Source organism: Schistocerca americana, chromosome 1, assembly GCF_021461395.2.
Source record: "Schistocerca americana isolate TAMUIC-IGC-003095 chromosome 1, iqSchAmer2.1, whole genome shotgun sequence".
Taxonomy (NCBI): Eukaryota; Metazoa; Arthropoda; class Insecta; order Orthoptera; family Acrididae; genus Schistocerca; species Schistocerca americana.
In genome coordinates, this window is record NC_060119.1 from 310216057 (window position 1) to 310360235 (window position 144179).

Genomic DNA, 144179 nt, shown 5'->3' on the forward strand with positions numbered 1-144179 from the left:
ACATTACCATTTCGCGATGTGACTGATTGTTGATCTCGCGATATGATACACGAACAAAATTTAGAGGTCAGGATGCAACCCATATGGCGACGGTTGAATTAGGCTGCTGGAAAAACAGGATGGAGTGTCGTTCCCCATCCTAGATACGGCTGCAGTGGAAGTCGTGACGGGAGTTGAATGGCAGATGGTCAGTAAACCATGTCTGATAAAGACAGTCCTTATGCAGAGATGGGATCATAGCTGGAGAGGAGGATGGTGGCCTCTCTGATGTCCATTGTCCCTGAAATGTTTCGACGTCAGCGGTTGTCCGCCAGGAAGAAATGTGTGTAGGAGTCAGCGCAGCCATGAACTGATTCAAGACGGTGCATTTTCGTTGGTGGATGACAGAGGCAGGCCTGGCTGTTTGTCCATTACTGTAGCAGCAGCATGTTCTTGTTGTGGTCTTGAGTCCAGAGACTGGTTTGATGCAGCTCTCTATGCTACTCTATCCTGTGCAAGCTTCTTCATCTCTGCACAACTACCGCAACCTACATCCTTCTGAATCTGTTTAGTGTATTCATGTCTTGGTCTCCCTCTACGACTTTTACCCTCCACGCTGCCCTCCAATACAAAATTGGTGATCCCTTGATGCCTGAGAATACGCCCTACCAACCGATCCCTTCTTCTACTCAAGTTGTGCCACAAGTTTCTCTTCTCTCCAATTCTATTCAATACCTCCTCATTAGTTTTGTGATTTACCCATCTAATCTTTAGCACTCTTCTGTATCACCACATTTCGAAAGCTTCTTCTCCAAACTATTTATCGTCCACGTTTCACTTCGATACATGGCTACACTCCATACAAATACTTTCAGAAACGACTTCATGACACTTAAATCTATACTCGATGTTAACAAATTCTTCTTCAGAAACGCTTTCATTGCCATTGCCAGTCTACATTTTATATCCTCTCTTTCGACCATCATCAGTTATTTTATTCCCCAAATAGCAAAATTCCTTTACTACTTTAAGTGTCTCATTTCCTAATCTAATTCTCTCAGCATCACTCGACTTAATTCGACGACATTCCATTATCCTCGTTTTGCTTTTGTTGATGTTCATCTTATATCCCCCTTTCAAGACACTGTCCACTCCGTTCAGCTGCTCTTCCAGGTACTTTGCTGTCTCTGACAGAATTACAATGTCATTGGCGGACATCAAAGTTTTTATTTCTTATCCATGGATTTTAATTCCTACTCCGAATTTTTCTTTTGTTTCCTTTACGGCTTGCTCAATATACAGATTGAATAACATCGGGGGTAGGTTACAGCCCTGTCTCACTCCCTTCCCAGCCACTGCTTCCCTTTCATGGCCCTCGACTCTTATAACTGCCATATGGTTTCTGTACAAATTGTAAATGGCCTTTCGCTGCCTGTGTTTTACCCCTGCTATTTTCAGAATTTGAAAGAGAGTATTCCAGTCAACATTGTCAAATGTTTTCTCTAAGTCTACAAATGCTAGAAACGTAGGTTTGCCTTTCCTTAATCTATTTTTTAAGATGAGTCGTAGGGTCAGTATTGCCTCACGTGTTCCAACATTTCTACGGAGTCCAAACTAATCTTCCCCAAGGTCGGCTTCTACCAGTTTTTCCATTCGTCTGTAAAGAATTCGTGTTAGTATTTTGCATTCGTGGCTTATTAAACTGATAGTTTGGTAATTTTCACATCTGTCAACAGCTGCTTTCTCCTTGAAGTCTGAGGGTATTTCGCCTTTCTCATACATCTTGGTCACTAGATGGTAGAGTTTTGTTAGGGCTGGCTCTCCCAAGGCTGTCAGTAGTTCTAATGGAAGCAGCAGCATACTACACACTATAGCAGGCACCATTAAATGTCTCGTCCCAAAGTGACTGGAGATAATGTCATGACCTCATCTGGGCGTTGGAGAGCAAAAATGTTAGCCTATAGAGGCTGGTGGGTAACGACCGTGTATCTGAGCGATTTGCTGGCCCACGCTCAAGCCGGTGGCTCACCAGGGAGGGAGCTTTCAGCAGGTGGTAATCACCCAGCGGGTGGCTCATAGTTGCGAAGTTGCTGAGCTAATTGCACACAGACTTTAACTCAGACAATGGCAATCAGCTTATGGCAGTAAAACCTGTGGATCTCAGCTGGCTGCTTCATCTTGAAGTGCAAGCGCTCTTCTTCTCATAGTTATTAGTTGGCATTAACTGCAGTGCTCAACGTAATGTACACATCTGGATACTACTGAGCGCAGTGAACATACTGAGAGGGCGGGTCTGATTTTGTTGGTACATATTTGAGCCGGGCTGGCTAGTGTTTCTCCAATTTTAGCACTTCAGCCCAGAAATCATAACAATCTAGGGCATCTGGTTGTAGCTGTCAGTCAATAATGAGTTCATTTGACCTTTTTTTCCAGTCTGATCAGCTCTTTCAGACGACCTACTGGAGCTTTAAGGTGTCACAACTTCAGGGATGCAGATTGGTTTATTCCGCATCGCCAGCCTACTGAATGAGTGTTCTTCCGTCTTGTATGTACTCTCTTGCGTATATCCATCTGACTGATGGGCACTTCTTCCCCTGTGACGTCATTTTGCTTAATCGACGATAGGCGGTTCATTACACCAGACTATGCTGTGATGCAAAAAAAATGTGTGCCCATTCATGAATTTAACTACAAAATGATTATAGATCGATTTCAGTTAGAATATCACTGAATTATGATCAAGTCCACATCTGTTAATTGCGTAACAATAACTGCATAGCTGGTTGTTATCTCGGTGGCACGGCACATGAATGTGGATATTGCACTTTATACAGGGTGGTCGGAAATTCCCGTTACAAACTTCTAGGACATGTAGAGGGAGGAATGATATTTCCGCCATTTGACTGGGCAAAATTATGTATTTTAGAATACTATCGTGATTTCGAACTTATGCCATAATCAAGTTCAAAACTGAAAAAAATGTGCAAATGCAGAAAAACTGAGAAGGACCAAAATTTAACATAAGTATGCCATTCCAACGTCAGATTAAAAATTATTGAAATAATACTATTTTACATATTTGCATGTTGGGCATGATTAGATTTTGTTCAGTGAAGTTGTTGTTAGGTTTTTTTGAAGTGGATGTCCGAGTGGGTAGTACAAAAGTACAAAAGCACAGAAATGTATGACAGACAGGTAGCGAACACGTTTTCCATCCATGAAACAAATGAGTCACAAAACGAACATCAATACAGTAGTTACATGTATGGTGAACATAGTCTGAAAATATACTATGCAAATTACAGTTCTAAGTTGTAGGGGACTGATGACCTCAGAAGTTAAGTCCCATAGTGCTCAGAGCCATTTTGTCATGTATAAACATGGTACAGAAAACTGAGGAAGTTTGCCTTTAAAATATTATGTATTGTTCAAATGGTTCAAATGGCTCTGAGCACTATGGGACTCAACTGCTGTGGTCATAAGTCCCCTAGAACTTAGAACTACTTAAACCTAACTAACCTAAGGACAGCACACAACACCCAGCCATCACGAGGCAGAGAAAATCCCTGACCCCGCCGGGAATCGAACCCGGGAACCCGGGCGTGGGAAGCGAGAACGCTACCGCACGACCACGAGATGCGGGCTTATGTATTGTAACCAATACGTTGTAGAGGAGATATACTGCTTAAAGTATATAGTATTAAATGTATAATTCATATAATGAATGGGATGTTGATAAATCTGGAGTGAAGGTTGATGTGTGTACCGGGCTTAGGATGGGGGACAGGGGGGAGTAGCGGATTCGGGAGTAAAGCGTGTGGGGCTAGTGCTAGGGAACCGGTGGAAAAGCTGTCAGTCGGATCAAGTACACGTTTTAGAAGTGGGGGAGTGGGAAGTGGGGGACTCTGTTATCTACTTTGTCCTACATAAATTTGAATTCCTTCCACAGTTCATCTACATCCTTCGATGACATGGAATCAGGGATGAAATGGGTGAGGGAGGTACCAAGTAAGTAGTGGGAAAAGATATCAGTGAAATGGAACCTTATATTTGGGGCAGGGGAGGGATCGGAAAGGACGATGAAGGGGGAGGGGGGAACGCCAATGACCGGATTATTAAAGGGAATTAGTAATTAAAAGAGGTGGAACTATTGGATAAGCAAAATACTCTATTCAGGATGTAAAATTAACATTGGGCTATGGAGGTGTTGGGTAACGGCCTTGGCGCGGTGGGTACACTGGTTCCCGTGAGATCACCAAAGTTTAGCACTGTCGGGTGTGGCTGGCACTTGGATGGGTGATCATCCAGGCCGCCATGCTCTGTTGCCATTTTTCGGGGTGCACTCGGCATCGTGATGCCAATTGAGGAGCTACTCGACCGAATAGTAGCGGCTCCGGTCAAAGAAAACCATCGTAACGACCGGGAGAGCGGTGTGATGACCACACGCCCCTCCTATCTGCGTCCTCAACTGAGGATGACACGGCGGTCGGATGGTCCCGATGGGCCACTTGTTGCCTGAAGACGAAGTGCTATGTAGGTGTTGGGGTGGGGAGTGGGTGAATGGAGGAGGGAGGGGGGGGGGTCAGAAAGGTAAAGGAGGTGACATAAGGCTATATTAGGTGTGCTTGTGCATAAAGAAATATATACCAAATGCCATGTGACAGAGGCACAGTGCACACACCGATGTCTCTGGTGATATGTCACAACTGCTCCAAGCATAAAGTAAGCAAAGAATTTAACTTACTTTAGTTGAACTACTTACACAAGTTATATAGTTGATGAAGAGATATAGATCCGTACAAATATTGAAAGCGATTTCTTTTTCACAACAAGGATTTCTTATCGGCTTCCTTCAGTTCAAGTGCCAGCGCCTAAGGTGCGTTAGCAACCTCGGTTATGGACGTCGGTGGAACAGATGATACTCAAGTGAAATAAGAAAGCGAACCAAAAATGGGCGTAATTGGGAATCTTGTGTCTGTTCTTTGAGTTGTCATTTTTCTAATGAGGAAAATTCTCTTGCAGTGAAATTTCAAAACACTCTGACGTTTCAAAATCCCTAACAGCTAGCTGTAGGCAGTGGTGTTATGTTTGAGTTCCTGGAGTGAGACAAGGAAAGCGAACAGTGCTGTTCGGCGAATCGGTGGAGTAGCTACCGCAATGACCTGGCAGCTTGCCAGCGCGCCTAACGCCTTGCGAACCGGTTACTGGCGGACACCGACCCACAGACGGCCCGGGTAACCACGGCGGCTCACGGTCGTAGCTCGTGGCGCAGCGGGCACACTCCACACAGTGCTGTTGGTGAGGGGTCGGCAAATGAAATGAGACGCGTGTACGGCAAATTTGAAGGGGAGTTCTCTCCTTGGGGGAGCTCGGCCGCCTCCCCCCCCCCCCCCCCCCCCCCCCCCCCCCAACCGTCCGGGAATCGAACGGTGTGCGGACATTTGCCACGCCGGACATTTGCCACGATTTTACCTGCTCCGAAGGGTTGGGTCCCTTGTCTCCCCCTCCTCCTCCTCGCCATCGCTTACTGAGCCTTTCCGCTGGTTTACTTAACATGGAACCAGAATCTCTTTGGATTTTCCGCCACAGGTCTAGAGAGAGTTTCGTTGTGGAAACTATTAAATGCATCCCGCATTGAAATCCGCACCAAATTTCGAGCCTCAATAAAACTTCGCCAATCTTGGAGATTTTGCGTTCGTCTAAATTATACTTGCAGTAGCTTTCTGTCGTGTTTTGTGTACCATGGGGGATCAGTGCCGTCTCTTATTAATTTATTTGTTATGATTCTCTCGAGTGGTGTTGATACTATTTCTTTGAACTTAAGCCACATGTGGTCTTCACTTACATAGTCTGGAAGGATTGGAGACTGTCTCTTAGAAAGACGTCAACCGAATTTTTAGTTACTTCTGTAAATAGATATATTTCGCGTTTAGTTTTGGTGAATTTCTTCGTTACGGAAATGAGCCTCTATCCGACTGCATGTTCACTAATCCCTGTGTCCGTCGTGATGCTCAGTATTATTTGTGGCTAAGAGGTCAAGTGTGTTTTCGTAACCATTTACAATTTGAATGACCTCGTCAACTAATTGTTAAAAATAATTTTAAAAAAGCATTTAGAACAATTACGGAAGTTGTTTTCTATTCACAATAGAATACGAAAATGTATTTTTGTCAACATGCGGAAGGTAGATTGAAGTCACTGCCAACTATAATTGTATGAGTAGGGTATACCTATTTGTGATGAGACTCGTTTTCTTTGAACTGTTCACCAACTGTTTCATCTGAGACCGTGGGTCGGTAAGAGGAGAAAGTTATTAATTTATTCCGGCTCTCGAATATAGCCTCTCCCCTTACTAAGACACAGGAACTATCTGCTTCAAAGTCGCTTGTGAGCTGGAACACACATTACATTATTTTTCCTCACGTTATGCTTCTTGTTTCTGTTGTAGTGCAGATCATTACAATTACGGCTTTTCTCTGTGACCCTGTAAATACTATAGCTAAACAATGTAGAACAACAACGTACGTTACAAGTGTAGAATTCTGTGTTACTTCATTTCTTGTTTCTAACATATTAAAATTGTACGTCGACTTTAGATAACATGTTCTTATCTCTATTTAGTGAACGTATTTTCAGTCATGTTTTGAACATTGTCCCGTTACACTTTATTAACTAATGTTTCGCTACAAGGGATATCGCATTTTAGAGAGGTGGTCATCAGTCCCCTAGAACTTAGAACTACTTAAACCTAACTAACCTAAGGACATCACACACATCCATGCCCTTGGCAGGATTCGAACCTGCGACCGTAGCAGTCGCGCGGTTCCGGACTGAGCGCCTAGAACCGCTAGACCACCGCGGCCGGCGCATTTTAGAGAGCAAATTAATGTGGAATATGTCGTTCTTCTTTTCAAACATTCACATACCCATCTCTTCTTCCCTTGTAGCCTTTTGGGCATGCAGTTCAAAAATGATTCAAATGGCTCTGAGCACTATGGGACTTAACATCTTAGGTCATCAGTCCCCTAGAACTTAGAACTAATTAAACCTAACTAACCTAAGGACATCACACACATCCATGCCCGAGGCAGGATTCGAACCTGCGACCGTAGCAGTCCCGCGGTTCCGGACTGCAGCGCCTAGAACCGCACGGCCACCACGGCCGGCTGGCATGCAGTTGTAGTAATTAAAGTAGGCACAAATGCAGTGATCAAAAAGAAATGATTAGCGTACATTCGCATTCTGTTTACATCGTTCCTTTTTTGTTGCTCCCATGGCCATGGACTGTTTCTATCGCAATCAGTAAGCGTGAAAGAAAGCTACCGTGCAGACAGAGGAATCTATATTTATACTTGGCAGAACTAATTACATACTGACATAATCGTCGGTATTGCTTTCGTTTTCCAAAAGTTATAAATATTTCGATTTCAGAAAAGAAGCTCTGTATTTGGCCAAGATGTCGAAGAAGAAAGTCCGTTACGTACTGGTTGTATCGAGTAAGATGTGGAGACGGCGGTTTGAAAGCGGACAGAAGCAGTGCGAGGAAGGGCGTCCCTTGCCTGAGCGAAGGGGCAAGTGTGGCAAATGTCCGGCGTGGCAAATGTCCGGCATTCAATCGGACACGCGGAGTGAGCAACGCTAACCACAAGAGCGCGAGCTGCTGACAGGGGATATGGGCAGAACGGACAATATGGGCAAAGCAGAAAATTATCTGAGGCACGAAAACGGCTACTTTTCGCCAAAGCAAGGGCCACAAACCGTTATTCTTCTCATTTCGTTGTTGATTTACAGTTGCCAGTAACCGTCAGACATATACAACAAGTTCTGTCACATGAAGCGCATCTAGTATTCAAGAAACGACTGCAAAAACGTCCTCTAACACTAGAACATAATCAGACTAGACTGGAGTTTACCATATAACAAGTCTCAAGGACTCCAGAATGGGATAAGGCGCTCTTCAGTGACGAGAAGAAGTTTAATTTAGATGGACTGGGAGGATTTTGGTATTATTGGCATGATCTGAGAACAGAGCAGCAGGTAAGAACGAGCAAACATCGTGGTGATGGGAGAGTTATGACTATGGCAAGCTCCTGCGCTTAAGGCAAATCACGCATTATAGAACTCTAGAACGAACTCATACATGTACACTCAGACGCTAGCGACAGAACTAATTAGAATGTATGAGGACATAGGGGGCGAAGCCCTAATGTTTCAGCAAGATAATGCATCTCTGCATGGTTCTGCTACAACCAACAAGCGATTTGAAGATAAAGATATCGAAGTCTTGCCCTGTCCTGCACGTAGCCCGGATCTGAACTCTGCGGAAAACTTTTGGGGAATACTTCCAAGGCGTGTTTATTAAAGTGGAAGACAATTTGAGGACGTTTGTGAATTGAAAAGAGTCATATGAGAGGAGAGAGCTATAATTTAAGTGCAAGACTTACAAATCCTAACAAAGTCAATACTGAAAAGAATTTTTAGGTAATTAAGAAGAACGGAGGTTGGAAAAAGTACTAATGATGCGACAACTCAAAAGGACATTGAGTGCCTTTATTCTAATTTTCATACAGGAAATGCGAACACCTTATTTTGTTACTGATGTTATGAAAGAAACTACGTAATTCCGTCACGACTGTTAATATCTTATATGTATCTACTGCTTTCATGATAAATTCGATACATCATGCCTCCGACGTTGTAAATTGCTTTCGTAGGAATTCTACCTTTATACTGAATTCCACTACTGTGTGAAGGAGTGCATTTGAGTGTTCAGCAACTGTGGGCGGTTGTTGCTCAGAAAGTTTCTTAAGAAATTACAAGTATGAGTTCCGCATTATGGCCCTAGACGAGCCAATTGGGAACGACTGACCGCCGTGTCATCCTCCTCCAGTGACGTCATCGCATGCAGTAGGGCGGAGCATGTGGTCAGCACACCGCTCTCCCGATCGTTGTCGGGTGTCTTGACCTGGAAACGTTACTAATCGGTAGAGTACTTCACCAATTGGCCACACGAGGCTGAGTGCTTCCCATGAAGGAAAAATCCCTGGCTCTATCGATTTCCCGAATGGCAGCCAGCCGCGATGCCCACTCATCTACGGAGTCGGGCAACGAAGTGTCAAGCAACGCCGACAATATTTCCTCTCTTCCGCACCATTAGTTATCGTATTCCTCACTTCTTGATCCCTCTGCCTATGTCCCGCTAATATTTCCTTTCGTCTGGTTTAACTACTTCACAACAGTCGGTTTTGTATAAGAACACGCCATTGTGTACTATATGCGCAAACAAAGTTGACATTCGGCGCGGTGGCTTATGGAAGAGACCGTAAACTCATTTCCCACTTACAGTCGCTCTCATCGGCCACCGCGCCGAGTGTCAGCTTTGCTTGCGCGAATATATTACATATAAATTACCATACCTTACGTAGCACTACATTTTAAACACTTTCAGTCTATTCTTTCCTGGTTATCTCAGTATTCCCTTTCGTACATGGTAATGTTCCAATACTGCAATTTTAGAATAGAGCTGCGCTGATACCTCTGTCAATATTTTCGTTTGGTAGTAAGCACTTCCTGATATCTCTTATGGTGTCACATTTTCATAGTCTCTCCGATATATATATAGTGGTTGCATGCCAGATATTTTGATATTTTTTCCTAGAGTGCAATCCTGTATGGAAGTGAAATGTTGACGATAAGCAATTCAGACAAGAAGAGAACAGAACCTTTGGAAATGTGGTACTACAGAAGAATGTTGAAGATTAGATGGGCTAATAGCGCAACTAATTAAGAGGTACTGAACAGAACTGAGGAGAAAATAAATTTGTGGCACAACTTGACTAAAATACGTTTTCGGTTTGTAGGGAAAAAGTGTAAAGAATGGGGGGGTTTGAGATGAATACAGTAAGCAAGTTTAAATGGATGTAGGTTGCAGTAATTATTCGGACACGAAGAGGCTTGCACGTGGTAAATTAGCATAGAGAGCTGCATCAAACGAGTTTTCGGACTGAAGACCACAACAACAATATACACTACTGGCCATTAAAATTGCTACACCAAGAAGAAATTCAGATGATAAACGGGTATTCATTGGAAAAATATATTATACTAGAACTGACATGTGGTTACGTTTTCACGCAATTTGGGTGCATAGGTTCTGAGAAATCAGTACCCAGAACAACGAGCTCTGGCCGTAATAACGGCCTTGTTACGCCTGGGCATTGATTCAAACAGAGCTTGGATGGCGTGTACAGGTACAGCTGCCTATTCAGCTTCAACACGATACCATAGTTCATCAAGAGTAGTGACTGGCGTATTGTGACGAGCCAGTTGCTCGGCCACCATTGACCAGACGTTTTCAATTGGTGAGAGATCTGGAGATGTGCTGGCCAGGGCAGCAGACCAACATTTTCTGTATCCAGAAAGGCCCGTACAGGACTTGCAACATGCGGTCGTGCACTATGCTGCTGAAATTTAGGGTTTCGCAGGGATCGAGTGAAGGGTAGAGCCACGGGTCGTAACACATCTGAAATGTAACGTCCACTGTTCAAAGTGCCGTCAATGCGAACAAGAGGTGACCGAGACGTGTAACCAATGGCACCCCATACCATCACGCCGGGTGATACGCCAGTATGGCGATGCCGAATACACGCTTCCAACGTGCGTTCACCGCGATGTCGCCAAACACGGATGCGACCATTGTGATGCTGTAAACAGAACCTGGATTCATCCGAAAAAGTGACGTTTTGCCATTCGTGCACCCAAGTTCGTCGTTGAGCACACCATCACAGGCGCTCCTGTCTGTGATGCAGCGTCGAGTGTAACCGCAGCCATGGTCTCCGAGCTGACGATAGTTCACGCTGCTGCAAACGTCATCGAACTGTTCGTGCAGATGGTTGTTGTCTTGCAAACGTCCCCATGTGTTGACGCAGGGATCGAGACATGGCTGCACGATCCATTTCAGCCATGCGGATAAGATGCGTGTCATCTCGACTGCTAGTGATACGAGGCCGTTGGGATCCAGCAAGGTGTTCCGTATTACCCTCCTGAACCCACCGATTCCATACTCTGCTAACAGTCATTGGATCTCGAACAACGCGAGCAACAATGTCGCGATACGATAAACCGCAATCGCGATAGGCTACAATCCGACCTTTATCAAAGTCGGAAACGTGATGGTACGCATTTCTCCTCCTTACACGAGGCATCACAACAACGTTTCACCAGGCAACGCCGGTCAACTGCTGTTTGTGTATGAGAAATCGGTAGGAAACTTTCCTCATGTCAGCACGTTGTAGCTGTCGCCACCGGCGCCAAACTTGTGTGAATGCTTTGAAACGCTAATCATTTGCATATCACAGCATCTTCTTCCTGTCGGTTAAATTTCGCGTCTGTAGCACGTCATCTTCGTGGTGTAGCAATTATAATGGCCAGTAGTGTATATATTGACATTCGGCGCTGTGGCTGATGGGAGTGACCGTAAACGCATTTCTCATTTACAGTCGATCTCATCGGCCACCGCGCAGAGCGTCAGCTTTGTTTGTGCTGATATATTACTTTATGTGAACATGTAAATTTCCATACCCTATACAGCAGTACATTTTAAACGCGTTCAGTCTATTCCTTCCTGGTTATCTCTGTACTCCCTTTCATACATAGTAATATTCCAATACTGCAATTTTCGGATCGAGCTGTGCTGATTCCTTTGTCAATATTTTCGTTTGGCAGTAAGCACTTCCTGATATCTCTTATGATGTCACGTTTTCAGAGTCTCTCCGATATATCTATAGTGGCTGCATGCCAGATATTGTGATATTTTTTCCTAGAGTGCGATCTTGTATGGAAGTGAAATGTTGACGATAAGCAATTCAGACAAGAAGAGAATAGAACCTTTGGAAATGTGGTACTACAGAAGAATTTTGAAGATTAGATGGGCTAATAGCGCAACTAATGAAGAGGTACTGAACAGAATTTTTCGGTTTGGAGGTAGAAAGTGTAAAAAAATGGGGGTTGAGATGAATACAGTAAGCAAGTTTAAATAGATGTAGGTTGCAGTAGTTATTCGGACATGAAGATGCTTGCACGAGGTAAATTAGCATGGCGAGCTGCATCAAACGAGTTTTCGGTCTGAAGACCACAAGAACAATATACGTCGTTTCACTAGCTGCGACATCGTCGCGAAAAAACACAGTGACCCGTATATGTAATAAGTTTCTTTTAATTTACGTCTATGGTCACAATCTTTTTGTTTAACAGATTACCGGTTCCGGTCTTTAATGACCATCATCAGATCTGCAGCAAAAATGGGAAAAATATAAATACACTCGCAAACTGTATACAACTTAAGAACAATACATAGACCATAATGAACTTACAACGCAAACATCTTGTGGCTACTGTACGGCAGCTTGTTTTAAACAGTAGTACTACTGACAACATGACTCGTGCATGTGATGTGATTTATATGTATTTTACGATGCTGGTGCTGATTCCGCATTTAACCTTTGACGATGCCACTATGGCTGCAGTACATTAGGACTTTGTTTTTATGAAACAGGTATGCCTCTTCACATTTAAAGCGCACAAATGTAAATTTTGTCAGTGCTACTTTTCATTATGGTCTATGTATTGTTCTTAAGCTGTATACAGTTTGCGAGTGTATTTATTTTTTTCCTATTTTTGCTGCAGATCTGATGATGGTCATTAAAGACCGAAACCGGTAATCTGTTAAACAAAAAGATTGTGACCATAGACGTAAATTAAAGGAAACTTATATAATATACGTTGTCACATTATTACTTGCGGCGTACGTTTCCACGCGAATTTCACGAGTAGCTACTTTTATACTGTTTGCCGCAGCTTGTCATAAAAATCTGCCATACCTACAATTTCTGTGGCTGTTAGCACGGGTAAGGCACGGTTTTAATGATTTTATTAATCGCTGGACGCGAATGAAAAGACGATTTCCATGCAGCGGATGCTACTGGAATGAAGGGTCTGATTATTCGACCGTTTTGCGTTCCGACCACCGCCTTGTTCCAAAAGTGACGGTAAATCGAGGTTTTACTGTAGGAAATATGAAAATGAAAACTGAGATAAAACGGGGAAAGACATAAGGAGTGTAGCATGTACGCTCGGAGCTTGTGGCGGCAGTCCTCGGTCAGACGGTCACCTTGCGGGCGGCGCCACCTGCTGCTACTGACAAAAGGAGCGCGTGCCGGTACCCGCCGGCGGACGCAGTCTGCATCGGCCGAGCAGCCGCGAGGCCGCGGGGCGTCCCCGGGACGTGCTCCTCTAGGCGGCGGCTTTCCTGCAGCCTCGCTGCGCGGTACTTCCCCGCTACTGTGCTCTATCTGCGCTGCGCACGGGGCCCTGTTTGTCAGTCGGAACGAGGTCGCGGCTGCTACTGCTGCTGCTGTTGACATAACAGCCCAGTCACAGTAGTTCACCGGAGGGTCAGGGGCCAGGGGCGTGTAGGAACATGCCGCACCAGCTCCCCAGCGATCGCGTCCTCCGCATTATCTGTCGTCTTCTGGAGCCCTCGCGTAATCGTTATCTCAGTTCGACGCTATTTCCTTGTCACTGATTGCTTCTTACTGGTGAACGCTGATGACGGACCTGAGCGTTATCTTTCTTTAAATTCCCCGCGCCGTTTGCGTAACACACTTTTTGCATATCACTAAGACGTGACGTCCTCGGCGGAAAAAGAGCATTTTCCATGAAAACATAATACTGACCTGCCGTACAAAACTTTTATGAATTAGACCCATTACTGTAAAAATGGTAGATCAGAAGATCGATACTAAGACAAACCGAAAACAATAATCACAAAAAGTAGAAAATAAAACATGTATTGTATTGTATGTTAACCGCGGACCTAGAAACGACGGAGAGGCCCCGTCCCCGCCGCAGCCGCAGTGGTCCACAGCCCCACGACGAGTACCGCAGTCCACTTCACCCCTCCGCCGCCCCACACCGAACCAAGGGTTATAGTGCTGTTCGGCCCCCGGTGGACCCCCAAGGAAACGTCTCACACCAGAAGAGTGTAACCTCTATGTTTGCGTGGTAGAGTAATGGTGGTGTACGCGTACGTGGAGAACTTGTTTGCGCAGCAATCGCCGACATAGTGTAACTGACGTGGAATAACGGAACCAGCCCGCATTTGCCGAGGCAGATGGAAAACCGCCTAAAAACCATCCACAGACTGGCCGGTTCACCGGACCTCGACCCAAGTCCGCCGGGCGGATTCGCGCCGGAGACCAGGCGCTCCCTCCCGCCCGGAAAGCCGTGCGTTAGATCGCACGGCCAACCAAAGAAAACATGGACTCGAGATCCTGACGAGCAATAACTGTTGACAAAAGAAGTGATCAGTATGTTCCTCTTCCGTACTACATAATATTACTCCAAAAATATTTTTATAATATTGATCTCGGACCAAGAACATCATGCGTTAAATATTAAACTAACAAATCATTTTTAAACAAAGTTTTTGTACACTGTGAAGAGTTATAACAACAGCCTAAAAAGTTTGGTACGATATATCTCTGGACTAATTTCTCATCTGTCTTTCGCTATTGAATGATTTGTCGAACAAGTCGGTGCAATGGGTACAACATTGATCTCTCATTCTGGATAAGTTGGGTTCACATACCCGTCGCGCTATCCAGATTTCAACTTTTGATTCCAATTTCCCCTAATGTCTTCAAGCGAATGACGGAATGATTCCATCAAGAAGATCGCGCACAATTTTCCCTACCTTTCTTGTCCAAACAAAGATTGTCCGTTTCTGGGAAACTTGACGTTAAGAGATCGCGAAACTTTAACATTCTTTCTGTTTCAAGATGGCTTAGAGCGCTACCTGCAAGTTCTGTAACAATTTTAAAATTAGCAAAAAAAGGTTATCATTTTATCGCCTCCTTCTCCTCCTTCATCCGTTATCTTATCCTTCTCCTGTTCCCATAATCGGCAGGTTTTCGTTGTAAATATCTGTTAGCATTCGCATTTCGAGAAGCATTTTTATAAAATCGTATCTCACTTTCGTCTTACCACCAATAACATGAAGGGAGCATCCAGCGTCCGGCCACCGCTTCCTGTTGGTGTTCCTTCATACTAAATTACGAGAAATAAGTCAGGTTTAACACTTTATGGGACAGATGGATCGATAAATTTAGTTACTACACATACGGAAAAAAATCTACCGAGTTGCAGGTGCCGATTTACGATCTGGCGTCTTCATTTTGCAATCTGCGACTGAAACTATTCGACGTCAAACAGCTCATAGAATTTGGTGTGATATCCAAAATAAATTCCATTGTAGAGTGCGACTGCTTCATTTGCTTTAACCTTAGATTGAAAACGCAATGGAACTTGATGCTCAAATACTTTATACGGAAACTTGAACAGTTTCTGTAATACCGCAAATAGCAGCTCAGAAGTCGGAAAGTCTGGCCTTATCATCGCAAACACTTGTTTTCTGTACTGCAACTACGTTTATTATAAACACATAACTGATAGATTGGGGCAAGTGGCAACAAAACGACTATTCACGTTGGTGTGTAGAATATATGAGTCTGGCGACATACAATCTGACTTTCGGAAAAGCATCATCCACACAGTTCCGAAGACGGCAAGAGCTGACAAGTGCGAGAATTATCGCACAATCAGCTTAACAGCTCATGCATCGAAGCTGCTTACAGGAATAATATACAGAAGAATGGAAAAGAAAATTGAGAATGCGCTAGGTGACGATCAGTTTGGCTTTAAGAAAAGTAAAGGGACGAGAGAGGCAATTCTGACGTTACGGCTAATAATGGAAGCAAGGCTAAAGAAAAATCAAGACACTTTCATAGGATTTGTCGACCTGGAAAAAGCGTTCGACAATATAAAATGGTGCAAGCTGTTCGAGATTCTGAAAAAAGTAGGGGTAAGCTATAGGGAGAGACGGGCCATATACAATATGTACAACAACCAAGAGGGAATAATAAGAGTGGACGATCAAGAACGAAGTGCTCGTATTAAAAAGGGTGTAAGACAAGGCTGTAGCCTTTCGCCCCTACTCTTCAATCTGTACAACGAGGAAGCAATGATGGAAATAAAAGAAAGGTTCAGGAGTGGAATTAAAATACAAGGTGAAAGGATATCAATGATACGATTCGCTGATGACATTGATATTCTGAGTGAAAGTGAAGAAGAACTAAATGATCTGCTGAACGGAATGAACAGTCTAATGAGTACACAGTATGGTTTGAGAGTAAGTCGGAGAAAGACGAAGGTAATGAGAAGTAGTAGAAATGAGAACAGCGAGAAACTTAACATCAGGATTGATGGTCACGAAATCAGTGAAGTTAAGGAATTCTGCTACCTAGGCAGTAAAATAACCAATGACGGACGGAGCAAGGAGGACATCAAAAGCAGACTCGCTATGCCAAAAAAGGCATTTCTGGCCAAGAGAAGCCTACTAATATCAAATACTGGCCTTAATTTGAGGAAGAAATTTCTGAGGATGTACGTCTGGAGTACAGCATTGTATGGTAGTGAAACATGGACTGTGGGAAGACCGGAACAGAAGAGAATCGAAGCATTTGAGATGTGGTGCTATAGACGAATGTTGAAAATTAGGTGGACTGATAAGGTAAGGAATGAGGAGGTTCTACGCAGAATCGGAGAGGAAAGGAATATGTGGAAAACACTGATAAGGAGAAGGGACAGGATGAAAGGACATCTGCTAAGATGAGGGAATGACTTCCATGGTACTAGAGGGAGCTATAGAGGGCAAAAACTGTAGAGGAAGACAGAGATTGGAATACGTCAAGCAAATAATTGAGGACGTAGGTTGCAAGTGTTACTCTGAGATGAAGAGGTTAGCACAGGAAAGGAATTCGTGGCGGGCCGCATCAAACCAGTCAGTAGACAGATGACCAAAAAAAAAAGAAAAACTGATAGAATTTCGATGAAAACGTACTTACATTTAAACTGTCTGTTTTTCACGAATAACGTCATTTTAACCGGGAAAGAAACGACTAGAACCAAAGATTTTCAGCTGAAAATGACTGCTCCTGCACTATGTTAGTAGTTGCCTCCTGCGCTGACTCTGACCTCAAGGATCCATCTACAAACATTAGGTTATATCACTGTCGTTTATGAGGGCTACCGGTACACAACGTGGGCAGTATATGTCTGAACATAAAGCTCGATTACCTGTTTGACGAGGAAATGCGAATTTAACTCTGAATTTAACAACGACAAGTGAACGATGACTGTACCTCTATGCTGTGTACTATACATAAATATAGTCTGCACCCTACAGACCAGTAAGCAATTTAAGTACAGTATCAGATAAGACTTGTAGTCTCCAGTTCAATTTTTTCTTCTTCGAGTAATTACGCCCTTAGTGCTCACCGCCTAGACACGCCGATAACTGGTCATATTGGAGAGCTATACTAGGTTTCATCAATGAGTTGGTTGAAAAAAAAAAAAAGCTCTGCTGTTCATGTGGGATTTCTCTGTTTTACCCGCACAGAAGACGAATCGTGTCTTATTATTGGAAGCGTATCGCTCGTAGCCAGTGGTTGGGTAGCTGTAATACAAACTAATTTTTCCTGTAACTGTAGCACAAATACATACTTTGCACAACAGGCCAAATCAAGTCCAGGGTAGTGAATGAAAGTGGAGCCGAGTCCAGCCGCAGAGGTAACGCAGAATGGAAAGAAAGATATGAAAAAACAAAACGCAATGCTTAATTCTTTCGAAATATGCAAGCGATACTGCACAGAGTTCCTTTTACTGAAACCGTTTACTCACTGCGTTAATTTCACTTCGGTCAAGCGAAAGCGGTACTGAGCTGTAAAGATTCAGGTGATCAGAAATAAAGACTGAAAATCGGAAATGGGAAATTTGCGGAGGGAGCTACTTCTTGTCCACTTTTTTCCTTTCTTGAATCTTAGTTAATGTTCTACTCTGATACTTCACGACAGCTTTTTCATCATATTTGATACTACACATTTTATAATAAAGTACGAATTAAACATCTTCATAATCAAAGTTTTTAATGTCCACTACAAACTCCATGTTTTTTTTTACTTCATAACAGTGTGGACAAGTCGAAGATTTATATAGACATTGCGGCTAAATTCTTTCTACCGAGCGCGCTGACAATAACTCTCGGTCAGTAACGTTCACTTTTTTTGCCGATACACATTGCGTAGCAGTCAGACAGGGAGAGGTTCCAAGCGCTCACCGATACTTTGGGCACAGTACTAGCCTGTCTTCCTTAGTACATAGCAAACATTTCTGCTTCTTTAGACACGAATATGTCAATTATAACACACAGAACAGACAGACTCCCTTCCTAGTATGCGGTATCAGTGGTTTAACAATTTCTTAACTCACAAAAGGAAACGTAAGCGATCTGGTACCGCAATATAAGAAAAACAATCAATACAGATAGCAAATGGTTTCAGTCGTACGCCGCGCGGGATTAGCCGAGCGGTCTCGGCGCTGCGGTCATGGACTGTGCGGCTGGTCCCGGCGGAGGTTCGAGTCCTCCCTCGGGCATGGGTATGTGTGTTTGTCCTTAGGATAATTTAGGTTAAGTAGTGTGTAAGCTTAGGTACTGATGACCTTAGCAGTTAAGTTGCATAAGATTTCTCACACATTTGAACTTTTTTTTCCATTCGTACCTAGACCATCGTCACCCTGATGATGCGCGGAGACGATGCGCTGAGACTTTGTAAGTGCAAGGAGCACCTGTCGTCAACTTGAAGAATGCTGGGTGTATCACTGTGACCCCAAGATAAAGGAGCAAATCCAACAATCGAATCATGTAGTTTCACCACCAATGACAGGTTGGTGTCCCAACCATCACAGGGCAATGTGATGTTGAATGTTGCTGGGGACTGCTATGGCGAGCTGATCACAGGTTATGCTCGTAATGGTGAAACCGCCACAGGCGCGTACTACCAAAATCCCCTGACGAGGCTATGGGGGCCGTCAAGAGGAAGCGTCTCAGACAACTGTACAAGAGTGTGTTTCTGCTCCCCAGCAACGTCCTAGCACAGTCTGCACAGGACAGAGTCGCACATGCTTCTTCTTTGAGCTGTCAGATTTTACCTCAGTCTTCGTATGCCCCTGACGCAGCACCCAGCGAATTATTTGTCGTTCCTCGGATGAAAGAATCGTTTCATGGCTGGCATTTATAGAATGATGCGAAGTGATTTTCGAGGTGTAGCGTTTCCCCATCAACCAAAATTGTGGACGTCTGCAACCAAGGTCTCCACCAAGTCTTCGTCGTTCGTAAAGATGTGTCAAATTGAAGGGTGGAAATGTAGAAGAGGAGTAACACCACCACCAAGTTTCATGGCCGCGGTCAGATTTTTTCGAGTAAAAAAATAGAACTTTACGACCACTCGTCGTTATTACATAGTTTTTGACGCACTGAAGTTCATACATCTCACTAAAATACGACACATAGCACTTCTCTTTTCTTTCAATATGACGTAAAGTAACTTACAAGGGGACCGTCACACCACGGGCTTTCATGAGTCAATAATTCTTCGTAGTGCCGCGCTGCCCACGGCATCGGAGAGGTCACGCATTCATTTCGCTGAAGAGATTACACTTGAGCGCATTAACGCAATGAAGAGCCCCCTCTCTTAAACTCATCCACTCGTAAGGGAAACGCTGTAGATACCGATCCTGAGCAGGAAACAACCAATTAAGCAGATCATCTTATCCCACTCACAAAATTCAACGCTAATAGAAACTCTCTCAGACCTTTCGGCTATACAATGTAAGTACGGTCATAGACTTTCTCAGGTTCGAAGCAACTGTTATTATTTTGCTTCTTGAACTCCGTAAATATCTTATGCTGTAAGTACCCCGAATAAACTTCACAGACTTGATAAATCTGCATCATCGCTATCCATTAAATTTCACATTAACTTCTTACTCGTTTTAGATTTAAATAATTGAAAATTTTTGAAAATGCACAATATTTTTCGTTGTGTCATCACAGAAAGCAACAGTGATTGACGTGGAATGCATTACAGATGTACTAGACCACTCATATGTCAGGGTGTGCAGGAGAATAAATTCGGCAACGAGGAAACTTTAAAAAATCCATGTACAAGAAATTTAAAGAAGTTTAGAATTTGAATCAAGTAGTAGCTGACGCCACGTCAAAAGTGTCTTTCGTAATTCTCAGATAGGTTACGTTAAAAATTCATGGGAAAGTACCACATTTTGTTACCTTGTGTGATTTTTTTAAATACCGTTTTGAATCAAGCATCAAAAGCCATTGCGTGCGTGAAACAAAGCGGAACTGGAACTGTGAGCCTCGTGTCTAGGCAAGTACTGCACGGCAGGTTACCAGGTAAGACCGAAAAAAGAGCTACAGATCCGTAAGAAGGGAGCATGGTCGATGAAACTCTTCTAGGAAAATAAAAAAAAAATCAGCCACAACTACAAGAAAAAAGAAATGTAAATACTAGTGTCCTACGAATGTGTTAAGCTGGAATATTAATAAATAAATTCGTCGGATCATAGAAGAACCGTACTTGAAATTACAGTGTCAGAAAAAATGCAACGCCCCCATGACTGTTCAGTTGTACTTCGGTGTACTATATGCATACTGAGGGATTAAGATACGTGTACTGGCAAGACTGCCAGAGACACAGTTACACTGTCAAGCGTGACAACTCTGGTATCATGAAGGAGGCGACTCGAGGACGGAATGGCGGTCTGTTGTTGTTAGTTATCAGAGTGGGTTCTGTCTTTATGAGATGGACGTAGACCTGGTGGGCTGCCTGTTTTGTAGTGCATTCGCCCGGAACACACAAATCCTATCCCAGACGTGATGGTGTGGAAGGCCGGTAGTTACAACTCGTGCTCGCATGTGGTGTTTCTGCAGAGTAAAATAACCAACGCCAGCTACACTGCACAGGCTGCTAACCACGTACTATAGCCATTTCTTCGTAGGAAAGCGATGTGCTTTTTCAGCAGGCCAGTGCACGTCCATGTGCGGCTGCTGCGAAGCATGTTTTCCTCGTTGTGTTAAACCACTGTCTTGCTCAGAAAGATCACCAAGATCATTCACCAGCTGCATACGCATGGGACATGATGAAGTGGGAACTTACTCGTTCCTCATAGCTTGCCAGAACCATTGCAACAAGAGGCGAAAGATGCTTCAGACAACCTATCGCAGGATGCCATTCGGCAGCTTTATGATCATTTACATGCGAGAATACACGCCCGTGTTGCTGCCAGAGGGGGTACACTGTGCATCGATGCGACCGTTTGGATAGCCATTTGGTCTGAATTTGTTATCATGCACTCCTACAATAGTGAACTACCTGCCACATCACTTTTCAACTTAATCGCCAGTGCGAGTGCTACATCTTTTTCTGACAGTGTGTGAATATTGAACACACGAGCTAATTCTGAACACATACTAAGAAAAGAGATAATGGTTGAAAGTCACAAGCAGACAAAGCCCAGGCAAATCTATGTGAAGGAAAATTTGTTTTTGCAAACGTTCACGTAATTTGAAATGTTGTTGTTGTTGTGGTCTTCAGTCCTGAGACTGGTCTGATGCAGCTCTCCATGCTACTCTATGCTGTGCAAGCTTCTTCATCTCCCAGTACCTACTGCAGCTTACACCCTTCTGAATCTGCTTAGTGTATTCATCTCTTGGTCTCCCTCTACAATTTTTACCCTCCACGCTGCCCTCCAGTACTAAATTGGTGATCCCTTGATGCCTCAGAACATGTCCTACCAACCGATCCCTTCTTCTACTCAAGTTGTGCCGCAAACTCCTCCCCAATTCTATTCAATACCCCCTCATTAGTTATGTGATCTACCCATCTAATCTTCATCATTCTTCTGTAGCACCACATTTCGAAAGCTTCTATTCTCTTCTTGTCTAAACTACTTATCGTCCATGTTTCACTTCCATACATGACTACACTCCATACAAATACTTTCAGAAACGACTTCCTGACACTTAAATCAATACTCGACGTTAACAAATTTCTCTTCTTCAGAAACGCTTTCCTTGCCATTGCCAGTCTACATTTTATATCCTCTCTACTTCGAGCATCATCAGTTATTTTGCTCCCCAAATAGCAAAACTCCTTTATTACTTTAAGTGTCTCATTTCCTAATCTAATTCCCTCAGCATCACCTGACTTAATTCGACTACATTCCATTATCCTCGTTTTGCTTTCGTTGATGTTCATCTTATACCTGCCTTTCAAGACACTGTCCATTCCGTTCAACTGCTCTTCCTAGTCCTTTGCTGTCTCTGACAGAATTACAATGTCATCGGCGAACCTCAAAGTTTTTATTTCTTCTCCATGGATTTTAAGACCTACTCCGAACTTGTCTTTTGTTTCTTTTCCTGCTTGCTCAATATACAGATTGAATAGCATCGGGGAGAGGCTGCAACCCTGTCTCAACCCTTTCACGCCCCTCGACTCTTATAACTGCCATCTGGTTTCTGTACAAATTGTAAATAGCCTTTCGCTCCCTGTATTTTACCAATGCCACCTTCAGAATTTGAAAGAGAGTATTCCAGTCAACATTGTCAAAAGCTTTCTCTAAGTCTACAAATGCTAGAAACGTAGCTTTGCCTATCCTTAATCTTTCTTCTAAGATAAGTCGTAGGGTTAGTATTGCCTCACGTGTTCCAACATTTCTACGGAATCCAATCTGATCTTCCCCGAGGTCGGCTTCTACCAGTATTTCCATTCGTCTGTAAAGAATTCGCGTTAGTATTTTGCAGCTGTGACAATTTGAAATACACAAAATAAAAAAAAGGAAGATTGAGGGTATTATGAGATAGAAGTCGAGCTCTAAAAGAGAAATTCTGAAACGTTGTTTAAGAGGAGCTCGTTACAGAACTAAATTCCAGAACATTGTTAAGAGGACATCATTTTAAATGTCTTGAGTATTAATTTGTTTTAAAGAAAAGTTTTTCACTATATGCGTTTTGCTTTAATGGTAAAGCAATACGTTTATGTGCCTTTCACATGTTGCTATGCAACTGTCAGCAGTGGCTGGAGTAGAAAATTTGATAGCAGAAATGAGTCACTAACGTGTGCGATTATCGTAAGCCTTGGGGGTTTTTGCGTCTTCCCCGGAAACTGTTATTCAATATCGTCTTGATTGCGAACGTAGAAAACGTATCAGACATTCTCGCGAAGTAAAATGTTCATAGCAATAGGCAATATTTGTGTTTATGCGTGGATGAGAAGTAGATTTTGGTAGGAAGCAAGTCGATTCCTGAAGAATCATTAATATTTTCCCGACAGTCAAAGTCTGAGACAAAATCTTTGTCAATGCTTTACGTAAATTCTTAGAGTGGTTGTCATTGTGTAACAGACTAAAAGTGGTTTTCATCTTGTTGTTCGTGCCGTGGATGCGCAACCTTTATAAAAACTGAGCAGAGGCATGATTGACTTTCTAGACAGGAATGTCTTCAGCTCTTACAATCCGTTCTTGCTGAGCGGAACATTGGCAGCCAGCCTGAAACGACCTCTTATGAAGCACCATGTCAGAGGGAAATAACGCAACGATTAACGATGTTTCCACGGACCGAAGTTAACAACAACTGCAAGAATTAGGAATTCTATAAGAAGTACATTTCCTGACATGAAGAATTTAGGCGAATACTACTAATAAAGAATCTGAATGCCAGGTACGGGAATATCAAAGATGCTTTTGTTTTGCTGGAGAGGGCATAAGAGTTAAAATATTTCGCATGACAGGCACTGCATACAGGTGGGCTGGTAGTAGGGGCGGCGGAGGGGGGAGGAGGGGGGGAAAGGAGAAGAGTGAAGAGTGTAGTGAGTAACGACGTGCTAGCGAAAGATACCGAGAGCGTGTGCTATAAAGACAAAAGTTAATTAATTTAAGTGTCTCAGAACAATCGGTCGTATCCTCTGATATCACTTCAATGTGGATCACACCATTACGCTCAATTCAAAGCATCATTCAAGCTTCAAGACGAAATGGTAGTCCATTGGTCTCCAGTCTGAACTTCCTTGGAATTTTAATATGTACAAAGACGAATGTGAATATGTACTATCATGGCTTCGTGAATGTGCAAAACGTGTGGGGCGATCCCTACTGCAACTCAGGTTTCTTGGCATCTCCTCGGATAGAACCATACGGCATTGGGAAAGGCATTGGTAAAGCAGTTCAACTAGGTAGAGAATATACGACACAAACTTTACAGATAACAATGAGATAAACTGTTAAATGCCGGAAACGTTATGTAACATCTCTTATTACAGAAGAAATAGAAGAATGACGTCTGTTGTAATACTGGACAACGCTTACTGACAGAATATCCATCAGAAATGTGAAATAAGTTATTACCAACTGTAGGTACTGTATTTTAAGAGTGTTAATCTGTCTGCTGTTTTACTAAATTCAAGTGGTTCTGAGCACTATGAGACTTAACATCTGAGGTCATCAGTCCCCTAGAACTTAGAACTACTTAAACCTAACTAACCTAAGGACATCACACACATCCATACCTCAGACCGGATTCGAACCTGCGACCGTAGTGGTTGCGCGATTCCAGACTGAAGCGCCTAGAACCGCTGGGCCACAGAGGCCGGCATTGTTTTACTAACAAAGATTAATAGATTCCACGATAAATTTACATTTTTCCTGAGTGTAGCAGGGTCCTTGTATAACGCACACATCGGCACACAATATACTCCAATGGGAAATGAAACGCGAACTGCGATTCTCCTCAGCTTTACTGTGTAAGTGGCACTGTGGAATATGTCTGAACAAAGGTCACTATATACTAGGAATTACCAAACACAAAGACAAACTACTCCTACTTTTGAAACAGAGAAATCAGTCCCTTCCTTGGAGCACTGGACACTTTCCGTGCAAATGGTTAATACTTTTGCGCGCTGTCTACAAATGTGAACACACACGCCGCAGTCACATTAATTTGACCACCGCCTATGTTCAACGTCAACGTGCAATAACCACTCACGGATGGCAGGTGGCAGCACTAGTAGCGGTCTCGGGGGACACGGAAAACAGTGTAGTCGTTGAAACTTCCTGGCAGATTAAAACTGTGTGCCGGACCGAGACTCGAGCTCGGGACCTTTGCCTTTCGCGGGCAAGTGCTCTACCAACTGAGCTACCCAAGCACGACTCACGTGCCGTCCTCACAGCTTCACTTCTGCCAGTACCTCGTCTCCTACCTTCCAAACTTTACAGACGCTCTCCTGCGAACTTAGAGCAGTGAAGCTGTGAGGACGGGGCGTGAGTCGTGCTTGGGTAGCTCAGTTGGTAGAGCACTTGCCCGCGAAAGGCAAAGGTCCCGAGTTCGAGTCTCGGTCCGGCACACAGTTTTAATCTGCCAGGAAGTTTCATATAAGCGCACACTCCGCTGCAGAGTGAAAATTTCATACCAGTGTAGTCGTTGTCGTAAAGTGGTTACGGAGCGATTTATCTGATGTCCAAAAGGATGTGATCATTGGCTTTCGGGTCAACGTGGAAGCATTTCCGAAATGGCTAAGTTCATAAACTGTCGGAGATGTGCCGGTGAACAGAGGTGCTACCAAAAATGGTTCAAATGGCTCTGAGCACTATGGGACTTAACAGCTGTGATCATCAGTCCCCTAGAACTTAGAACTACTTAAACCTAACTAACCTAAGGACATCACACACATCCATGCCCGAGGCGGGATTCGAACCTGCGACCGTAGCAGTCGTGCGGTTCCGGACTGCGCGCCTAGAACCGCGAGACCACCGCGGCCGGCTCAGAGGTGCTACCGTTGAGCAACTAACCGCTCAGATGAACCAAAGGGCTACCAACAGTGTGCCCTCAATGACGGTTCAGCGAACGTTGCTGCGTATGTGCACCTGCAGCAGGCACCTGGTTCATGGAAACTTACTGACTGCTGTTCACCTGCGACGAAAGCAGAAATCCGCACAGCAGTACCACAATTGAACGTCCACTGAGTAACGACATTTGACCTTTTCAGATGAATCATGTTTTATGTTCCATCGGACAGACGGCCATGATGGTGATGATGATGATGTTTGGTTTGTGGGGAGCTGAGCTGCACGGTTATCAGCGCCGTACAAAGTCCCAATATTGACACAATCCAATCTCTCCACGTTCACTAATGATGATGAAATGATGAGGACAACACGAACAGCCAGTCCTCAGGCAGAGAAAATTCCCAACCCGGCCAGGAATGGAACCCGGGACCCCGTGATCCAGAGGTAGGAATTGGCATGTACGGTGCGAAACACATAAAAGCAAACGCCCTGCATTAAAGAGGGATCGTTATGATCTGGGGAATGTTTTCGTGGCATTCCATAGGTGATCTCGTCCTTCTCGGAGGCACAATGGATCAACACAAGTATCTATCAATCCTTGGGGACCATGTACAGCCCTGCATGCACTTTGCTTTTCCTTGGCACATTGACATCCATCTTCACAACAATGCAACGTGTCACACGGCTCACAGTGTACGTGCGTGGTTTCAAGAGCACCAGGATAAGTTTACCGTACTACCTTGTCCACCAAACTCCCTGGACAGAAACCCAGTCGAGAATCTGTGGGACCACCTCTATCGGGCTGTTCGCACCATGGGTCCTGAACCGAGAAATCTAGAGGAGATGCCATGGCGCTGGTGTCGGTATGGCGCCCCGTCCCTGTGGGCACCTTCCAAAACCTTATTGACTCTCTTCCTGCATGTCTTACGTCACAAAAGGTGGTTATTCAGGCTTTTCACAAGTCGTCACATTAATGTGACTGGAAAGAGTATCAATGATCTCGCCACAGCTCGCAAAGACTGCCCAGATGTATTACGCTGTAATGGCAGAAACTAATACCTTTCGCAAGTACATACGGTCTACAGGTAATTTTTAGGGCGCGTGAGGTCCGTTATTCGTCAGTTACTGTGGCCATATTGGCCAACATGTGACGTGATGATTCACTTTGTCAAAATAAATATTTGTCGTATCCATGGCTCTAAACGTTCGTGGTTTCTAAAGTAGGCAATTTATCAGACACCTGCAAGTCCAAAGGGGTTTAGAGCTTCTGGATTCCAATGGCTGTTCAAGGCGTAGAGTTCACTGCTAATGTTCTGGGTAAAGTCTCCTAAAATTCACTGCTTTGTCAGATAATGTTGGGCGAAATCCAGTTTAAGGTCGGTGATTTGAGAACAGTTTTCCGAAAATCAGCGCATAGGTGTATCTGTCTATCAATGAGCAAGCGACTCAGTTCGAATAAAGTCTCTAAAGGGACTATAGCCATATCAGTCTCAGCCGACAGGTATCAGTCTTCTTATTCTTCGCCGATTGTTCCTTGTCATGCCAGTATATACAGCCAGTTGCCACTTAAGGGTTGGCATTTATGCTATTGAAATTCTGTGGCCCTGTGTTCTTCCCGCGCTCACACGACAGTTATCCGGATGGAGGGACGTCGGGTGAGCCGTATGTCTGGGAATCGTGTATATTCAGTGATTTTAACAGTGTCTATACTGTCTTTGGCGATGCACTTACAGGGAACAAGAGTGCGATTTGCTAAACTGCTTAAAAGCAACTGGGCAAGGTAGCAGATTTGAGACAACATGTACATCCCCTCTCAAGCTAGCTCTCTGTGCGTATAGTTATACAGTTAGCCAATAAAAATTGAAATGAGAAATGGTTACCTCGTCACACTCCGTTTACGTCCGATATTTCTAATATAAATTGCATTATCAGTACTAATGGGACCACAGCGTAATGCTGTGATTGACCTCCACCTGAAGTATGAGGTCCTTTTAGACACAGTGATAACAGGAGTTCTTGTGAGCGTCTGCACCGATCCTTCAAGCCAACATCCTAAGATGGGAGTCCAATTGTTTATTAGTCTGAAGCAATTTACGTCTCTGATATTATAACATTTATGACACACGATAAACACATACAAGCAAGAAAGGCAATTCTACGCCAAACATCAGTTTCTTGCTTTGAATAATTGGTTAGCCATATCACTTCTCAGCCTGAAGTGAAAGATAATTTTGTGTTCATCACATTAATCTTTAATGTGTTCCCCATTTACATCACGTACTTCCTGGAATGTTTTACCACAGAGCAGGTACAATACTTGAAGCACGGTTTTGTAAGACTTCTAAAATTTCTTTAAATGTGAAAATAAATTCAAGATATGATGTGCCAAATCTGGCGACCAGGACGGATGTTTTTGTTTCTCAAGTCCCTCTAGTTTCATCGTTTCCAAAGCTCCTTTGTGGACAGGTGATTTGTCCAGACGAAACCTAATTTGTTGAAGTTGTTGCAGTTCCAAGTTTCGTCCAGTCTGTACTGGAGGACTATGTCACGTGCTTGCATTATTGTTTTAGTCAATTCAAAGTAATCAGAAAGAGAAGTCCTGTATGCATCACAGGTAGTTCTGGTCATAGCGTATCTAGCAGATGAAAACCGATTTCGCCTTCTTTTCAAGGAAGTTTCTCCTTTTCTCACCTACAGATTTGATCGCTGTTTCCTTTCTGTCGCGGGGAGGTTGACGCGTATCTGATACAGAGTAACATATCAGTATTCGAAATCAGTTGGATATATTATAAGGTTGTCCAACCGTTGCTAATAATGTTGTTTCGCATTTGTTTTTGGTGAGTAGTCAATAAACATGTACCTATCATGCACAATGCTTCCTCATAATTAATTCCATATGTAAAACATTTAATATTGATGTCAGACATCCTGTTCATAGCTGTTGAAAGTGAAGGGGCAGGTTTCTTATAAGTTTTCAGCAACTACGGATGAAATTTTATGACGATATGATGTTCTAGTTTATCCATTTGACCGAAACATGTACTACAATAATCAAAACACCACTTTCTTCATGTGAACACGTTTGTGCCAGACCAAGACGCTGTACCTTGCCATAAAACGACGAAAAACCTTTTTTAGGAAGCAAATGTAGTTGTTCCAAACCCAAACTTGCATGATGATCTTCATAAAAAGTTGTGCTGTCATCTATGTGGAATTGGTAGTTAAATCGAGGATGCGGGTCTGCGATGTTGTCCATATGTCTGGGTGCTTATATTAATTGTAGTCCAATGGAGAAATAGCACAAAGAAAGAATTTGAAAGGCAGTGGTTCAGGGCAAAGTTAATAAAGGAAAGAAAACATTTGCAACAGCCTGCACGCATGTTTCAGCTGTTGATGGATGAAGCTTGCCAGTAGCAACAATAGCAACAATTCACCCACAAAATGTAAGCCGACGTCAATTACTGTCGTTACCAACAGCAGCAGTCTCGTGTCTGTAACATGCGGAATCGTTAGAGACATCAGTTTGATTATAGAATCGGTTCTTCGGTGGATCCATTTAGAGTGCTCTGTATAATGAAGAGATGGTCGGTTCACAATGTGATTAATGGTTACACGGTGAGAGATAGTGGAACTGCATCACAGAACGTGTAGGGTGATGGCTGTCGGACAAAGAAGAAAAAGTCTGCAGCAGCCATCATCCGTTGATCGCCCGGCGTGCCCTCTGCGAGTGACGTCAGCGCTCTCGGCGCGACTATATAAGCGCTGCTCGCGGAGTCGCTGGCACACTACTCGGTGGTCCACCATGAAGACTGCTGCGTCGCTACCGCTGCTTCTCCTGGGACTGCTGCTGCCCGCTGCACTCCACGCGGCGCCCACGGTCTCAACGCGCAAATGTAAGTCGCTGCTATACACACGGCTCTGACACTATCCAAACAAATTGCTCCTTTCCTGTGTTCAAGAATAAAAGTTTACGCTGTTCTCTATACCGTTTGTCGCTGGACTTTTGTGCCGTCAACAAAACTACAGTGGACTGTGTGAAATATCGACAAAAGTATTTATTTAAGTATTTTATAAAGAAGACGGGTTTAGAGCCTTCGGAAGTTCTCCTAGATCGAACGAGGCATCCTTGTAGAAATGTGTTTATGCGCTGGGCATGGGGAATGGCTCAAATGGTTCAAATGGCTCTGAGCACTATGGCACTCATCTGCTGTGGTCATAAGTCTCCTAGAACTTAGAACTACTTAAACCTAACTAACCTAAGGACATCACACACATCCATGCCCGAGGCAGGATTCGAACCTGCGACCATAGCGGTCGTGCGGTTCCAGAATGTAGCGCCTTTAACCGCTCGGCCACTCCAGCCGGTGGCATGGGGAATACTGTCTTTGAACTATTTGAGATAAAATACATATTTAGTTTCGCATAATGTAAAATTTCTGTCAGTTGCAAGGAATACTATTCTACCAGAATAGCATGGAAGCGACGTGGGAAAGAGAAGAGATGAGATAGAAGAAAAAAAGAGGAACAGATAGGGGTGATGAATGCTGAGAAAGGTGTTGAGTGTGGAACAGAGGTGCTGGTTTGTTGCTGGACTGGAAGAAGAAGTTTCAATTACGTTGGGATAGGCGAGGATATTCTAAGGGTTTCTAACCGTGTCTTTGGCTACGATGTAGGGTACTGGGTACTTTATTACCGGTGCCACAGATGTGTGGATGAAATGGTGAAGGAGATGGAGGAATATTTTATGAACAAGTACAGACTACCCGCTGAGTGAATGAGATCTTGTATTAGAGTTGTCGAATGAATATAGCTAAGTGGTAGGTGAGAAATGTTCGTGTTTGCTTCAGTGATTGACAAGATAATGAAGAAGGCACAGTGTGTGCAGCGTGCTCACGTGGCCACATAGAACCTAAATGATCGTAAGAGGAACAACATAATCAATTACCTAAACGTTACATGCATATAGTCCGGAAACATTCTTAAGTATTTAGAGTCGCCTACATCGCGGTGGTAGGTGTACGGCAAGACTAGAGACTGGATTAGTTTTTATTTCGCAAAGACAGACAACATATTATTATAGAGAGAACAAGAAGTAGTTTCCTCCTCTGAGGGACCATTCTCATTTCTATATATAAAAAAAAAAAAATGGAGGGCGTCGAGCTAGCCTACTGTTTTATTAGATATATACTACTGCTCGGGTCCTGTCATCTGTAGAAAAATTATCTTAAAAGTATAATTCAAATGCAGATTGCAAATGAAAACTATAACAGTAATTATTTCAGAGAGCCAGGAAGTCTGTTTGCCAAATTAACTTTTATTCATGTCGAAGTGTTCAATACAACAAATCAGACCCAGTTGTTTCTTTGACATACACTTTTTGTGCGTTTAAAATGGGTGCTAACTGCAGTACCATCCTCCATTGAAAATACTTTTCCAGCGTTTACAGGAAATGTGTTCAACTGCTGCAGTAAATTCTAAGATTTTGTATGTTGCTTATTTTCGTTTAGTAAGAGTAAGATTGGCATTACCAGTCCTCTGCTGCCCGTTAGAGCTTACCTGGACAAAATTACTGCGAAATTAGAAGCGCATTTCAATTCTGCGAGAAAAGCATTAGGCCGCTTAAGCAGGAGAACGTGCACGACAGCTAAGAGATCTTACATAACTGTAGGTTGGACGAACGAAATAGGTGCGGAGAAATAAGCTACTAGTCAGCTCAACTGAAATTGGAGCGGTGCTATAAAGTACCGGAAATTACCGCGGTTTTCTGGAGAGAACGTTGCTTTCCCTTCCACAGGCAACGAAATTACTCTGGTGGCCTACTTCCACTGTAAAAGATCACATATTAAAGCTAGATTTTCGGCGTGGTTATTGGAAAGGTGGATAGAGTGGGGGTCTACTCGCTTCGTTTACACTGTTGTTTACATATGGAAATGAGGCAACTGCCAAAAGTGCTTCAGTATGATTGTCAAGTACACTGCTCAGAGTATAGTCACGTACTCTTAATAAAGATGCATTATAGACACAGCATTGCCGACACCGGTTTACATGACGACCGGTGCAGCCAAGCTGCAGTAAAGTGCGCTGGGAATCCCGGCTGGAACCTCAGCGCTCAGCGTTGACAGTAAGGTGGGGCGGCCCTGCTATGATGCAGCAAGCGCAGGCAGTCCTTGGCGGACGGCTTGCTTTCTCTACTATATTAGCAGCGCGTCGCGTCGCACCTGTTCCTCAATGCCACGGCGCGGTCGCGCAGCGGAAGGCCTTTCGAGCCAGAAGCTTCCCCATGGAAGTGTTGATTTGGCGCATCAAGATGCTTCTGCTACACTCAAGGGTATTCGTCCTCTACATGAGCGTTGGGGAGAGTGGGCAGGTCCTAAACAATATTTTCGAATCACTGCCTGTTTCCTATCAAAACTTAAACTACCAAGTGTGGGTAAAAAGTTCTCGATTTACTAGCCGCGTAAAGCGGTTGAAACTCCAAAAGCTTTTGACCAATCACACCTTAGCCATTTTCAAGCGGTGTTACAATTGTACGAGGGTTGTTTCTTAAGTAAGGGCCGATTTTATTTTTTTAAAAAGATACAAATACTTTTGTAAAAAAAAAAAAAACTTTTATTTTCTGATTCTACACACTTTTACCTATTTTTCTACATAGTTGCCTTGTTTATTTAAGCACTTGTCATACCGTACAACTAAGTTTTTAATTCCCTCTTCAAAGAATTCGGCCGCCTGCTCCGACAGCCAAGAGTTCACGGCCGCTTTCACTTCATCGTCGTCATTGAAGCGCTGCCCGCCAAGATGGTGTTTCAGGTACCGGAAAAGGTGGAAATCGCTAGGAGCAAGGTCGGGGCTGTATGGTGCATGGTCCAAAACTTCCTAGCCAAAAGAATCAATCAAATCCCGAGTCTTTTGAGAGGTGTGAGTCCTAGCGTTATCGTGCAGGAGCAAAACTCCTTTTGTCAGCATGCCGCGCCTTTTGTATTGAATTGCTCTGCGGAGCTTCTTTAGAGTTGCACAGTAGGCATCTGAGTTGATTGTCGTTCCTCGTGGCATAAAGTCCACTAGCAAAACACCGCGCCGGTCCCAGAACACAGTTGCTATAATCTTGCACTTTGACAGCGTCTGTTTGGCTTTGACCTTGACGGGTGAGGTTGTGTGTCGCCATTCCATCGATTGTCGCTTGCTTTCGGGAGTGATATGGGATACCAATGTTTCATCTCCAGTGACAATTTGACTCAACATGTCATCCCCTTCTTCCTCGTAACGAATCAAAAAGTCCAATGAAGTGGCAAATTTCTTCCCTTTGTGGTCCTCTGTGAGGAGTCTGGGTATCCACCGAGAACACAGTTTCTTAAAGTTTAGGTTTTCAGACACAATTTTGTACAAAACCGATCTTGAAACTTGTAGAAATTCCAAAGAAAGAGTGGAAATTGTGAATCTTCTGTCCTCACGAATCTTTGTTTCCACTGCAGCCACCAAATCATCAGTGATCACGGAGGGTCGGCCTGAGCGTTCTTCGTCATGGACGTTTTGACGGCCATTTTTAAACTCTCTAACCCATTGACGCACTTTACCTTCACTCATTGCATTCAAGCCATAAACTTCTGTTAACTGACGATGAATTTCTGCAGCTGATAGGCTTCTCGCGGTCAAAAAACGTATTACTGACCATATCTCATACGCGGCAGGCGATTCAATAATCGTAAACATTATAAAGTAGCACAGCGATGCGTACACGTCAGCTATAGAGCTGCAACTTGCATCAGTGTGAACGGGAAGGATGCCGGCAAGTGGCGCGGTGGCTTGTTGCGGCGTCCGCGCGAACTACGAGACTATACGCGCGAACGGCCCTTGCTTAAAAAACAACCCTCGTACCACTTGACAGCGGGCGAGGAGTGCTTTTGGGGTTTTAACTATTTGACACGGCTAGAAACCGGAAACTTTTTATGCAATGTTACCGCGTTACCGCCGTGAGACTCTGCGTTCTTACATGCTGCACTGTAGAAGTTTTTCTCACCTCGTGGAAGTTGCTGACTTTCAGAAACATGTACCTGTGTTTTAATAGCTTTTTAAATAAAAAAATGCAACCTAGAAGGGCAATCATTGCAGCTTTCCCTATCTGGTCATGATATTCTTCCACTAAATTATCTCTAACCTCATCTTACAGTAGTTCTAGCGGAAAAATATACGAACAATAACGAAAGAATGAAATAAGTGCAGAAGCAGAAATTCAAATAAATGTAACAGGGAAATGGCCAGAGATGTAGGAACTTTGATATATTTATACCATTACATCTTTTATTGGTTTCAGCGTGGAAGGCCTATAAGTAAACCTTCATGTTCAGAGTGGTGTAAGGCAGCGCTACAGTTATTGCTACTTTACATTAAAGTGTTCATCAAAGAAGAGACGTATGAAGTGAAAGAAGAACTAAATGACCCTTCAAAGGCCTGTTGATTGAAAGGGAAATGAACAATGTATAGAATACTAATTAAGTGTAAATGGTAAATATTGAATCGCTCAACATAAAAGTTGGAGAAGAAGCTGTATTGCAAGTGGAGGAAAAAAGCTCCTATCTTGTAATTAATATAATACAGGTTTGTGGTCGACGCGCAGGGGTATCAGAAATAGGCACGCAAAGTAGAATCCAACTGGAATCAAGCACTGACCTTAAACTGAGATAAAAATTGCTGAAAGTGGTCGTCTGAACTGTTTCATATTGGAATGAAGAGGCAATATTGGTTACAAATGGCAGCGACTTCACATCTTCCTCGCGTCTTTTGCTAGTCCATGTAACCTTGGCGGGAACGCCTTGAAATTTCAGATTTCTAATAAGCTCTTAATCCTTTGACTATCAACGGGAAGACATGTTATAAGAGAACCAACTGAATTTGTTACTTGCTATTGCTATGTATCAGTGTCTCACTGGTAAAGGGAAACCTACTAATGTTTAGCAGAATTCATACACTGAAGAGACAAAGAAACTGGTACACCATCCTAATATCGTGTAGGGCCCCCCGCACGCAGAAGTGCCGAACACGGCGTGGCTTGGACTCGACTAATGTCTAAAGTAGTGCTGGAGAGAATTAACACCATGGATGCTGCAGGGCTGCCCACAAATCTGTAAGAGAACGAGGGGGTGGGGAGTCTGAACAGCAACTTACAAGCATCCCAGATATGCTCAATAATGTTCATGTTGGGGAGTTCGGTGTATGCGGGAGTGTTTAATCTCAGAAGAGTGTTCCTGTAGCCACTCCGTAGCAATTCTTGGCGTGTGGGGCGTCGTATTGTCATGCTGAAATTGCACAAGTCCGTCGAAATGAACAAGGGACATGAATGGAGGCAGGCGACCTACAGGAAGGTTATGTACGTACCACCTGTCAGAGTCGTATCTAGACGTATCAAGGCCCCATATCACACTGACTGCACACACGCCACATCATTACAGAGTCTCAGCCAACTTGAACAGTCCCCTGCTGACATGCAGGGTTCATGGATTCATGAGCTTGTCTCCATACCCGTACTCAGCCATCCGCTAGATATAATTTGAAACGACACTCGTCCGACCAGGCAACATGTTTCCAGTCATAAACAGCACATTTTCGGTGTTGACGGGCCCAGGCGAGGCGTAAAGCTTTGTGTCTTCCAGTCATCAAGGATATACGAGTAGGCCTTCTGCTCCGAAAGCCCATCTGATGTTTTGTTGAATGGTTCGCACGCTGACGCTTGTTGATGGCCCAGCACTGAAATCGGCAGCAATTTGAGGAAGGGCTGCACTTCTGTTACGTTGAACGATTCTCTTCAAAAATGGTTCAAATGGCTCTGAGCACTATGCGACTTAACTTCTGAGGTCATCAGTCGCCTAGAACTTAGAACTAATTAAACCTAACTAACATAAGGACATCAGACACGTTCATGCCCGAGGCAGGATTCGAACCTGCGACCGTAGCGGTCGCTCGGCTCCAGACTGCAGCGCCTATAACCGCACGGCGATTCTCTTCAGTCGTCGATGGTCCTGTTCTTGGAGGATCTTTTTCTGCGGCAGCGGTTTGGGAACTTTGATGATTTACCGGATTCCTGATATTAACGGTACACTCGTGAAATGGTCGTACGTCAAAGCACCCGCTTAGTCGCTACCTCGGAGATACTGCAGCCCATCGTTCATGCGCCGACTACAACACCACGCTCAAACCCACTTAAATGTTGATAACCTGCCTTTGTAACAGCAGTAACTGATCTAACAACTGCATCAAATACTTCTTGTCTTATATAAGCGTTACCGACTGCAGCATGAGCAGGTTGTGCTGTCTACATGTTTCATTGTTAAACCTCGTCTCCGCATTGTCAGATCGAAGTAGTTCTCACCTGCAGAAAGGCAAAACAGGTGCCTTCTCTCCTTCCAGGACACATCGCGTCGATTACTTGCATCAACAAACTAATGCTTGCCATGTCACGAAGAAAGACCGTATTGAGCATCTGTAATGTGAGTTACAAACATGGGGAGATGCCATGTCGACGGATGTGTGTCTGTTTTCAGAATGTCTTATGGGTTTTGCGCAGTCGGCTTCTGAAACCCTGGTGGTACTTATGCATATCCTGTATGCCCCTGGGAGTACAACAATGTTAACAGTCTCATCAACTGCGGACGTCTCCGTCCAGAAGACTGCTTCGGAAAATTCACACCAAAACTGGACCAATGAAGTTGAGAGTATGTAGTATGTTTGTTGACATGAACAGATTCTCGCAACACAGATGGAAATGAAAGACGATTTAATACCCCTCTGAAGAATGTTGACGTAAAGAAATAGCAACATAAATGTGGAATTAGAATTTTCATGACACATAGTGCGTGAGTGTGGTGAGCGGAAATTAGGACATCAGGAAGAAAATTAGGGAGTAGTGCGAAAGATGAACCCTGAAGTGGTTTCTGGCGCCATACACACACACACACACACACACACACACACACACACACACACACACACACACCTGTAGAAACAAAATGAGAGTTCTTCGATGTCTGAGGGCGTGTCCTTTCAACCGGTCCCTTCTTTTAGTCAAGCTGTCCCGTTAATTTCTTTTTTCCTCAATTTGATTCTCTTCCTGTGCATTTCTGTAGCATTCTTCTATAGCACCACGTTTCGAAATCTTTCACTCTCTTCTTTTCTGAACTTCAATATATACATTAAAGGAAATACCCTCAGAAAAGACTTCTTAACACTTAAATTGAAATTATATGTTATAAAATACCTCTTTTTTCAGATACGCTTTTCTTACTTAAGCTCGTCAGCACTTTGTATCCTCTATTTCGGTCATGTAGCCCAAACAATAAAATTCATCTATTTCTTTTAGTGCCTCATTCCGCATTCTAATTATCCCAACATCGCCTGACTTAATTAAAGTATATTCCATTAGCCTTATTTCACTTTGTTGATGTTGATCTTATGACCTCCTTGAAAGGTATGCTACTGTTTAAAATTATTATTTCTCTAAACGAATGTAAAGTGTCAGTATGAAAATGACGTACACTTTCCTAAAGTATCACTGAGGCTGTGAATGACTATGAGTAACAGATCAGAACACGTTATTCTTACGGTCTTTTTAGATAATATCTGTACCTACTTTTTACATCAAATTTTAATTTTTAATGCACATTTTGGCTAAATTGCCGTTGCAGGACATTATACCTTTAGATGGAATAAACAAATACGGTTAAGGAAGTTATGGCGCTCCTTCATTGCCAGAACCGCTGGACATAGACTTGCGAGTTTAGAGAATAATATCGTGCTTTGGAATGAAGTGAATTGATCGTGTGGGATTGATGGCCGGGAGGCCCCATCCGGATTGCAAATCTTATTTCAGCTGACGCCAAACTGGGCGAATTGTGTGTCTGTGATGATGAAATGATGATGACAACACAACAGCCAGTCCACGAGCGGAGAAAATATCCAAGCCGGCCGGAAATCAAACCCGGGCCCGCTGCATGGAAGACAAACACATTACCACTCAACTCTGCAGATGTAGCTCTGATATGAGGTAACGCACTCTGAGGGAGTGCGCTGTTCAAATCCCCATCCAAGCCACCCAGATTTGTGTTTTCCGAGGTTTTGTTCAAATGTTCAAATGTGTGTGAAATCTTATGGGACTTAACTGCTAAGGTCATCAGTCCCTAAGCTTACATACTACTTAACCTAAATTATCCTAAGGACACACACACACACACACACACCCATGCCCGAGGAAGGATTCGAATCTCCGCCGGGACCTGCCGCACAGTCCATGACTGCAGCGCCCTTAGACCCTTGGCTAATCCCGCGCGGCTCCGAGGTTTTCCTAGACCGTTTAAGACGAATGCGGGCATAGTTGTTTTGAAAGGGGCACGCCAAATTTCTTTCCTCGTTCTTCCTATATCTGAGCTTGTGCTCTGTGTCTGATGACTTCGTTGTCAACAAGACGTTAAACTTTAATCTTCCATCCGCCCTTCCCTTCCGTTTTGGACGTCAGAGACGAATTCACAGAGCTCCTCCGCTCGCGAATGCACACAGAATTGGATTGCATCCACATGTGGAATGTTATGTGATTTTATAACACTGCTAACGTATCTCCCTTATTTTGTAAGAACCTTCACCTACGAAGTTTCATATAAATACAAAATTATTTAGCTCTGTCGCAGGATTTTGTTTTGTGAGACGAGTCTGTAGCGGTTTTGTGTAGACCTGTGCTGACCCCTCTTGCATATCGCATCTCGGTTGTTGCCACGGTACAATGATATAACGCCTTCCTGACCCTCACCGTGACCGTGGAAGATAAGGGGCTGCCCCTTGGCCTGTGTACAACAGACCTCGCCCAGCCGCATGCTTTGCTGTGTCTGGCCGTCTTTTCAGTGATGAACAAGGACAGCCATATTATCACCGCGCCTACGCTACCTAGACGGCGGGACATGTGGACGGCGCTATTGCGAGGAGACGAGCAGTTGCGAGAGAATTACCTGAGAGGAACTTCGTAAAGTCTTGAATCGCTATTTCTGATCGCATATGTCACTCTTTGGCACTAGAGGGAACAGTAGAGAGTTAAAACTATAGCGGAAAATAGAGATCGGAATATATCTGGCAAATCAGTGAGAACGTAGTGTTACGTGCTTCTCTGAGACAAAGCGAGTGGGACAAGAGAGGAATTCGTGGCGGATCGTATCAAACCAGCCAGAAGACGGCTGAAGAAAAAGCCACAAAGGAAAAGTAGAAGATGGAACATCTGACTGGTATGGATCGTCTTCTGGGGGTGTTGAAACTGGTTCCAAAAGTCATCGATGTGTTATAGATGATACAGGATCCAACAGAAGACAGCAGCCAAGTCTGGAGATGCTACGCAGCAGCGAAGTAAGACTACTAAGGGTTACCTGTGAGACAACCAGTTATTGTCACTGTTCTTTTGGAACTGCGCGACCGCTACGGTCGCAGGTCTGAATCCTGCCTCGGGCATGGATGTGTGTGATGTCCTTAGGTTAGTTAGGTTTAAGTAGTTCTAAGTTCTAGGGGACTGATGACCTCAGATGTTAAGTCCCACAGTGCTCAGAGCCATTTGAACCATTTGAACCACTGTTCTTTGCGACAGTAACTAACAATAAAATGTTGCAAAATTTAATAGCTTTCTGTAATGTAAAGAAAGGAAAATGTAAATACAAAAATAAATTTCATAATCAAATCGGAAAAACACCCAAACCGAATTTGAACAAGTACAATTATTCAGGACTCAGCTAATAGGAAATAAACGAAATTTATTATAAGAAGTCTTCTAAGTGTCTGTCTCTATCATTATGGTTCACATGTTGCGCTCCGGCGATGTTACCTTACACTCTGCAAAATCCATCACACAGCTCATACTGACTAAGCCGTAGACTTACTCACATGGTGTACGTATATTGCCATTCGAAATGACCATGTGATTCACAGTACGCGTTGGCCTCCGCATTTTTTAAGCCCTGTAAAGTAGAGTTGTCCTCAACCCTAAGATTGGTTTGAATACCCCAGTGCTTGTGGCCTTACCTGGCTAGTTTAGGGGGACATACAGTTTAGCAAGGACTCAGAACCATGATTTTAATATCACTGAATGTGGTCTTTGTATTTCACTTCCCATCCAGGATTTATTCCTCCTTGCATCTTCTACTACATCGAAATTTTGCAGTATTGTTTTGCAACATCATAAACAGGGTGATCAAAAAGTCAGTACAAATTTGAAAACTGAATAAATCACGGAATAATGTTGATAGAGAGGTATACATTGACACACATGCTTGGAATGACATGGGGTTTTATTAGAACCAAAAAAATACAAAAGTTCAAAAATTGTCCGACAGATGCCGCTTCATCTGATCAGAATAGCAAAAATTTGCATAACAAAGTAAGACAAGATGATGTTCTTTACAGGAAATGCTCAATATGTCCACCATCATTCCTCAGCAATAGCTGTAGTCGAGGAATAATGTTGTGAACAGCACTGTAAAGCATGTCCGGAGTTATGGTGAGGCACTGGCGTCGGATGTTGTCTTTCAGCATCCCTAGAGATGTCGGTCAATCACGATACACTTGCGACTTCAGGTAACCCCAAAGCCAATAATCGCACGGACTGAGGTCTGGGGACCTGGGAGGCCAAGCATGACGAAAGTGGCGGCTGAGCACACGATCATCACCAAAGACGCGTGTAAGAGATATTTCACGCGTCTAGCAGTATGGGGTGGTTCTAATAAAACCCCATGTCATTCCAAGCATGTGTGTCAATTTTTACCTCTCTATCTACATTATTCCGTGGTTGATTAAGATTTCAAATTTATACTGACTTTTTGATCACCCGGTATAATTCGAACTGTGATGGGAATGGTTATGAATCGCATGTCAGTTTAGTACCTAATTCCTCTATCTTCAACGTCTGAATCTGTCTGAAGAAGAAATGAGGTAATGGAATTTTAACATCAACGCTTCGCTGATGTTGAGATCTTTCGGGAAGAAAATTAGTTTAGTCAGGGCTTGAAAGCAATTGACCGTTAAACTGACTTTATTCAGAGAACATACGAGAAAACTGTACCATGATGGTTGGACAGATATTTAAAATCCTCATCGCTCGAGGACGAATCACGTTTTCTTACACTGCCCCAGCTAGTCCGTTTGAAAAGAAACGAGCGTCTTAAGCAAGTTGACTTTCTTTTATGTGTTGTATTACGAAGATTCATTCGTTTAGTTTAAAGCTATCTTAAGTGTCACTTTTATCAGGAAAACCTCGTATGTTGAACATATTTAAATATGTCACATTTATCTCTGTCTGCAGTCATTTAATTCCGCTTGGAAATTAATGCTTGATGTTAAGAGTGACGTTTTTCCTTGCCGTCATTAGCATGAGCTATATTGATTTCCTGCCAGCGAAGCAGAAAATTTGTTGACGCGAACGTATCAGATGCTGCTGTGCCCATTTGCGGATTGACAGGCTAATTAATTTACGCTAGATATGGACTTTACGTGGCCGGCCATGAACTTCGAGGTCGCGGGGCAGACGGCACATGAAACCGTCTGGACTGATGTCGGATCACACTTTGCAGCATCTCGCTTTCCACACACTCTGGACTAGCTCGGTCGTTTGGGTGCCTTTTTTTTGCCCTTTAGGTACGGTACGCTGGTATTCGCGATGCATTTTTTTTATTTGTATTCAGTCTCATTCACCTTTTGTAACCATATTAATAAATATGTATTGCCCCAATACATCAATTTATTTTCTACGTCATCACATATATATATTCGGTTCCAAATGCGTAGAACACATGCACAGTAGTGATATATCTAAAGCTGGCCGGAGTTTCCGAGCGGTTCTAGGCGCTACAGTCTGGAACCGCGCGACCGCTACGGTCGCAGGTTCGAATCCTGCCTCGGGCATGGATGTGTGTGATGTCCTTAGGTTAGTTAGGTTTAAGTAGTTCTAAGTTCTAGGGGACTGATGACCACAGTAGTTAAGTCCCATAGTGCTCAGAGCCGTTTGAACCATTGAAACATCTAAAATTCACGCTCCTATTCGTAAAAAATTCTGCGGCTGTTTCGCTCGAATTCTGTTTGTTGACAGAAGTTTGTAACAGTTATGTAAAGGATATTGTTAATAAGTTTAGGCTGAAAGCCTAGAATCATTTTTTCAGATGAATTGTGAAATCCCCCGATTTCATGTTAAAGAATACCGAGTAGTGCAGACACGAAGCAACGGCTGACTATGGTGTGTAGAAACAACAGTGTTGCTGCTATTATAAACTGATAAACTGATGCTGGCTTAGTCACTCTCATTTATTGCTGTGGCTTCATGGAACGTAGTCTAAGACTGCACTTCAAGCCTCAGTGTTACTTAACAATCTGTGACAGGCATAATTATTGCAGACATACAACTTTTACGTGATCCAAACGTTTAAGGGCACTGATTATTCTAGAGAAAGTCTTGATCGTTTCCATCACAAATTATAATATTTTACTTTTTGTTGTTGAGTTGTGTTAGGATACAGTGTTGCTAAAAACGTAGTGGCATTAGCATCACGTCTCAATAGCGGGTTGTCTGTCTCTACAAAGAATGGGAAAGGCATGTTTGAGTAAAGACAATACCTTCACAGAATTCCGTGCAAAAACATACCATATAATAAAATACAGTTTTATCCTAGTGTGATCATAGGGTACGACACGAGGGCTTTGAGTAGTGTAGATGGAGACCTTTCGTTGGGTTTACGTCAAGCAATTTCATCACATTAATCCCGTGAGTAACTAACTTTGTCCAACAACGTCACCATCTCTACGAGAAGTTTTGAACATCTCTAGACAGCAGTTTCTTCGTATTTCTCGACAGTGCAGACCGTTATTGTGATTTAATTTCTGCAGATCTTTCGATATAATTTTATAATAAGGAAGAATTTGTTGTTAGATTGAATTATATTTTCAGTTTAGTGACTTCATGTCTTTCGCTAGCTGTCAACCTTCTATGGAGTCTACCTTAAAAGTGTTCCAACGTTAATTAGCCATGACGACAAAAAAACTGATTATTGTTAAATATGCACTACTAAGAGAAAAGTAACTTATGTCCCACGTAACAAACAAGTGAAGTAACTACCAGTAAATGGGTTACCTAAGAATGGTATTTTACGAGATGCTTTGCTTAGTTCACTTCACTTGCCGTGGAAACACAGTGCGTCAACAAATACCGTTTCTAAAATATATTTTCTTTTACCTATAGATTTTGTGTGTTCGATAAATCAACTAATTCGGTGAGACATGTCTACGTGCAGTGTATTCCAGTCAGAAAGCAGCAGTGATTTGTGACAGATTGTGTTCCAGATATTTAAGTATGTGGCAAAAAGTTTTATATCTGCTCAAAATGTAATTTAACAAATAATTATTTCTGAAAGGTACTGTTACGCACCTGACTAACCGACATGATTGAGTTCTATTTCCATCGCAGTATTTTACTATGATTGCAGAATAGTAAATAAGAACTAGGAGGAAGCGCCCTTCTCGTAAGACTTTGGTTTTGTATGATTCTCTGATAGTTTGAGTTCAGTTGCGCCATTCTCAGTTCGTTGTTTTTATTGCTGTGTTACCATGTGTATCTTAAAAAACAATTGTGTACATGGTTTTCCCTGGAAAAGAAATACTGTAATTTTCACGAAAAACTAAAGCCATAAAATTAGTAGAAGGTATACAGTTAGAAGTTTTTCTAGTTTTTCACATGTTCCTTAAAAGTTTGAACAATAAATATTTTTTAGATAAAATTAGAGTTTCATCTCACACCTTATGTCGTTCTCCGCATCCTGTGCTTGCATTGAACCAAAAGGTACATTAAAGTAAAGTTTCCATGAGTAAAGCTAATAATTTCATTTATCAGAGTAAAATAATCTATATGTCATTGCACAGTTGGCAAATTATTCAGATCAGGACAGAATTTTTATTAAGTAACAAACAGGGCCAAAATGAGTAAAGCTATCTAGAATGACAATTTTATGCCATTGCACTGCGGCGGAGTTGAAGATATGTTTTATTATCGGCTAAACGGGAAGGAGTGCACGAGCTAAGTCCACAGACGCAGTCAGATGCAGATTGGTGACTTTCATTTATTTTTACCACTAAACTTTCATGCAGTCAGATGTGTATTTTGAGTATTAATTTTCCAACAATATTTTCATGCAGTCAGATAAAGTTCAGTTCAGTTAAATACGCAGTCAGATGCAAGCTTTATTAAAGACTAAAGCAGTCACATGCAGTTCAGTCTAGTTTAAATAGAGAATTTTTATTAACAACACTTTCACAGTGTAATGAATAAAAATTAAAAAAAAAAAAAAGAAACAAATTTGCTGTCTGTTCTTCCTACAGATTTCTGCAGTGCATAAATTTGTGATTAAGACGCTTCATTGTTGGAAATGGCATATTCTCTTTGTGTAACATCCTCACAACTACGACCACCACATTCTCTCTCTCTTTTTCTTTCTTTCACTTATTCACTTTATCACTCTGTCTATCTCGCAGTGTGTCCAGCGACCAGATGAAAATATTGCAAGTAACACGATTACTAATGGATCTGGGCTGTTGGTGAAAATATGTACCACCTAACTGAAAATGTTTTTTTTTCTAAATACTAATTCGGGATGTGTTTCTTATTCTTACAGACAAAATATGCGTTCCGGAGATCGTGCTGAACGAATGTAACAACCTTGCGAAGCAGGATGGCATTCATCTGACTTGTGTACCCGCAAGGGACAGGTACGTACCCATGCGAGCTGTTTATGTGGAAAATGCTATGTTTTTGACGTCTTACCCATGTTTATCTGGTGCGTCTGCTTTCCACACGAGCCCAACTGCATTACATCGTAAAATAAACTTTTCTCCCTTATTTTAAGAGCTGCCTAGTCAAAATTCACTAAGAAAACCAAGGCAGAAAAACTGAAGGTTAATTATAGCAGAAATTTTTCATGTAAATTTTCAGCAAAGAGAACTAATTGCTTCATTTGAAGACCTTCAACCAATTAATAACTAAACTGTGAAAAAAAGTAAATCTGATAACAGTAGTTTGTGAATGTTGTTATTTCTCCATTCTATGTAAATTCACAATAGACGGAAAAATATTTTATACGATCTGATCCTGTAGCAACACTAGGTGGCGGGATCTAGAATTTTTTTTCCCTCAACTTTTATTGTCTCGATAACGATATGAAGACAGGATGGTCACACCATAAACTGGAGGCAGCACCAGAAAGACATTTCTAGGAATCCCTCACCTAAACTGGCAACCACGAGCTAGACCATCTTGAATTTAAATTATAAGTTCATTGTCGTTCCGCAAATTTTTGGCTCCTCTGGAATGATGTCTAACTGGACGGCTCGTGCTGCAGGCTGGAGTGCCTGGACAAGGTCCACACCCACAAGGCAGACTTCGTGCCCGTCGACCCTGAGGACATGTACATCGCCGCCAACAATGGTGACAACCACTTCGCTGTCTTCAAGGAAATTCGTACCAAGGAAGAACCTAACGGTAAGCAACCTTACTGACCTGCGACCTTTCTAAAGCTACTCCGCCATGTAGCTTTGATTCTCAGGTCACACCGAGCTTCGCGTGTATGAATAAATGAATAAATGAATAATATATGAATAAAAACCAATAGGTGCGAGATACCAGGCTAAAGTAATGGATAAAAACCTAAGTGCTAGCTATTTCTGATTCATAATCTTAAATCTAAAGTTTTAAGATAGACCTGTTGTTCCGAAAAGTCTCAACGTAAAAAAGAACTGATGTACAGTGTTCAATTACTTACTTCGTAGTCTAAATAGCATAATTCATTTTTGGAAGTAAGCGCAATATTACATTAAATTTTTCTCTCCTGTTTTGTGTCTGAATTCTCCGATGATTCATCTGTAAGTGAGTTTTCTCTGGTATTTTATATGTGACATTTTCCACCGAAAAATAGCAACCCAGTAAGCGTTGAGTTAAATGAAGAATGATTTCAGTTTTTATTCAGTTTTACGCGCTAACGGGAGTGTGCATTGTAAATTATTAGGACTTAAATTGAATTATTAGCTCGATTCATAATAAATATTCCTCTATGTCAGTAAGCCACCAACTTTTTTCGATAAAGAGTTTATCTGGTTTCATAACAGTTTTTCGTGCGCGCAGTGTACGTCGCAACGGACTGAAGTTACTGATGGAGTTAATTCGTCAATAGCGAGCATCATAGAAGTAGAAATATCGTAACATGTGTTTGAATACTGTCATTTAGACAAAGTACATGAGGTTCCGGTGAGATTTACAATTATATTTGTTGGTGCATCCCGGTAATGGTAAAAAGAAAAAAAAATATCCGCAGAAAGATGGATATGTTAACAAGGAATATAAGATAAAATGTTAGGAAATCTTGTGAAACAATTCGATAGGGAAACATGGACGATAAATTTTTCAAGACAGGAAGAGAAGCATTTGGAATGCGATGTTCCAGAAAATGTTGAAGATTAAATGGGTAAATCTGGTAGCCGTGAAGAAGTACCGCATCGGGTAGGAGAGAGAAGACCTTTATGGCACGACTTCTCTAAAATAATGAATAGGTCGATTGGAAACATCCTGAGGTATCGAGGAATAGATAGGTTGATGTGAGAGGAAATGTAAATGATAACAATTGTAGATGGTGACCAAAACTCGATTACAGGAAACATTTGAAAAGAATGACTGTTCTGGTAGCAATGCGTAGATGCGATTGCGAAGAATAAATAACTGTGGAGAATACATCAACTCAGTGTTTTTAGTGCCAGATTTTCCTTATCTCGTTAAATAATGTTAGTGGACCGAACAGTCTATTATCTTCTGTACTAGTTATTTCAACGTTTGTTCCAGTTTTTCCCTTGGACAAACGAAGTCTCCTGTTCGTTGCCACAGGTATTGGTTGCACAAAATATACCACTTTAATCTGAAGAAAATTTCGTGGATTATTGCTCAACGTATTTTGCGTATTCACTGTAGAAAATTATTTCACAATTCTGTGTAGTCAAATAATAATGCAGACTCTCTGGCGTCTTGAAGGGAGTTAATTCTTGTATGTGGTATCGTTGCATGTGCTCTTCAGCTTATATCTCCCAGAGTGTCAATAACGAGCCACTGAAGGTGCACTCGCTTGCTGGACCTCTGGGGAACCCACTTGAGAACATTAGTTGGCGACATGTCCTCATTGCCGTCGGTTTGTTGCAGAGGAGTTCCGATACGAGGCCGTGGCCGTAATCCACAAGAACCAGCCGCTGAGGAGCGTGCAGGACCTGCGAGGACTCAAGTCCTGCCACACAGGGGTTGGCCGCAACGTCGGCTACAAGATTCCGCTCACCAAGGTACGGTAGCTGCTGCTGCTGCAGCTAGCTGTAGCGAGCGCTCCTCCGTTGACAAGGAGATAACTGTTTATGTTACCGTTTTAATGAGGCACTGCCTAGCAAAGTTTTTAAGTCGTCGCACACACGCATACATACAAATACTCACACGTTAAAAGCATTTTTGACTGGTGGTGTTTTACTGTCAATTTACAATTACAGAACAAGAAGGTTTACTTTGAACTTCAGTTATCTTACAAAACCTTTAAAGTATCATTAGTAAAATATTATTGACTTTAGCTATGTGTAAGCAATAAGTTGTTTTTATCATGGTACCTAATTTAATACGCGTGAATGTTACGATATGTGCCTTAATTTATACAACAAAAACTTTATTTCTTGATTTACTTTTCCTGTCCTCTAAGTAAACCACATGAGAATGAAAATGAGGGCTGATGTTAGCGCAATAGTTCAATGGGCGCAACATTATGGAAGCTAGTATGCTCCTACCGTCCTCCGAACTACCTCATTCTTGGAGTAGGAAAGGAAACCAAGGTTAAGTAGGGATTCCCATACCTCAGAAACTCGGTGTTTGTCGTAGATATAGAAACCGTTGTGACAGAAGTTCATTTCGACCATTGAAGTTTTAAAAAAAAATAAAGAGGTGATGCAGTTCCAGTTCCCCATGTGCAAACCTAGGAACTTCGAGATTGGTAGTATGAAAGCCAATCAGCCACCAAGCGAACTGTAATTGCAAATAGTGATTTACGGATGCAAAATTTTAGTAATGGATTTTGTTTCACACGCTCTACAATATTTTATTTTGCTTCGTTTCCAAGTACCAGAAATTTATTACCAGGTAATGATTATTCGAAATTCTGTTACAATGAAAAGAACTTGAGTTATTTATTTAATAATACACTTAGTTTAGCGAGTCGAACACGACCTTCAGGTTGTATCCTACATCTAACCAGGCATTCATAAAGATTCTGTTAACAGTTAACATTTACGTGTGTATAGTACATGAATAACGCATATTAATAATAATAATAATAATGAACGTTGACATTCCTGTAATGTCATATCTATTACCACTGAATTAAGTTAATTTCTTGTCTAATGCAAATAACGGTATATTAACCAAAAGAGTGGTAGCAGTAAGGAAAGCAATGAAATGTGGAGAAGAAATTACCTTGTCCGGGAAGAAGTGAGACGTAACCAAGTTAGCGGATGAGGTGGAATAAAAAGGAATCGAAAGCGAAATGGAAAGGAACGAGGAAAGCTTGGAGAGAGATGGCAATGTGTAAGGTATGGGATAGCTGTTAGCCAGAAGGATTATGATAACAGGAAAACCTTTGACCTTATCTTGAGAGGAGTGTGGTTTGGATGAGACGCAGACTACCGTCTGGTAAAGCTGAAATGGAGGTGGAGATGGAAAATGATTGAAACCTACACAAAACTACACACAACATGCTGAAAGTATACAATCTTGTATTTCAATCGTGAAATGATGACAAGTACCCTATAATGTTAAGCTCCTTTGTACACATGCCTTGTCCTAACAGGTAGCTAATATAAGGTCACTTTTTACAATCAGTCGATATGCGAGCCTGTTTCTCTGCTATTGTCAAGTGAGATATGGGACTGCCGTAGGAATTAGTTGGTTGAGTAGCCGTACCATCCTTATTTCCCATAATAACGTTGTACTATATTTTGATTACACGACGTACTGACCGCGACACCTGTTGTTGCAGCTGAGCAACTTGCACGTGATCGGCGCCATGAACGACAAGTCGCTGACGGCGCGCGAGAACGAACTGCGGGAACTGTCCAACCTGTTCAGCAAGGCGTGCCTCGTGGGCAAGTGGTCTGCCGATCCGGAACTCAACAAACGTCTCAGTGAGTGTTCAAGGCTGCTGCCTCTACCAGCCGCACACAGCGAACATTCACTGCTTGCGTTTTGTTTCCCACCTCGTACTCCTATCTAATTCCTATTCTTCTTGTTCGAAAGTTACTCACTTTTACCTTTAGCCATTTCACTTCCTTTTGCTATTCTATTCTTTTTATTTTTGCTGTACATTTGACAACATTTATTCGTGAACATTCCCTATCATCTTCTTTCGTCACCTCCTCTTTTCTTCCAAACGCCTTTCTTGCAAAGTTCTTGTAACTTCATACACTCTTAAAAACTCTGAAGTTTTACTTTTGTGATCCAGATAATCATATTATGTTGTTCATTCGTTTCTTAAAAACTCCACCCACGAATCCGTTCAGTTGTTTTTGAATGAAAACATTTTATCACCTGCTCACTGAAGGAACTGATTCTTTTCATCCCATTTCTGGCAACCATTGTTGCTAAAAACCTATTTTATATCAGTTTTTCTTGTCTTCCATGCTTCCCGTGAAGCCCTTCCGATTATTAACATACTGTTTCCTTAAATACAGATGCTATAAATTTTTAATCGTAAAATGTATATTACTTCTGTGGGTGTTTACCCTCATAGAATTAGTATGAACAATAGTATTATCACAGTATTTTTGTGCCCTTAGAGTGTGAAATAGCTCGAAAATCAGATCTCATTTAACCTGACCGCTGACGGTTTCGATTTGGAGAACGTCACAGACTTTTTAAACGTCGACTCAAATCTGTTACGCACCGACCATCTACTATTATTATCGTTGCTTCCTGTTTTTGTAAGCCGCGTATGATAAATCCGAAAGTCACTTTCAGCATTAGAAAAGATTCTGGAGTTAATCCAAGATTGAACACTAATCCCTTATTCCAGAGACTGCCACTATCCACTAAGTAAGTAAATCAATGTGCGTGATTTTGCCCGATTCCATGCAGCCCACGCAACGTAACTGTCACTCATTTCCTTCTTCGTGACAATTCTCGGCAGCACACTGCAGTGGCATTCAGGACGCTCCTGCACCGGTTTCGATGGAAAGTGATCGATCACTCTCCGTACATCCTGGACGTGGCTCCGCGTGATTTTCCTCTCTGCTCACATGAACCGCTGGCTGTGAAGATAACATTTTTGCACAGACACCAAGCTGCAGATCAGCGTAGAGAATTGGTAGGAAGCACAGGCGGCTGCCATCTACGGCGAGGTTAGTGGAAAGTTGGTACAAGGCTACCACAAATGTCTCAGTCGTAGAGGCGATTATGTAGATAAGTAGCTGGAAATTGTAGCTAACTGTTAGAAGTAAGACATTTTTGATTTTACAGTGATGTCTATTTCGCGACAGATCTGACCTTACTTTCCGAATAGCCCTCTAGATCGTGCAGTGAGAGCACTTTCAGTGTAGTTCATACTTTGTCTTGTGTTTGTGACAACTGCTTCATTAAGTGATGTTGCTGGTCAGATAATTTTCCTACATATTTATGCAAGTGTGACGTCGTAATATTTTCAATAAAACACCCATCTTAAGTTGACTGTTGCCATGATGAGTCTTAAAGTGAAACCTAATTTCAGAATCTCCAATTGACGAATTCCCTGTTTACTTTCGTCTATTAATCTTCGCCCGAAGTTTGTTTCGTGATTTTTCTGACGTTTCGCCAACACGAACAGGGTCAGTTGCAAATAAATGGTGAATCTTTAGCAGTAGCAGTGATTAATGATGGTGAAGCATCACAAAAAAATGTTGGCTGTAGATCCCGATACGAGAACCAATCAGTGTAACAAACCGCCTCAAAAGCCTCAATAGTTTTGTAATCGTCGTATACTCCTGTACTGTCTGGTGGAAACTATGACCTGGAGTTCAGACCGCACATTCTACTCTTATACGCTGCAGGTTGCCTATACAGGAGAAAGTAGGCGCTCCGACAATGGCAAAGTCCGATCTCGCAATTTCAGTGTTCTCTCTTACATATGAAGAAGACAGGTCTCACATGCAAATACGTCTGCGCAAAACACATGGTCAAGAACGCTCATAAAGCGACTATCTCAAATTTACCTGGAATGGATTTATAATATTTAAGCGCCCATCGTGGGAATATGCTTATTTCGATATGTTGTTGTTGTTGTTGTGGTCTTCAGTCCTGAGACTGGTTTGATGCAGCTCTCCATGCTACTCTATCCTGTGCAAGCTTCTTCATCTCCCAGTACCTACTGCAACCTACATCCTTCTGGATCTGCTTGGTGTATTCATCTCTTGGACTCCCTCTACGATTCTTACCCTCCACGCTGCCCTCCAATACTAAATTGGTGATCCCTTGATGCCTCAGAACATGTCCTACCAACCGATCCCTTCTTCTAGTCAAGTTGTGCCACAAGCTTCTCTTCTCCCCAATTCTATTCAACACCTCCTCATTAGTTATGTGATCTACTCATCTAATCTTCAGCATTCTTCTGTAGCACCACATATTTCGATATGTGTCCTACACGAAAGATATCCGTAACACAGGAATTGAAGAAACGCTCTTATTATGTCAATCAGTTGCCTACCAAACATTTCTTTGTTTAATTTTGTAAGTTGCTCGCTTAAGTAGTCTAATGGTAAACTAAACTGTTTAAAAGCTAACGATTTAATTTTTTCATTGTGGTTCAATGGAGCGTTATTGCCTTGCAGAGAAGCAGTACTCCAATCTGTGCGCCCTGTGCGAGCATCCGGACATCTGCAACTATCCGGACTACTACTCCGGTTACGACGGCGCTCTGCGATGCCTGTCCGACAACGGCGGCGAGGTGGCCTGGACGAAGGTGTACTACGTCAAGAAGCACTTTGGGGTGAGTCAGCACTGGAAGTGGAGCCTCCTAGGGGCAACATCTACTGCCGAAGAGAGCTCTTGCTGGAAGCGCTGTCCGTGTTATGGTAGTCTGGAATTAGTTACGGCCTTTCCCGCAGTTAACTGCCCTATGGCTTTCTTGTAGAGCTGGAGGAAATTACTGTAGTGAATATACTGAAAGCCTACTTTAGACCTACACTCCTGGAAATGGAAAAAAGAACACATTGACACCGGTGTGTCAGACCCACCCTACTTGCTCCGGACACTGCGAGAGGGCTGTACAAGCAATGATCACACGCACGGCACAGCGGACACACCAGGAACCGCGGTGTTGGCCGTCGAATGGCGCTAGCTGCGCAGCATTTGTGCACCGCCGCCGTCAGTGTCAGCCAGTTTGCCGTGGCATACGGAGCTCCATCGCAGTCTTTAACACTGGTAGCATGCCGCGACAGCGTGGACGTGAACCGTATGTGCAGTTGACGGACTTTGAGCGAGGGCATATAGTGGGCATGCGGGAGGCCGGGTGGACGTACCGCCGAATTGCTTAACACGTGGGGCGTGAGGTCTCCACAGTACATCGATGTTGTCGCCAGTGGTCGGCGGAAGGTGCACGTGCCCGTCGACCTGGGACCGGACCGCAGCGACACACGGATGCACGCCAAGACCGTAGGATCCTACGCAGTGCCGTAGGGGACCGCACCGCCACTTCCCAGCAAATTAGGGACACTGTTGCTCCTGGGGTATCGGCGAGGACCATTCGCAACCGTCTCCATGAAGCTGGGCTACGGTCCCGCACACCGTTAGGCCGTCTTCCGCTCACGCCCCAACATCGTGCAGCCCGCCTCCAGTGGTGTCGCGACAGGCGTGAATGGAGGGACGAATGGAGACGTGTCGTCTTCCGCGATGAGAGTCGCTTCTGCCTTGGTGCCAATGATGGTCGTATGCGTGTTTGGCGCCGTGCAGGTGAGCGCCACAATCAGGACTGCATACGACCGAGGCACACAGGGCCAACACCCGGCATCATGGTGTGGGGAGCGATCTCCTACACTGGCCGTACACCACTGGTGATCGTCGAGGGGACACTGAATAGTGCACGGTACATCCAAACCGTCATCGAACCCATCGTTCTACCATTCCTAGACCCGCAAGGGAACTTGCTGTTCCAACAGGACAATGCACGTCCACATGTATCCCGTGCCACCCAACGTGCTCTAGAAGGTGTAAGTCAACTACCCTGGCCACCAAGATCTCCGGATCTGTCCCCCATTGAGCATGTTTGGGACTGGATGAAGCGTCGTCTCACGCGGTCTGCACGTCCAGCACGAACGCTGGTCCAACTGAGGCGCCAGGTGGAAATGGCATGGCAAGCCGTTCCACAGGACTACATCCAGCATCTCTACGATCGTCTCCATGGGAGAATAGCAGCCTGCATTGCTGCGAAAGGTGGATATACACTGTACTAGTGCCGACATTGTGCATGCTCTGTTGCCTGTGTCTATGTGCCTGTGGTTCTGTCAGTGTGATCATGTGATGTATCTGACCCCAGGAATGTGTCACTAAAGTTTCCCCTTCCTGGGACAATGAATTCACGGTGTTCTTATTTCAATTTCTAGAAGAGTATTTTAAAATTTTGATACAGAATACAGATTCACATACAAACTGCACTTCAATTACTAATGCTAGTGTCCCACTTCCTTTAAGCGAAAGATAAGCTTAGTTGATGATAGCTGTAAACTCTGAATTATTGTCAACATAAAGATCATACCGGAATGTTGTGAGAGTGATTTGGCAACACTGTAACCATCTGTATGAGGAGAGTAGAAGAATGGTTACGAGGAAGCAGGCGAGGGCTTGGAGAATGTCCACTAAATCTTGATGAATGTCACCCAAAATCATAAAAACACATTACGATAGATAAAATATTTTTCTCTGTAGGATCGATGTAATTTTCTTAATTACTTGTAATTCTCCATTCTTTGTAGGTACATCTTCGAATTATCTTCAAGTTTCTTTTTGAAAAGCATCAGTAACAAATATTACTTTTTAAAATGAAAGTCTTGCTTTTGGCGGAACACATGCTTCTATGAAATCGACAGAAAGGCAGTTGAAAAGTACTATCGGCTTTAAGCCACTGTGTTCGCCTGATTCAGTTGGTAAGAGCATAGTTTTTAAACCTCAGCGGAGCTCATAGTTTCAATATTTCAAGACTTCGTATTTCTGTTTATGTTGTGAAGAAGGAAATATTCTGGAACAATTTACGTTGAAGGTCAGTATTGTTGCTGATTATCGGTAACTATCGTTGATGTGAAAAAATCTGCGAGACGTCTTCATAGACGTGTAAAAAACAGTACGAAATCTCATTTATACGATATCTAAAAAGTAATAAAATGCAACACGTGCTAATTCATAGAGAAAGTACTGGCTGAGCTAAAGACCAAAAACAGACAGTTTTATCCGGAAAAAATCGTTGTTCACAAGGTACTTGACAATTCTTCTTCAAGATGTATTTATGAAATTAAGGAAAAAAGCAAACGTTCTGCAGATGATGTACAAGCAGAAATTTTCGTTTGCTTTGTTACTGAATGGTCGTATCAGTTAGGTGGCGGTGAATTTCCTATAAATGTAGAGTTCTGCAATCTAGACCTCCTAAGTATCCGGTAGTCAGCAACAATACTGACCTTCGACGTACATTGTTCCAGAATATTTCCTTCTTCACAACATAAACAGAATTACGAAATCTGGAAATACTGAAACTATGAGCTCCTCTGGAGTTTCGAAAGCTATGCTCTTACCAACTGAATTGCATAGCCGCACCTAACATAAGGAAAGGAAGACAGACATAAGGAATCAAGTGTATGGGCTTTAACCAGCTATATCCGGGCACTATTCAATCAACAGTTTCTTCGAATGGACCAGCTACATAGAGAAAAACTTCAAAATAAAGAGCCGAGAATCAAGTTTCCGTAGTTTCACTAAGGAACTATTGCCGAGGCAGCATCTGATACTTTCTGTATAAAAAGCTCAAAATTCACTTTCTATTGCAGTCTTGAAACGCAAAGTGATGTAGAACTATGTCAGCAGGAGAAAATACTATTTTCTCTTTCGCGGATACAGAATGCTCATCTGTAGCTGATGTCTACAAAATCATCTATTTAGATTTCGATCCAAACATGGGACAGTACATTTTGAAATTCCAATAGAGCAAATAAAACCAATAAGTAAATCATTTGTGTGATGCCTTGTATTCCCTTCAAGCAAGGGACGGGCCCCAACATGACCTATTGCCAGAGGTCCGACAGTATGTCAGTGCTGAGTATTGTCTAAAGGAAAATAGACCCTCAACATCACAAAGAACCAGAAACACAGACATTGAATTCCACCTGCAGACAACTGCGTTGCGGATGCTGGATCTTTTACACGGGAACGCTCTTGTGTTGCAGATCGAGATCGGTGGCGATCCAACAGTAGTGGTCAATCAGACTGGCTACGACCCCAATGACTACGCGTACTTCTGCCCAGACGGCACCAGGAAGCCCATCCTGGGCAGGGCGTGCCGCTGGGCTGCCAGGCCGTGGCAGGGGTACCTCGCCAGTGACGACTTGCTCAAGTGAGTATTCCTCCACCCTTGTTGGGCAACTACCCCAACATTCTCACCTTTGCTCTCTCTCTATGCTGCTGAAAATTGCTTGTATTTAGTACTGTAGTCTGTAGTACTCTAGGGTAAATAGCAAAATATTCATATATTCCTTATTAATAGTGTATGTTGTTGTTGTGTACTTCAGTCCAGAGACTGGTTTGCTGCAGCTCTCCATGCTACTCTATCCTGTGCAAACTTCTTCATCTCCCAGTACCTACTGCAACCTACATCCTTCTGAATCTGTTTAGTGTATTCATCTCTTGGTCTCGCTCTACGATTTTTACCCACCACGCTGCCCTCCAATGCTAAGTTGGAGATCTCTTGATGCCTCAGAATATGCCCTACCAACCGATTCCTTCTTCTAGTCAAGTTGTGCCACAAATTTCTTTTCTCTCCAATTCTATTCAGTACCTCTTCATTTGTTATGTGATCTACCCATGTAATCTTCAGCATTCTTCTGTAGGACCACATTTCGAAAGCTTCTGTTCTCTTCTTGGGTAAACTATTTATCGTCCACGTTTCACTTCCATACATGGCCTGACCCCATACAAATACTTTCAGAAACGACTTCCTGGCACTTACATCTATACTCGATGTTAACAAATTTCTCTTCTTCAGAAACGCTTTCCTTGCCATTGCCAGTCTACATTTTATATCCTCTCTACTTCGACTATCATCAGTTATTTTGCTCCCCAAATAGCAAAACTCGTTTACTACTTTAAGCGTCTCACTTCCTAATCTAATTCCTGCAGCATCACCCGACTCAATTCGACTACATTCCATTATCCTAGTTTTGCTCTTGTTAATGTTCATCTTATATCCTTCCTTCAAGACACTGTCCATTCCGTTCAGCTGCTCTTCCAGGTCCTTTGCTGTCTCTGACAGAATTACAATGTCATCGGCGAACCTCAAAGTTTTTATTTCTTCTCCATGGTTTTTAATACCTAATCCGGATTTTTCTTTTGTTTCCTTTACTGCTTGCTCAATATACAGATTGAATAACATCGCGGATAGGCTACAACCCTGTCTCACTCCCTTCCCAACCACTGTTTTCATTTCATGCTCCTCTGCTCTTATAACTGCCATATTCCGAGATATTGTGCAGAGGTCTAATGAATGTTTTTGAGAAACCCAACGTTTTGTCCCCATCTGCGGAGAACATTTACAGGAGAGGTTGCAGCTTCTAAGGACGTCCGATAGTTTTTTATACTGTAATATATTTAACTATATTACTCGTTTATATAGTTCTGTTCATCCTAAAGGAATCAGTAGTAGGCCAGACAGCAAACCAGGCCTTCACAGAACCTACAGCTTCTCTTGAAGAGCTGCTCCGTAGATAGGACGATACTTTCAGTATCTCAAAGAAATCATTGGACCATGGCACAATAGCCGTGCACATTGCAATAGAGTGAAGCAGTTTTTATATCTAGCAATAAGGGATCAGTTGCCTTTAGTCGCTGAGAAAACGTCACTGTGTGTGATTTACAGTGAGGTCCCACAGCTGAGACAACAGCTGAAGCTGGCCAACACGCTGGGCGAACAGCAGGACGCGACCTGGCTGAACAAGGTGCTGCTCATCCTCAAGGACAAGACAGTCGCCGTGGACAACGCTCAGCCCATCAGCCCGCAGGCGTACCTCAACAAAGGTCAGTACCGTTGGGTGTCGATGGCGTGTTCATCGATCGTGTGGCATAACCCAGTCGCGGGTTACTTTTGCAGATAATTTGGTTATTAGCGTTCCTACATAGCACATCTGTCTCTCGAGTTTGATACATGTCTGTCATGTCTTGGTACGCTGTCAGAAACAACGGCGCAGCAGTTTAACGCTTAACTCCTATTCACGGGCGACCCTATCGAAGATACGGTCATCTCAAGTAGAGGAGGCACTGTGGAAGAAGTACCGCACTCTCATTACGGAGGAGTTCGAGCTCTCACGCTGATTTTATGTTTCCCTTCATTTCCGTAAATGGAAATTCCGTGTGGCCAGGGCCTCCCGTCGGGTAGACCGTTCGCCTGGTGCAAGTCTCTCGAGTTGGCGTCACTTCCGCGACTTGCGTGTCGATGGGGATGAAATGATGATGATAAGGACAACACAATACGCAGCCCCTGAGCGGAGAAAATCTCCGATCCAGCCGAGAATCGAACCCGGGGCTTTAGGTATGACATTCCGTCGCGCTGACCATTTAGCTACCAGGGGCGGACATTTCCGTATATTATTGTAACAGAATGCCTTGATAGCTCCCGATATTTGGTTCCGTACACGTACGTTTCTGTCCTGTGACGTCCCTCTAAAGACCTCGTCGTTGACGGGTAGTCGAGCCGTAATTTTCCATCAAGATATATTATCCTTCTTTTGCATAAATGTCAATAGTCAGACGCTAGAATAGCTCCTTAAGCAAGCAAGGCCTGCAAGGGGGTATCCCATATCTACGTCATGCCTATCAGAAGCTTAAACCCTTCCTTTACCTTCTCCCATAACATTTTTACATCGTCCGACACGGTATATCAACTTTCTTACGGAGTGTAGCATCACTTTCGCGTTCTTTTTTGCTTGCAGAACAGAGTGCGGAATGGTACGCCGTGAAAATACCTTTCACTTAAATTTTGTTGCCAGAAACTGAGGACCTATTTTCGCCTCTGTGTGTCAGTTTTACGACGTTCTTATATATTCTTATTAACGTTTGCAAAAACTCTGAAACGATGGAGCTGACGCTGAGACAAGTAATTTAATGTAGGACACATAGGACCGCATATGTCTGGAAATACGCCAAAAGTGGTTGACAAATGTTGAACGCGTGGCGTCGTCAGATTACGTACGTCACCGCACGTGCAGCAGTTGGGTTTGTCGATTCTACTCCAGCCGTTAGAGCGGCAAGACTCCGTTTGGCTACTCTACGTTCTTGTAATATCTGATACGGTTGTACTGGCGGCACTGGTAATGCAAGACTACGACCCATAGTGCTCAGAGCCATTTGCGAGACTACGATGACTACTACGCAAACAGAGTAGCCAAGAGTAGCAATGAGCAACGCACAGACCCTCTATCAGCGGGAGTAGGAGCGACAAACCCAACCGCTGCAAGTGCGGCGAGGTAATCGACTGGTGACGTCACGGGTTCAACATTTTTCATCCACTTTTGGGGTATTTCCTGACATTTGCGGTCCCACGTATCTCATATTAAATTATTTGTCTCAGAATCATCTATGTCGCTTCGGCGTTTTCACACGTTAATAGGCATCAACCAATACACCACTGCTAATATTCATCAAAACACTCGCATCAGTAGTCTACACTAACCTTCCTATGAAAACTATATAATGTAAAATATTTGAATCGGTACAAAACACTCCCCTTTCAGTCAAGAATAAAATCAAGAGCTGTATAAATAATACACTCAGCTGCAGTAAGAAGGAATCAAATTGAAGAACGAACCTACAATATCCACCACGGACCAAATATGTTAAAGTAAAGGAAATAAGTGACCACTGGCATTTCCAAACAAATTTAGCAGAAAAATGTCTTCGTAAAAAAGCTTGAAACATTTCGTAAGTTGGTGTCTTAAAGTGATAAAATAAGAAATATCTTAGTAACTGCTTTTTGTGATAAACTTCTGTCACTTTTGTTTGTTATTATGCAGTTTTTTTATTTTGCTTGAGCGTGGAGACGAATGTCGGAGAAATAGTTACAAATACAAGGTGACACACGGGAGACGGGCGGTTTTTAATGAAATCATCAGCCTACCTTAGAATTAATGCATGTTTATTTACACAAAATCAAAGCTCCTTATTTGCCATTTTAGTTAACAAAGTTATGTGAGAAAAATAATGTCGTCAAGGTGATGTCCATCATTTCGAATGCAGGACTCAAGTCTCTTCTCAAAATCTTCCATCACACGGACTAAAATCTCTGCAGGGATGGCAGCAATTTCTTGAATGATTGCATTCTTCAACTCGCCAAAATTTCATGGTTTTTGGTTATAGACACAGTTCTTAAGGTACCCCCACAGAAAAAAGTCGCATACTGACAAGTCGGGAGACCTGGGAGGCCAAGGAACATTGCCAAAACGTGAGATAATCCGGCTAGGAAACATGCGTCTAAGAACTGTCATTGAAGTGTTTGCGGTGTGCCATGTTGCCCCATCCTGCTGGAAGCAAACGCGTTTTAAAGGGATTCGTCGTCTTCTTAGTTCTGGTTTCAAGAATGTTTCAAGCATACGAATGTAACGAACCAAATTAACAGTAACTGTGGCCCCGTTCTCTTCAAAAAAATAAGGTCCAATAATGCCAACAGAGCCAAGAGCACACCAGACTGTTACTTTTTCTGAGTGTAGAGGATGCTGGTGGATAAGGTGTGGATACTATGGAGCCCAGTAACGTAAGTTTTGCTTATTCACGGTCCCGCTTAAACGAAAATGAGCTTCATCGCTCATCAACAAAATTTCATTTTCATTCGATCCCAAAATCACTTGCATTCTGTAAGCGAAGTCTTCTCGTACAGCAAAATCAGTTTCCTTAAGTTGATGGACAATGAACATTTTGTAGGGATGGAATTTTAATTCTTTATGCAAAATTCGTCTAGCCGATTCACGATTGACTCGTAACTCACTAGCATGACGTCTAGCTGACCGTCCTGGGCTTCTGACTGCGGCTTGCCTTGCCCTTTCAACATTTTCTGGTGTCGTTACTCTGCGTCTCGAGCCAGGATGCTTCTTATCCAGTATGTTTCCAGTTGATCTGAAGTTTTCCATCCATCTGAAGATTGTGTTACGGCTCGGAATGGCTCCATGTCGACTGACATTAAACCGCGCACGAGACAATCGCTGCGTAACAATAATAGACTCACCACTTTTCACGAAACTATCATAGACAAACACTCGACGTTGTAAGTCCCACTGCTCCATAGTGACTGAGTAAATGAAATGGCGTCTTGTGTGGATCAGAACTATCCCCACCACGACCACCTCCCACCACCGCACCCTCAGTACTACTCACTTCAAAACCGTCCGTCTCCCGTGTGTCACCCTGTATATCGTTCTTAACTATCAATGAAGACATTATTTTTAAACGTCGCCTAGTTTTGCAAATAGTAATGATCAAGAAAAGATACTGGGGTAGAAGTACAGCTGTTATTCAACGAAAATATATTCAGCCCTGCTCAAGCTTCTTAGAGCTGGATGTTACAGTTGCTGCACACACTTGCAAGTATAAACGCCTGCACTTACCCCCCTCTCCGCGCTCTCCCAAAAAGAAACTATGATTCGGATCGTATAGAACACTTCTGGAGCATTACAGAATGAGATTTTCACTCTGCAGCGGAGAGTGCGCCGATATGAAATTTCCTGGCAGGTTAGAAGTATGTGCTGGACCGAGACTCGAACTCCTGACATTTGTCTTCCGCTGACAAGTGCTCTACCAAGGAAGAATCCTAAGGAAATGCAATCCGAAAACAAAGGAAGTAGGTTACAGTACGCTTGTTCGCTCACTGCTTGAATACTGCTCAACAGTGTGGGATCCGTACCAGATAGTGTTGATAGAAAAGATAGAGAAGATCCAACGGAGAGCAGCGCGCTTCGTTACAGGATCATTTAGTAATCGCGAAAGCGTTACGGAGATGATAGATAAACTCCAGTGGAAGACTCTGGAGGAGAGACGCTCAGTAGCTCGGTACGGGCTTTTATTGAAGTTTCGAGAACATACCTTCACCGAAGAGTCAAGCAGTATATTGCTCCCTCCTACGTATATCTCGCGAAGAGACCATGAGGATAAAATGGGAGAGATTAGCGCCCACACAGAAGCATACCGACAATCCTTCTTTCCACGAACAATACGAGACTGGAATAGAAGGGAGAACCGATAGAGGTACTCAAAGTACCCTCCGCCAGACACCGTCAGGTGGCTTGCGGAGTATGGATGTAGATGTAGATGTAGAGAAGTTCTGTGAAGTTTGGAAAGTAGGAGATGAGGTAATGGCGGAAGTAAAGCTGTGAGGACGGGTCGTCAGTCATGTTTGGGTAGCTCAATCGGTAGAGCAGTTGCTCGCGAAAGGCGAAGGTTCCCAGTACGAGTCTCAGTCCGACACACAGTTCTAATCTGCCAGAAAGTTCCAACTCTGGTCTTTTAGATCGGTTCCAAACTGAGAAAATGTATTGTGGTTAACGGGCTGTGTCCGCGAGTTGATTGTGGTTTTAGATTAGCAGCAAGCAGCAGTGTCTGTGTGTGTGTGTGTGTGTGTGTGTGTGTGAGAGAGAGAGAGAGAGAGATTTGATACAGATTGAGAAACTGAAATAAAAATAGAAGAGAAATTAGTTTTTGGGAGTGTAGAGCAGCGAGGCGCGGCGCCCTTGGCAGAGGCGCTGTTGTGTCTGCCCGCCCCCTGACCACGCTGACTGGGTGTTCCCCTGCTGCAGCCAACTACTCGGACGTGATCGGGCGCAACTTCGGGCCCGACGACCCCGTCAGGTTCTGCGTGACGTCCACGGCGGGGCTGGCCAAGTGCCGGTCGCTGAGCGCCGGCGCCTTCTCGCGGGACATCCGGCCCAAGCTGGGCTGCGTCGTCAAGGGCAACGTGCGCGAGTGCCTGGCCGCCATCCGCGACGGCGAGGCCGACGTCATCAGCCTCGACGGCGGCGAGGCCCTCACCGCTGTCAGGTGAGACCACGCCACAGCCGTGAGATATACAGTGTAACGTCAGCTCAGGGGTCCTGCTCTGATAAACTGCCACCCCAGTCATACTGAACCCTCTGCGGTTATTGGTCTATGGCATTTTATACCATTCCTGAATAACAAACTGTTCCAGGAGCGACGTCTTATTTCAGTGAGCACTTTTCAGTTACTTTGCGTTATCATCGTAGCAGTTGGTATACGTTAAAAGTTTATCGAGAAACCGTTAAAAACAACAAAATACTGTTACGGGTCTTAATAACATATTATCTCTTCAGTACAGACACCCCTTACGTTACTCATCCGATGACATTAATACACTCCAACTGCAAACATCGCACAATGGAATGTATATGCGTATGTTTGTAGTATAGTATGTTACAATGCATCAAGCAAACGGCCTAATAAGGGAAAACGCAAAACCCTGTCTTGGGAATAATTTATTTTATTTATTTTTTATTCATCCAGGAATCATCACACACTGACATAGGATTTGTCATCATAATACAATAAAAACAGATGTGATAATAATATCAAATTACATAGAATACGCAAGAATATTTCTACGGGGATAGAACAAATGGCTGACCATGGTCTTCCCGAGAGTATCATCCAGGCCTTTGCCTGAAATGAAAACCAAGGGAAACCCAACTTACGGTCGCCAGACAGAGAAACTACATCTTTGCAAACATTAATGAACCGTATTTTATTTTCAAAGAATATTCTTAAGAATTTATTTTATTTACTAGCGATTCATCAAGAACATTAACACATTTAATCACACTATGTAACATGAAGTAGTTGCCAGGGAGTAACTGATGAAATCATAACCAAATTTCTTCTAACAAATGGGAATTTTATTGCAACCCTTGTTCACAGTACAAGCAGCCCTTAGCGGCTCGCCATCTCACAAGTGTTCATGACGTCGCCTTTCCGGCTTAGATCTTTTTTAATATGTGATTTGTAAGTACTGCATCTTTTCGAGCGAGTACAAACTTTAATTTTATTAATGTACTATATACCTAATGTTTTAGTGCAGTTACTCTAATTCTGAAGACGACGCTCATAGTATTGTCGAAACCAGGTCAATTTTGACTTAATATTTGTGACCGAGGGCTTATTTGTTACAATATAATTCTGAGACGGTCACTGAACCTTAGCAGCTATGTTCAAAGTTCTGTGGAAGAAGGTTGTTTAAGCGGAAGAGACCTGGAGCCATCGGAAGGTTTCAGATTGATTATATAATGATGTGACAGAGATTTAGGAACCGGATTTTAAATTTTTAGACATTTACAGGGGCGGAGATGGACTCTGACCACAGTTTGTTGGTTGTGAGCTGTAGATTAAAACTAAAGAAATTGGCAAAAATGTAGGAAATTTAGAAGATCTGAGTTGGATAAGTTGAAGGAACGAGAGCCTGTTTCGAGTTTCAGAGGCAACACTGGGAAACGACTGACTAGAACATGAGAAAGGAATACAGTAGGAGACTAATGAGTAGTTTTAAGAGATGAAATAGTGAAGACAGCAGTAGATCAAATAGGTAAAAAGACAAGGCCTGTTAGAAATACTTGGATAACACTAGAGATATTGACTTTAGTTGATGGAAGGAGAAAATATAAAAATGCTGTGAATGAAGCAGTCGAAAGAGAATACAAACGTTTAAAAAAATGAGAGTGACGGGAAATGCAAAATGGCTAAACGGGAATGGCTAGAGGACAAATGTAATGATAGCATGTATCACTAGAGGAAGGATAGATACTGCCTGTAGGAAAATTAAAGAGATCTTTAGAGAAAAGAGAAACAGCTGTATGAAGACTAAGACATCAGATGGAAAACCAGTCCTAAACAAAGAAGGGAAGTTGAAAGGCGAGGAAGTGTACAGAGGGTCTATATAAGGGAGATGAACTTGTAGGCAGTATCATAGAACTGGAAGAGAACAGAGATGAACAGTAGATGGGAAACATGATACTGCGAAAAGAATTTGACACAGCACTGAAAGATCTAACTCGAAACAACGCTTCCGGAGCAGACGGCATTCCGTCAGACCTATTGATAGCATAGGGAGAGCCAGCCATGACAAAACTCTTTCGTCTGGTGTGTAAGATGTGTGAGATAGGCGAAATACCCTCATACTTCAAAGAAGAATGTAATAATTCCAATTCCAAAGAAAGCTGGTGCTGGCAGGTGTGAGTATTATCGAACCTTCAGTTTAGTAAGTCATGGTTACAAAATGCTAAAACAAATTTCTTACAGAAGAATGGAAAAACTTGTAGAAGCCGACATCGCGGAAGATCAGTTTGGATTCCCGAGAAATGTGAGCATACGTGAGACAAAACTGACCCTATGACTTATCCTAGAAGACAGTTTAAGGAAAGGCAAAACTACGTTTAGAGCATCTGTAGACATAGAGAGAGGTTTTTTTCAATGTTCACTGTAGTATTTTCTTTGAAATTGTGAAGGTGGCAGGGGTAAAATACCATGAGCCACTTTTACAAGAGTCGAGAGGCGTGAAAAGGAACCAGTGATTGAGAAGGGAGTGAGTCAGAGTTTTAGCCTATCCTCGATATTATTCAATCTGTAAATTGAGCAAGCAGTAAAGGAAAGCAAAGAAAAACTTGGAGAAGGAATTAAAGTTCAGGAAGAAGAAATAAAACTTTGAGGTTTGCCGATGACATTGTAGTACTGTCAGAGACAGCAAAGGACTTGGAAGAGCAGTTGAGCGGAATGGACAGTATACTGAAAGGTGAATATAAGTTAACGCCAATAAAAGAAAAACAAGGATAATAGAATGCAGTCGAATTAAATCAAGTGATGCTGAAGCAATTAGATTAGAAAATGAGACACTTAAAGTAGTAGGTGAGTTTTGCTGTCTGGGCAGTAAAATAATGGCGGCTGAAGTAGGATGAAAAACGTAGACTGGGAATTGCAGGAAAAGAGTTTCTGAATAAAAGGAATTTGATAACATCAAATACAGATTTAATACTAGGAAGTCTTTTCTGAAAGTATTTGTTTGTAGTGTAGCCATGTAAGGAAGTAAAACATGGACGATAAACAGTTTAGACAAGAAGAACATAGAAGCTTTTGAAATGCGGTTCTACAGAAGAATGCTGAAGGTTAGATGGGTAGAACATACAAATAATGAGGAGATACTGAGTACAATTGAGGAGAAAAGAAATTTGTGGCACAACCTGACTAGAAGAAGGGATCGATTGGTAGGACACATTCTGAGACATCAAGGGATCACCAATTTAGTATTGGACGGAACTGTGAGGGGTAAGAGTCGTAGAGGTAGACCAAGAGATGAATAGAGTTAGCAGATTCAAAAGGAGGTGAGTTGGAGTAGTTATACGGAGATGAATAGGCTTGCACAGGATAGAACAGCATGGAGAGCTGTATCAATCCAATCTTCGAACTGAAGACCACAACAACAGTAAATTTATTTTTTCTTCCGCTATTTGTATCAGTTATACTTGTAAGTATTAAGATCTTTTTCTTCTGATATATCTACCTGGAGTGTAGCGCTCTAGGTAACTGAAACGTGGACGTAAACAGTTTATATAGGAAGAAAATAACTTTTCAGACTTATTGCTACGGAAGAAAGCTGAAAATTAGACGGCTGGATAGGATAACTATTGCACAGGCACTGAATCAATTTGAGAAAAATAGAAACTTATGGTATAACGAAAACGAGGTATCGGTTATAAGACACATCCTGTTGCATCAAGGAATTGTCATCACGAACCGTGTACAGTCATGCCGTTCCATCTTCGAAAGATGATGGAGGTCCGTAGAGGAAATGTCAGGCCAGCAAGTTTACTAAACTCACTTGCCTTAAACCTAGACTGCAGTTTCCATCGTAATGTTATTCTCCAAGTTTCATTTTCAAAAATGCTGATAAAAACTTCCAGGAAATACACATAACATAGTTAGTGCACAACTATATGAGGTGCCCTAAATGAGATACTTCAGTCTGGCCTACATGGTATAATAGAGCGGAATTAAATTCAGCTATCTGCTACGTAACGCACACTGGTCATCTCGACGTACGTATATTCCTGTGGGCGCTTTGTCGGTACAAAAACCAGAAGGCGTGTGCAAGTGTTATGGATAAACGTTTCTTTCATTTACTGGACCACGTGATACCGCTCAGAGTTTCTGAACTGTAAAATGTGGTGACCTTGTCGTACACAATCGTATATCATTAGGATAACAGCATAACAGAGGTGGTGTCTTCCGTGAACATAATTTGATGCTACTTTAATGATGCAAGAGATTGCACTGAACACATTGACTATTCCGTGGGACTTTAAATCTTGATGGTTGTAAACATCTTAACAGGAGATCCAAAGCACTCGGTACTGAGAGACGGGAGAATGAAACACACTTCTTCTCGTGACATCGTTATCGCATTTTCTGGAAGATTCTCGGAGGTAGCGTAGATTTGCACGCGGGAGCCTGGATCAGTTTGTGGAAGTTCCATTTAAAGGCGACCACAAGAATGTGGCGTATTTCCTGGAGCCACTAAACAAAGCGAAATTTCAGAGGCTTCTTCTGTCGTAAATACGGCGAGAGGCTGCCCACAGACGTAAATACTTCTTCCAGTGAAATACCGCTGTTTACCGACTCTCCACGTACGGCCGTTGAACATTAATTTAAATCTTTAGCGGGTGGAGGAGTGTTTGGGGAAGTTCTTGGTCAACAGCCCGCAATCGTCGAACCGTGATTTATATACACATTCACACTTTGTGAAAAAGTTAGTTAAATCCATTGGGATTCCGTTTGTATTACACCACATCCTCAGGCGGCTAAACTGCAGTATGTCACCATTTTAAGTTTCTGTATTGATACCATTAGACATGACATACAGTTTGCTCTTGATTTTTATAGTTGGTAGATCAAAATATGCAGTCGGTGTTGAAGTTAAGAAAATGGTTATTGCGAAAGGATATAAACACATTTTACGGCCTTGTGTACCTTGAAAGCCGGCCGCTGTGACCGAGCGGCTCTAGGCGCTTCAGTCCGGAACCGCGCTGCTGCTGCTATGGTCGCAGGTTCGAATCCTGCCTGGGGCATGGATGTGTGTGATGTCCTCAGGTTAGTTAGGTTTAAGTATTTGTAAGTCTAGGGTACTGATGACCTCAGGTGTTTTAAGTCCCATAGTGCTTAGAGCCATTTGAACCATTTTTTTTGCACCTTGAACAGTTCGGATACCAGGATTGTATGCTTCACCATTGCAGTGCACCTCGTCATAAGGCCACATTTGTGAGACAATGGCTTGTGGACAACAACGTTCTTGAAATGGAATGGCTTACTCAAAGTCCCTACTTGAACCCGATGAAACGCCTTTGGGATGAGCTAGGACATCAACTTTCCTCCAGACCACAGCGCACAGCACCACTACCTTAACTAGTTTCAGCTTTTGAGGAAAATGGGCTGCCATTCATCCACACTGAAAGGCCCCAGAAAAGTACAAGCAGTGGTAAAGGCGAAGGGTAGTCACACCCCATGTTAATGTCCATTAATAGGGGCGCGTCTACTTTTGATCAAGTTGTGTATACTATCACCTTGCTTTTAATCTTTAGCACATTGTTCGAGTACTTTTTTGAAAATGTTCAAAGCCAACATTAACGAGCTCTATATCACTGCACTCGACCTTTCAGAAGCTTTCTAATCTAGATAGAAAAGGTATATCCTTCCATTAAAAACGTTCTTCGTTCAATATCTCAGTGATACACGGCTTAAGAGTGTTATGCTTATAAGAAAATTGCCCAAAATCACATTTCATTATCATTATCTTGAACCTCTCACGAAATAAAAGTGAAGCAAGTTTCAGGAGATGCAAATTGTGTAAATCAAAAAAATGAGAATAACGAGCCGACGGTTAAGCGATTTTCTGGACAATAAAGATACCACTTGAATTGAATAATATGACAGAAACTAGCCGGGGAGAAAAGAACGAAATTGTAGAAAGAGATCATGGCTAAAGTAATAGCACTATGGCGACCTCATGGCGAATCAACAGACGGTTGTGCAAGTAACGTGCCAAATGCATTTTAGAACATTTCCGGTAGTTACGTGGTTACTTGGGGATTATGTCCACAAATCAGCGTCTGACTTTAACGTCTTTTAAATAATATTTGTGTTGTAACACCTGAAGCAGTGGCAGTGGGTATAGCCGGAGAAACCGTGCTGCTTGTGTCTGACGGCGGCTCCCGTTCGTTCTTTGTGCAGGCAGTACGACCTGAAGCCGATCCTGAGCGAGGTGTACGGCCCTCTGCAGGACGTGTACTACGCCGTGGCGGTCATCAAGAAGAATTCCAACTACCAGAGCTTCTCGGACCTTCGGGGCGCCAAGTCCTGCCACACCGGAATCGGCCGCACTGCAGGTCAGTTTCTCTCATCGAGACACTCGGTTAGTTCCGGTGAAAGCGTCGCTTCAGGCTCTGTGCTTATTCACAGATGGATGCGTGAGACACAGGGAATATTACCACATCTCCCACTCTGAATACGATGTTTTCCCGGCTTTCCACCATTATCTACGAAAATACATCAGCCAGTAGCAACTACGTTCCGCAAGCGTCCAGGACTAAATTTTAATTGCATTTGTTTGTAGTGTACACGTTTAGTCGCCACAGTAACTTACAACTAACTTGGGAATTGTATAATTACACTGATTTACCGGGTGATTTTAAACTGTATCTGCTCACACATGTCTAGTGTGGAGTAAAATTATCATAAGACAGCAAAAACTTGGTAGATATTCTAATGCGTTAATGTAGGAACGATTTACCCTGGAAAAAAATTAGTTTGAATTTTGGCCACTAGATGCAAGAAAGACATATAGAAATATTTCCATTTTTAATGAATTAGAAACGGGACGCAGAAAGATAAAGGTCAAACAATTGAGAAAGGCATAATGATTATTTTATTATTAATCACCACTTATAAGACTGTACGAAAGTCGGGGACGTCGACGAGATGCTGCATCCATAAAACGACGCGATCAAAGTTGCTCTCAGCAATTCCGGTGAAATCTGAGCAAAGTGTCCCGTGTGAGTATGTTAGCCTTCAGTTCAGGTAGAGACCGAACGTGTCCATGGTAAACGCGTTGTTTTATATATCCCCATACCCGAAAGTCACATGGCTCCACAGAAGGTGCTCTTGCCGACCGTGCATTTGGAAAACTTCTGGAGATAACCGTTCTTAGCAGTCTGCATTAAGCAGATCTTTCACTGGGTGAGCGACATTAGGTGTCGCCCCAACTTGGTTTCCACACAGCTACGCTCTTCGAAAGTAGGAATCACATGCTCTACAAGGAGGTCTCGATAACTTGCAGGCGTCACGGTACATCTGACAAGCTCTCCGGGCGCATTCCTTTCAAAGAAGAACGGACCGAGAATAAAGGTGCTTGTGAATGGATACCATAGAGTCACATACGGCAAGTGCATGAATCTTCAAGCACAACATGCTGTTTAAAAATACACCGATATTCGGCAGTTCTGCATTTTCACTGCACCGTGCAGTGTAAAATGTGCCTCGTCAGTCCATAGAATATTGCGTGACCATATGTCATCAACTTCGATCCACGCCAGAAACCGGAGAGCAAATTCAGAACGTTGCTGCGGGTCACGAGGTTTCAGTTGCTACACCGTCTGGATCTTGTACAAGTACCAGTGTAAAATAAACCGAAAAGCTTTACGCACTGTTAACCATGGGATGTACAATTCTCGTGACATTGTTCGAGCACTAGCACACGTGCTGCATGGTCATTTATAGCAACGGCAACCTCGTCAATAACTTCCACCTGGATAGGACCCCTTACTCGCTCACGTGCCACACCAAGCTTACCACTGCTTTCGAATTTCATTATCATTATTGTTTAAAAACAGTCTTGGTTGCAGTTTTAGTTTTTTATTTTTCAACGACGCGTTTCGCCTTATTTAGGCATCTTCAGGTTATCTTTTCTAGAAGGACGCGAGAGGCACCAAGATCTGCATTACGCGTTCCCGTTCACAGGAGCGAGTAACAGAGTCAGATGGGGGCTCAGGTAGTAAGCATGATGCTTATGCTTGCATTATGCTTACTACCTGTGCCCCCATCTTACTCTGTTCCTCGCTCCTGTGAACGGGAACGCGTAATGCAGATCTTGGTGCCTCTCGCGTCCTTCTAGAAAAGATAACCTGAAGATGCCTAAATAAGGTGAAACGCGTCGTTGAAAAATAAAAAACTAAAACTGCAACCAAGACTGTTTTTAACCAATACTGTTAAGCACTGGTTTGCCGTATGCCACATATGGATCGGAAGAATTTCATTATCATCTTCTTTAAACCATTGAATGAAGTCGAGCCTCTCCTTAGCACTGTAGTAATTGCTGCAGTTCACATAAAACAGTTTCACCAAGAGTGCACGGTCTCTGTTCTCGATAGCCGTACTGTTTGCCCACTTATGGCTTGTCAAATGACTGCATGGATGTTATACAGTCATATAAGCAGTGTACATCTCCAGATTTGAACCTGGTGCCCAAAATTGTAACTAATTTTTTTATCCAGCGTAAATCGGTTCCGCATTAACGCATTAGTATAGCTACCAAGTTTCGCTGCTATACGATGATTACAGCTGACACTGGACCTCTGCGAGTAGTTGGACTTTAATTATAACCATCCGGTTTTATCGACTGTTCACTGCGTTTCTTTAAAGATTCTACTGTGCTTTTATTATTATTATTATTATTATCGTATGCGTCAATTACAATAATACACATTTAGCAAAATAAAGAAATATATATAAAAATGAACATGTGAAATTATATGTAGTACACGAGTTTTAAAACGGCTCAGACTACGCTCGGATGTTGATGGACTCGATCCAGCGGAGTGCCTCGTGGGATGCTTGATGTATCTTCTCAATGCCACCAGGGAAGCGTTTGATTGGACAGTCATTCACAATGTGGCTCATTGTTTGGGTGTCACCACAGTCACAAACACTGTCACTTGAAAAGCCCCACTTGTGCATGTTGTATTTGCACCTACCCTCTCCGATATCTGTTTAACTGCACCCACACCTCCCTTGGCTGGTGGAAGCCCAGAACTGGAACTGTTGGATTGTCTACAAGTTCGTGGTTTCGGGTTCTTGTAGCTTGCCACTCACGTTTCCACTCTGCGTCCTAGTCGAATGCTGTGGATAGCATTTGGACTCCCATTTCATGTGCTGGTCTTCTAAATTTGAGGCGTTTCCTGGGCAGTGATAGCAAATCGTCATGAAGAGGGATCGAGTTGTTTTCAGAAACTTGCTGACAGAGGTTGTAAAGAGCAGCCTTTCGACGGAGGTCTGGTGGACAGATGTTTGAGCGCACTGGTAGCCAGCAAGTAGGTGTAGGCCGGACTGTAGCACTAATTACTCTCATAACTGAGTTCAGTTGGACGTCTACTTTCGCTACGTGGGTGCTTCGGAACCAAACTGGTTCACAGTATTCTGCTGCAGAGTATACCAGTGCAAGGGATGCTCCTCGGAGGACTGATGTGGTTGCTCCCTATGTACTGCCTGCCAGCTTTCTCACAAGCTTCACTCGTGTTTGTAACTTCTTGGCCAAGTTGGAAAGGTGTTCAGAGTGACTCCCAGGTATTTTGGGCTTTCGTTGTATCTGACTGTGCCAAGAGGGCCGAACTGTGGACTGATATTTGCTGATGAAAGGCGATTAGAGAGGTGGAACAGGCTTACCTCAGTTTTAGAAACATTTGGTCTCTGTGCTTTTGGAGAGTGGTCATTAACGACTAAGCTGAGTGGATACACAGATAGGATAGTAGGATATGGGACGGAGAGATGGACACCTTCTGATCACTAGGAAGACTGGTGACTGAAACGAAAAAGAGGCGCTTCTTGCCGGTTATTAAGGACCACGTCCCTCAAGTCGCCCGCCCTGCTACTGCTAACCCGTGGTGGGTGTTGGTGCGCAGGCTGGGTGGTGCCGCTCTACACGCTGCTGCGCCTGGGTCTGGTGCAGCGCAACGAGTGCCCGGCAGCCAAGGCCGTCTCCGACTTCTTCTCGGGCGGCAGCTGCGCGCCCGGCGCCCTGCTCTCCGACAACAACCCGACCGGCCAGAACCCCAGCAAGCTGTGCGACCTCTGCGTCGGCAACGCCGCCAAGAACGGTACGTGGCAGTCCCGCTACGCCAGACTCCTGCCACTGCGACCGTGACAACCTCTCCCGTGTGTCACAACGGTTGTTTTTCTTGCAGACGTTTCTACCAAGTGCTACCCTGACGTCGGCGAGGACTACTTTGGCTATACTGGGGCCTTCCGCTGTCTGGCAGCCGGCGCTGGAGACGTCGCCTTTGTGAAGCATTCCACAGTCTTCAACAACACCGGTAAGATTCTCGCAGCGCTAGCGCTATTGCACTCCTTTTACAACGAACAAATGTCGATTTGTTTCTCGATATATACTAAAAAATTGTAAGTGGTATTTTACGTGGCCTTTCGATATAACTAATTCAAATTACTTTAGTGCTATAATCAGTCATCCGGTTGTTGTTATCGACTGCGTCAGAGAATGAATGAGACGAAGCCACGTAGGCACAGAACTAATGCAGTCCGAGACATTTTCAGACGTGTTCGCAAAATGCTCTGTCATTTGTTCCCATACCCAAAACGCGTTGATATCTGATATACACTACTGGCCATTAATATTGCTACACCAAGATGAAATGCAGATGATAAACGGATATTCATTGGACAAATATATTATACTAGAACTGACATGTGATTACATTTTCACGCAATTTGGGTGCATAGATCCTGAGAAATCAGTACCCAGAGCAACCACCACTGGACGTAATAACGGGCGTGATACGCCTGGGCATTGAGTCAAACACAGCTTGGATGGCGTATACAGATACAGCTGCCCATACAACTTCAAAAGGATACCACAGTTCATCAAGAGTAGTGACTGGCGTATTGTGACGAACCAGTTGCTCGGCCACCATTGACCAGACGTTTTCAATTGATGACAGATCTGGAGAATGTACTGGCCAGGGCAGCAGTCGAACATTTTCTTTATCCAGAAAGGCCCATACTTGATCTGCAACATTCGGTCGTGCATTATCTTGCTGAAATGTAGGGTTTCTCAGGGATCGAATGGAGGGTAGAGCCACGGGTAGTAACACATCTGAAATGTAGCGTCCACAGTTCAAAGTGAAATCAATGCGAACAAGAGGTGACCGAGACGTGTAACCAATGGCACCCCATACCATCACGCCAGGTGATACGCCAGTATGGCGCTGACGAATACACGTTTCCAATGTGCGTTCACCGCGATGTCGCCAAACACGGATGCGACCATCATGATGCTGTACACAGAACCTGGATTCATCCGAAAAAATGACGTTTTGCCATTCGAGCACCCAGGTTTGTCGTTGAGTACACCATCACAGGCGCTCCTGTCTGTGATGCAGCGTCAAGGGTAACCGCAGCCATGGTCTCCGAGCTGATAGTCCATGCTGCTGCAAACGTCGTCGAACTGTTCGTGCAGATGGTTGTTGCCTTTCAAACGTCCCCATCTGCTGACTCAGGGATCGAGACGTGGCTGCACGATCCGTTACAGCCATGCTGATAAGATGCCTGTCATCTCGACTGCTAGTGATACGAGGCCGTTGAGATCCAGCACGTCGTTCCGTATTACCCTCCTGAACCCACCGATTCCATATTCTGCTAACAGTCATTGGATCTCGGCCAACGCATGCAGCAATGTCGCAATACGATAAACCGCAATCGTGATAGGCTACAATTCGACCTTTATCAAAGTCTTAAACGTGATGGTACGCATTTATCCTCCTTACACGAGGCATCACAACAACGTTTCACCAGGCAACGCCGGTCAACTGCTGTTTGTGTATGAGAAATCGTTTGGAAACTTTCCTCATGTCAGCACGTTGTAGGTGTCGCCACCGGTGGCAACCTTGTGTGAGTGCTCTGAAAAACTAATCATTTGCATATCACAGCATCTTCTTCCTGTCGGTTAAATTTCGCGTCTGTAACACGTCGTCTTCGTGGTGTAGCAATTTTAATGGCCAGTAGTGTATTTTTCAATTCTTTCGCATGAAAAGGCCAGCATGAGTGTCCTCTTGCACTTGCCAGGTCGTTAAACACTTTCTTGCCACGTCTTTCTTGCCCAACTTCCCTCCTCTCATGTGACTGCCTGCACGGCGTATCCTATTCTCCTGCCATCAAGTAGCATTGCAGCTGAGTTTCTGCAGAATTATTTGTTATTCTTCTTATCTTGTTATCTCTGTTAATACATATCGTTAAACTGGATATCGAACTAGATTATTTTGCTCCACGCTGTCGACGAATATGTAAAATTCCATTACACAAACATTTCGTTTGCACTGAGAAACAAGGCGACGTTTCTCGCCGACTCAGAGCACACATGTATCTTGTTTGTTTGAACGTAACTACGCTCTGCAAAAGCTAATTTGCAATTATTTGACGAACCACCAGAGAAAATGTATCTGGTGACTCTTCAAATGGCTCTGAGTTCTATGGTACTTAACATCTGAGGTCATCAGTCCCCTAGAACTTAGAACTACTTAAACCTAACTAACATAAGGACATCACACAAATCCATGCCCGAGGCAGGATTCGAACCTGCGACCGTAGCAGTCGCGCGGTTCCGGACTGAAGGTGACTCTCCGACAAACGCTCTGCAAAATGAGCTTCCAGGTGATTCCAGGCGACAGCGTACATTCCTTTCATGGGTAGGCCTGGAAAGTGGTCATCCGATTTGCGAAAGCAACTGAAGAACCACTCGAGTAAATAGGTTTTTAATGCCAAACAAGCTATGAAGGACCGCTGAGTCTAAAGACTTGCATCATTTGACAACATTATTCGTGAGTTTTTTTCTACAGTGGGGTGGAATGCGCTATGTCAACAGCATATAGTACGTGTATGGTAGAATTTTTTTCTTTGTTATCCAGAAAAAGTACGTATGTAAGAGGTTTTTATCCATAATCTGGATATCCCTCACTTACATGAAACAATGCTTGATATTTCAAATTGAAACTATATTTCTCTTAATACTTTTCTCTTTTTTCCTTTGCCGTATAGTTCAAATCCTGTTACCAATAGTACAGCTCGATCTGTGGCTTGGGCATGCAAAGTGGATAATCTCGTTATCGCTGATGCGCCATGCCACAAAAAGCATTGACTGACTGGTCGCAACTGATACGTCATCCTTAATGACCTGTACGCCAACAGGACTTTGCTTCCTTCTGTAGCGTTCTAAAGTTATGTGCCAGTAGTGACTGTAATGAGAGGACACGAGAACGATGTCAGTTTCTAAACTACATATTATTCGTCTGTTGTCATTAATCAAACCTACAAGGAGAGTCCTCATGTGTTGTGGCTGGGACAGGCTGGAGGCTGGCGGTCGGCACACGTGCTGCCTGGAGCTCGGATGGGCCACCGTGTTTATCGCCGGTGCGCAGAACGCTCCGCTCGTTGGGCTAACCGTACCCTCGTAAATATTTTCGCCTCCGCTACACTCCGCTTTTATCTCCCCTGTCATAAAAAGTTGACGTAATTGCTCTATCTTTAGGTCCACCCGGCAGAAATTAAAGACAATGTCGAAGATTCCCTCGGGTTACCGTCTCTGGTGAGCAGTGCGCTAGTGTAAATTTCGGGAATAAATATGAAGTGCCTTCGCAGGCAGCACTTTCTGTTGTTTTAGAACACTGTGAATCCGCAGTGGGCTGTAATCCACATCCGGTGGTTACCCAGAATTTGTTATGCCGTCTGAATGACAGCCTTGGAACTACTCGAACGAAAAGTAGCAGTTTCAAGGTTTGGCAAGAGTACAATGGCGGGAGAGACATGTGCTGGGCCCATGTCCGATTGAGACCACATTGTAAAGGATGACACAACGGCCTGTTGACACACACGGTCCTCTGGACCTGATCGAGGCTTTCTTTAAATGTGTTCTTATCTCTCGATTCAAAAGACCATAATAACGTTATGAGCAGTTCATTAATATTACACAGACTTCTACTTCGTCCCAACTTCTGCTAGCATTTATTTGTAGTTTATTTTAGGAGGACTCACCAGAAGTTAGAAGAAAGTCTCGCACACATGCAACTATCAAGTTTCACTGCCTGCGTGAGCCATCTGCAGAAGTCGAGATCGCACTGATTACAGGTTGAAGCAAACATTTGTTGACGTGTCTCCATTATGCAACCGAACACTTGTCATGGTAACTGAGATTGACTTCTTTAAGTTAGTGGTACCTTAGTGAAATCAAGAACTATGGACCTTATGTTGCAGCAAGAAAGAGTAATCGATACCTATAGACAAAGGCAATCTTGTAAAGGTTTTTGTGCTATGTGGTGTCGTCAGTTAGGAGAGTGGTTCCATATTTTTTCTATACTCACCACACTTAGGTTTGGAATAGGAAAATAATACCTCTTTCACCGTTGACTGCGGTCTTAACTGTAGCCCCAAATAAAAATATAATGCACAAGTAACACTATCTGATCAAAAGTATCCGGAAAATGATTTACTAGTTCGTGGCCCCCTCCATCGGTAATGCTGGAATTCAGTGTGATGTTGGCCCACCCTTAGCCTTGTTGACAGCTTCCACTCCCGCAGGCATACATTTAATCAGATGCTGGAAGGTTTCTTGGGGAATGGCAGCCCATTCTTCACGGAGAGCTGCACTGAGGAGAGGTACCGATGTCGATCGGTGAGGCCTGGCACGAAGTCGGCGTTTCAAAACATCCCAAAGGTGTTCTATAGGATTCAAGTCAGGACTCTGTACAGGCCAGTCCATTACAGGGATGTTATTGTCGTGGCCGGCCGAAGTGGCCGTGCGGTTAAAGGCGCTGCAGTTTGGAACCGCAAGACCGCTACGGTCGCAGGTTCGAATCCTGCCTCGGGCATGGATGTTTGTGATGTCCTTAGGTTAGTTAGGTTTAACTAGTTCTAAGTTCTAGGGGCTAATGACCTCAGCAGTTGAGTCCCATAGTGCTCAGAGCCATTTGAACCATTTGAGCCATGTTATTGTCGTGTAACCACTCCGCCACAGGCCGTGCATTATGAACAGGTGCTCGGTCGTGTTGAAAGATGCAACAGCCATCCCCGAATTGTTCTTCAGCAGTGTGAACCAAGAAGTTGCTTAAAACATCATTGTAGGTCTCTACTGTGATAGTGCCACGCAAAATAACAAGGGGTGCTAGCCACCTCCATGAAAAACACGACCACGCCCTAACACTACCGCCTTCGAATGTTAATGTTGGCACTACACACGCTGGCAGATGACGTTCACCGGGCATTTGCCATACCCACATCCTGCCATCGGGTCGCCATATTGTGTACCGTAATTCGTCACTCCACACAACGTTTTTCCACTGTTCAGTCGTCCAATGATTACGCTCCTTACAACAAGCTAGGCGTCGTTTGGAATTTACCGACGTGATGTGTGGCTTATGAGTAGCTGCTCGGCCATGAAAATCCAACTTTTCTCACCTCCCACCTAACTGTCATAGTACTTGCAGTGGATCCTGACGCAGGTTGGAATTCCTCTGTGATAGATGTCTGCCTATTACACATTACGACCCTCTTCAACTGTCGGCAGCCTCTGTTAGTCAGCACACGAGGTCTGACTGTACGCTTTTGTGCTGTCCCTTCACGTTTCCACTTCACTGTCACATCGGAAACAGTAAACCTAAAGGTGTTTAGAAGAGTGGAAATCTCGCCTATAGACGTATGACTCAAGTGACACCCAATCACGTGGCCACGTTCGAGGTCCGTGAGTTCCGCTGAGCGCCCCAACTGCTCTCTCGCGATGTCTAATGCCTAATATGAAAAACGTATGTTTTTGGGGCTGTCCGGATACTTCTGATCACGTAGTGTACTTTAAAAGATCTAGTAACTCCTACGTAAATAAGACGGAAAGTGAAATTGTTGTCTTGTATATACAACGCTACCAGTTCGGTGAAATCGGGAGGAGATGAATAAGGTGTATTGAATAATTTAACATGCAAAAGCTGTTGTAATGTGTTTAATCAATTTTTCAGGCTGAAGCCAAAATGATTACCATTTTCACTCTGGTAACTGATGAGTCGTAGGAATTAGAAAACTGAAATCACGGGAGAAAGGTTTGGAACTGCCTGTAGTTATAGATGCTTTCATCACACGCTGGTTCTCGTTATGCTGTTTTTATAGTAGAAACATGTGGAATACTTAAAACTTAAACCACATTACTTATATATGATTTACTCAGTCGGGTCTATATTCTTCTGTACAAGAACATAGGTCTTAAAACTTGTCATTTATATAAAACGTTATATCGCCATTAACGTCTTGTGAAATATCACGTACCGCGATCGGCAAACATGAGGCGTTCTTCTCAAGCGCTCAGCTCTAGTGGTTGTTGATTATGTGATACCGTGACCCACTAACTTTCTTATGCATAGCGCTGGAGGCATGTGCTATTGACCTGTACGTAAGCAAGCATCTGCCACTCATAGTGGCGCCTGCGTGAAGCACTGCGTGGGAGAGTGCACTCTCTCTTGTGTGTGATTAACTGCGTTGAGTTGGTGCGAAAAACATTGCGGTGGAGCAGGCTTAGTGGAGAGAACTTTCTGTGCATACCTGTATACACCCACCAGACGAACATAAGAACACTACTGTGAATTCAGGACAACGACGGTTCGGTGATTTTGTTCGCAACTACATTGCTTTTAAATGCTCCAGATTTCTGAAGAAGTTTTGCAGTTCGTATCTCACATAAACTCTTACTATAGCGGCTGTTTATAATCAGCTTAAAGCGCGCTTTCCTTTGAATTCATAAATATCTTGCCAACAGCCATATTGTAAAAGTGTTTGCCGACCAGGAAAATAAATAAAAAGTTAGATTCAGAACTTTAAAAAATTCACATAAGTGAATTTTATGTCTTTGAACAGCCGGCCGGGGTGGCCGAGCGGTTATAGGCGCTACAGTCTGGAGCCGCGCGACCACTACGGTCGCAGGTTCGAATCCTGCCTCGGGCATGGATGTGTGTGATGTCCTTAGGTTAGTTAGGTTTAAATAGTTCTACGTTCTGCGAGACTGATGACCTGAGCAGTTAAGCCCCTTAGTGGGACCATTTGAACCATTTTTTGTCTTTGAACAAATCGTAATATATCCTCTTACTTCATTACTTCAGTGTAGAGCGAATTCAATGTTGTCAACAACTATTTTAAGACGTATTTCACACAACTACACAGACGAAAAGAGTGTTACACCGCGAAGTACCAGTCCAGCATTTATTAAATTTTATGCGGATGCTCATCACATATAAGTTATTAAATGATCAAATTTTCAGGACATTCGGAACAGGTATCTATCGTCAACTTCAGAATTAGGTGTGACCGATGGGTGCGAATAAACTCTTGTACTTTTTGTAGCGTGAAAGGAAAGAGCCCTGAATGTCATCATGAGGAATTTCTTGCCATGTCTCAAGCACGTGGCGTGTCGATTCATGAGGATTGCTAGCTAGCAGCAGCGTGTTCGTATACATTTAGTGATCCGTATACTTCTCAAGGCTTTTGTGTTATGGTGTGTTGCACTGCTTTGCTGGAATTGCCATTTGTGTATTGTGTATTTTGTGGGGACCTATAAACGACGGAGAGGCTTTGTCCCCGCCATAGCCCTCAGTGGTTTACAGACGAGGTGTTTGCGAGGTAGAGTAATTATGGTGTACGCGTATGTGGAAACAGTGTTTGCTCAGCAAGCGCCGACATAGTGGAACTGAGGCATAATAAGGGGAACCAGCCCGCATTCGTCGAGGCAGATGGAAAACCACCTTAAAAGCCATTCACAGGCTGGCCGGCACACCGGACCTCGACACTAATCCGCTGGGCGGATTCGTGCCGGGGACCGGCAACCCTTCCCGCTCGGGAAACAGAGCGTTAGGCCGCACGGCTAGCCGGGCGGGCAATATACCATTTGGTAATCCGGATATGGAGAATATGAGAACAGGATTTACCATTCTTGCCACATACTGGCGAGCATTCAGCCTGCAACAGTTACGGAATCAGTCACGTTGTCATATCAAACAGATTGTCAAATTGCGGTATCAAGGTCTCAAGAATCGCTCCTTCGTGCGACCTTTCACCAGGTCGTCGAGATACGATGGCGTCGGTCCGACCGCCACAGAGGTGAGACTCATCGCTAAAGACCACAGAATGATAACTTACAGTAACGTTACGCTCACCCAACAGCCATCACGTTCACACACCATTCATCATATAGAGGAATGGCCATTTTTCGTACTGAAAATAACCTCGCATAAGAATGAAAATTTAATCAATTTATGCCACAAGCATAGAAGAACAATATCCATTTGATAGCGTTCGATCAAGGTATTCCAGTATGACGCTCAGAATAAGGTGACGGCTGATTTTCTCCCACAATCTGGTCAACAAATGTCGCACTCAGCACTAATCGTCCTTCTTTCCTTGCAATAACGCAAGTACACTACGGACCATTAAAATTGCTACAACACGAAGATGACGTGCTACAGACGCGAAATTTAACCGACAGGAAGAAGATGCTGTGATATGCAAATGTTTAGTTTTTCAGAGCATTCACACAAGGTTGCCGCCGGTGGCAACACCTACATCGTGCTGACATGAGGAAAGTTTCCAGCCGATTTCTCATACACAAACAGCAGTTGACCGACATTGCCTGGTGAAACGTTGTTGTGATGCCTCGTGTAAGGAGGAGAAATGCGTACCATCACGTTTCCGACTTTGATAAAGGTCGGATTGTAGCCTATCGCGATTGCGGTTTATCGTATCGCGACATTGCTGCCAGCGTTGGTCGAGATCCAATGACTGTTAGCAGAATATAGAATCGGTGGGCTCAGGAGGGTAATACGGAACGCCGTGCTGGATCCCAACGGCCTCGTATCACTAGCAGTCGAGATGACAGGCATCTTATCCGCGTGGCTGTAACGGATCGTGCAGCCACGTCTCGATCCCTGAGTGAACAGATGGGGACGTTTGCAAGACAACAAGCATCTCCACGAACAGTTCGATGACGTTTGCAGCAGCATGGACTATCAGTTCGGAGATCATCGCTGCGGATACCCTTGACGCTGCATCACAGACAGGAGCCCCTGCGATGGTGTACTCAACGACAAACCTGAGTGCACGAATGGCAAAACGTCATTTTTTCGGATGAATCCAGGTTCCGTTTACAGCATCATGATGGTCGCATCCGTGTTTGGCGACTTCGCGGTGAACGCACATTGGAAGCGTGTATTCGTCATCGCCATACTGGCGTATCATCCGGCGTGATGGTATGGGGTGCCATTGGTTACACGTCTCGGTCACCTCTTGTTCGCATTGACGGCACTTTGAACTGTGGACGTTACATTTCAGATGTGTTGACCCGTGGCTGTACCCTTCATTCGATCCCTGCGAAGCCGGCCGAAGTGGCCGTGCGGTTAAAGGCGCTGCAGTCTGGAACCGCAAGACCGCTACGGTCGCAGGTTCGAATCCTGCCTCGGGCGTGGATGTTTGTGATGTCCTTAGGTTAGTTAGGTTTAACTAGTTCTAAGTTCTAGGGGACTAATGACCTAAGCAGTTGAGTCCCATAGTGCTCAGAGCCATTTGAACCATTTGATCCCTGCGAAACTCTACATTTCAGCAGGATAATGCACTACCGGATGTTGCAGGTCCTGTACGGTCAGCACATTCTCCAGATCTCTCACCAATTGAAAACGTCTGCTCAAGGGTGGTCGAGCAACTGGCTCGTCATAATACGCCAGTCAGTACTCTTGATGAACTGTGGTATCGCGTTGAAGCTGCATGGGCAGCTGTACCTGTACACGCCATGCAAGCTCTGTTTGACTCAATGCCCAGGCGTATCAAGGCCGTTATTACGCCCAGAGGTGATTGGCCTGGGTACTGATTTCTCAGGATCTATGCACCAAATTGCGTAAAAATGTAATCACATGTCAGTTCTAGTATAATATATTTGTCCAATGAATACCCGTGTATCATCTGCATTTCTTCTTGGAGTAGCAGGTTTAATGGGCAGTAGTGTATATGTCTGGAGCTAGTTATATGTAGCAAATAACCACTTGCTTGCACAAGTAGTATGACTCCGCATGACGACGCGCCACGTTTTGCAGACGGACACAACTCGGAGGCGTGGGCCCGCGACCTCAAGTCCGGCGACTACGAGCTGCTGTGCCCCGACGGCGGCAGGAAGCCTCTGGACCAGTTCGAGTCTTGCAACCTGGCTGCGGTCCCGGGACACCTGGTGAGTGCGACGCTCTGCTGCTTCACGCCTGCAGTGCTCATTACGCCACGAATACAGGGGTTATCAGTCAGTGCTCTCATATGTCGCTTATTGACGAACTGTTTTCGACGGAGTCGGTGACAACTCGAGCAGGAGACCTTCGAAGATGCACTCTCCTATTACGTACTGACACAGCCAACGGTTAAGAACCTACATGGCCTACTGAGAAGACATAACCGTCGAAACTGGTTTAGTCAATAATATATGTGAGAACTGGTCGATAACCTCTGTAGTGACATTTTATTGTGCTCACTCGTGCTCTGTACCAAGAACATGGAAAATATGAATAAATTATTGTGTTACTCTTCGACAGTACATTCTGTCATTATAAGTCAAATATAAGCGGACAAACTATAAATAACTTCGCTGCAAACGTCGCCTAGCGACGTGAAAGACAAATGTGGTCCATTATTGTCTAATCACTTCCTCTGTAATTTTCAATGTGATAGGGTCCGCAGCTGCGATATATTTTTTTAAAGACTTCTTGATGCCTTCAGTTGCCATTCTCTTTATTTCGTGTACTTTTAAACAATTTCAGCGTTAGGTCATTTTCAAGTATCTAAAAACGGAAGTATCGTACACTGCATACATTAGTGACACTTGTGATTTTCGTGTACGAACAAGTCATATCTGTAGATATACTAGGCGCATTATGACTTACTTAATGGATGATTTTTTAGTGATAAATTATGTCATGTACGTCGTTGCTCCTATGACATCATGTTAAGCTCATAAAATAAGCCCGAGACGTTGATACTACTTTAGCAGCACGTTACTTTCGAGCATTTGTTGCAAAGCTCTTATATATAAGGTCCATGTTTTAACGTGCTAAACACTAGGGAGATTATTATTATTTTACGGAAATTTGCTGCGTAACCTGCATAATCTTTTGTTCTCATTTATATTTAATTATCGTTCATCATTGGTGTAAATATGATTGCTTGTAATTTCTTTAAAATAACTTTTAAATATTTGTTCTGTTATTCTAAAAGAATTATTAAGAATAACTCCAGTTTCAAATGAATTTTCAATAATGACCTTTTCAAGCCCTCGATGAGGTCATTTTTAACTGGTGACAAACATTCGTATAGAGACCTTCGTTAAGAACGTCTCTGCACGGAATTAGGTTTATCACAATTTGAACGTAGCTTGACTTAAGTTTGAAACCGGTCTTATGTGATTAAATAAAAATGTCAGGTCCTGATTTCGTTTTCGTTACGATTTTTTATGTTATTTCCTCCCAATACATTACCTAAATGACCATGAAATAAGAGCTCATACATATTGTTACCTAGTCGTTTTTCCCAAGCGTTCTTCACGATTCGAACTTGAAAGTTGAGAAATGATTGCAGTATCCGATATTTGTTACGTCCCATTTTTTACGTCCCACCCCATCAGATACATTCTGTCATTATAAGTCAAATATAAGCGGACAAACTATAAATAACTTCGCTGCAAACGTCGCCTAGCGACGTGAAAGACAAATATGGTCCATTATTGTCAAATCACTTCCTCTGTAATTTTCAATGCGATAGGGTCCGCAGCTGCGATATATTTTTTCAAAGACTTCTGTCGGCTGTGAGGCACGCAATTTTCCAGACGCTCTCCTGTTCTCTCCCACAGGTGGTGACCAGTAAGACGAAGAACGAGCACCAGCTGGAGGCCATCCGGCAGGCGCTGCTGGCCGCCGCCAACCTCTACTCCAGCAAGCCGGAACTCTTCCGCCTCTTCGGCCCGTACGAAGGCAAGCACGACCTGCTCTTCAAGGTAAGTGCGCTCATGCGATCTCCGTTGCAATAATATGCTATTTTAAATCACACGATCAATAAATAACAACTTTCGTAAATTGTAAAGATAGGATAAAATTCGCTGGCTCGGCGACTTACGAGTTCTTCATCTCAGAGCAGCAGCTGCACCCTATGTCCTCAATTGTTCGTTGGATATATTCCAGTCTCTCTCTACCCCAACAGTTTTTACCATTCAAAGCTCCATGCTACTGCGTCTTACCACATGTTCAAACATACTGTTCCTTCTCCTTGTCAGTGTTTTCCACACGTTCCTCTACCCGCAGATTCTGTGGAGAACCACCTCATTTATTATGAGCTCTCCTAATGTTCAACATCCTTCTATACCACCTCATCGCAAACTCTTCGATTCTCGTATTTAACGTGTTCATTTTTATACAGTTCAGTACTCCATATTACATTCTGAGAAATTTCTTCCTTAAACTGAAGGCTGCGTTTCATACTGGCCCACTTCTTTTGACCAGAAATGAATATTACTCATGCAAAAAGCGTTACGACAAGGAAAAATATTGACTAACATTAGTTAGTCCGCCGCTCGTGGTCTCGCGGTAGCGTTCTCGCTTCCCGAGCACGGGGTCCCGGGTTCGATTCCCGTCGTGGTCAGGGATTTTCAACTGCCCCGAGATGACTGGATGTTTTTCTGTCGTCTTGATCATCATCATCCATCCCCATTACGGTCGGAGGAAGGCAACAGCAAACCACCTCCATTAGGACCTAGCCTAGTACGGCGGAGAGAGTCTCCAGCATCGTTCCCCTACGCTCTGTCATTTCCATTTCCAACATTAGTTAATAGGAATTTAAATAACATCTAAATAATGAGTACCAATTAAATTGAGCAACGGCTTATATACATGAAGGTTTTCCCATGGTTTCACTGAGAACTTACAGCTTCAACTGCACTCTCTACACTTTTGAGCAATATCTCCACACACGAAGACTCTCACCAACACTCCCATTCACCCAAATGGGCTCATTGCAATGATTCATAGTAGTATCCCAAATTAAGGTGATCATGCCCTGTCCTTGGTCAGTTTAAGGATGTTTATGTGGATCTGAATAAATTAGTTACACGAAAACGCTCAGGAAGTTTCACTCAGCTCTGTAAGCGAGAAGTTCTTTTCAGCTTAATAAACTTTACAATATTACAATAGCCACGTTGGTAGCCGTTGTCACTGAGCCTGTATGTTAGCGTCAGACTCACCGGTCGGCGTTTGAATGACGGTGTTGGATTTTCTAGTCGAGCGTGGTCATTTGTATTCACGTACACTCAAAGACTGTGATCATTGCTAAGTCTGCACACAGAGTCACGTAATAAGCAGGATGAGCCCCAATTCGAAATGGAAACTACTAGAAATCAGAAGAAATACCAAGTTATGTGTATACACGGAAACAGCAGCGTCCAGAACTTAACCGATTCAAGTCCAAATGTAAGTTGCAGAACAGAATCGGAAGTAGCGAGATCTTAACACCGAATGTGTTGCGCCCTCACGCAGCTGCGCCCACGTCATCTGCACCAGGACTGGCGTGGCCGCAGTACCAGATGAGCGTTTGATCGGCTAAGTGATGTAAGGATTCTGAAGACGAGACTTTCCGGCATTATTCCGGATTCCTTTTCCAACTCTTCCCAAGTGCCTCATGTTGCTTAGGTATTTTACACTGTTGATGATGATTCTCTGTGAGGCGAAGACGAAAACCCAGCGGCCATTCGGTACCCTTTGCCCCGTTTTCACTCTTCCCCTACCCGTAATAGAACAAGTGAAACAATCATGGGCTATCGGACCTTCCTCATCTGCCCATAAAACGAAGTACCCTCTGCACTTAACTGTGACTTGCAGATGTAAACAGGGATATCCTCTTGATCTCTTAAAAATCAGGGCAGGAAATTGCTCATTAACATCCTAAGATGCCATATTCTATTCCCAGAACACTCATAACATTTATTGTTTAATATTGTTCATTAATTAATTTGTAGATAGTCACAGAATGCTTACGCCAGTGATAGCATGAGAATATGTCCTCCGTTTCTAATGGAGAAGATATCAATGGTGCACTGACAACCAAAATCAGTCAGTAACATGTACAGTATTCTGAGTAACTGAATACAACACGAGTTACATTGCAAGGCGTTGGGGCCCATGAGTTTCTTTTCATCTTTATTGTTTTTTCAGACCCTCGTCCCTCACAGTTAAGAGTGGACTGGAAGTGGATAACCTTCTCACACTTCAACCATACATTATACACACTGACAGCATAGATTTTCGTTAGAAAACACAAAAATCAGTGAAGATGAAATGTGAGAAGACTATGAAGTGCGTTCTCTCATGATATGGGGAAAGGTGAGAATTTTGTTGAGATCAAGATTGATGCAAATGGTGACCACAAATGGAAGATTGTATGTAGGGGTGATAATAATTATGAAATATATGGTAAAACATTGACATACATTATTTGATGGTGAGTGAGGATAATATTGTGAGAAGCTCCTGGTGACTGTGGAATAGAAATTTTGATGTTGATATTAGGTGTACATTGATTTGTGTGTGTGTGGAGAAACGGTCGACTTGCGCGTTGTTTGTGTGGATTGTTGAGGAATTGCGATCGAGCAGGAATGAATACTGGAAGCTTCAATGGTTGAGGTGAGTAAGAAAGATGTGGGTAATAGGCAGAGAGAGTCGTTAGGGATCAGAGGGAGGGTAATGTTCTCTGATGCCGCCTCCCTGAGTCTGGGAGAGCGGTATGTCAAGTGGGTTGGTTAAAGAACAGTGGATAGGCAGTCAAAGCATACCTGGTTGTAGCAATAGGTCTGTTAGAGAGGGGAGGAGGAAACTGTCCGCGTGTACACGAGTTGCTCTTTCCTTACTTGAAGACATTTCAGTTTGCACTAGCAAGTCTTTGTGCGATTGTTTTCACTGCAACACAGAGAACTACTTTCGCTGACGAAGTGCGTTCTACCTCTCTTCCCAGGACTCTGCAACCGGCCTGAAACCAGTGTACGAAGAATCTCAGGCTCTGCGCGACTACGAGCAGGTGCAGGCCACCACCCGGGCTTGCGAGTCTACAGCCGCCAAGAAGTCCTGAAGTCCTGAAGTCGACACGACGGGAAGCTTCAGCCCCTTCAGTCTGCGCGCGCCGGCGCTAGTCGCGTGCGCCTCTTTAGCATAGTGATTGCGCACAAGTCTGATTTCTGTATCTGTGATATCGAAACGCATCGCAAGCGCCAATACAATCGTGTCATCTCTTCTCATTATGCGAAATTCTCATTGCTTCATATCTCACTGACTTAGAATAAACACACCAAACTGGAAATAAATGTTTCGTGCTACCATGCTTGTATTAATAAACAAAAGATACCAGTACCTCGCTGTTGTTTTTTCTTATCCTCTTCTCACCATCTTATTTATAGAACTCCAGTGAAAGACAACAAATTTCATTTACGATTCGACACTTCCGTAAATATCCTAACTACAGAATTTTTTTCTGGTCACTGGATGACTTACTTGTACACAAGCAAACTAATTTGATTGGCTTCTAACTAAAAATATTCAACAGTTTTTTCTACTTTAGAAAGATATCTTAATTTTTTTTGTATTTGAACCAGTGCACTAATTTGTTATATTTCGCTATGGTGACTGCGGTATCAAAATGGTTTTGTTAACCTATATCGGACAAATTAAGCATGTATACATAAAAGAAACTATGGCTGTTACAATGTGTCAGGGTGATGTGTGAAGCTGTCACTTTCCAGACACTGTTCACTGACTTCTATAGGAGACCATTGAGAGTAAACTTTCAGATGTGACTTACATAATTTAGGCAATCAAAGTAAATGTTGAGAGAATCATACACCTATTTCAGAATTTTAAAATAAGGATAACGACTGTTTCCGAAAGAAATGTGTTACGTCTCATACAAGTCATGCCAAAAATGTGGCTGAACTCACTAGAAAATTAAGCTTCTGAAGGGTGAAAATACAGAACTCTTGTTTTCTCTCACCTATACTTCAGACACATTTACAAAATGTATAAATAGGAAACTGATCATAATCGTTCTCCTAAATTACTTAATTACTTTTTGCAATGGTTTGAAAATAAACTTTGTGTTTGAAGAAACTTGCCACATAGAAATTTGGCTATGAATGCAACTTCATCAGAAAATAAAAATAGTGAACACATGTACAGGCCTGAGAGACACATCGTTAAGTGTATGGGAAACACGTTTTGGCTTGGTCTTACTGAGCCCATTTTTATATATTGTTTCACTTTCTAAATTATGTTAGTGCAAAGCACACAAATTATAAATTATATAGATTTATTTGGCAAATTGGTGCAATCAATTTTGTGCTTGTGTAATAACTATAAACTAACATAACATTAGGTTTTTCAATAGCTTACAATAGAAAAATAGCTCTGTTCTGTCACATTTATTTATTAACATTCTGAGTAAGAAATTAGTTTAACATTATCTCTAGACAGTGCTGTCTTCACATCATAAATTTCACTTTAAATTCAATAACTGTTTAGAACATTTCTCATTTACAACAGTTTTGGCAAAAGAAGTAGATATAGAAGTCCTACTGTTACTTGAAACGAGTGCAACAAATCATCTGTCATCTATGACAGGTTATATTAACAAACCTCAGGAATCTTCAGAAATAATAACATAAAGGAAACAGATTGTGACCAACTCCCAGATCCAAGATGATATTAAGAAATTACCTAAAAACTGCAATTACATACTGGATGAACCTGTCAGCACCAAAAGTAAGAGCACAGGTTAAAATCCACAAACCAAACTGTCCCATATGTCCCACTCTAAATTCACTCTATAATCCAAGCTGTAAAACCACCACAAACCTTAATGACATTATCCGTAAGGAATACAAGTTTCAAAATAATTTCCTCGTCAAAAACAGTTATGAGCTCATCCACAGTACAAAAAATATCACTATCACAACTTTTACTTGTATCTCTTGACATATTCAAGATACTTCTCAAAGTAAGAGTATTTATAATTAGAAACAATGTACTAGAACACAAAACAATTATTAGAGCAGAAATATATGAATATATAGAGATCCTGGAACTTATATTGTCACACAACTACTTATTGTTCAAGAACATGTTTTACCGTCAGGAAGATGGATCATCAGTGGGAAGTAGTCTTGCAGGCTTTTTAGCTGCCATATCTACAGTATTAAGAGTCTTGAAAACAATTTATTCAGATCTTAATCCCATCTGAAACTTAAGCTGCTTTGCTATAAATGATATGTTGGTGAGAGTCATTCTTTTTAATGGAATAGCAAAAGAGACAGAAATCCTAGCACAAGAACTTAATAAATTACACCAAACTATTCAATTCACTGTAGGAATACCAGATGACACTATTTTGACTTAAAATCACTATAAAAATCAAAAGCATAATTTTCAAGTTTTCAGAAAGCCAATAACTACCAACATTGCTATTCATAAATCATCTTGCCATTGACACCAATATAAAAAACGCTTCTTCAGATCGATGGTTAGTCACATGCTGAAAATCCTGTTGAATACAAGTGAAATGCGTAAAGAATCAAATATTATAAAATCATTTGCCTAGAGTAATGGATACAATCCTGCTATAATGGATAAACTAAGCCATACAACAAAATTACACAAACCAGTTGGTAAACAACAATCCAAAAATACGAAAACCAGATTTTTAAGCCTAGCTTTCCTAGAGGAGATCTCTTACCAAGTTGCCAACATATTTAAGACATGTGACATGAGAGTTAACTTCTTCACCTATAACAAAATACGAAATAAAATCATCTGCAGTATCCGAACTATGCAACAACAACAGAAGTCAGACATATAAAAACTCATTTGTAGCAAACCTCCGAGCTTGTACATTGGACAAACTGGCAGAAGCTTCACAATATTCAAAATCCATATGGATGCACTCAGCCTTAATAACATAAAAATATTCAGATTTGTCACACATCTCACTCAACATGGTCGTTCTGCTAACATCGTAGAACAGAACCTTCAGGTACTTGATCTTGGTAGCAAAGACATAAAATGTGACCTTTTCGAAGAAATTTGAATCTTTGTCAACAAATATAGCACAAGACCATCTTCTCAGTGACCAGATGGAGTTCTGAAGCAAATCTTTTCCTACAGAATTTCTAAGACATACTAGCTGTAAACTGATCCAGTACTACTCCCAATCTCTGCATCCCTCTACTCTCCCCTTACATATTAACTGCTTTCATATCTATGTTACCAACCAGTAACGTATTGGCGAGTAATTCTTGTGCTATGCTGATAATAACTAAGTCTCCTACTGGAAAGTAAGATACTTAATCTCATGTACATAATATTATGTTTTCTGTAATAAGACGAGTCTGTACCACAATCCAAGAAATCCAACACAAGTCAACATAAGAACAGAAATAAGGCAATACTTCACTACCAATGAAAAACTACGCAACACTGATGTAATATTCTACAATATCTATTATTTTGAAATTCGGTTTTTGTCAGTTATGCCATCATTATGCACAAACCTAAATATGTATGGCTGTAAAATTTTAGTGCGATCAGAAATTGTAAACTATTGCATCTACAGAATATTACAGTTGGTTTCCAAAGATTGCAACTGTTAATTTCTGATTAAGGACTAAAATGAGAGGAATTATTTCAGTAAAAATGTTTAAAGCAGATAAAATATTTAGCTGAGATAACATATGTTACATATTAAATAATGAACTATATGACAATTTAGAACGATTACTCTGAGATCAAAAGTAAATTGCACAATACATTGTGAACTTAGATGACATGTTCAAAGGACTGACTGAACAAAATAATCTTGTTCTTAACTAATTTCCATTATTTCAATATAGTTCTTTCTCCTCCCTTTGTCAACATTATTCAGAAGTACCACTAATTCCTAGATTCCAGGCTCTACAAATATAGGTTCGACCTTTTATTAGAAATAGTTCAGAGCAACATGATTAAATTTATCACTTCAAGACAGGGCTTCTCCATTAATGCAGCAATTATCATTCTTCCATGACAATACTACAGTTGTATTTTTATTAATTACAGTAATTGTAGGTTATGGTCCTACATCCAAAATCTTTCTTAATCTGACGTCAAGGTCGTAATTTGCTTTACCGATGTGAGCTCTCAAAAACAATTACACTGATCCCTAAGGTAACTTCAGCTTATGATAATGAATTATGGATTGCGATAGAACATAAACTAATGATTTAATAATCAAGAGGTCATCCTATTATCATTAAATGTAGAAAGACTAACTAAAAACCATATAAAAGTAAAATGTTAACAAGAAATAAAAATACAATACTGAATGAATCATCAATTTTATATTTTATTATTCAAATGACATCATCAACAATATTATTATTTTCAGTCTTATTGACTCACATAAAATACCCAATAGTATGAGAAAGAGAATCCATCCTATCAGTAACAATGAGATCCAGATTGTTGTTAAAGATTGGGGCAGCTCTATTCCACTTTTAATTCCCAGAAGTCTTGGGTGCATCAGTATTCTATATCAACATTTATTCTGATTCTTTGGTAACCCAAAATTTTACATTTTAATTTTACTACGGTTCGAAATACTTCATGTGGCACTTTGAAGTTTTGTTTAGTAATGCGTAAAACATTAAATTCTTCTTCCTCAGCATTTTCTCTGCTGTGTAGTGGTGTCTGCTCTTTTTGAATATTTATATGTGTATATACATGTCCCTGAGCGAAATACGTCATATGTTCGAGTGAAGACGTTAGTAACATATACCACTTGTACAGTAGGCCTGTATTTGGCTGCAGGCAGTTTTATCGTTGACACTTAAACTCGCATTCCGGCTGAAAAGTGAGTGATCTGAGTTAAAAGGGAGTGATCTGTGGGAATTTGAAATCACTATGGAGGTTGCCAATTGGACATCAATTACAAAGCCGCCAATACTGTTGCAGTAAGTAACTAATGGAAACTAATGGCGGTACATTAAGTGTTTTGGTCTGTCTTCTTGTCACAGAGCCAGTACTAAGCATCAAGCTATGGAAATAGACTGTCTTTCATGCGCTCAATCTAAAGAAGGGCGTGAAATGTTCAAAAACTATCTAACAGAATAAACGAATATTTTTTTTTTTTTAAATTGACTGGTTACAGTTTTCAGTATTTATATCCAGCACGGAGCCACGGATTCTGGAACGTTCTTAACCAATAAGCTTGATTATATTAAACTGTTAAAATTGTTTAATCGAATAATTCACAAAAGATTTTTATCGTTCCTGTTGATAACGTGCAAACTACCGCAGAAATACCAGCAATGGGGATTAGTCCAGAATAAGTGTTTCCATGTACGTATGGGGTATTGGTGCTGACTTTAAAAATATTGCTGATACAGTAGTGATTTTAGAGTCGTTACACAATATGAGGGAAACAGCATAGATCTAGAGTAAATTACGTGAAAGACTTTCAAAAAGCAAAAAAAAAAAAAAAAAAATCCGAAGGTACTGTTATTGTTAGAGCTTCAGTGCAGACATACTCAATAGATCAGTGTTTTGGAGACTTAGGACGAAAGTACACGAATTATGGAACCTAACAAATTCAGAAGCAGCTTGATATCAAAGGCCCCATTGCAAAAATTAAAAAAATCAAGAAGATTTTATCGCTAGCTAGACGTGGGAAGGAAATTAGTAGTGGCACAGAATTCTAGATGATTTTTATAAGGTGACTAATATTTTAAAACCGAGTGCAGGGGTCGGTGTTGGCTGTGAAAATATGTTGGTAAGAAGATCAAGTAATAATATCTGTGGATCTGTCTACATCCTCAATTACACAACTGAGGATATCACGAAAACCCCTCAGTATTCCTGCAAATCAGAGTGAGGACTCTATCACTCGCCAGAACAATAAATTCTGCAAAAATGGTGTGTGGGACAGTTTAAAAACTGCTCAGTAGTACATACTTCATTTTTCCTATACAAAAACTAAACTGCCGTTACCGCTGATCATCCTTCCTTCTCTAGGAATTTACTTTTATAACAACTTCCTGCGAAGATCATTTTTTACATTTACCATTCCGTTACTGATTCACGCTTATTAGGTGAATCAAAATAATACATTGAAAAATACCATTTACCAGTGCGATATAATTGTGACACTGTATTCAGCACTGAGAAACAGCTTTTCCGTCACATTAACAGCAACGTAAGCGACTGTAGCAGACAGAACCAAGGGAATTGAAGAGTACTAATTTAATACATTATATCAGTACATAACGCCCTTCATAAACAGCAACCACAAAATTCGAATATGAATAAAAAGTTATTAAGGTCGACAATAAATATATTATTCCAATGATAACATCATTTAGAACTCGTAGAGATTGTGGAGGTACACCTACATAGATAAAGTACACTGTAGTATATAGGATTAGTTACAGGAAGATCCAGCACGGGTCCCTGGAGTTACGTCTCACGACCTACAGCTTTAGCTGATACAGCTTTCACAGCTCTTTCCCTGCTGTGCACAATCGTGCACCTGGATAACCACAAATTGGTAACACTGACAGTATACAGACTACGAGCATGTAATATCTTTGGCTTCACCTGTCAGTGACGGCACTAATAACATTGTGCAGAAGAAACCGGAAGGTCGCTTATGCAGAGATAGTAACTGTCAAGAACATGAAGAACTTGATTTGCCCAGCTTTGGATTATTAGCCAAAATCGAATTTATCGACGACCATCGAAAATTTGATTCTAGAAATATTTTCAGAACTTAAGATGTGAAATTGATTACAAGTGGGTTATCTGACCGTGAAGGTTAAATGTTCAACATCAAACAGCATGTCAGTTGGTATGCCTCAGGCAATAAAAGAAAAATACTGTATTACGGAAATGATAACTAAGGACTCACTCAAATATTTAGAGAGAAATGACGAGAACAACACTGCTTAGCGAATTACAATACAGTCAGTGTAGATGAAAGATTTAAGTCTTTCTAAGGTCATCCTACAGCATTTCGAGTCCTTTTCCTGTCCCTGAAACAAATCAAGGAGTATTTAAATAGATGCTGGAAGAAAGAACCCCGATTACATCTGGTCTTAAACTATTGTGGACAAGAAGAGAGAGGGTTATTTGGTTCAGAGAAACGAAATGAAAATAAGTAGCCCCCTGTATTGTAAAATACACCAGAAAAATAGTAAAATTTCAAATATGATGTACTATAAAAAAATTATCCACCAAGAAAAACAAAAGGCAGGGCTAGTATATTAAACATTAACAGGCATTCAATTCGCATGTCGAAGACTTGACTCCAGATGCAGTGATAAGGAAACAGAGTAAAAGTGTTCCAGTATACACATAGGTAGAGCAAAAGATAGAAAAGTCTCACGCCATAGTTGGCTGCGAGACTGCAAGGGGCAAATTCAGGCCCCTAACTAGAAAGGTTTTGTTTCTTAGCGCACAGTGGAGTATATTCTTTCCAAAGTGTGACTGCTGCCGATTAAATGTATTTACACTTGATAGAGAAATACTTCCATCCAAGAGTCAAGTGGCCATTCAGAATTGACACACAATAAATTGTATCTAGGTCACAAATCAATTTACTGAGATGGTTCGATACATCATGATTAGACATAGCTGTGGTAAAAACAATAAATACACCGTAAAAAGGTGCCTCAGGAAAACATATGCACGCTGCACACCAGTTTCCACCAATGGTTATAACTAAGTACAAAAACAAGACAAATAAAAGTGGGCGCATAAAATGTTGAAAGTATAGCTCTCGCACATGTGAAGCCAAATGACAGACTAATCGTACATCGAGGAAGGCTGGCAGCAGTAAGAAAAACAACTGTCGACATCAAATGGCCTTCGCAGCCATTCAAACAATAGTCGGTTAGTACGATCGTAACCATTAGGAAGCATGCGAAGAATATACATATTATGTACTGCATGAAACTGAAACCAAAGACTCAATGCAGGTTGTTACCACTTAAAAACTACAACACGATAGGTATTATTAAATGAAACGTCAGTTAAGACGAAGTGCAAGATATAAACGCAGAAACATTATGACATAGTTTCGTAAGAAATTGCAATATGGGCTGGAATATGACATTATTGCACTGCTAACATCAAGTAGTTTTTTTCACCCAAGGATACATAATAATGAAAATGGAAACAAATATATACGCACATCATAAGGGCATGTGACTTATCAACGTTAAAGCGTAAAACGGCAGACAATAAATCGATAATACAAATTTTTAAAAATTTGTAAAAAAAGCTATCACAAAAAAATGTAAGTCTGAAGTTATGCTGAACACAATATATGGAACAGGTAGTATTGTGTACCAAGGTCAAATATAGTCAGTGAAATAATTCTGCGATAAATGACATTCATATTTTCCTATCTATAAAACTACGAAAAACATAAAATAGATTGAACGTAGCAGAAAAAATTCAGTAATCATGATGATGATAATGATGAGGTCCCATACTCCGAGGAGTGTAGGGAGATGATGGGGGAGACCCACTAGGACCTTCCCTAGTTGCGTGTCTCCCGCATCTTCTCCCTACGCTCCTCGAAATGAGACAGTGCCAAAATAGAAACTATGAATTATAAGAATCGTGGAAAAGAAAATGCCAAAATACCATAGAAACTAAGTGTCCATCCCAATACACACACAACACAAAATAAACGTTCTGTGTCTTTCAGTATTACTATTTCTCTTGCATGTTATCTTACTCTCCCTTATTCTCCTCCACTCATTCCCCACCTCCTTTCTTTCTGGCGTTAGTTTCGCCAATTTGAATCTGATTTTAACCATCGTTTCATTTTGTCACTGCAGATGTTTGTATGTTATGGCATTTGGTAGCCTCTTGTCACACTGCACTCTTCCAAAGATCCGCCGTGGGCCTTCATATTAGGAATGGATTTAAATGTATTTTGTGCAATGTTAGTTTCTTAGCATACCCCCTGAGATGCTACAGGTCCTATCCACAGTGACCAGTAGAGATGGAAAGCACCCCATAAAATCATGAGAATTAAAAAGAAACAAGGCCGCATAATGGATAACGGCTTATTAAATGAAAATTGCTAGGAGTAGCCAAGTTAAGTACGAAAGTGTGGGTACCTCATCTCACCTGGGCATGTTGGTGATGGGATCCAGCACACTATGAAATGAAACTAAGAGTCACTATAACAATCTGGTTTGTTGCCAAGAGACATCAAAGATTATGTAACCACTCAGTAAAGAATACAAAAATTTAACAAGTTAACAAGCTATTGCAAATATGATCTATAGTCTCGGCACAGGTGGGTGCATGCATGAAACAACGATAAAAATGATGTCATGAACACTGGCAATTGTGGCACAAAAGGTTAATATAGATCCACAGAAAAGCATGAACGAACATCAATGCTGTTGCCTCAGGGCATTATAGGTTCAAGTAGCTGGCTATGAAAATTAGACTTGCTAAATGAAACCCTGTTGCAAATTAACTAACTTTAGCTCGCTTCGTCACAATGGCTAGAATAATGGCCCAGCCTCACCAATCTTACAATGTGCAAGAGCACAGGACGGCAGCAGTAATGGCTGAAAATTTTAAGTTCAGCATGGCCTTTGTAGTTTTCTCCAAGTCAGAGACATCTCATTTAGTGTATTGCCTCAAGCTGTGGAACAAGTGTGTGTGGTGGCGTAAGGACAAGTACGTCTCTTCGGTCCACCTGAAGTAAGTGTCTCCTTACTTTTCTCTATGCATCTTTGCTGGTGCTGCAAGCGTTGGACTCCTACCAGCTCGTTGTGACAGACCTTTTAAGTTACAAACAACGATAATTTAACAAATAAGCTTAACAATTTTGTGCTTTATCGTATTTTGTCATGGCTAGCCAGTAAGGTAAATCTCTCCAGTTGTGTGGGGAAGAAGGGCGAAAAATTACTCCCATTAAATGACGGATTTCAGTTATGGGCAACCAAAAATGTCCATGTACACACCAACGGGACTTCACGCCCACTACCGAAATAATTACTACGAGGCAACCAGAGAACCCCTTACTAAAATTTGAGTAAACATTATAGCAGTCTCCACTGGTCTCAACTTCTGCTTCCATGCTGTGTGGATTTGTGTTGTCTCCTGCATTTAAGATTTTCATCGTAACAAAAAGGGATTCCTTCTGCTTTTCGCACAATGCATTTTTGTGGTACATTGCTCGCTCTCGCTCCATGCTCCTGCTAGGCTGGGATGGCAGACGGTTCTGTGTTCTGTGTCTGCGTGGAGAACGACTTTCAACAGAAAGCAACGACTATTCCGTTCCATAGGTGAAACTTCTCTTTCACTAGCAAGTTAAAAACTCCAAGGCTGCCCTAATAACAAGGCTCCACCGTACCAAGAAAAAACGAGATAAAGAATCAATTAGAAATACAGTCACTGGCAACAACGAATATTACTTGCAACGTCAGTGATCACTTGGCTGACTACTGAAGTCTGCACATTAAACTATAAGACAGGTTGCGAGATAGTTTGGGAATAAACGGCCACGTAACAGTAGTATGTGTGTTGTCACGGACACTTAGCTACTATGATATATCGGCTTTTACTTTTACAGGGTTCTCATAATTTTCAGTTTCTATTTTGATAAATACCAATGGAAATACTGTCGGAGACGGTGCTGCTAAGGCATAGTTACTAAACACAGCCTTCCGAAATTCCTTAACCAAAAAAAGACGAAGTAAATCTTCCAGAATTCAGATCAAGAACAGCTGACAACGCGAATAACTAAGAAGTGGATATATTCGGAGTAGTGAAGCAACTTAAATAACTTAATAAAAGCAAATCTTCCGGTCCAGATTGTATGCCGATTAGGTTTGTTTCAGAAAATGTTGATGCAATAGCTCCATACTCAACAATCATATACAACCGCTCGCTCGACGAAACACCAATATCTGAAGACTAGAAAGCTGCACAGGTCACATCAATATTCAAGAAAGGCAGTAGGAGTCATCCACTAAATTGCAGACCCGTTTCGTTAACGTCGATATGCAGCAGGATTTTCAACATATATTGTGTTCTAACGTTTTGGATTAACTCTATGTGTCGAGTGCTATCAACGAGGAATTTCAAGTTGGTCCCGTATTTCTAGATTTCCAGATGGCTTTTGACACAGCTCCTCACAAGCGACTTCTAATTAAATTGCGTGCCTATAGAGTGTTGTCTCAGGTGTATGACTAGATTCGTGATTTACTGTCAGTTCGTAATAACTGACGAAAAGTCATAGAATGAAACATAATATCTGGCGTTCACAAAGGAAGCGTTATAGGCCCTCTGCTGTTCCTTATCGATATTAACGATTTAGGAGACAATCTGAGCAGCCGTCTTAGTTGTTTGCCGATAATGATATCGTTTACGGTCTAGTAAAGTCATCAGAAGATCAAACCGAATTGAATAACGATTTAGAACGGGTATCTGCATGGTGAGAAAATTGGCAATTGACCCTAAATAATGAAAAGTGTGAGGTAAATCACATGAGTGCTAAAAGGAATCCGTTAAACTTCGGTTACACGATAAATCAGTCCAATCTAAAGGCCGTAAATTCAACTAAATACCTAGGAATTACAATTGCAAACGACTGAAATTGGAAAGAACGCATAGAAAATGTTGTGATGAACGTGAAGCAAAGACTGCGTTTTATTGGCAGAACACTCAGAAGATGCAACAGATCTACCAAAGACGCAGCCTACACTACACTTGGTTTGGTTGTTTGGTGAGTGGGGCGCTCAACTGCGCGGTCATCAGCGCCCGTACAAAGTCCCAGTTTTTATACAGTGCAGTTTTCTTACACAATTCAATCTAGCCACAGTCACAAGTGATGAGGACAACACAAACGCCCAGTCTCCGGGCAGAGAGACACTACGCTTGTCCGTCCGCTTGTGGAGTACTATTGCGCGGTGTGGGATCCTTACCAGATATGGTTAATGGAGCACATCGAGAAAAGTTCGAAGAAGGTTAGCACGTTTTGTACTATCGAGAAATGGAGGAGAGAGTGTCACGGACATGATACGGATTTCGGACGAAAATCATTAAGAGAAAGGTGTTTTTCCTTGCGGGGAGACTTCTCACCAAATTTCTTCACCGATTTCGAAAATATTTTGTTGGTGCCGACATACATAGGGAGAAGCAGTCATCATAATAAAATAAGGGAAATCAAAGCTCACACGGAAGGATATTGGTATTCGTTTTTCCCGCGCTATCTCCGAGAGTGAAATAATAGAGAATTAGTAGCTCAGTGAACCTTCTGCCAGACACTTAAGTGTGATTTGTATAGTAGCCTTTTAAATGTAGATGTATCAAAAACAAATTAATTTGTGCTAGTTAAATATATCTGTTGAAACTGGGTCACTGTGATGAGTAGATGTTGGAATTTAGTAGTGTAACGTTTGTGTTGTTTATGCCAATGAAAGAGAAGGGAGATAGTGAAACCGGATGCCGGTGTATAACCACCCTTCTTGAGTAGCACCAGCACCAATGGCACTAAGGGGGCCGAGATGGGTGTTGCCCAATTGGTGAGTGGGTGGGGGGTTATCACGTGACGAACGAATTACCATGAACAGCGTCATTCCATGACGCACTATACTAAGGTGATCAGGAACTTTGGGATCTACATCTACGTGATTACTCTACTATTCACAATAAAGTGCCTGGCAGAGGGTTCAATGAACCACCTTCAGACTGTCTCTCTAGCGTTCCACTCTCGAACGGTGCGAGGGAAAAATGAGCACTTAAATTTTTCTGTGCGAGCCCTGATTTCTCTTACTTTATTGTCATGTTCATTGCTCCCTATGTAGGGGGGGGGGGGGGGGGGGAGGGGTGCCATCAGAATGTATTCGCAATCGCAGGAGAAAACTGGTGATTGAAATTTTATGAGAAGATCCCGCTCGCTACGAAAAAGTCTTTGTTTTAATTATTGCCACTTCAATCCACGTATCATGTCTGTGGCACTATCTCCCCTGCTCCGCGATAATACAAAACGAGCTGCCCTTCTTTGCACTTCGTCGTGTCATCCGTCAGTCCCATCTGATGCGGATCCCACACCGTACAGCAATACTCCAGAACAGGGAGGACAAACCTGGTGTAAGCAGTCCCTTTAGTATATCTGTTGCACCTTCTAAGTGCTCTGCCAATGAATCGCAGTCTATGATTGGCTCTACCCACAACATTATATATGTGATTGTTCCAGTTTAGGGTATTTGTAATTGTAATCCCTAAGTATTTAGTTGAATATACAGCCTTCAGATTTGTGTGACTTATCGCATCTCCTCCTCTTGTTGGCCAAACATTGCAGGTGAAAATTTATTCCGGACAAGAGTAGCTACCTCCGAGTCACAGGCGGGACACAAGCCTACGCTAGCGCCCATAGGTATAAAGGCGAGTAAAAGATCGGTGAGGAATAACATATTAGGGAGTCGAATTTCTTTCTCTGGGCACAGAAATAACTGGAGCGTCTTTTCTTTTTATCATCCAGGAGAAAACGACATGTACATTGAATGAAAAAAAGGTCTTTAATACACATAGAACATTATACGATTGTATGTACTTATGTAGGAAGGTTTCGACTACAAAGAAGTAACCACTGATTTAAGTATCACTGATACAAATACGAGGAGAACGTATGTTACTCCCACGTGTACACTTTTAGACTGACCGGCTGAGGAGGCAGTGCGGAGAGCGAGCAAAGAAGTCAACCTTCGACCCGTCCACACGTTACTGGCATTCAGCGAATAAACCTCGCAATCCTTACACAGTACAACCATCATACTGAGCGCCTACGAAAGCAGAATTGTAACGCACAAAAGCTTAAATCGTCCGAGGAAACAAATTTGAAACAGAAATCGCCTTATACAGGGTGGTCCATTGACAGTGACCGGACCAATTATCTCACGAAATAAGCATCAAACGAAAAAACAACAAAGAACGAAACTCGTCTAGCTTGAAGGGGGAAACCAGATGGCGCTTTGGTTGGCCCTCTAGATGGCGCTGCCATAGGTCAAACGGATATCAACTGCGTTTTCTTTAAATAGGAACCCACATTTTTATTACATATTCGTGTAGTATGTAAAGAAATATGAATGTTTTACATGGACCACTTCTTTCGCTATGTGATAGATGGCGCTGTAATAGTCACAAACGTATAAGTACGTGGTATCACGTAACATTCCGCCAGTGCGGACGGTATTTACTTCATGACACATTATCCACGTTAAAATAAGCCGTTTACCAGATGCGGAAAAGGTCGATATCGTGATGGTGTATGGCTATTGTGATCATAATGCCCAACGGGCGTGTGCTATGTATGCTGCTCGATTTCCCGGACATCATCCAAGTGTCCGAACCGTTCGCCGGATAGTTACGTTATTTAAGGAAACAGGAAGTGTTCAGCCACATGTGAAACGTCAACCACGACCTGCACCAAATGAAGATGTCCAAGTAGGTGTTTTAGCTGCTGTCGCGGCTAATCCGCACATCAGTAGCAGACAAACTGCGCGAGAATCTGGAATCTCAAAAACGCCGGTGTAGAGAATGCTACATCAACATCGATTGCACCCGTACCATATTTCTATGTACCAGGAATTGCATGGCGACGTCCTTGAACGTCGTGTACAGTTTTGCCACTGGGCACAAGAGAAATTACGGGACAATGACAGATTTTTTGCACGCGTTCTATTTAGAGACGAAGCGTCATTCATCAACACCGGTAAAGTAAACCGGCATAATACGCACTATTGGGCAACGGAAAATCCACGATGGCTGCGACAAGTGGAACATCAGCGACCTTGGCGGGTTAATGTATGGTGCGGCATTATGGGAGGAAGGATAGTTGGCCCCCATTTTATAGATGGCAATCTAAATGGTGCAATGTATGCTGATTTCCTACGTCATGTTCTACCGATATTACTACAAGATGTTTCACTGCATGACACAATGGCGATGTACTTCCATCAGATGGATGTCCGGCACATAGCTCGCGCGCGGTTGAAGCGGCATTGAATAGCATATTTCATGACTGGTGGATTGGTCGTCGAAGCACCATACCATGGCCCGCACGTTCACCGGATCTGACGTCCCCGGATTTCTTTCTGTGGGGAAAGTTGAAGGATATTTGCTATCGTGATCCACCGACAACGCCTGAATACATGCGTCAGCGCATTGTCAATCTATGTGCGAACTTTACGGAAGGCAAACTACTCGCTGTTGAGAGGAATGTCGCTACACGTATTGCCAAATGCATTGAGGTTGACGGACATCATTTTGAGCATTTATTACGTTAATTTGGTATTTAAAGGTAATCACGCTGTAACAGCATGCGTTCTCAGAAATAAGTTCACCAAGATACATGTATCACATTGGAACAACCGAAATAAAATGTTCAAACGTACCTAGGTTCTGTATTTTAATTTAAAAAACCTACGTGTTACCAATCGTTTGTCTAAAATTGTGAGCCATATGTTTGTGACTATTACAGCGCCATCTATCACAAAGCGAAAAAAGTGGTCCAACTAAAACAATCATATTTCTTTACGTACTACACGAATATGTAATAAAAAATGGGGATTCCTATTTTTTAAAAACGCAGTTGATATCCGTTTGACCTATAGCAGCGCCATCTATCGAGCCAACCATAGCGCCATCTGGTTTCCTCCTTCAAGCTAGACAAGTTTCGTGCTTTGTAGTTTTTCCGTTTGAGGCTTATTTCGTGAGATATTTGGCCCGGTCACGATCAATGGACCACCCTGTATATTGGCTTTTTCAATAATGAAATGAAGCCACTTTGACTTTTGGAGGGGATCAGTCATGCCCATATCTAAAAAAAAAAAAAACGTATCTAGAAATACCAGTGACAAAGGACGTGTAGTTGCTTTTTGTACGCGTGCTTTGTTCCGTTTCTTTTTTTAAGATGTGATGATGACAGGAAAACTAAAACCGATTAACTTCTCTGATGAATTCAAACGTAACCGTGACTACAGATTCCATCTTTTCAATAATTTTAGCTCAATAATGATATCTATTACTAGAAATTACGTATTAGAGTAATGCAACACTATGGCTACAACAATGTTGTAGTTGTCAGTACTGTTTGATATTATGGTTGTCACTGACCCGGGAAAGCTATTGCTCAGTAGTTGTCCAACGATACATAATAGTAGTATAGACGTTTTCCTGTTGTATAAGCGACGTCAGAGCAGTAACGGCGATCGATGGCACCTCGAACTAACAACTGTAAACAACAGACGTGCATTAGACCAGTCAGTTGTCAGCAGGAAGTGTTAAATAATGGATGTGCGGCCGTAGTGAGCAACATCGTTGTGCCACAAATCGCAATGAAGCAATATTTCTAAATAAAGTGTTCAAGAAATTGCATATTAGGTTCAACTGCCTTACATCAGCAATGTGTAGGAGCTTGTACTCCCCGTTGGTGAAATATCCGGTGATTTAAGTAATGAAATACTGTATCAGTTATGTATTTTTGCTTTCATGCTTAGCACGACGAGTTTCGAGTACTGGTTCTCATTGACAAGTGAAAATACTTGGATAAGTATTTCCTGTGATGGTTACATTTATATTGTCCTGTCAGTCAGGCACTATAGAGGTCTTTTTGACTTTATAAGGTACTGTTCCTTCTCCATTAAGCAGAAAACCGGTAAATGAGATGTAAATGTACAGACAAAAAACTGAATAAAAATTTTAGAAAACCTGGTATTCGACCTAGAATCTCGTTGAGTACAACTTTCGTCAGTATCTAACGAGCCAAGATAACCAGGAAAACATGTATACACACTGCCCGACCAGTATTGGGATACCAACATGAATATTTCCCTCCATGTGGCCTGACAACCAGGAATGATGGTCTGGCATGCCATTCTGTTACGTAGCAACATCCCTTTGTTTGTTATCCGCGACACGCTTGCAGCGGAACGGCACGTCTCAGTATTCTTGCCCTTCATGGCAAGCCATTCTGGGATTACATTTCGGTAAGATAAATGCCCGTCCGCGCACGGCAAGAGTTATTACTACTTTTCTTTGGGCTAGCCAAGCTCTACCTTAGGCAGCATGATCTCCGGATCTCGGCTCAACGGACGACGTTTGCAGCATTATGGACACAGCCTTCCAACCAGCTCAGGATTTTGATTATCTGACGAACCAACTGTAGAAAATTTGGCACGATATCCCTCAGGAGGACATCCAGAAACTCTATTAACCATTGCCAAGCCGAATAACTGCTTTCTTAAGGGCCAGAGTAGAACCAACTGCTTATTGACTTGCTCAGTTTGTGAAGCTTTTTCTCTTGAATAAATCATCCAGTTTTTCAGAAATTGTTATAATATGTCTCTTAGAGGTTGTCAGGACCAGATCTTTAGCTTACGGCAAATAATGGAGAAGTGTTATGAGTGGAACATGGAATTGTATCTATGCTTTATAGATCTAGAAAAGGCCTATGACCGGGTTCCTAGGGGGAAGTTATTGTCTGTTCAACGAGATTATGGAATAGGAGGCAAACTTTTGCAAGCAATTAAAGGTCTTTACATGGATAGTCAGGCAGCAGTTAGAGTTGACAGTAAGCTGAGTTCATGGTTCAGAGTGGTTTCAGGGGTAAGACAAGGCTGCAACCTGTCTCCACTGTTGTTCATATTATTTATGGATCATATGTTGAAAACAATAGACTGGCTGGGTGAGATTAAGATATGTGAACACAAAATAAGCAGTCTTGCATATGCGGATGACTTAGTTGTGATGGCAGATTCGATTGAAAGTTTGCACAGTAGTATTTCAGAGCTAGATCGGAAATGTAAGGACTATGGTATGAAGATTAGCATCTCCAAAACGAAAGTAATGTCAGTGGGAAAGAAATATAAACGGATTCAGTGCCAAATAGGAGGAACAAAGTTAGAACAGGTGGACGGTTTCAAGTACTTAGGATGCATATTCTCACAGGATGGCAACATAGTGAAAGAACTGGAAGCGAGGTGTAGCAAAGCTAATGCAGTGAGCGCTCAGCTACGATCTACTCACTTCTGCAAGAAGGAAGTCAGTACCAAGCCTAAGTTATCTGTCCACCGTTCAATATTTCGACCAACTTTGTTGTACGGGAGCGAAAGCTGGGTGGATTCAGGTTACCTTATCAACAAGGTTGAGGTTACGGATATGAAAGTAGCTAGGATGATTGCAGGTACTAGTAGATGGGAACAATGGCAGGAGGGTATCCACAATGACGAAATCAAAGAAAAACTGGGAGTGAACTCTATAGATGTAGCAGTCAGGGCGAACAGGCTTAGATGGTGGGGTCATGTTACACGCATGGCAGAAGCAAGGTTACCCAAGAGACTCATGGGTTCAGCAGTAGAGGGTACGAGGAGTCGGGGCAGACCGAGGAGAAGGTACCTGGATTCGGTTAAGAATGATTTTGAAGTAATCGGTTTAACGTCAGAAGAGGCACCAATGTTAGCACTGAATAGGGGATCATGGAGGAACTGTATAAGGGGGGCTATGCTCCAGACTGATCGCTGAAAGGCATAATCAGTCTTAAATGATGATGATGATGATGATGATGATGTCTGTATATGTACATCACATCTACCGATTTTCGTACCATTCGCATAATTTATTCGTATTTTTTAACAAAATTAAAATCCTGTTTTGAGCTCTTAACTATGTTTTTACTCAGAGCGTGAACCAAGGAGAAATCCTTGATTGACCCAAAAGGGTGAAAGCCCGAGGGCATCAGGTCTGGGCTATAGAATGTATGAGGGAATGATGTCCAAGCCAATTTGGTGATGTATTTCTGGGTGACAGAAAAGCGTCTCTATTGACCAGCCTCACACTGCTCCAATATTTCAGATGAAATGGCTTTCCACTGAACCTTGTGGAATGTTGTGAGCATTCGTAGAACTCATCTTGAGCACTCCTTGGAATATCAAAGATTCTCAATCACTACATAAGCACTTACATTGTGCACTGGTAGTTGTAGAGCCAATTCTTGAGTTATGAGATACCATTCTGTGAGAATGATGACATTCAAGCGATTCACCAAGTCGGGAGTAGTGGCTGCGACAGAACTTCCCGAACGTTGAACTTAGTTTCTGCACTTCCTCTTATCCTTTTTTCTGTGTTATTTGAAATGTTTTAAACTCTGACTGTATAGTAGTGTATGTCATGCTAACACAATTAACCCCTGTGATTAAAAAAAAACTTTCGTAAAATTACTGTACTACAAAAAGATAAATTTTGTTTATGCGAATATACTATCATAATTGTTGTATTGCGCTGTTGAGTGAATTCCATTTTCTATAAACTATTTTCGATTTAATGTTCTATGTTTCGATTTCAGTGTGACTGTATCTTTACTGAAGTACTTTGGAACGATGTTAATTGTGTGCAGATAGGTTGTATGTTGTCTGGCGGGAAGGAAAGGAGAGATGTAAACATTTTCGGGAATCGCATACACATGGAATGTGAACACTGTAATTGATAGCAGCAATGCATCTAGGACTACTAAAAATGAAAATTATATACAAATCAGTTTGTCGTCTACCTATAGTGTTTCCAGACCTACAATAAAATCTGGGTTCTATATACAAGAAATTCAAGCAACGGATTGAAGGATGTATTTAAAAAACAAGATGAGTATTTTTTTCTTTATAATTACCACTAGACTCGGCCAACATTTTTAACTCCATGAACATTTATTACAATTAACGATCATCCAATTGTGTGTAACAAAGGAAATCGTTAAAATGTGCATTTTTCAAAATGTTGAATGTGTCACTGACCAATAAGTCATTGACTGGAAGCAAAAGGAGTTTAATTTTCCAATGGTGCACGTTTCGGATGGGTCTTGAAGAGAGGTTATGAAATGGGTGTCAACGAAAGTGAAGCAGTCAAATTAAATCAAGTGATGCTAACAGAATTATAGGAAATGAATAACTAAAAGTAATGTGACACATTTTTTTCCTCGGCCAGTTACGACTGAAAAAAAAACGCGGAATTGTGGGAAACCGTGAAATATTCCAGCTTCAGCCCTTATAGTTTCATGAAGTTTCGACAGGTGGCGGCGCTATACGTATCCTTCAAAATGGCGTTCATAACACAGGTGAGTTCCAAGCAGAGAGCTTCTTTTGGTGGAAAACCAGAGCATCACAGACATTCACAGGTGCTGGCAGAATGTCCACGGAGTCCTGGCAGTGGACATTGGTACAGTGAGTCGTTGGGTGAGGCGTTTGACGTCACCGGAACAAGGTCGTGCAAACCGTTTGCCAGCCAACCGCACACAGCTGTGGCTCCTACAACGTTGGAACAGATACATGAAAATCGCACCCAGCGAAAATCGCACCCAGCCAGAAATGTGTGAAATTCTCACCCAGTTTTGCTGGAAGCTACCTCCTCAAGGGCAGAACCTACCTGCGCCCCGGGGAGTTGTCATCCACCGGAAACGATTCCTGTGCGGCGCAGCCTCCCTGCACTCACGAAGTCCTCGTCCACTGAAGTGAATGACCGCTTGGCTAGACACTGTGCACTGTCAGTGTGAGTCTAACTTTGGGAGTGGTCAGATCCTTCGCCCTGTGTCTCTGTGTGCTTATACATTCGATATGAAACTGTCAACAACCACCCAGGGTAAACCATGTGCCCAATATGATGGTTGCTCGTACATCGTAAAGAGAACCAAAGCAGATGGGACTGTGATATGTAGCTGTTCGAAACATATTGTCGAGGAATGCTTAAGACCAAAGACTGTGTGGTGCTTAGTTCAAACGAGCATCAATGTTGGGGGCAATGGATGACGCTCTCTTAGAAGTAAAAAAGAGGTTGAATCAGGCGAAGAAGAGATCCAGAGAGGAAGAGACTTCGATTTCTAAAATATACACCGAAGAGTTAGGTGACTAGCACAATCGAGAGTACGATTTTGTTACCGAAATGCCAGAACAGCAAGCAATGCTCCGGATCAAATTACACGGCAATCAGAAAGGGCCAGAAACACGACAAGGAGTTGATCTTCAAGCAGAGTTACTAAACTTGAATAACGGCAGCAGTTTTCTCTTAAGTAATGACAGCTTTGAAGATATGATCGTGGTTTTTAGTTGAAAAACACGAAGAGAGGGTCTAAAGACAGACTTTTTTTATGGATAGGACCTTCAAATGCTGTAGCAAGCCATTTTCACAAATACACACATCAAAAAATGTTTTGCATCACCTCGGTTCCGAGAGTTCCGGCAGCTGTACAGAAAAGTGGAATAGAGAGCAACATAAAATTTATTTCCGCCCTTTTTATTGCTAATGGAAACCACACATTGCGTGTTGTACCACCATACAGTTAGACCTTCAGAGGTGGTGGTCCAGATAGCTGTACACACCGATACCTCTAATACCCAGTAGCACATCCTCTTGCTTTGATGCATGCCTGTATTCGTCGTGGCATACTATACACAAGTTCATCAAGTCACTGTTGGTCCAGATTGTCCCACTCCTCAACGGCGATTAGGCGTAGATCCCTCAGAGTGGTTGGTGAGTCACGTCGTCCATAAACAGCCGTTTTCAATCTATCCCAGCCATGTTCGATAGCGTTCATGTCATGAAAACATGTTGGCCACTCTAGTCGAGCGATGTCGCTATCCTGAACGAACTCATCTACAAGATGTGCACGATAGGGGCGCGAGTTGTCGTCCATGAAGAAGAATGCCTCGCCAATGTGCTGCCAATATGGTTGCACTATCGGTCGGAGGATGGCACTCACGTACCGTACATCCGTTACGGCACCTTCCATGACCACCAGCAGCGTACGTTGGCCCCACATAATGCCACCCCAAAACAGCAGGGAACCTCCACCTTGTTGCAATCGCTGGACAGTGTGTCTAAGGAATTCAGCGTGGCCAGGTTGCCTTCAAACACGTGTAAAACGATTGTGTGGTTGAAGGCATACGTGACACTCAACGGTGAAGAGAACGTGGTGCCAATGCTGAGCGGTCCATTCGACATGTTCTTGGGCCCATCACACCGCGCGGCATGGTGTCGTGGTTGCAAAGATGGACCTCGCTATGGACGTCGGGAGTGAAGTTGCGCATCATGCAGCCTATTGCTCACAGTTTGAGTCGTAACACGATGTCCTGTGGCTGCACGGAAAGCATTATTCAACATGGTGGCGTTGTTGTCCCGGTTCCTGCGAACCATAATCCGTAGGTAGCGGTCATCCATTGCAGTAGTAGGCCTTAGGTGGCCTGAGCGAGGTATGTCATCGACAGTTCCTGTCTCTCTGTATCTCCTCCATGTCAGAACATCGCTTTGGTTCACTCCGAGACGCCTGGACACTTCCCTTGTTGAGAGCCCTTCCTGGCACAAAGTAACAATGCGGACGCAATCGAACCGCGGTATTGAACGTCTAGGCATGGTTGAACTTCAGACAATAAGAGCCGTATATCTCCTTCCTGGTGAAATGACTGCAACTGATCGGCTGTCGGACACCCTCCGTCTAATAGGTGCTACTCATGCATGGTTGTTTACATCTTTGGGCGGGTTTAGTGACATCTCTGAACAGTTAAAGGGACTATGATACAATATCCACAGTCAATGTCTCTCTTCAGGAGTTCGGGAACCGGGGTGATGAAAAACTTTTTTTGATGTGTGTGTATACTATTTATGCAGTCATCGGCAGTTCAAAGTACGAAACAAGTATCGATCCGGTGGTTTTTGCATTCTTACCAAACAAAAGAAAAGAAACATATATTCGTCTTTTCCGCAATGTTGTGGATAATGTGACAGAATGGAAACCTAATAATGTCACCGTTGATTTCGAATCAGCTGCCATTTCTGCGTTAAAAGTTGTGACTCCGTCGGTTAAAGTGCGTGCCTGCCGTTTCCATATAAAGAAATCTCTCTGGAGGAAAGTGTAAGGCTTGGGACTTACTTTCGAACACAGAGAAAACGAAGTAGTAAGGCTGCAAATTCTCATGCGTGCTTCTCTGGCGTTCCTTCGACCTGAAGATGTCTGCCATGGTTGGCTCGTGATGCATTCACAAGCACTGGATATCCCCAAGCTTTCTCAGTTTTTCGACTGTTTTGTAGATAAATGGTTGGAAAATGACAGAAACCCGATCAGTCTTTGTAACTGCTATAGATGGCGCCATCGTACCACCAATGCTGTAGAAGGTTGGCACAATTAATTATCCTCTTGGAAAACCGAATCTTAAAAATAAAGACGCGATCGAGTGAATGAAGACAGAAGCAGAGAACTCGGCATACGCGTTAATGAGGTCAGAATTAAGTATGGGTGGCAAACGAAAGATAACAACTTATACGAAACTTGATGAAAGGCTGGAAAAAATAGTAGAAAAGTATGAAGAGGATGGTGACATTAGGGCTTGTTTGAAAGCAGTTTCCTATGTCCAAAAATTTGAATGAAGCCATATGTTACTGCTGGACGACATGTACGGAGAGAATTTACAAAATGTAAATACCCAGAGTAACTTACAAATTTAAAATAAACTATAAATTTAAAAAAAATGAAATACAAAAAATTAAAAATATAAAAAATACAAAAAACTGATTTTAAACACGCCTAAATGACAGTTTGCTCTTGCCATTTAGCCAGTCCAAAGCCTGGATAAAGTGTGGTGGGAGTCTGTTTATCACGAAAAATCTATCGCTTCCTTTAAGAAACGACGTTTCATGTATGGAGTACCATGGTTGACTTTTAGTTAGTATGACAACGTGTCTTCGATGCAGAACATGTACCATATGCTGATCCACGGCTGTAGACCGTATTTTGCTTTATGTTTATTTTAAATTATTCTTTGTGAGGTAGACGTGGTTATATCTTTAAATTATGTATTTGTAAATTGGATTTTCTGTTTTAGATTGTAGTCCCTGAAGGTATAGTACTAAGTAAAAATCACTTAACAGAAAAAATGATCACTTACCATAATAAGTAACGTGATATTACGAATCTTATTCGATCATCAGTAGTCCCCTTCACCTGTACACCAAGTAAAAGTACCTTTACACGGACTGTAAAAATTGGCTATTGCTGGCAATATAGGCCGGCAGTGTTGTCTGGGAATCACGGCCACACGAATTACACCCAAATGTCACGGCAGCATTGCCGCCCACTGTTGCCTGGCAATGTTTACGGCAAAACATTTCCGGGTCAAATGTGTTTACATGAGCATGCTGTGCCCGCATACCGAACAAAAGCATGATAGTGGATGTGAGTGGAGCTCTCCTACATTTGCATTCTACAAGGAAAAAAATTAGCAAGAACAAAAGAAATGCTTTTTTAAAACAGGCGAAATACATCCGAAACTTTGGCTTGTTAATTGATAGTGGGAACAAACCTTTTTCAGAATTCATCCGATTTCGAATATATTGTTTAAAAGTAAATTGTCCGAGAGTTGGCAAAACCAATACCACTGTTATCTACTATATACGAGTTGCATCCGTTCGGTTTTCGGCTACAGGGGGTTGATACACAGGTCTGATATTCCTCTTTCAAGAGCTGAAAGAAATAGATTTTTAAAAGTTTATACCAGAGTTTCTAGTTATTTAGTGTTGGCAGACAAGTTTCGGGCTTTGCCTATTTTCAGATGCCACCTGTTACAGAGAATAAAATTTGTAATGAGTCTATGCGTAGACTGTGGATAATAAATGTAGCCTATCAGTTCATATGGTAAATACTTACATATTTTGTATTTAGGATGTGTTCGTTGCGGACAGTTCTGTTTATGTCATAACATTTACATGTATCTCCGATCTGCGTTAAAATATGTTACAATCGTAGTTACACCTTACTGCATTATGTTAACATATCTGCATAATATACATTTTCCTTAATTGTTGTTCCTTCGTTACCCAGCATGATGTGATTCACATGAAACGATATTTTACAAGGAATGGAGAAGTTCCTCAATGAACTACACTGTGCGTCACGCTGGCTTAATTATCGTAAATATTATCAAACGTTTGACAGGTGTTGATGCAACAAATGTTATTGTGTCTTACATAATCTTTGATGTCTTCAATTTACTTCGCGATTGTGTTAAGATCAATCACTATATTCAGTGTAAGACAGTGTTCCATCACATCATAGTTGTACAGTAAATATTTCATTTCCTTTTAGCACTACTTGAAATCAAACATATTATTTAATTTGTATTTCAATGAAATCTACGTACAATAGTATTCTGCTGTTATAATTCTCACTGTATAGATTGCGATTCATATGCTAATTGAGGTACTCTTGAAGGTTTCCATGAATCATTTGTAGTCGCGTATCTGATGATTAATGCATGGTGAAATGCCTTTCATGTGCTGATTAAGGTGCTATGGAAGTTGTCTATGATTTTTCTGCTGCGCCATTCTGTTGGTTGATTTAACATTTGAGGTGGGAGCTTAGTTGTGTGAATGTAGATTAGTACAGGTATTTCTTCTAGCATGTCCTCAATTGGGCTTTAAAATCATCTGTAAAGTGCTGAAACTTCTCTTGAAATTTTCAGTGGAGTGTGTGTTATTCTCTAAAGTGAGTCCTGAAAATTGAAAGGTTATCAGCCGCGCGAATTTGCCGCGCCGTTTGAGGCGTCATGTCACGGACTGCGCGGCCCCTCCCGCCAGAGGTTCGAGTCTTCCCTCGGGCATGGGTGTATGTGTCGGTCTTAGCATAAGTTAGTTTACGTAGTGTGTAAGACTAGGGACCGATGACCTCAGCAGTTTGGTCCCTTAGGAATTCACAGACATTTTTTGAAAGGTTAATTTCGCTTTTGTTTATGTATCCTGTATATCTAGTTTTAAGGGGATCTGGAGTGCAACGGGCTGCGTGTCTACGCCTCGCTTTCATCGCCGGTTACTGTTAAATTACAGTGCGAAGGAAGTTACTGTTTTGCACCAACACTGAATGACATTAAGTAAAACTTTAGAAGAAAATCTACTTCATTATCTGTTATACTTTAAGAATTACGACGTTCTGTATAATAGACGGTTCACTTTGGAGGAATTCGGCGAACGTAGCTCAAATCATTGCGAAGATATATGCACCTCATGTCCTGAAAATGTAGTTTCGATAAAATGAAAAAATATTGTTTTCAGTGTTTTTGAGTCACCGTATACCTCCTTCAGAATATTCTAGCAGCATTATTCTTGCTGGCCAGCTGCTTCTTCATCCTCTGTAGACTTTTTCAGGGATTTTTTTTTCCTAACTCTAGACCGTTAGTGCTGACTTTCTCAACCCTTTCAGCTTCAACTACTTGCTGTCATATTATTTCCTGGTTGGATACCAAATTTGCCCAATTGTTTTGTCTTGCTAGTAACACCATCACTGAAACAGATGACCGCATCCATTACACCCAAGTACTGTCAATAGAACAAACACTGTTTTTGGTACTCTTTGCCACACGCAGCTGTTGGAAGTCTCATTAGGGTTTGGTGTATGGCCATGTAGACATCTGCTAAGCAATTTTGTATCTGCAAGGTCCCTGTATATTGGCTTTATTCTTTCCATGACTGTGGCAGGCAAGAAATGTTTATGGTGATATTCCTTTCCTGTCGCATGAGCGTGGCTGGTTAGCAGACATTTCTTCAAAGACCAGATCAACAATTGAAAAGTAGATAAAAAATACATTTTTTGAAACGAGGTATTTGTATTTCAGTTAGTGACAAAAATATGTTTTAAAAAGTTTCAGTAATTTCACGTCCAGGTCCGCTTAAACGTCCGTCTCTCCTACACAGGATTTATTACATTCGTTGCATTCGTTTTCTTAATAGACACAATAGTTATATCGTCATGTTTTGGCTACTTTATAAATGATGTTGGTGTCGAGGGTGTTTCTGTCAAAATTGCGATAATGCCCACAATAAATAATCCAGCGTAATCCAATGAGTACAAATTTTCCACCGTATATAAAATATCGTTGTTACATGGATCATGGATTGAAAGTATATATATTGCACATACATTAACATAATACGGTGCAGTAAGGTGTAAATACATTTGTGACATCTTCTGACGCTGATCTGAGATACATTCATGTGTGGTGACACCAACAGAACTGTCCACAACAAACACAACCTAAATACAAAATACGTAAATAGTTGCCATATGAAACATATTATCTGTGATACCTTTATTATCTACAATCAACCCATCCTCTCGTAACAGATTTTGTTCTGTGTGAGAAGTAATTTGTGAAAATGGGCGAAGTCCGAAACTAGTCAACCAGCACTAAATAATTAATTAGCAACATTGTTGTATATGTTTAAAAATATCTTTTCTTGCTCACTCTTGAGCTGCCAGAGGCGACGCACTGAAAAATTTTATATCTTTAAAGTTCATTTCTCATCCAAATGTTTCATGGTACATGTCATTTGCAATGCTCTGGTGGAAGGGCTCAAAGAATTTATTAAAGGAGTACACCAGAATTGACCAGAGTGCAAAGTAATGTATACAACCATCGCAATAAAATAATAACAGTTGGCAGTTTGATACCCATTTAAAACGCATGATGAAGCTTCAAAAACGTTCAGGCGTCTGTTCAGTACGGTAGATCTTCTAAAACGACGGCAGTCCTTTTTCAGAATTCGCTCTTTGTGTAAATTACTTTCTGTTTCTTTCGCTCAAGTTGTAGGTGTATTTATCACGTTCATGGATTTCTCGTTGGTTGTCTCGTTTGACCAATTCTACATACCTGTAGCTGCTTCTGTAATCTTGGAGCAGTGGTTCGTGTAATTGACTCGACGAACCTAATCTTCAAGAACGAAACAATGCTGTTTCATGTAACTTGACACAGCTGCTCTGTCTGCTGAGGAAGAAGAATAGAGGCTGAGAGTGAAAGGCAAACGCAAACAGACAAGAACTGAGTCGGATTTGACCTGTGCATTGGCGTGTTGCAGCAATGTTGCTACCAACACTATTGCGGCCACACATTGTTTTAAAATAAGGTCTTCGGCTCTCCTGCCTGCCGGGCGGCGATTCTACCTGCCGGGCGGAGAGATCAGAGGACCTTTCCTTGACCTTTTCTGGGTGCTAATTTCAGGACACCGTTGAACTTGCGGACACACTCACTCAGCCTGATGGATGGATTACAATGAAATATCTCGCTGCACAACTGACGTCTCTGTTAGTAGTGGTGACACACGCGTCCAACAGTTGTGATACTGAAAGGTGTGTGACCGCAAGGTTCCTTGCAGCCTAACAGAAGACCGTAAGTAGCAGCGAAGAACCATTTTTGCGGTATTGCTTGCGCGTCACGAAGCCAGTCGTAACAATCTTTTGTCGAACATCGTCATAGGGGATGAAACATGAGTTCATTACTTCGTACCAGAAACAAAACGGCAATACATGGAGTGGCGCCGCACCACCTCTCCTCTGAGGAAAAAGTTCAAAACTGCAGCACTGCGGGTGTTTTAGGACTTTGAAGGGGTTACTCTGTTTGACGTTCTTCCTCATAGTGGAGCGATCAACTCTTAGGTGCATTGTTCTGCTCTCAGTAACTTGAAGAGACGGAGTCAGCGTGTTCGTTGCCACAAAAAAAGCATACAAATTTCTCCATGACAACGCAAGGCCTCAAAAAAGACTGTGCAACCGAGAGGGGTTAAAAGAGTTCATTGCACTCTTCTTCCTCATACACCCTACAGGCCGGCCGCGGTGGCCGAGCGCTTCAGTCCGGAACCGCGCTGCTGCTTCGGTCGCAGGTTCGAATCCTGCCTCGGGCATGGATGTGTGTGATGTCCTTAGGTTAGTTAGGTTTAAGTAGTTCTAAGTTCTAGGGGACTGATGACCTCAGATGTTAACTCCCATAGTGCTCAGAGCCATTTGAACCATTTGTACTGTATATAGAGAATAACAACGCTATTCGGCCTGACTCACAAAAATGCTACTCGAATCAGACCCTCTGGCTTAATTGTGGTCAGATGTTCTCAGTCAGTATCCAGGTGTGTACGTTTTCTTGAACACCCTACAGTCCGGATCTCACACCTCCCGATTGCCATTTGTTTGATTAACTTCTCAAGGTCTGGGTTCACAGTCACGTGGAATTTTTTAAAGGACATCATGTTCGCCGTTGACTGCAGAAATTATTTCATAATAGCTATTTCGGCCTTTGGGTCATATTTAAGTAGTACTGCAGACTTTAAAATCCTCCAACATATATACAAGTAATCGTCAAAAATCAGCCTTGTCATCTATTTTATTCAATGAAGGACGTACTCGGTGGGAAGCAGTACGTAGATGATGGGGATGTTATTGATGCAGCAAGACTTTGGCTATGATGTCGACCAGTAGACTGGTACCGTACGGGCACACAGGCCTTCCCAGTATAGGGCGTAAGCCTGTCGCAATGAAGGGCGGCTATGTTGAAAAATAGGGTATTGTAGCCAGGGAATGTGGAGTAATATGGTTACTGAAATTCTGAATAAAACCAACCTCCTTTGAAACGTCCCCTTACAAAAATTATAAATGACTGTGCTTAAACTGACACACAATATTTTTAGCGCAACGCAATCTGACTTTCAATAATCCCTACAAAAGAATGGCCCTGACTAACATTAAACTATACCTTTCACAAATCACTTACCTCACAAAAATCTTCGTTACTCGAACTACTGCAATACAGCGAGCGCCACTACTGCCAGCTAAATAAAATATTCAAACTACTGATAGGCACTAACTACTGATAGGCATAGTTAGCAAATGAAAGATTTTGATAGAGAACAAACAATGAATTTACCTTAATAATGTTCCAAAGTCAGTCTTACAAATTTACTGTCTCTGATGGACACACGTCCAGATCATCCGCTCTCGAAACTCCGCCATTTCTCTCCCCACATCCACCGCTGCTGGAGGCTCACTTCCAACTGCGCAAAGCTACGCGCTGTTAACAGCCAACTGCCCAACACTACAATAGTGACTATTGCAACAATGCCAACCAGCCACAGACTTCACACAGCACAGTCAGTGATTTTCATATAGGGCACTACGTGGCGTTACCAACATAAAAACCTAAACAGCCTACTTACAGTTTTACAAAAGAAAGTGTTGCATTACTTAACCAACGCCCGTTGTAGTAGATAATCCTTCCTATTTGGGCTGTAAAATGATTTACGACGAATGAAATAAAGAAGATATAAAATGCTAATTGGCAACAGCAAGGAAAGCGTTTCTGTAGAAGAGAGAGTTTGAGGAAGACTTTTTCGAGTGTGTTTGTGTAGAGTGTAAGCTTGTACGACAGACTTATACGATAAGCTATTCAAACAATAATGGATGCTTTTGAAATATGGTGCTACGGAAGCATGTTGAAAAAATAGACAGGCAGATGAAGTAACTAATACGTACTTGAAACGAATTGAGGAAAAAGAAATTTATGGCACGACTTGACTAAAAGAAAGGATTTGTTGATGGAACGCATCCTGAGGCATCAATGAATCGTCAATTTCGTAGTGGAAGAGAGTGTGCGGGATAAATATTTTAGAGTCAAACACATGTTTGGAAACTGTAAGCAGGTTCAACTGGATACAAGTTGCAGAAGTTATATGGAGATGAAGAGGCTTGATCAAGAGAAATTGGCGTGGAGCTCTGCATTAAACTAGTCTTGTGACTGGAGACCACGTCTACATCAGAATTCAACTGCCGAAACTCGATTTCTTTGGCTTCGCACGACTCATGTGCACTCAGTGTATACAATACTGCAACTTCTTCGAAACAGCGTTTCTTTGTGAAGCTCTTCATGACTCGTTTCGCGACTGCAGCAGTGCTTCGCTTTACAAGGTAGAATTTCAGAGAACGGCGGCTGTCCGGTATCAAGCTGCAGGTAGAAGCGTTCGTTGCTTCAGCGTTCCGAGAACGATTAGAGGGAGTGGCGGTGTCGAGCAGAGTAGAGGAATATTCTCAGCGACTCGGTTCGCTGCGATTCGGCGACTGTCTCATTGTGATGCTGCCCTGCGCCTCAATTCCAGCATCTAGCATGTTACTAGGGAACGGCGTCTTTGTTACGAAAGTGGTCGCTAGCGGAGTGTTGCAGGAATATTCTGCGCGTCACGTCGGAGCTGCTGCGAGGGCCTCCGCGTCTACTTGTGGCAGAATGCTGATGAATCCCGGCGCTGAACTGGCGCAGGTTCTCGGCAGGACGACAGAGGGAAGACTGATAGCAAGAAATTCATTTTTTTTTAAAAAAAGAAAGAAAAGTTGCACTAAATTTATGCTGAAGCGATTTGTTCAAAACAGAAACGAATGTAATACTAATAGAACATTATAATACTCTAATGTTCTGAAATTGGCATTACCTGCATAAAATGGCCCCAGTGAAAAACGCAAGGAGAGCGAGAGCTCTGGGGTAGTTTTCGTAGGCCCACCTGACTTATGTAGAAAAAATAATCCATATATTCGTTTACATTTCTGTATTCCTCTAAGAGAGCTATGAAACTAATTTCGACCAAAAGAAGCTCTGTTTTACTACAACGCATATAGTTCAAGCATAGCAATACGTGTACAGCAAATAGCTTACATATTAGAAAAGCATATGAAGTGGTACCTGCCCTATATTCCATCGTACGATTTAGTGATATATACAGGGTGATTCATGGAGATATGCAAATATTTTAGTATATTATTCTACAGGGTTATTACAAATGATTGAAGCGATTTCACAGCTCTACAATAACTTTATTATTTGAGATATTTTCACAATGCTTTGCACACACATACAAAAACTCAAAAAATTTTTTTAGGCATTCACAAATGTTCGATATGTGCCCCTTTAGTGATTCGGCAGACATCAAGCCGATAATCAAGTTCCTCCCACACTCGGCGCAGCATGTCCCCATCAATGAGTTCGAAAGCATCGTTGATGCGAGCTCGCAGTTCTGGCACGTTTCTTGGTAGAGGAGGTTTAAACACTGAATCTTTCACATAACCCCACAGAAAGAAATCGCATGGGGTTAAGTCGGGAGAGCCTGGAGGCCATGACATGAATTGCTGATCATGATCTCCACCACGACCGATCCATCGGTTTTCCAATCTCCTGTTTAAGAAATGCCGAACATCATGATGGAAGTGCGGTGGAGCACCATCCTGTTGAAAGATGAAGTCGGCGCTGTCGGTCTCCAGTTGTGGCATGAGCCATTTTTCCAGCGTGTCCAGATACACATGTCCTGTAACGTTTTTTTCGCAGAAGAAAAAGGGGCCGTAAACTTTAAACCGTGAGATTGCACAAAACACATTAACTTTTGGTGAATTGCGAATTTTCTGCACGAATGCGTGAGGATTCTCTACCACCCAGATTCGCACATTGTGTCTGTTCACTTCACCATTAAGAAAAAATGTTACTTCATCACTGAAAACAAGTTTCGCACTGAACGCATCCTCTTCCATGAGCTGTTGCAACCGCGCCGAAAATTCAAAGCGTTTGACTTTGTCATCGGGTGTCAGGGCGTGTAGCAATTGTAAACGGTAAGGCTTCTGCTTTAGCCTTTTCCGTAAGATTTTCCAAACCGTCGGCTGTGGTACGTTTCGCTCCCTACTTGCTTTATTCGTCGACTTCGGCGGGCTACGCGTGAAACTTGCCCGCACGCGTTCAACCGTTTCTTCGCTCACTGCTGGCCGACCCGTTGATTTCCCCTTACAGAGGCATCCAGAAGCTTTAAACTGCGCATACCATCGCCTAATGGAGTTAGCAGTTGGTGGATCTTTGTTGAACTTCGTCCTGAAGTGTCGTTGCACTGTTATGACTGACTGATGTGAGTGCATTTCAAGCACGACATACGCTTTCTCGGCTCCTGTCGCCATTTTGTCTCACTGCGCTCTCGAGCGCTCTGGCGGCAGAAACCTGAAGTGTGGCTTCAGCCGAACAAAACTTTATGAGTTTTTCTACATATCTGTAGTGTGTCGTGACCATATGTCAATGAATAAAGCTACAGTGAATTTATGAAATCGCTTCAATCATTTGTAATAGCCCTGTACAAGTAAAACTAAAGAAAAAAGTTCACATCAACATAGGTTCGCAAATGTTTGGTTACAGTGTTACGGCTATTAAAAGATTTTGCCTAAAATTTAGCAATTTCGTTAATATGAAGCCATTGCAGAACTGTACGATGCTAAAGTAAAGCACGATTTATTAAAAAAAAAATATTAAGTTTTTTCTGCAGAAAATATTTTTTGTGAACTTCCTAATGGGGGAATATTAATGAATGTAGTACCAGAGGTGGCTTTTTATGTTATGCAGAGTCTCTGAAAATTTCATTCATTTATCTATGATAGTTTCTGACAAATGGGGCATATGTAATGAAATTTTAATTTGCGGGAAATTGACTTTAAAGAAAAAACTTTTGAAATTTGTTACTTAAAATTAATTAAAACTGTCCTGTTGCATATGATGGTCCTTCTTTGCTCTCTATCAGGTCTTCCAGCTTCTTTTTCACCTTCCTGGATGTTTGTCTTCCTTTCTTGGCCATATTAGATGCAGACCTGCCTGCATTGGCTATCCTCATTTTATCGCATTGTTGCAGCCCAGTGATCATATTTTCGCCAGGATTAATTCCCAGCTTTTTCAGTACTCAACACTTCCCAATATTACCACACTTTAATGTAATAACAGCCTCATGAACTAGTTTCATTGTATACAGTTTGAGGAAGACGGTTCCAAATTATGCTGTTGAAACATTCATTTGGGCTCTGTGTCTGCCCATGCAGACATTTCCTTAGAAGGTCAGGACGAGCCAACTCTCTGGAAATAGGTTTAATTGCTGTAACAACAGCAGCAGGATGAGAATGCTGGTGAGAATAAGATTCTCCAGGGGCCTGAGGCCTATTGTATTTGCACCACGAATTTTCTCCTGGTGGACACAATCATGACATGGTTTATCATCAGTAGAGGACTTATGGAAGAATATGGCCCAAACATCTCTCTTCATTGCCTCTGTATTTTCTTTATTTCTCCTAATTGCCTGCCCTTAGTATACCCGCAAGTTTTCTATTTCAGTTTTAGTCAACCGACCCTGTCCAGTCAACAATTTTCCATCTTATAATTTTTTTCCTCTCATAGCAACAGTTAGTTTACTCAGCCTTGTTCCCAACCATTTTTGAACATGGCCTACACATTCTATTTTGCTAATAATAGCATCTCCGTATGGTTTAGAGTTCACCACATTGCTGTATGCCTTACTGTCACCATCGCCAAAATATTTAGCGTACCGTACACCTCTTGTTTCTATGGAGTGATGAAATGTTTTTTGTACTCCATGAACTTCCATACCACCACTTGTTTCTCTAAAATTAGCCACACAGTTGTGTTCATTATGTTCATTGACTTTACAACATTTGCAATATTTGGACATTATCTCAACATCTAACACTTTACCAGTGTCTACACTCATGGCAGTCAGTACTCCATTCAGAGAAGTATGTCCTCTTTTCTGCCAACTTCCATCATGTGCAACTGCAATATCCGAACATCCATCATTTTCTTCCACTGCTTCCCTAGCAGCCAGTTTCATGCTTTCCTCACTGACCTCACATACAGCTTTCTCCAATATTGCAGTCATTGTTTCAAATTTATTTGGTGGTTGATGTAAGTTCATCACCGAACAAAATGTTCTCCCTGCAGTCATGCCCTTGCCAATGGATCGTTAGGCATAAAATAATCTAGTATTGATTTCATAAGGGCCACTTGCAACTGGTTCTGAAGAACTCATAAATGAATTCACAGCTGAGCATTTAGTGCAAATTAAATCCAAAGCAATTGGTAGACCTTTTCTCCCACTGGCACTCTCACAAATTTTCACACTCTGTGACTCACCACACTGTCTACATTGTACAAATTTTGGAATTACATCTGATAATATTCTCAAATTTATAATAATGTTACTGCACCCCTTGTCACTTACAGTAAATTCATTGTAACCCTCTTGAATTGGTGAGAGCTTATTTGATGATGCACTGGTTGAAGAATTACAATTAGAAAAATCGTTGCCAGGCGACATAACCTCTCGCACAGAAAGCTTTCCAAACTTGTATCCTCTAAATTATCGTTTCTTGAAAATGCCGTTACGTTTCGTCATCTTCAATGAACACAACAAAACACACGTAAACAAGCACTGCAAACGTAAGCATAACAACTACTCGCAATCACACTTGAACAAAACTAACCGCGTGTTTGAAAGCGTGTTGTTTACAAACAGCAGAAACAAAAGAATACCGACCGTTGCATTCCAAGGATAACCAACACACTCGAGAGTACAAAAAAAAAAAAAAAAAAAAAAAAAATCCCTAACGTGCAATGTAGGGGATACAAAGATCTAAAATATGTGCAGAAAAGTGGGTGACAGAAAAGTGGGCGTGGCACATTAACACACGTGGTAGGAAAATGTTCTTTAAATGCTCGAAAAAATGTTTTTTTCAGGAAAATCCTTTTCAGAGTACTTACATAAATCCTTAATCTATCGACATGTGATGAGAACCGAAAATCGATTTTTTTTCGACCTGAACCCCTTAAGTCCCATCGTGCTTAGAGGCATTTGAACCATTTGAACTTCTGTTGCATATGATAAGAAATTAAATAACGCTGCATTTGTGTTCATTATATTAATTGTAGTAAGACTGCTGTTGTAATTTTGGGGAGGGGAGGCTATCGTGTAGCCATAATAGCAATAATAAGTACAGACACCGTCGTGTGCTTAGAAATGTTGATAAAATGTATACTGTCGTCTAAAGTATATATAGCATGAAGGCCACACAGAAACGGTCATAACTTCGAAAGTTATTCGAATATTCTGTGATTCTCTACAGCAACAAGAAATTAGTGGAACTAGTGTGTTATTATATTGGGTGGTTTGTAATTGATTCTTTGGTCCCCTTAGTTCGTCTACTGCATTCATAATGCGAGCAAGTCATGCCTCACGTGTATTGACTTTGTTCTGATAAACTAGGTCTTTCATCCATCTCCGTATACAAAAATCCATTGGTGTTAAATCGGGCGATCTGGGTGGCCACAGACGTGTAGCACCACGACCAATCCATTACTGGTATGGATACAGATTATTGCACTTCAGTGTACGCCATACCTTAGATTGTGAAATGCCTAATAGTTCAGAGATACGTCGTATACTGATACCCGGACTACGTTGAACAGCATCCATAGTATCCTCATCATCGTTTTCACGGTTCTAGCCCTCGTGCTGATTATGAATGCTACGAAGAGAACCTATCTCCCGTAACATTCGAAACACTCCGCTAATGGTTCGTGCATTCGGGATCTTCCGAGTTGGATAACGTATGCCATATTCGTTAACTGCAGCCGTAGCATTACTATGACATTTGCCATAAATAAACACCTTATCGGCGTATTCCTCTGTCGTAAATATGAAAGGCATCCCATTTCATAAATAATCTAGAAACTACAGTTTGTTGTTAGGGTTGTGGGCGTATGTGTGCTTAGACCTAAGAACAGGTCACGTAACTCGCGTAAATAATGAGCCGCTGATTTGCGTACGCGGTGATGGCGCCTGCTAACGACACATATGGGTTCCATAGGATCTACATCAGGTGAATTCGGTCACCGAGACGTCAACGTGACTTTACTATAATGCTCCCCAAACCACTGAAGCACGATTCTGGCTCCGAGACACGGACAATTATACTGTTCAAAGATGACTGCACCGTTGGGGAAGGCATCAAGCATGAAGGGACGCAAGTGGTTCGCAGCTCTCAGCGTGTCTACCACACATCCCTTGTAAGCGCAGGAGAATGTCTCCCATAGCATAATACTGCTCCCACCAGCCTGCATCCTTTGCGCGCTGCACATTTCGAGCCGTCGTTCGGCCCGATGACAGCGTTTGTGGAGACGACCATCGATCTAGTGTAGCAAAAATGTGATTCACCCGAAAGAGCCGACATGTTTCTATCGATCGACGGTCGAATCCTGATGGTCCCGTGCCACTGCAATCGTAACTGACGATGTCGTTGGGCCAACGTGTGACTATGTAGAGGTGGTCTGTTGCGGAGCTCCATGTTCAACAATATTCGATGAACGATGTGCGGTGAACCATTTGTGCGTGCACCAGAGTTGTGCTCTTTTGGCAGAGATGCTATAGATCAGCATGTATCCGAGCAGACGAGCCTCCGAACCCTACATTCTCTGAAGAGCAGGAGGCGTACAACCATTTTGTGCCTAATGGTAGTTTCACCATCCTTCTATCTCTTTCCGTAGATGCTCACGACAGCAGCATGTGAACATTCGACTAACTTTGCCGTCTTCGAGGTACCCGTTGACAGGCTTTGCGTAATAATAATTTGCTCTTTGTCAAAGTCGCTTATCTCTATATATTTCCAAATTTGCAGCCCATATCTTCAAAAAATGGCTCTGAGCACTATGGGACTTAACATCTGAGGTCATCAGTCCCCTAGAACTTAGAACTACTTAAACCTAACTAACCTAAGGACATCACACACATCCATGCCCGAGGCAGGATTCGAACCTGCGACCGTAGCGGTCGCGCGGTTCCAGACTGAAGCGCCTAGAACCGCTCGGCCACCCCGGCCGGCTCCCATATCTTCGCTAGGGTGATCTCCCGTCCGTGTTTGCTCCTCTTACATACTTCTATTGCCGCGACACGTGCCCGAAGAGTCGCCAGGAGGCATACAACGTCGCGATGGTCAGTGGTCATAATGTTTTGGCCCATCAGCGCATGCGCACACTGCAAAAGACTAACGGACAGAAAGCTACCGACACAGTGGACGGGAGATCCACTAGGCGGCGTTTACGTATTTGGAAGTATGTAAGAATAAAGTAAAACATATAGCGACAAGAGATGGCAATGAAAGTGAAAGTGAAAAATAGATCTAAAATAGGCGATAGGAGTAAAATTGATGCAAAAGCAGTTGGTAAAAAATGGTGTACGTAAGAAATGTATAGGCATTACAAATCCTGTACATAACGGATATGAATTATGTAACAATTTTTGTAAGGCAAATATAAAATGTAAAACACAGAAATGAGTTAATTTGTTGAAAATGAGTTTCGCTAGTGTTCACCCCGTACTCTCACAAAATTTACATCAGTCAATCATAAAGCGTCTGATTCTTAGAAATTAAAAGCTAGTATGTCAAGCTACATGAGAGTGTTTCACAATCTCCCCTTCCTCAAGTAAAGTCAGTTTTTCGCTCTCAGGTGCGCGATGCAAAATTTGGAGCGTGGGTAATACAGCTAACTTTTAAATGCTAGGCGAACGGGGAATTGTGTGTAGTTGCACCTTTTCTTTGTGAACATAGAGTCAGGATTCTCAATGTAAGACATAGGACATGACTGCATTTTAGTTTATAAACGCCGTAATGAGAGAATTTATATGACTAATCATTGTGTATGATGTGATACTTGATCCTGTCGTGAATGGCATAAGCTACTTTAACATTACAGCTCTTTAAACAGCCTAGCGAACTGATTAGAAATACTACCCAAGAACGGTAGGACAGGGTATTACAAGATCGGCTTCTGTAAAACTACCACTTTTCTCCGCTATTTTAATCGATGATATTAATGAGGGGTTAAGGAAAGTTCTCATTGGTGGTGTATCATGGCTCTCAAAAAAACTCGTTTTATGTTAATATAGATGGCATGACGACGATATGGATCACTGAGTCGCTGGTTGTCGGTTTTAGAAAATGTCAAAATTAATTTCATTATAAGAGAGGTTTACGTCCAAATAATTAAACACGTTGTCTGGACCCATTACTTCATACTATATGTCTTTATGAAAGATGAATTTAGCACTTAGCATGCCTTTCACTTGTATGTTGCCTGGAGTTGAGGGGTTGTGGGTGGGTAGGTAAGAGTCTGATAGTTAGTTGTATGTCGGTTTTGTATAGGAGTTGTAATGTCTTTACATTCCTTACGTGCATCTTGTCGTTACTCTTAATGTCATGTGTTAGATGCTTATTCCTATTGCTTTTATATTTATTTTACTTCTATCACATACGTTAGATTTATTTTCCATTTTCGTTCCCATTATTTGTCACTATAGTTTTACTTTATTCTTACGTACTTCCAAATATGTGAACGCCGCCTAGCGGAACTTCCGCCCTCTACCACTACGTCGGCAGCTTTCCTCCTTTCAGTCTTAGGTAGCGTACGCATATGTTACGTATTCACGACCACTGCCATTTATGTTGCAATACGTATGTTTCAAGTTTAAATGCGTGTTCCTATGTTAGCACTGCTACAAGCCATTGCTGAATATAAGCATCATCGTCATTTGTGCGGTCCCACTACGAATTCAACTTTTCGTTTCCAGTTTTGGAAATTTTTAAATTTTTTATTATCATTTGCTTCTGTGTTCTAGGTGTATACCGAAAGTTCGACTGTTGGTGAGTAAAATGTTACCTGCAGTTCCCAAACAAAAGCCCCCTTTCTGCCTTTTTTTATATATTACGCGTAAACTAAACCACTCCGAACAGGCCTTGAAGGCCAAGGGTGCCAACAGACCGCCGTGTCATGCTGAACCCACGGGCGTCACAGGATGCGAATATGAAGGTTCCTCTGGTCAGTACACCACTATCCCGGCCGTATGTCAGTTTCATGACCGGAGCTACAACTTCCCCATCAGGTGGCCTTACTAGGGTTAAATGCATCCCGCTTGCCAACAGCGCTCGGCAGACCGGACTGTCACCCATCCAAGTGCTAGCCAAACCCAAAGCGCTAACTTCGGTGATCTGACGGGAACCGGTCTTACCTTTGGCTGTTCTTTTATATAGTATTTAAAAAATTCTTTACCGCCTTCGCATGCTAGATCGAATCATACCCTAATCTCCAAAATGAGATTTCCACTCTTCACAGGAGTGTGAGCTGATGTGAAACTTCCTGGTAGATTAAAACTGTGTGCCGGACCAAGACTCGAAGTCGGGACCTCTGCCTTTTGCGGGCAAGTGCTCTACCATCTGAGCTACCCAAGCACGACTCACGCCCCGTCCTCACAGCTCTACTTCTCCCAGTACCTCGTCTCCTACCTTCCAAACTTTACAGAAGCTCTCCTGCGAACCTTGCAGAACTAGCACTCCTGAAAGAAAGGATATTGCGGAGACATGGCTTTGCCAAAGCATGGGGGATGTTTCCAGAATGAGAAAACCAAAGAACTCCGATGAAATATGGGAACGGTGCTGCAGATTGCGAGATATGCTTGCACCCTACGCTGGAGGCCAGCAATCTTCATCTTCTCCGCCAATTTGAGGACCGCATCAGAATCCATACGACAGGTGTCCTTGGTGCCGACTTGGGCCACAACATGGAGTCGACTGCCCCCTGCATGCTCAATAGCCACAGGCAAGGCCGCCTCCACATCTCGGATGAGGCCCGCGGCAGACGTACCGAGCGCACTGCTAAGGGGCTCCATAGCTCGCCTAACATTGGAGCTCCCGATAACCAGTAAACCCCTCCCCCCCCCCCCCCACGTGCCTGCTAGGTCTCCTGTCCACTCACATGGTGAATGGGCGAGGCCTGGGGAACCAGTCCCCGTATTAGCCCTCCGCCTCGAGCGACACGAACGCGTTACTATCCGCCACTCACGCCGCGGTGAGGGCGAATCCACCGCGTCGGTTGCACTAGAAGGTGCCTCAGAAGCAGAGCCTAAGGGCAAAAAAAGACACACCTGAGGTGTTCCATACGACGCATCAGATTCACCACCACCGCTACACCCCGAGGCAGCAGCCAGAAGGTGACTGACTGTAGCCAAAACGCATTCAGCTTTTCACGAACTGCGGCCAGCTCCTCCTGAGTCAGCACACAGCACGCATCCTAGCCATCCTAGAAAGACTAACTGAACAAATAAACTATAGAAGCAGACAACCTTAGATATACAATTTGCTACCATTCTGATGTGTGACCGAAGGACGCTGATGTACGTAGCTGATATACGTAGCTGGCAGTTCAGTGAGCAACTATTGCGATACAGAGTGAATGAATTTACTATTTACAGTTACAAAAACGCGAGATTAAACCTCTTAAACAGAGGAAAGCGCACAAAATGTAATAAATATACTACGTGGAACACACAGAGAAAGATAAACACTTAATTTGCAGCTCTGTAGACGTGTATCAGCTGACAGCTGGATCCTAACTGACTGGCTTACTAAAAGAACGGACTGTTGCTCTCAAAACAAAACTGTTGTAACTGACAATTTGAAAGTTTTTGCAACACAACTTTTATTTACGTAGGTCTACATGGAAATGAGTGAATAACAACGAAAAGTCACAATCAAAAAGCCAGTAAGAAGTTCCTCCTAAGGCAACAAAAGATAACTTCTAAGTTTCCCACAAGAGTCCGAGGTAACACACATACACTTTAATTCCAAATCCTATTCCAATGGCGAAGACAAGTCTTCTGTGGGAACGCCCTTGAGGTCGGTATTCGGCGTGAACTGACGTCCGGTGCTGGTTCTAACCTTTAAATAGTATTGGCCAGCCAATCAGATGTTGGTGTAGTAATACTTCCTGCAGGCCATCTCGAACTCCCTCTGCAGGAAGTAGTACGCGGAATGTCTGTTTCCAAAAAAGCTGATGTTTACCATTGCTTACGCCTTGGGCATAGACAACCTCGGTCCTGTGTGGTGTTAGATGTGTTTCCGGCCCGCAGGGGCTACTTGGCGACGGCGTAACATCTGCTGAGCCACAGACTGAATGAATTTATACTTAGAAAAAACTCGAGCTTAAACCTCTTAGAAAGAGAAACAAACAAGAAATTTAATAATCATATAAGGTGAAAAACACAGGAAAAGATAACTTATAATGCAGAAGGTCCCTTTTCCAGGAAGTACTACACACGTGGAAGTAAGGAGATAATGACCATCGGACCAAAAAAGAAATGAAATCAAATAATTCCACATGCATGCTAACTTAACGCATGATTACTTAAATATTTCACACTTCATTTGATAAAGCCTAAACTGAAAACACTGTATGAGATTCCCTCTTCTTTGTTATGACCGTTGTGGCCACAAGGGTGGGTGAAGCAAATGGGTGATGCCCATTCTACAAAGAAAAACCATCAAAGACTCAGTTGACAAGTTAACTAAACTGAATAAATGCAAGAGAACTAAAAAAGGACCTTAATAAACATCAAATGTGCTGAAGCAAACTCAGGATGAACTTCGTATGACAGAATTAAAAAGGGTACTAAACTCACATTACAAATCTGTGTCCTAACCGTTGATTTTACTTGTAAAATGATTAAAAAATCGTAGTCACAACGTAACCCTGACAACGACGATGCTGAAAATGTACGGATTAGTAATTTTAACTATAATATATCTCATCCTTTTGAAATTTAGCCGATGCTTGAGGGGGACGTGTATCGCGTCCGTCCATCTCCTCAGCCATCCGGAAGGTGGGTGACGGAAAATGGCGGAGTGCCACTAACGGTCGCTACCCTCATCCCTGAATGGGAGGGGAAGACCTCCTACCAACCCTCAAAGCTTCGACCACTACGGGTGCAGCTTTGACTGACTGACTACAAATTAGGTTGGAACCAAAGCCTAAGTGAAGCATGTGTCATTGAACGACAGCTGATCTATTTACAAAATCACAATCAAAACAATCATTCATAACCTATAGCAACGTAATAGGAATGGGAAAAGTATGTGCATAATAAAGTAAATATATAAACACAGTGGTGTCCGTCCTTTCGCAAGAAGCTCTGGGTATCACAACAAAATACGAATATAACCAAAGTGTCGCTGTTACTGAGGAACACAGTGGTGTCCGTCATTTCGCAAGAAGCTCTGGGTATCACAACAAAATACGAATATAACCAAAGTGTCGCTGTTACTGAGGAACACAGTGGTGTCCGTCCTTTCGCAAGAAGCTCTGGGTATCACAACAAAATACGAATATAACCAAAGTGTCGCTGTTACTGAGGAACACAGTGGTGTCCGTCCTTTCGCAAGAAGCTCTGGGTATCACAACAAAATACGAATATAACCAAAGTGTCGCTGTTACTGAGGAACACAGTGGTGTCCGTCCTTTCGCAAGAAGCTCTGGGTATCACAACAAAATACGAATATAACCAAAGTGTCGCTGTTACTGAGGAACACAGTGGTGTCCGTCCTTTCGCAAGAAGCTCTGGGTATCACAACAAAATACGAATATAACCAAAGTGTCGCTGTTACTGAGGAACACAGTGGTGTCCGTCCTTTCGCAAGAAGCTCTGGGTATCACAACAAAATACGAATATAACCAAAGTGTCGCTGTTACTGAGGAACACAGTGGTGTCCGTCCTTTCGCAAGAAGCTCTGGGTATCACAACAAAATACGAATATAACCAAAGTGTCGCTGTTACTGAGGAACACAGTGGTGTCCGTCCTTTCGCAAGAAGCTCTGGGTATCACAACAAAATACGAATATAACCAAAGTGTCGCTGTTACTGAGGAACACAGTGGTGTCCGTCCTTTCGCAAGAAGCTCTGGGTATCACAACAAAATACGAATATAACCAAAGTGTCGCTGTTACTGAGGAACACAGTGGTGTCCGTCCTTTCGCAAGAAGCTCTGGGTATCACAACAAAATACGAATATAACCAAAGTGTCGCTGTTACTGAGGAACACAGTGGTGTCCGTCCTTTCGCAAGAAGCTCTGGGTATCACAACAAAATACGAATATAACCAAAGTGTCGCTGTTACTGAGGAACACAGTGGTGTCCGTCCTTTCGCAAGAAGCTCTGGGTATCACAACAAAATACGAATATAACCAAAGTGTCGCTGTTACTGAGGAACACAGTGGTGTCCGTCCTTTCGCAAGAAGCTCTGGGTATCACAACAAAATACGAATATAACCAAAGTGTCGCTGTTACTGAGGAACACAGTGGTGTCCGTCCTTTCGCAAGAAGCTCTGGGTATCACAACAAAATACGAATATAACCAAAGTGTCGCTGTTACTGAGGAACACAGTGGTGTCCGTCCTTTCGCAAGAAGCTCTGGGTATCACAACAAAATACGAATATAACCAAAGTGTCGCTGTTACTGAGGAACACAGTGGTGTCCGTCCTTTCGCAAGAAGCTCTGGGTATCACAACAAAATACGAATATAACCAAAGTGTCGCTGTTACTGAGGAACACAGTGGTGTCCGTCCTTTCGCAAGAAGCTCTGGGTATCACAACAAAATACGAATATAACCAAAGTGTCGCTGTTACTGAGGAACACAGTGGTGTCCGTCCTTTCGCAAGAAGCTCTGGGTATCACAACAAAATACGTATATAACCAAAGTGTCGCTGTTACTGAGGAACACAGTGGTGTCCGTCCTTTCGCAAGAAGCTCTGGGTATCACAACAAAATACGAATATAACCAAAGTGTCGCTGTTACTGAGGAACGCAGTGGTGTCCGTCCTTTCGCAAGAAGATCTGGGTATCACAACAAAATACGAATATAACCAAAGTGTCGCTGTTACTGAGGAATGCAGTGGTGTCCGTCCTTTCGCAAGAAGCTCTGGGTATCACAACAAAATACGAATATAACCAAAGTGTCGCTGTTACTGAGGAACACAGTGGTGTCCGTCCTTTCGCAAGAAGCTCTGGGTATCACAACAAAATACGAATATAACCAAAGTGTCGCTGTTACTGAGGAACACAGTGGTGTCCGTCCTTTCGCAAGAAGCTCTGGGTATCACAACAAAATACGAATATAACCAAAGTGTCGCTGTTACTGAGGAACACAGTGGTGTCCGTCCTTTCGCAAGAAGCTCTGGGTATCACAACAAAATACGAATATAACCAAAGTGTCGCTGTTACTGAGGAACACAGTGGTGTCCGTCCTTTCGCAAGAAGCTCTGGGTATCACAACAAAATACGAATATAACCAAAGTGTCGCTGTTACTGAGGAACACAGTGGTGTCCGTCCTTTCGCAAGAAGCTCTGGGTATCACAACAAAATACGAATATAACCAAAGTGTCGCTGTTACTGAGGAACACAGTGGTGTCCGTCCTTTCGCAAGAAGCTCTGGGTATCACAACAAAATACGAATATAACCAAAGTGTCGCTGTTACTGAGGAACACAGTGGTGTCCGTCCTTTCGCAAGAAGCTCTGGGTATCACAACAAAATACGAATATAACCAAAGTGTCGCTGTTACTGAGGAACACAGTGGTGTCCGTCCTTTCGCAAGAAGCTCTGGGTATCACAACAAAATACGAATACAACCAAAGTGTCGCTGTTACTGAGGAACACAGTGGTGTCCGTCCTTTCGCAAGAAGCTCTGGGTATCACAACAAAATACGAATACAACCAAAGTGTCGCTGTTACTGAGGAACACAGTGGTGTCCGTCCTTTCGCAAGAAGCTCTGGGTATCACAACAAAATACGAATATAACCAAAGTGTCGCTGTTACTGAGGAACACAGTGGTGTCCGTCCTTTCGCAAGAAGCTCTGGGTATCACAACAAAATACGAATATAACCAAAGTGTCGCTGTTACTGAGGAACACAGTGGTGTCCGTCCTTTCGCAAGAAGCTCTGGGTATCACAACAAAATACGAATATAACCAAAGTGTCGCTGTTACTGAGGAACACAGTGGTGTCCGTCCTTTCGCAAGAAGCTCTGGGTATCACAACAAAATACGAATATAACCAAAGTGTCGCTGTTACTGAGGAACACAGTGGTGTCCGTCCTTTCGCAAGAAGCTCTGGGTATCACAACAAAATACGAATATAACCAAAGTGTCGCTGTTACTGAGGAACACAGTGGTGTCCGTCCTTTCGCAAGAAGCTCTGGGTATCACAACAAAATACGAATATAACCAAAGTGTCGCTGTTACTGAGGAACACAGTGGTGTCCGTCCTTTCGCAAGAAGCTCTGGGTATCACAACAAAATACGAATATAACCAAAGTGTCGCTGTTACTGAGGAACACAGTGGTGTCTGTCCTTTCGCAAGAAGCTCTGGGTATCACAACAAAATACGAATATAACCAAAGTGTCGCTGTTACTGAGGAACTCAGTGGTGTCCGTCCTTTCGCAAGAAGCTCTGGGTATCACAACAAAATACGAATATAACCAAAGTGTCGCTGTTACTGAGGAACTCAGTGGTGTCCGTCCTTTCGCAAGAAGCTCTGGGTATCACAACAAAATACGAATATAACCAAAGTGTCGCTGTTACTGAGGAACACAGTGGTGTCCGTCCTTTCGCAAGAAGCTCTGGGTATCACAACAAAATACGAATATAACCAAAGTGTCGCTGTTACTGAGGAACACAGTGGTGTCCGTCCTTTCGCAAGAAGCTCTGGGTATCACAACAAAATACGAATACAACCAAAGTGTCGCTGTTACTGAGGAACACAGTGGTGTCCGTCCTTTCGCAAGAAGCTCTGGGTATCACAACAAAATACGAATATAACCAAAGTGTCGCTGTTACTGAGGAACACAGTGGTGTCCGTCCTTTCGCAAGAAGCTCTGGGTATCACAACAAAATACGAATATAACCAAAGTGTCGCTGTTACTGAGGAACACAGTGGTGTCCGTCCTTTCGCAAGAAGCTCTGGGTATCACAACAAAATACGAATATAACCAAAGTGTCGCTGTTACTGAGGAACACAGTGGTGTCCGTCCTTTCGCAAGAAGCTCTGGGTATCACAACAAAATACGAATATAACCAAAGTGTCGCTGTTACTGAGGAACACAGTGGTGTCCGTCCTTTCGCAAGAAGCTCTGGGTATCACAACAAAATACGAATATAACCAAAGTGTCGCTGTTACTGAGGAACACAGTGGTGTCCGTCCTTTCGCAAGAAGCTCTGGGTATCACAACAAAATACGAATATAACCAAAGTGTCGCTGTTACTGAGGAACACAGTGGTGTCCGTCCTTTTGCAAGAAGCTCTGGGTATCACAACAAAATACGAATATAACCAAAGTGTCGCTGTTACTGAGGAACACAGTGGTGTCCGTCCTTTCGCAAGAAGCTCTGGGTATCACAACAAAATACGAATATAACCAAAGTGTCGCTGTTACTGAGGAACACAGTGGTGTCCGTCCTTTCGCAAGAAGCTCTGGGTATCACAACAAAATACGAATATAACCAAAGTGTCGCTGTTACTGAGGAACTCAGTGGTGTCCGTCCTTTCGCAAGAAGCTCTGGGTATCACAACAAAATACGAATATAACCAAAGTGTCGCTGTTACTGAGGAACACAGTGGTGTCCGTCCTTTTGCAAGAAGCTCTGGGTATCACAACAAAATACGAATATAACCAAAGTGTCGCTGTTACTGAGGAACACAGTGGTGTCCGTCCTTTCGCAAGAAGCTCTGGGTATCACAACAAAATACGAATATAACCAAAGTGTCGCTGTTACTGAGGAACTCAGTGGTGTCCGTCCTTTCGCAAGAAGCTCTGGGTATCACAACAAAATACGAATATAACCAAAGTGTCGCTGTTACTGAGGAACACAGTGGTGTCCGTCCTTTTGCAAGAAGCTCTGGGTATCACAACAAAATACGAATATAACCAAAGTGTCGCTGTTACTGAGGAACACAGTGGTGTCCGTCCTTTCGCAAGAAGCTCTGGGTATCACAACAAAATACGAATATAACCAAAGTGTCGCTGTTACTGAGGAACACAGTGGTGTCCGTCCTTTCGCAAGAAGCTCTGGGTATCACAACAAAATACGAATATAACCAAAGTGTCGCTGTTACTGAGGAACGCAGTGGTGTCCGTCCTTTCGCAAGAAGCTCTGGGTATCACAACAAAATACGAATATAACCAAAGTGTTGCTGTTACTGAGGAACGCAGTGGTGTCCGTCCTTTCGCAAGAAGCTCTGGGTATCACAACAAAATACGAATATAACCAAAGTGTCGCTGTTACTGAGGAACACAGTGGTGTCCGTCCTTTCGCAAGAAGCTCTGGGTATCACAACAAAATACGAATATAACCAAAGTGTCGCTGTTACTGAGGAACACAGTGGTGTCTGTCCTTTCGCAAGAAGCTCTGGGTATCACAACAAAATACGGATATAACCAAAGTGTCGCTGTTACTGAGGAACACAGTGGTGTCCGTCCTTTCGCAAGAAGCTCTGGGTATCACAACAAAATACGAATATAACCAAAGTGTCGCTGTTACTGAGGAACACAGTGGTGTCCGTCCTTTCGCAAGAAGCTCTGGGTATCACAACAAAATACGTATATAACCAAAGTGTCGCTGTTACTGAGGAACACAGTGGTGTCCGTCCTTTCGCAAGAAGCTCTGGGTATCACAACAAAATACGTATATAACCAAAGTGTCGCTGTTACTGAGGAACGCAGTGGTGTCCGTCCTTTCGCAAGAAGCTCTGGGTATCACAACAAAATACGAATATAACCAAAGTGTTGCTGTTACTGAGGAACTCAGTGGTGTCCGTCCTTTCGCAAGAAGCTCTGGGTATCACAACAAAATACGAATATAACCAAAGTGTCGCTGTTACTGAGGAACACAGTGGTGTCCGTCCTTTCGCAAGAAGCTCTGGGTATCACAACAAAATACGAATATAACCAAAGTGTCGCTGTTACTGAGGAACACAGTGGTGTCCGTCCTTTCGCAAGAAGCTCTGGGTATCACAACAAAATACGAATATAACCAAAGTGTCGCTGTTACTGAGGAACACAGTGGTGTCCGTCCTTTCGCAAGAAGCTCTGGGTATCACAACAAAATACGAATATAACCAAAGTGTCGCTGTTACTGAGGAACACAGTGGTGTCCGTCCTTTCGCAAGAAGCTCTGGGTATCACAACAAAATACGAATATAACCAAAGTGTCGCTGTTACTGAGGAACGCAGTGGTGTCCGTCCTTTCGCAAGAAGCTCTGGGTATCAGAACAAAATACGAATATAACCAAAGTGTCGCTGTTACTGAGGAACACAGTGGTGTCCGTCCTTTCGCAAGAAGCTCTGGGTATCACAACAAAATACGAATATAACCAATGTGTCGCTGTTACTGAGGAACACAGTGGTGTCCGTCCTTTCGCAAGAAGCTCTGGGTATCACAACAAAATACGAATTTAACCAAAGTGTCGCTGTTACTGAGGAACACAGTGGTGTCCGTCCTTTCGCAAGAAGCTCTGGGTATCACAACAAAATACGAATATAACCAAAGTGTCGCTGTTACTGAGGAACACAGTGGTGTCCGTCCTTTCGCAAGAAGCTCTGGGTATCACAACAAAATACGAATTTAACCAAAGTATCGCTGTTACTGAGGAACACAGTGCACCCTGAGATAAATTATTGGGGAGGAACAACATTTCCACCACTGTATCCCTCGTTTGAATGTTGACCCTTCGTTTCTTCGAATTGTCCTGTCGTACTGGATAATGAAAACTGTTTAAACAAATGCCTGAAAATCTTGGCTATCTCCTTAAGAAGATTCTCATAATGAGGATACCAATTTAAATTTATAGTATTCCTCATATTTTAATTAACTTATTTGGAAACTAAACATATTATGAATTTTATAAAAAATAATAACTTTTAGGTTACATAGTAAGAGATATGCCGGTTTGCCACGATACTGCACATATATTGAGCAATATTGAGCTAGTAGATCAGCTTGTTGAAGACGTATTCAAAACGTCTGTCGCTGCCTTAGCAGCGTTGTCGGGACGTGCAAAAAAGTGCGATGACAACTTTATGGCTATTTTGGAAAGTCACATCAAGTCATCCGACTGTTACCAGCTGCAACCCATTTCCACAGATACGATAACTTGACTGGAGAACCAGAAGCTGCATCTTCGGCTTGTGAGAGATAACAGGATACGACGTCCCCAGATGAAGCATGAAGTACGAGAGTAGACTATAAGTGAAGACTATTTGAAGGTGATATAACAGACAAAATGGCCAGAGTTGTTGAGTTTTATGTGGATGTGAATCCAAATAATATTTTTTATGGTAGGAGGTGATAGTTGCCCATCAAAAGCTACAGGAATTGTTGCTTGATAAAGAAAGCATATCATATGTAGCTTCTTTCTCGAACATCTGCCTCCTGCACATATCGTGTGAAGGGCTTATTTAAATAGTGGTACAAGTCCATTTTTGTTCATTATGAGATACTGAATCCTAAAGTTAAAAGAGTGCTGAAAAGTCTGCAGTTGAGATACCAGAAATATTCAAGTATATTTAGCTTTAGGACTCTATCTCAGAATGAACAAAATTGGACTTGTACCACTATTGAAATAAGCCCTTCATGTATTTCATGGTATTATGCATTTTTCATAGTTGTCTTACACAACATGAGGGGATGATCACGCCGAGTAATATGTAGTTGTCTTACTTCCATATCAGAGGTCTTAAGGAGAAAGGAGAAGAAGGAGAGCCTTGCACACATATGCGTACAAATATAATTTATTGACAGTGCCCCCTGACGACTTGCCGGTATCCTGAAACAAAACTCTAAACATCTATGACGTAATCTGTTGCAAACCTCAGGCAACATGCATATTCGTTCTAGTTAAACACATCTTGTAACTTAGTGCAGGGCTGAAGTTCAGACCTGCTCTAGTTTACTAGATGTTTTGAGTAGAATGAATAGGCCAATGGCTGTCGTAATTGATGAGTTTTCTGAAAATCAGTAAACTCAAGCCATTTGCTGTAACTATGGACCTATGATGTGTGACGATACTATTGATAAAGAACTTGGACTCGAAACTAGTCATCAAGTAATAAAGAAAATTTATATTAAAACTTGAATCTCTGTAATTTAGTGCATAGTTTAGTAACCGTACATTTGATGACGTCATGCTTTCCAGAATCCTAAAAATCAGTAAACTCAAGCCATTTGCAGTAACTATGAACCTATGATGTATGACGATACTATTAAAAGTTGATTTACGAGAATGGAATGTATAGCTGTTCGTGCTGACATGAAAATATTTCTCAACAATAATTTAAAAAAAGACGGCAGCAGGCCATTACATCGAGAATACTCCCTGTATTTATAAATTATACTCAGAACACTTAATTAATAAATGAAGGATGAAAACGTGACAAAGAAAAAGTTATTTGGGGAAAATGAGGCTACAGAGGCACAGTAAAATTCAAAGCTGTCAGAGGCAGTAGTCACAAGAAGTTAAAATAATCACGATGAATTAGTAACAGACTAAACTCTTGTCAAATACTTTCCAGTTTATTCCGTAATGTGCGCGCGCCCAACAGAAAAATAAAACAATGGTTTGATTCGGTTGCAGTTAAGTCCAACAGAATTTGAAATAGATCCCATGGCACTATAAATGTATTCATCTCAAAATATCTAATAGTATCAGGTTGCTGGATTTGTTTAATATTCTTACTGGCGACAAAAATGTGATATGACAACCTTGTCAGCCAAACAATGTTGCATAAATAATTAAAAAGCCGCAACTCATTTTCAAATCAAGTAAAAAGCATCAAAGGTTTCTAAACCACAAGACAAATAACGTTTACGGCGACGAAATCTTATTATAAAACTGTACTGTACCTGAGAACAATGATATATATGGACTCTCTAAAATTACACTCTTTTTTTAGGTCTATATGATTTAAAGAACTACAGCTTGTAGCTGGATTGTCCATTGAAGAGACTCCGAGGCGTATGATGAGCAACTCCTGGGTGTCCCCTACACTTCGGCAACCAGCAGGACGAGATCGTCAGCTTGGTGGCACGATACACAGGGGCAGGCAGCAAAACTAAATGCCATTCTGAAATTACGCTGTAAACAACGAACATTGATATCAGCTAACATGATATTGTGACTTAAATTTTCTGCACTAGCTAATTCAGCATTTGCACAGTATGCTATTATCGACACCGCCCGTATCACATGACGAAGCTGCCGACGCGAAGTGTAGGGGAACCAGACAGCATGGGCGCGGAAATCAGTCCAGCAGTTGCCTCTTTCTGTGACGCTTCAAGTACGGCAATTAATTCGTCCATGTGCTGTGTCATCGAATTCTGAGCAACTCACATTATTCTCACTGTCAACATATCGTGTGACCGTGAATCCTGTAAATATAGTGAGGATAAAGGTTATACATTACAAAAAAAAGAATATCCAAAAGACCTTACAATAAAGGAGAAAATGCAGGCTGCTTTCAAAATCGAAGTGATTGATGCAACTGTGACAACTAGTAATAATAATATATATCACAAAAATACAACAGACGATTTGAAGAACGTGAATACGCAGAAGAAGATTGAAACGTCCCCTTAGAAAAATTAATGAATGACTGTGCTGATAGATCTCTTACATTATTTGATTTTCAAACAGCTGAGCAAAACTGAACGTTTCGCTCTTTACCTACTCTGCTCAACACTAAACTGACACACAATATTTTTTAGCGCAACGCAATCTGACTTTCAATAATCCCTACAAAAGAATGGCCCTGACTAACATCAACCTATATCTTTCACAAATCTCTTACCTTACAAAAATCTTCGTTACTCGAACTACTGAAATACAGCGAGCGCCACTACTGCCAGCTTAATAAATGATTCAAACTACCGAAGGCACTAACTACTGATGGGCATAGTTAGCAAATGAATGATTTTGATAGAGCACAAACACCTTAATAGTGTTCAAAAGTCGTAATATATGTATCAGTTCATGATATCCAGTATTACAAATTTAGTCTCTGTGATGGACACACGTCTAGATTATCCGCTCTCAAAACACCGCCATCTCCCTCCCCACATCCACCACTGCTGGCGGCTCACCTCCAACTGCGCAACGCTACGCGCTGTTAACATCCAGCTGCCCAACACTATAATAGCAAACAACAATGCAAACCAGCCACAGACTGAACACAGCACAGCCAGTGATTTTCATACAGAGCGTTACGTGGCGTTACCAATAAAAAAACCTAAGCAGCCTACTTACAAGATCGATCTGACGACCCAGAAATTGGTAGTGAAGAAGAGTTATTAGGAAGAAACGGCAGCGAGTTGTCCTTTTACCTGCCAATTCAAGACGGGAAATGAGATGTTATGTCACTACAAAGGGCAAATGAAGCCATTGACTTCCAGGGAGAATCAAGAAATTGAATTTCAGTACAGTTGAGAAACAATATATAAGTAGTATGGAGGTTGACATACAAGGAGTGAACAAAAATATGGAAACATCGAAAACAGAACATCTTACGTCTCCTAACACGGGTAGAAAACCCATTGGCATTCAAAACAGCTTTCGGTCGTCTCTAAAATTAAACTAAAGTGAACTCCGTCCGAACAGGCCTTGGAAGGCCCAACGGTACCGACTGGCCGCCGTGTCATCCTCAGACCACAGGTGTCACTGGATGCGGATACGAAGTGGCATGTGGTCAGCACACCGCTCTCCCGGCCCTATATTAGTTTACGAGACCGGAGCCGCTACTTTTCAATCAAGTAGCTCCTCAATTTGCCTTACAAGGACTGAGTGCACCCCGCTTGCCAACAGTGCTCAGCAGACCGGACGGTCATCCATCCAAGAGCTAGCCCAACCCGCCAGCGCTTAACTTCGGTGTTCTGACGGGAACCGGTATTACCACTGCGGCAAGAGCGTTGGCTTTCGGTCGTCTCGAAATGGATAAATACAAGTCATGTGTGGTTTTCAAGGTAATGTGATATCATTTGCCCTGCAAAATAGGCAGGTCGTAGTGACCGAGCGGTTCTAGGCGCTTCAGTTTGGAACCGCGCTACCGCTACGGTCGCAGGTTCGAATCCTGCCTCGGGCATGGATGTGTGTGATGTCCTTAGGTTAGTTAGGTTTAAGTAGTTCTAAGTTCTAGGGGACTTATGACCTAAGATGTTGAGTCCCATAGTGCTCAGAGCCATTTGCACCATTTCTAAGTTCTAGGGGACTGATGACCTCAGATGTTAAGTCCCATAGTGCTCAGAGCCATTTTTTGAACCTGTAAAATAGTGACAAATTCAGCTTGTGATAATGGAGGTGGATACCGATCACACACCACTCCCTCCAAAGTAAAGCACAAGGGCTCAATAATACTGAGATTTGGTGACTCTGGGGTATAACATTGCATCACAAGATGTACCTGATCACCCAAAATGATCGCATATTACTTGGCAGTAATGTGACCTTGCAGTGTAACCGTGGGGTCCATGGAATACCACGATATGTCTGTCCAAATCGTCCCAGAACTCCTTCCACGTTTCACTCTTCGGATGTACATTCGGCCGGAAGTTGAAAACATTGCGAAACAAGACTAATCCGACGAAATGATTTTCTTCCGTTGCTCCATAGTGAAGCTTTTATGGCTACTGCACCACGTTTTTCTGTTACTGGCACTTGCCTAATTGATGAGAGGTTTCGGAGTTCCAGCTCGCCTGCAGTTCCGAAGTTATGGGGCTGGCTTCCTGCTGTTTTTGTGTTGGCAAGGTTCGCGACTGCGACATTCAGTTCTTCAGTGACTTTTCAGATGTCGTCCCCTCAGTTTCCCTCAGGATTCTCATCAATGAATGTTCGTCACTACCGCTCAACACACACTTTCGTCTGCGTTGTGACTTAGCGGATGACGTTTTCCCGCTTCCCCCGTATGCGTTATAAATCTTCGATACAGTGTCGCTTTATACACCAAAGATTTCGGCTACCTTGGTTTCGGAAGCACCCGTTTGCCCATGTCCGTGGTCAAATAGAACAGTGCAACTTGTAGATTGCAGTTATATCTCCAGTAATGTTTACGTATGCATTTCTCGCTATGTTTACATAGTTTTGTCGACCCGTGTATAGCATCTACGATGATTACATCACCTAGTAGAGCAAGGGGAGAAATATGGCGCTCAGAACTTCACATGCTTGGCGATTACGTAGCGGAGTAATTTAAGCTGGTGAGATTTCTTCTGGAATACCGGATCTATCGTTGATGGTGTGGAATGAGAGCCGCCGGGCGCGGCTTTATGCTCGCTAGTTTGACAGGTGACGTCACGCGGCGCGAGCACCGGCATAGGACAGCAGGGCTCGCGAGGAGGTGGCGCTTGGAGCTGTCTGTCTGACCAGCAGGCGACGCCAGCCTCCGCTACTCACGAGACATGAAGACCACGAAGTACGCCAGCTGTTAGACTGGCAGCAGATTGCCCAATGCGGTACTGCGAGTTGTTTTCTCCGGGCGAGTGGCTGTTACTGGCTCGTATGTAGTGTGTTGCTGCTGCCGTGGCGAAAACATAGGCAGCCACTTATTTCACGGCCTTTGCGTAAACAAAACCCTTAGTAACGAAGATACGGAATAGGCAATGGCACAGTATGAAATAGAGACTCGAATCGAAGAAGAACGTATAAACACGAACTCTGTTGTACCTTTAAAAATTACTAAGTTCCAAATGTCTTAACTGGTATTAACGAACTAGCCTGAACAGCAGTATCGGGAAGCAGCTTCAGATGTTTCTATTAAAGCAGTAAAATTTGAATTACGGGCCGGAATGTTGATTCCGAGGGTTCAAAAACGCCTTTTAGTGCAAAATAAATTACATAACAATAACTGTATTTGATAACAGACCATAATAGCTGTCTGAAGACGTTTGACTCTCATTAAGTTTAAAATATAAAATGGTACATAATGCTAATTTTAGTCATAAGATACAAATAACACAATACCAAATATACTAGCAAAAAATTAATGTAACCACAAAACTCTGGTGAAATTCTAGTCCTAATTTCCAGCTAATACATACGACAGTGATAGCATCAATGTAAATTTTATTCGGTATAACTTTCATTTGCAAGCAGCGAAAGACCATTATGCTATAAGGGGCGATCAAATGTTTCCATCCCAAGGCCACACTAACTCCTTGCCCGAATATCTGTGCTTATGTATCAGTGTGGGGTAGTGCTGGGTTGCATATACGTTGCAACGACGCCCTGAAATGGAAACTTTTTGATTGGCCCTTATACATTTTCTGATGAAAAGATAATGAAAGTGCTAATTTTCAATACCTCAAAGAAACTGATGCGCAATCACGGGTCATGTGAAGCGGTTACAGTCTAATTTTGACGGTAATATGTACAATATGTGTAATTTTTTGGATTTGCTACAACAGATCGAATCTATATAAAGGCAATGGACTGGGTGGCCTAGGTCAGTTCGCTTAGACACGTCAGCGAATAAGGACTTCTGCTAATGAGCGGCGTGTAAGTCGCGATTAGAACGTTTAAAATTTTTCGGACGACAAGTGTAGAGACTTGCAGAATTTCTTCAGAAGTTCGAGAACTAAGTGCTTTGGATCCATAGGGTATTCTCATTAGATCGTTCATTCCATTGATTGTCTCCTGCAATTCTTCATCACTTTCACTAAGGATCGCAATGTCATAAGTGATTATTATCATTGACATCCTTTCACACTGAATTTTGCTTGGACTCTAGATGTTGACAGACTATATTCATACCTTTATACCCTTTCTAACTGAGACACTTCGTCCTTGGTCTTCCATCCCAGTTTTTCCGTCTTTATTCTTCAACATATATCTTCCGTCTTTTCCTATAGGTTACACCTATTTTGCTGAGAATTTCGAACATATTGTACCATTTGACATTATCGAACGCTTTGTTTCCATTATCAACCGCAACCTGAATACTGCCTCTCTGGTGCCTTTACCTTTCCTCAAATTAAACATCGTCATCTGACACATCCTCAATTTTCGCTTTTACTCAAACGTATATTATTTTTGTTAATAACTTGAATGTATGAGGTGATACGCTGATTGTGCGATAGCTCGAGCACTTATCAGCCTTTGCTATCTTGCGGACTGTGTGTACGATATTTTTTTCCAAATCTGATGGTACGTCTCCAGAGTCATAAATTCTGCAAACGAATCTGAATAGCCGTTTGGTTGCCAAAACTCTGTTGAACTCTGTCTCTAATAATTTCCTCATTTCTTCCATGTCGACTCCCACGTCT

The 144179-nt window shown here is 42.4% G+C and overlaps 1 protein-coding gene across 1 annotated transcript; it reads left to right on the forward strand.

Moving 5' to 3' along the window:
• Positions 1-29570: 29570 nt before the first annotated feature.
• On the forward strand, positions 29571-87651 carry LOC124596214 (transferrin). The gene is made up of 15 exons (XM_047135272.1): positions 29571-29681; positions 44454-44547; positions 45177-45316; positions 47018-47151; positions 48882-49026; positions 51700-51857; positions 55297-55463; positions 56982-57139; positions 61900-62140; positions 68384-68538; positions 72106-72300; positions 72388-72516; positions 82321-82451; positions 84114-84257; positions 87260-87651. The coding sequence occupies exons 1-15, from the start codon at positions 29591-29593 to the stop codon at positions 87371-87373; spliced, it is 2196 nt and encodes a 731-aa protein (XP_046991228.1). The 5' UTR covers positions 29571-29590; the 3' UTR covers positions 87374-87651.
• Positions 87652-144179: the final 56528 nt, after the last annotated feature.

What these genes read in the sequence shown, in the direction of transcription:
- LOC124596214 (XM_047135272.1), top strand. Translation starts at nt 29,591, where the DNA reads ATGAAGACTGCTGCGTCGCTACCGCTGCTTCTCCTGGGACTGCTGCTG. An exon ending in TACCAAGGAAGAACCTAACG is followed by an intron (nt 45,317 to 47,017) that starts GTAAGCAACCTT and finishes GGTTTGTTGCAG; the next exon opens with AGGAGTTCCGATACGAGGCC. An exon ending in CGGAATCGGCCGCACTGCAG is followed by an intron (nt 68,539 to 72,105) that starts GTCAGTTTCTCT and finishes GTTGGTGCGCAG; the next exon opens with GCTGGGTGGTGCCGCTCTAC.